General features: G+C 39.9%; 1 protein-coding gene and 1 pseudogene across 2 annotated transcripts; both read left to right on the top strand.

Annotated features, from left to right (window-relative positions):
* Positions 1–3830: 3830 nt before the first annotated feature.
* Positions 3831–41312, top strand: LOC121395110 (annotated as a pseudogene).
* On the top strand, positions 41247–92282 carry ctdp1.S (CTD phosphatase subunit 1 S homeolog). Of its 2 annotated transcripts, NM_001094383.1 has the most exon segments (13): positions 41247–41874; positions 54432–54515; positions 58540–58633; positions 60649–60777; positions 61580–61730; positions 63769–63859; positions 65671–65837; positions 66881–67948; positions 69786–69927; positions 71388–71618; positions 76942–77110; positions 86025–86194; positions 90850–92282. In NM_001094383.1, coding segments are annotated over 13 exon segments (2934 nt in total). In that variant the 5' UTR covers positions 41247–41587; the 3' UTR covers positions 91001–92282.
* Positions 92283–121896: the final 29614 nt, after the last annotated feature.

Raw genomic sequence — 121896 nt, 5'->3', positions numbered from 1 at the left:
AAAGGCAATCTCATAGATGTATCAGTGATAAAGAAATACTAAACCCCAAAATGAATACTTAAGCAGCAGATAAATTAAAGAATCTTAACAAACTGGAATATATATTTAAGTAAATATTGCCCTTTTACATCTTTTACCTTGACCCACCATTTTGTGATGGTCTCTGTGCTGCCTCAGAGATCACCTGACCAGAAATACTACAACTCTAAGGGACAGATTTATCAAGGGTCGAATTTCGAAGTGGAAAATACTTCGGAATTCGACCATCTAATAGAATCCTCCGACATTGCAATTCGAAGCCGGAGGATTTTATTCATCGTACGATCGTATTCCGATTGTAGTATGATCGTCGGATCGTACTCCAATCGTACTTTGAATCGTACGATTCAAACGATTTTATCGCACGATCGTACGATTTTCCTTCAAAACCCAAAAACTTAAAAATATGCTCTGGCAGGTCCCCATAGGCTAACATAGAACTTCGGCAGGTTTAAGTTGGCGAAGTATTGAAGTCGAAGTTTTTTTAAAGAGACAGTACTTCGATTATCGAATAGTCGAACGATTTTTACTTTAAATCGAAGTCGAAGTAAATTCGAAGTCGTAGTATCTTATTCGATGGTCATAGTATCCAAAAAATTACTTCAAATTTCGAATTTTTTTACTTCGAAAATTCCCTTGAATTCACTTCGACCCTTGATAAATCTGCCCCTAACTGTAACAGGAAGAAGTGTGGAAGCAAAAGACACAACTCTGTCTGTTAATTGGCTCATGTGACCTAACATGTATGGTTTATTTGTGTGCACTGTGAATGGTAGGATTTCAGGGGGCCGCCCTTAGTTCATAAAATGGATTTTTTTCTATTTAGGATTACTCTATGCCACATACTACTAAAATAAGTATATTATTATGAAAATAGTTTATTTACATGAAGCAGGGTTTTATGTATGAGCGGATTTATGCAGTATATTTTTAGAGACCTACATTGTTCAGGTTATTTCTTTTATAGAGACCTACAGGTAAACAGGCCTGGATTTGTGGCAAGGCCACAAAGACTAGGGCCTAGGGTGGCTCAGATAAAAGGGTGGAATGTCACCCATCCGCATGTGGGGAACTCTAGGGTCTAGGAGGCGCAAGTCTCTGCATTTCCTGACCCTTCTGCAATCCTGAAGGGTGCACAAAATCCTAGGGGGGCAGGGGCATGGGTGCAGGCAGGCACAGATGGGCGGCGGATGATGCCAGCCTGGGGGCTCTCACAGACAAAATTCATCCCTGGAGTATAGTTTTCCTTTAGTCAACTGCACAATAATTTACAAACTCATTTGCAACAAAAAGTTAGTGTTGCATTTTTGATTAATGTCTCTTAATTCATAGTTGGTTGCTATGAAGCAAGGCAATTTACCTGCCGATATAAATAACAGCAGGAGCACTTTTAAGCATAAGTGAAATTTTGGAAGAGCAGAGTCAACTCTGCCGGACGTAATTGTTAAAACCGCTGTCAGTAAAAGCATCTATTGTCTACTGGAATAAGGAGGGTGCAAATGGGTTATGCTCTTACATCATTTTGGGATATTGTTTTTTCCATTTATATGTAATGTGGACTAGAAGGGTTATTGTCCATCAATGTGCTGCATTATGTATCAAAGACAGAGCAGGGAAGTTGCATTGAAAATGACCCAAGAGTGTCTAGTCCATTTCAGACCACTCAGGCATGCCCCTTGACCTGCTATATTTTCCACTGAGTATAAAGCAACGTAGTAAGATGTAGCTTAACTTCTTAGTGCAAGAGAGTATCACTGTGCTGAGCCAAGGCTGGGAAATTCTAATGGTAATTGTAACAAAGAAGTCTTCTGAAATTATTTATACCAATTGTCTGCCACTGCTTCTGAGTAAAAATGTTAAATGATGAATTACACAGCACTATTGTAGGCTGGGTGTGCTAACAAATCATTTTATATTACTATACTAAAAAATATACATACTTTCATTAACAGGGATACCCTATGTAATGTACCTTGTAAGGATGAATGTATTACTAGCCAGACTAGCTTTTATACCCATATGCAGAGCTATCCAGTAACATTTATTCAGGGGCAATTCTTTTCCTCTTGCTCCCTGAGGCGGCTCCTGCAATGTTGCCCTACCCCCGCTTACTTTTCTTGTGCAGGAGCGGGTAGCATTGCTAGTGAAGGGAGCGCAATTGGACTCTCTGCACTAGAAGAGACGAATTTCCAGGTTAAATGACCAGACATTTGTCTCTTAATTTACCAGGAGTGTCTTTTTTGCCACTGCTGAAGACTATGGTTCAGCTGCCGAGTGAGGCGAGTTCTCAACTTTCCCTTATGGCAGAAGCACCCCTGCACCCCTGCTTGAAACCAGTAGACACTATTTACAAAGACCCAGGAAAGAAGTACAAGAGCATAAAGTAAAATAAGAGCATGCCCCTTAGTGCTTGTTCAGGCGCTTTTTCTTCTCTGGGTCCATATAAATGGCATTGGAGTTTGCTAGCCTTGCTTGATAGCCATCTCAAGTACTGCTTAATGACACATGCAGTATAAATGTGTTTACTACTTGTGCATATGCAGTTTAAAATATTCCCAAAAAAGTTTTACAATGCAAAAATGTGTGTATACATAGACAAAATCCTGGAGTTTGCACATTCATAGGACAACAAATTTATTTTGATGTTGCACAACACAGATGTCTCTATAAAGCGCAGCCAGGAGGGCAGAATATGTATTTTCAGTTCATTGGGAAAGGTGCAGGAACCAGTTACAAAGCCAGGTACCGTACTTCTGAAGCTAGACTGGATTTTATGTCAGTGATAAGAACATTGTATGATGTCCTGGAGGGGTGACTTCCAGTAGGGTGACAGCAAGGGTTGCATATCTGATAGGGCTATCAGCATGTGCTGCAGCCTAGAGATGCTGGTGTAGCTGTGGGTCTTGAGCTGAAGGTCCTGTCTGTGACAGTTTGGTAAAAACTGTGACAAAGGAAGGGGTTACTCCCCAGTGGATTCTCCACAAGAGCAGTTGGATGTCTAAGGCCAAGGGCAGACAGAGCATTGGCTCCGCTGCTCTCAGCCCAAGTAGTTTTTTCAGGCTGAGAAAAGTCTCCATTGACCACCCAACTTTTGATAAAAGCCCACATTTGTTCTCTGACGTATTCCATATATCTGTAACTATACATATTTAGTGCTTTTAATAATTATAAACCTACATAATGTAAGGTACCTTTGGTCGCAGCTCAGTCTTTTCGTGGACGCAGGCGCAGGGGTGTGCAGGGTTCTGCGCATCCTTGGCGTCTGTTTCCGGCGCCCGCGTCTTTGCGCGGGCGCGCGTCCGTTCATTCGGGCGCGCGTGCGTCGCGACGGTCGCGGGCGCGCTAAAGTTGACGCACGGCGTCCTGACGCTGCGTCCTTACGTTTGGCGCCAATCTGTCCCTATTTATCCTTGTCGAAAAAAGCAAACAGCGCTTGGTGATTATTTTCCTTGCTCCTGAACCTTTGCTGTTGTACCTCTCTTTGAACTTGATTCCTGGATTTTGACCTCGGCCCGTTTCTGACCACCGCTTGACTTCTGCCTGCCTATCGACCCTGCTTGTTTTGACTACCGCTTGTACTCCGCCTGCCTTCTGACCTCGGCCTGTTTCTGGTTTGCTTGAACTCCGCCTGCCCTTCGATCTCTGCCTGTCTACGGATTCTTCTCTACTCTAACACGGCCTGCTACCACCACCTGTGAGCTCCTGCTGTACACTAAAGCAGTTTTAACTGCTAAACTCTTCTCCAGTGGCTCCTACCCTCCTGGCACTCCTGACAGAATCACCAAGCCTGAATGGAGCCATCAGAAGAGTTGCCAACTCTAGTCGATCTGTCTCAACAGATTGCTGCTCTGACCCACGTTGTGAGGGATCTTCGGGGAGACTATCAGAATGTCCAAGAACAACTTCAAGACATTCGGATGTCCACTGCTGCCTCGCCTCCTTCCTCTTCAGGACAGTCGGATTCGGGAACTGCAGCTGCTAGTGCATCACATGGGGAACCCAAGGTAGCGATGCCCGACAAGTTTTCTGGCGATCCTAAGACTTTTAGAACTTTTATTAATGGTTGTCGCCTCCTCTTTACCCTCAAGCCCCACTCTCATGCCACAGATCAAATCCGAGTGGGGGTTATGATTTCCCTTTTGCAAGGACAACCACAAGCCTGGGCCCATCGTTTGTTGGAACAGAATAGCCCTCTTCTTGCCTCCACTGATTCCTTTATCCAGGCGTTATCCAAGATCTATGAGGATCCTCATAAAGTAGAGACTGCTGAAGCGGCTATCAGTAATTTACGTCAACTCCGTAGACCTGTGGAAGAATACGTGACGGACTTTCGTTGTTGGGCACCAGACACCTTGTGGAATGACAGGGCCCTCCGGCATCAGTTTCGCAAGGGTTTGTCCGATCAACTCAGGGATGAGTTGGCTAGAGTGGGTCTTCCTGGTTCTTTGGAAGAGTTGATTCTTCTTGCCATCCAGATTGACAGAAGATTAAGGGAGAGACGTCAGGAAAGAGGGTCCAGTATGCCAAGTCAGGCATGGGGCCATGAATGGGTGCTTCCTACAGCTCCTCCTCCAGTCCTTGTTTCTCCTTCTTCTGATGGCGAGCCCATGCAAATCGGGGTGGTACGCAAGACCCTGTCCACGGAGGAAAGACTGCGACGAAGACGGCTAAATTTATGTCTATACTGCGGTCTTTCTGGACATTTGTTAAGGAATTGCCCCACTCGACCCAATGGTAATTTCCTCTCACAGCAATCTTCTAATACTCCCTTGGTTCCCTCTCTCCAGTCTTATGTTCTTCTACGTCTCTCTTTGCAGTGGAACCAAAGAAAGATTGAGGTGGATGCCGTAATCGACTCCGGAGCTTGTGGGTGCTTCATAAACCAAGACTTCGCGAGTCAATACAAGATTCCTTTTATTTCCAAGGCCCAGCCAATACCTCTTAAAATGGCTGATGGTAATTTTGTTTCTTCTGGTTCTGTTTCGCAAGAAACCCCATATATTTTTGCTTCTTCTTTAAGAGGTCACTCTGAGTTAATAAAGTTTGATGTGATGGAAAACCTTCTTTTTCCCGTAATTCTTGGCATTCCCTGGTTGAGGGGTCATAATCCAACTATTGACTGGCAGGCTGGAACAGTTTTCTTCAACTCGGATTACTGTCGTTTGAATTGTTTTCCTCCAAAGATGCTGGGTGCAACCATTTCCGATGATGAACTTCTCCAATTTGTTCCACAAGTCTACCATGAATTCGCTGATGTTTTAACAAGAAAGCGGCTGACTCACTTCCTCCCCATAGGAGTTATGATTGCCCGATCGATCTTCTCCCTGGCGCATCCATCCCTTTTGGAAGAATATATCCTTTATCTGAGCCTGAGTTAGCTACTTTGAAGGACTATATTGATGAGAATCTGGCTAAAGGCTTCATACGTCATTCTTCCTCTCCTGCCGGTGCAGGTATTTTTTTTGTCGAGAAAAAAGACCACTCCCTAAGACCCTGCATTGACTTTCGTGAACTCAACAAGGTGACAATTAAGAATCGTTACCCGTTGCCGCTCATTTCTGATCTTTTTCAAAGACTTGGTCGTGCTACAGTTTTTTCTAAGTTAGACTTGAGGGGTGCTTACAATCTGATTCGAATACGTGAAGGGGACGAATGGAAGACTGCCTTTCGTTCCCGATATGGTCATTTTGAATACACCGTCATGCCCTTTGGCCTTTGTAACGCTCCTGCCACATTTCAATATTTTATCAACGATATTTTTCATGACTTACTGGATCAATTTGTCATCGTATACCTGGATGATATTCTTGTTTTTTCCAATTCTTTAGAAGATCATCGTTCTCATGTGAGGGAGGTTCTGCTTCGTCTTAGGAAACATCTTCTCTACGCCAAAGCTTCTAAGTGTGAGTTTGAGAGATCTCACATTGAATTTCTAGGATTCCGAGTTTCTAGTCAAGGTTTCAAGATGGACACTAAGAAAGTTGAGGCGATTATTAACTGGCCACCCCCGAATGACCGAAAAGGGGTTCAACGTTTTGTGGGATTCGCAAATTTTTATAGAAGGTTTATCAATAAATTCTCTTCCATCATCAAACCTCTCACAGATCTTACAAGTTGTAAAATTAAATTTTCCTGGTCCCCCAATTGCTCAACAAGCCTTTGAACTTCTTAAAAGACTTTTTATTTCTGCTCCCATTTTAGTCCATTCCGATGTTTCCAAACCTTTCGTTCTTGAAGTGGACGCCTCTGAGGTAGCTATTGGAGCAATTCTTTCACAGCGAGCTGGCCCCAAAGACAACTTACATCCGGTAGCGTTCTTCTCTAAGAAGTTAACTCCTACTGAAAGGAACTATGATGTTGGAGATCGTGAGTTGTTGGCGATTAAAGGTGCTTTGGTAGAGTGGCGTCATTTATTGGAAGGAGCTGTCCATCCTTTTATCATTTTCACTGACCATAAGAATCTGGAATACTTAAGATCTGCAAAGCGTTTAAATCCTCGTCAAGCTAGATGGGCACTCTTTTTCTCTCGTTTCCAATTTCATATAACTTACAAACCTGGGGCCAAAAATGCAAAGGCTGATGCCCTGTCCAGAGTTTTTCCGGTGGAGAAGGTGTCCATGGTTCCTGATACAATTCTTCAGTCTGGACATTTTTTACTTCTGCAGTCTTCTTTTATTGATCGTCTAAAGAAGGTTCCTCAAGCTCCAACAGATTATCCTGGTGTTGAAGATATTTTTGCTCAAGATGATTTACTTTTGAGGAACAATAAGTTGGTGGTTCCACCAAATCTTCGGGTGGAGGCCTTGAGAATAGTTCACGATCATCCTTTAGCTGGGCACACTGGTATTCGAAAGACCTTAGAATTGGCCAGACGTCTTTTTTGGTGGCCCTCGTTAATAAAAGAATGCACTGCTTATGTGCGATCGTGTGAGTCCTGTGCTAGATCCAAGTCTTCTTGCAACAAACCTGTGGGGTCTTCTCCGTCCCTTACCCCTTCCTGAGAGACCTTGGAGTTCTATTTCCATGGATTTTATCGTTGAACTGCCTCCATCCAATGGGTGTAATACTATTTTTGTGGTTGTCGATCGCCTTACCAAGATGGCACATTTTATCCCTCTTCCCGGCTCCCTCTGCTGCCATGACTGCGGATGTGTTCATTAAAGAAATAGTTAAATTACATGGTCTTCCTAAAGAAATTATTTCTGATCGCGGTACCCAATTCACATCTAGGTTTTGGACTGTGTTGTGTAAATCCCTTGGTATCTCTTTGTCTCGTTCTTCAGCCTATCACCCACAGACCAATGGGCAGACCGAGAGGACTAATCAGACGCTGGAGCAATACATTCGTACTTTTTCTTCCTATTTGCAGGACAATTGGGTGTCACTTCTTCCATGTGCTGAGTTCTGTTATAATAATTCTATGCACTCTTCTACTGGCCAGACTCCTTTCTTTTCTAATCTGGGTTTTCATCCTATCATGTTTCCAGATGTCCTTTCTGAGGTGACCCTTCCTGCATTACAAGATCGTTTGGAGTTTCTTAAACAAAATACGTCTTTTTTGAAGGAACAGATAAGTAAGGCTCAACAAAATTTCAAAACTTTCGCAGACAGAAAACGAGGGAAGGATCCTGAATTCAAGAGTGGTGACAAGGTTTGGCTCTCTTCTTTGAATCTTCGGCTCGCTACTCCTTCCAAGAAGTTGGCTCCAAAGTTTCTGGGTCCATTCGTTATCAAGAGGGTCATTAATCCTGTGTCCTTTGAATTAGAACTTCCTGACTCTCTTAAAGTATATCCTGTGTTTCATGCTGCTCTGCTTAAAAATTTGTGCCTAACATCTTTCCAGGTCGTGTGTCTCCACCTCCTCCAGTTATCTCTTGTCAAGGCGAGGCTGAGTTTGAAGTGGAAAAGATCTTGGACTCCAGAGTTCGTGGCAGAAGGTTGCAGTACCTCGTCAAGTGGAAAGGTTTTCCAAATGAAGAGAATTCCTGGGAACCAAAGAACAATGTTCATGCTCCGAGGTTAACCACAGCCTTTCATAGGAAATATCCTGACAAGCCTGCTTTTGACGTCCTGAGGCCGCCCCTCAGGGGGGGGCAATGTAAGGTACCTTTGGTCGCAGCTCAGTCTTTTCGTGGACGCAGGCGCAGGGGTGTGCAGGGTTCTGCGCATCCTTGGCGTCTGTTTCCGACGCCCGCGTCTTTGCGCGGGCGCGCGTCCGTTCATTCGGGCGCGCGCGCGTCGCGACGGTCGCGGGCGCGCTAAAGTTGACGCACGGCGTCCTGACGCTGCGTCCTTACGTTTGGCGCCAATCTGTCCCTATTTATCCTTGTCGAAAAAAGCAAACAGCGCTTGGTGATTATTTTCCTTGCTCCTGAACCTTTGCTGTTGTACCTCTCTTTGAACTTGATTCCTGGATTTTGACCTCGGCCCGTTTCTGACCACCGCTTGACTTCTGCCTGCCTATCGACCCTGCTTGTTTTGACTACCGCTTGTACTCCGCCTGCCTTCTGACCTCGGCCTGTTTCTGGTTTGCTTGAACTCCGCCTGCCCTTCGATCTCTGCCTGTCTACGGATTCTTCTCTACTCTAACACGGCCTGCTACCACCACCTGTGAGCTCCTGCTGTACACTAAAGCAGTTTTAACTGCTAAGCTCTTCTCCAGTGGCTCCTACCCTCCTGGCACTCCTGACACATAATGAGTTTACTGTATTGTTACTTGGATGAACTGAGTATTGTTCTATGGAAAAATGATTGGGGGGGGGGTTGTTGTGTTTGTCCTGTGGCACAGACTGGGAGTTACAGTCATTGTCTGAATGTGGTATTATGGAGGGTGCACCTGAACTTACATTGCTCCCTTGTGTCACCTTGTGTCATTTTTTCCATAGGTAATATTACGGAGCAATGCACAGACTGAGGTCGTTTCTGCACAACTACATGAAATTTCTTTGAACTGATTACGTTTCAACTCTGCAGCATGTGCATTTGACCATGCAGTATAAAGTTCAACTGGCTGCAAATCAGCCCTGCATCGTGCGTATGTGGTTACTTAAGGATCAGGAGTGTATCCATGCAGTATGATTCTTTTATATGTATAAAAAAGAGAAAATATATGTTCCATGGATTTCTTTAGCAAATAATCCAAAAGCTGGTTTGACACAATATATTTTTTTGTGTGGGGGTTTGACTTCTCTTAAATGTTAATCAAAGCTGCTGCTGCTTTGTCCAAGGATCAGTTTTGCAGTTATGCAATGAAAATGTGTAAGGAGAAATCTGAGTGGTCTTATATACTGTACATACTAAGAAACATATTTATCAAAACATAATATAGAGTTCACCACATGTCGCAAGAATGGCCGAGTAGAGTATTGTCATACAAATAATTAAAATACAATTAAAAGCTGTACTGCAGGGTTGGGCAATTATTCATATTCCCTGTCCAAGTCCAAGGGTTGCCAGCACTCTCAATAAAGTTACTTAAATTTGCCTGGGTGCAGTGCCAATAAATTATCCATAACTACTACAAGAAGTAGTAAAATAATATTTATTATAAATGGTTAACGTTTTGGCTAGGTCCCTAGCCAAAGGCAAATTTAAGTAACTTTATTGAGAGTGCTGGCAACCCTTGGACTTAGACAGAGAATATGAATAATTATACTTTGAAAAAGGCTATAGGATTAGCCGAAACGTCAGTTATTTATTTTCAATAAATTTCATCGATTATTCTTGCATCTTAAGACCTGTGAGTGCTCGCCTTTTTCCAGGATATCTTACTCACTTTGCTGATAGCACCCAGGCACCAAACACTTTTCTTACGAGAAGTGCCGGCCCAACATGGATGCAATAATTATATATATATATATATATATATATATATATATATATATATATATATATATATATATATATATATATATATTTATATATACAATATATATATCTGTTTCAAATATCTGTTTGAAATTGTAAAGAGTGGACAAAACTAATGGATTATTTTGGCAAAAGGAAAGATAATTGGGACCAAGGCTTTACCTATGACACACACACAACAGAAAATATGCATACTTCAAAACTCAAGATTTTTTTCTAATTGTTCCAAATTACATTGTAGCAAAAAATAACTTTGGGGTAGACAACTCTCACCCAACAGAACATGTTATCTTCTTCATCACAGAAGGTAATAATTCCCATATCTTTCCACTTAATGCCACATAATCCCAGTTGCGCTACCAGACAACAAATGTTATTCAAGTCTCATTTGTCACTTGTAGCAGTTGCTGAAAAGCAAAGAATATCTGAGACCTAAAGAGAAGAATCCGCCTGTAATATAATGAAACAACATTCTCAGACTCACTTGCAAACTATCTGCTGTGCCTTGCTCAATTCTCCCAGGGTCATATTTCAGTCATTATTATAGAGCATTGTCATTGTGCAGGTTCGGACATGCACCTTAGTTTTATTTTATTTTTGGAATGGATTGTTAATGTTGAACCGGTCCCATACATTTCCATGCCTGCTTTTTAAGGAATAGGCAAAGGTCGCTGTCATTTTTCTTCTTTTTTTTTGCTGGTCTACCCATCTACTCACTTGATGTGCTGGGCATTCTGACCACAGCAATAAGTATGGTCAAAAATCCCAAAATAACCTGTCACCTGTTGCTATAATAGAGCATAGCAAACTTCTGCTCATGGTCAGTGGCGTAACTAGAGTGCGCCAGCCCCCCTGCAAAAAAATCTTCAGAAATGCCCGGCACACTTCAATCCCCATTCTCCAGTCCACTTCCCATCTCCACCCCCAACCATCCCATCTCTGCCCCACCCACCCCATCTCTGCCCCACCCATCCCATCTCTGCCCCACCCATCCCATCTCTGCCACACCCATGTCCTGCCCTAACCCTGCCTACTCTTGCCTGACTTGCTTTCCTCGCCGGTAAGAGAGAGCAGCTGGGGAGGAGGGTTTTTTAATTAGCTATAAAGGAAGCAGACCCCACAGTTTAGCCCCCCCTGTTCCCCAGGCCCCCTGCAACTGCGAGGTCCAGGGCCGGATTTACATAGTGGGTGCCCCTAGGCCCACTTCCGTTCGTCACCCCTGTCACCTCCAGGGTGACAGGAGCAATGGGGATTGGCGCACGGGAAATTAAAAAAATTGTCTCTCCAGCGCATCCCCAGTGTTTTTGAACAAATGTGGGTGTGGTTGGGCAGCATGCCGCCCCCCTAAAATCCTGCTGCCCTAGGCCCGGGCCTAGGTGGCCTTTCCACAAATCCGGGCCTGGCGAGGTCTGCTTCCTCTATAGTTATGCCACTGTTCATTGTACATGCAAACAGTGGCATGCAGCCTTCAGTCAAACCATGCATGGATGTGTTTCTGAGCAGAGGGTGCATGTCACCGTCCATGTGTGCCATAAGCACAATACCAGTAACTACTGAAAGCCCAATGGCACAGCCTGAAGCCTCAGAATTATACAATTTGGGGCTGGGTTAGCAGGGGCCCCTCTAATACACAGTGTAAAAGCAAATCCATTTGCATTTACTCTGCTGTGATGGTTGTTACGTTTACCACAGTGTTAACCACACTCTTCTACAGCACAGGGAGACATGCAATTTCACTGCAATGTTTTCCCCTGAGCACAGAAGCGGTTAACACATCCCATTTACAATATTTATGGAATTTTTTTAAAAATAATATGAAACCCCTTGTGGTTAATCACTCAATCCATGGCTGAGGACCGCAGGAACAAATGCAACCCATGCCTCCTGATTGGGCTGTATTCATTAAAGAACAAACGCTTGTGTGTAAAAAGGCATAAAAGGCATATATCACATGACAAATATTTCCCCACCAGGTGATATGGCAAATAATTAGTCCTGATTACACACCAACCTTGCTATTTAGTCCAAATTAGCAATGTTTTGCCTAACTGGCAGTTTGAGTGCAGGTCAGGCACCTGCTACATAAAGTTGCTATAGTTCTAGATACCTTTAAAGAACCATTTACTGATCCCATTTTTCAAAGCAAGTATCTGATTAGTTGCTATAGGTCAAAGCCCCAGGGCAAACTTCAAATCTTTTACTACATATGGCGGTATGTGCCTATTGCAGATTGTGTGTATGGTACATATCTTTGCAAAAATTTCAGCTGCTGAATATTGTCAGGGATTCTGACAGTTATAATTCATCAACATATGGAGGGCTGCCAGTTGCCCATCACTGGTGTAGGAGACCACACTTCTTTGAGCCCCTCATAATTTGAGCATGTACATCAGCGGTATCACACTGGAAAATTAAGTTGGCTAATATATGCTATTAGCATACTTACAGGGCTTTTGGTCAATCCATGACCACAGTTTTGCATATATATATATATATATATATATATATATATATATATATATATATATATATATATATATATATATATATATATATATATATATATATATATATATATATATATATATTAAAAATATATAAAATATTTTAATTCCAGCATGGTTTAGCAGGAGTTACAGGATGGGATTTCCAGATATTACCAGCAGAACAAAAACAGTTTAGCACTGTTCATGAATTAATCATGAAAAAGGATCTATCATGTGGAAAGATCGGAACTTGTAGTTTTCCAGATAAGGTGTCTTTGGAAAAAGAAAAATCCAATAGGATTGTCTAGCTACCAATATGGATGAATGCTTATTAACAATTAAGTACAAGTTATTGTTTTAATACTAGAATACAAGAAAACAAGAACTATTTGCTTAAATATGACTCTATTGAGATGGAACTCTATGCAAAATTAATCTCATATCTGTACTAAGCAATATAGGATTTTTTTTTTTTAGGAAAATAAAAGGTTAAACGCTCCATTCATTAGATGTGTTCATACATTTGTGGCTGTTATTTCTAACAACAATCTACATCCTTCTCTGACTGAGAACTCCCTAACTGACTATATATCCCCCATTTACTTGTGATGGCATATTCTAATTTGTACCCTCCTTTTTTATTAGTTCTGTCCAGAGTTTACTGGGGAGACTCATGGGGTGAGCGTTAGGGAATAACTGAAAGGTAACTCTACACGTCCTGTTACCTGACAGCTGTGGCTTTTGAGGGTGGAGGTATAAACTGAATGCCTATCAAGGCAAAGGATAGAGAGAAGCATTTGACACTCGCACTATTACTGCATTTGTATTGTCTGCACAAGAGGGATTTAAAAATGATTATAACCAGCTGTAGGGTAGGATCCTTTCACTTGTAATGAGTGTTCTGTCTGGTAGAATTGACAGTCAAATAAATACTGAGGAACATGCCAGTGGCAAAACAACATTAAATCATGTTTTATTCCACTTACCATGAACTCTGCTCATTTTAAGATTATAAAAAATTGTCGCTTTACCTGCATGAATGCTTTTTTAAGCCTGTGTTTCTTTTAAACTCTTTTTCATTGCACACAAATGCATTTCAGCACATGAAGGTTCGCTATAAATAAATAATCATAGTAAAAGATACTCCTTGAACTTTAGCCAGTGGGAAGCTGAATACATTGGCTTGGTGTTTCAATTAAAGTTTAAAATGGCTTCTCAAAGGATGAATCAACATTGTTTATTATGTGTTACGGTTGTGTTTGAGATATAGGGGCATGCACATACACAGACATAAATTATGGGCTTTTTAATAAGTCATGAGAAGTAGAACAAGGTTTAATCAGTGTCTACAGGGATGGCCTGACTCTATCACCTCTTACCTTCCTCAGTGAAGGGCAGATGCTGACAAAGCAGCAAGTTACCTTGCCAAGATACTATACTTTACTTCAAAGCACGACTACCCCTGGATGCTTGAGGGGAGAGCGTGAGTCGCAAGCACCTCTGTTGGCAAAATATGAGAAAAGTATTAAGAAGTAAAAGTAGTAAGGAAGCTAAAAATATAAACAGTAAAAAAGTAAGAGGTAGAAGAGGAAGGGATAGAAGTCTGGTGACAGATGTTGGAGAGACACAGAGATCAACTATTAAAGAAAAAGTAGGTGGGTGCAATGTAATAAGTTAAATTAAGAGAAAAGAAGAAATAAATGGGTTGAAGTGAATGAGAAAATAAAGTGCTACGGTAAAAAATTGGCAGAACAAGGCTTGAAACATAGGAATGTAGCAGTGCAATGGAGGGAAAAGAAAAGGCTAATATGAAATAAGATTGAAGAAAGGTGCAAGTGGAGGGTCAATAACAGAATTACTGAAAGAAAGGAAACACAAGCAGCAGGATTTCACAGCCTCACCTCTGTTACTGAACACATAGCTCAACAGGTTGTTCTGGTTCTGATGCTTTATAAATGTCTGGCATTATAAGTACAATAGTTCTAACATTACTGTCACTAGTTGAGAGACATGTTTAACACTTACAAAACATAATTCATCTATGTAATGATTGCTTGGAGTTTTATGAGTTTTTTGACACTGAGGGGCCCATTTACTAAGGATCGAAGTGAATGCAAAGTAAATTTTTGAATTCAAAAACTTCAAATTTCAAAGTAATTTTTGGGTACTTCGACCATCGAACAGGCCAAAATTCGATTTGAATTGAAAAAACTTTGAATATTCGACCATTCGATAAATCAAAGTACTGTCTCTTTAAAAAACTTTGACTTCGACACTTCGCCACCTTACACCTGCCGAATTGCTATGTTAGTCTATGGGAACCTCCTAGAACCTATAGCCAATATTTGGTTATGTTTTTAAAAATTTTTTTTTTTTTTTCCTACAATTCGATGGTCGAATTTCGAAGTTTTACCACTTCGAAATTCGACCCTTAGTAAACGTGCCCCTGAGTATTCTTTAATAGGGGTTGTTGAAGTTTAACTTTTGCATGATGTAGAAAATGATATTCTGAGACAGTTTGCAGTTGGTTTTCATGTTTTATTATTTGTGTTTTTGCGTAATTTAACTATGTATTCAGGATCTCTTCAATTTGAAATCTCAGCAATCTGAATACATTGATTTGAATATGAGATTAGAATATGAATAAGTAAGGGCCCAAATAGAAAGATGAGTAGTAAAAAGTAGCAATAAAAATCGATTTGTAGCTGTTTAGAGCTACAAATCTAGAGAAATAGGTAAGTGGGAGGATTCTGCAGAATGCAGATGCAAAACCCTGATTTGACGCTCCAGAGCTGCCTTGAACTGTGCACTTGAATTTATAAATTTTGCATTTGTATTGTATTGAATTTTTATAGCACCGCAAACATATGTAGTGCCTTAGAAACACAAATGGGTATAGTTATTATAAATTAGACACTGATATTGAATACTTAAGTGCTAATGGTTTCAATTCATAGTTCAAAAGATGTCTCTGACCTGAAGAGACTGCATTCTGTTAAATTTTAAAATATAATCATGTATACAGAAGGAAGTTTTATATATATACACACACACACATATATATATATATATATATATATATATATATATATATATATATATATATATATATATATATATATATATACACATATGTATATATATTATCTGGGAAGGGACTGTGGCTGATAGCAGAATGACATTTTAATTCATTCTATGTATTATAATCTCACATAGATTGCTGTTTCATGTTCTTTTATTTTAATGAATTAGGGCTCTGGAAATTTGTGACTATGGTTTGACAGAATGGTTGCAACTTCTCAACAGCTCACATCTGTAATTCTGACAGTACATTTAGCCTTGCAAATTACGTAGCAGGTCTTTTGCACTTATGATATTGTCTTTACCCAATCCTGTTCCCCAGGGACCAAGGTCCTGAAATGTGGTCTGTCCAGTGTTAAATATCAACTTGTTAATCATAACTGATAAAGTATCATACAAACAATATTGTACTCACTGTGTATAGCATTAATAAAGCTGTTAGGGCACTATAATCCTCACGTTGCCATCACTTCCTGACTTTATATATATCTGCTGGAGACCAACAGGGAGGCTATAAAACAGGGCTGTTCAACTGGAAACCTATGAGTTACATGGTGGTTTTATCGCCACAGCCTGTCGTAATACTTATGGTTTCCAGACTGGTGAGTTTTTCATAATTATCTGATTGCCCTAGCATTATATTCTAGTATTATATTGGCAGACACATACTGTACAACATAGTTGTAAAGTCTATTTAAGGAAAAGTGGAACTACAATTCAAGGAAGGAAGACTGAGTGTTCTTTGCGATGTTCCGTATTTTTGCAAATATCTTCAAATTTTGCTAGAAAAAGTATGAAACTTAAATGTTTATTGAATACACAGTGTGTGGTAAATCACAGGGTATAATCAGGGATTACACCAGTGCATTGTGGCCCATTGATATAAAGAAGACTTTAGTTTCTAGATTATGATCGTATTAAATAGGGTCTAAAAACACTTCTGCAGTGGGTGCACTATATGTTATTGTTTTCCACCAATTTAATAAAATATGTATCTTTATTAGCCTCATAAAATATTAGCAATATTCCCATAATGTTAATAACACTCACATTTGGTGATATTGTTGAGGACATTTAAATGTAATTTACACCACATTGTGAGACTTTATTATAGGGTTGCCACCTCTCCCTGTCCCAGTTTCCGGACAGGGGGTGGGAGGTGATGTAATGGGGGGGAATGGTTGTGACATCGGGGGTCAGGGTAAGACTGGGGGCCAGGGCCCTTGGGGCTACTGCCTTAGGGCCCCCCACGCCTCCCGCCCCTGTTGAAAAAACCCCTACGACCCCCCCCGCCAATACCGCAACTCTCCTCCAGCCGACTTTACAGGGCAGGAGGTCGGGCAGTGGCAACAAGATTGCAGCAGGGACTTGGTCTGGGCCGGCGGGCCCACAAGAATCAGGGTTTGGATGCAACTCCTTTCCTGCATAATCCTCCATTAGGAGTGATCAGGATCAGTATGGCCTACCATTCATAAAGTCCTAACGGGACTTAGTCTGGGACAATACCCATCAACCATTTCTTATTTCAACCAAAGACCTATATAATCTCTATACCATTTGGTACTCTTTCAAGTCAAATTATTGGGGCCTGAATGTCAGATATCTCCTATGCCTAGGAGCAGGAGCACTCAGTGGACTGCTCTGGGCAGCCATCGGGGGGGACAGGGGGGAGAGTTGTAGGGGGCCCCGAGGGTAAGGGGGGCCCCGGCCACGCCGTACTTTCTTGATTAGCCAGGCCCCCCTGCTTTCTGAGAGCTGCCGACTTCGGGAAGGCAGGGCAGGAGCACAAGGGGAGGTATCTTCTGTCCATTACTTCCCCTTATTGGTCACTGAGTTTAAGTCCGGGTTGAGCTGCTCAGGGATTGGATAGTTGAGGTTTGAACTTCTCCTCCAGCTCATCCAATCACCATGCAGCTTTACCAGGACTTGAAATTCTCTGACCAATAAGGGGAAGAAAATGCTGTCACTGGAAGACGATGCAATCACCTGTGCTCCCCTCCTCCCTTCTGTAGTTGGCAGCTCACTGACAGCAGGTGGGCCACACTAATGAAGTAAGTGCAACATGGCAGGGCCCCCCTAAAGGTAACCCTTTGTGGTCCCTGTTGTGTGGTGGGGCTCTGGCCACCAAATTTTTTTTAAACTTCTGTGGGGGGGCAAGTTTTTTTACATGGACATTTAAGGGGGATCCTGGCCACCAATTTTCTTATAACGTGGGGTGGCCCTGGCCACCAATTTTTCCCCCCTGTGGGGTCCTAGCCACCAATATTTTTTAATGGGGGGCCCTGACCACAAATGTTTTTTTCAATGGGGGGCCCTGATCACCAATATTTTTTTATTAACATGTGGGAACCATAGCCACCAATATTTTTTTTAGTGTGTGGTGGAGGGTGGACCTGTGGGGTGGGGAGGGCGGACCTGTATGTGGGGCTTGTGGTGGGAGCAGCCCAGGGGGTCCAGGAAATTATTTTGTATGGGGCCCTGCGGTTTCTGATGGCCGCCCTGGGACTGCTGCCTCACAAGGACCAAACATGGAGTAGCTTTAATTTACTTGTTTGCTCTTCCTAACTCAAGAAATTACAAAAAACAGTTTTCATTATTTACACAACAGACAAAAAGTATGTTCTGCAGAAGCCCTATTCTTTGCTCTCATGTTGAACAAGGAAGTATACTGCCTCTTTAAAATTACTAGAGGCAACTTTTTACCACCCCTGTGAACTTGCAGCTCACTGCTACCTAGAATGGCAACAGCGGCCCTGCCTAGGAGGCCCTTTCTGAAAGTGGAAGTGGTTTCTGGCCAGTGTCAGACTGGGGGGCCCAGGACCCACCGGGTCTGCAGCCTCAGGGGCACTCCACACCATCCCCTGGGCCCCCCAGCCGCTAACTCCTCTGTGCCACTGCCACCTCCCCACCACACATTGGGTTTTTTCCAAGTCCGACCCTGTTTCTGACTGTATTGCTTCAGTTTCACCCTGGAGTTTGGACTAGAAATATTTTTACCATTAGTTCATGTCACATCAGATCAACTTAAGTTGGCATAAAAAGTGAGTAAATATAGCATAAAAATGAAGTACAAAGCTGTGATGGCAATGCTGTTTTTTAACAGCATTTTCAAGCAATTGAAATAAATAGGTTCAATAGCATTAGGTCGGAGGTATTGCTTTCTTTTTTTCTTCTGACCACTTTGGGTCTTTCTGGGGTGCACAATATGAGCTGCCGATACCACCATTTGCCACCATTTAGTTCAATGCGTACTACTATTATTTATGTTTTGTAAATGATTTATGTGGTTATATGTGTGTATATTTAAATGTAGCTTTGTGCCTTGCGCAAGTTATTCCCAAAAGTGTATATGTAGAATTACTGCCATTAAAACAAGTACAAAAAGCAATTAAAGTTAAGCAAATTATGTGTTCCAACATAACTTCACAATTTATTTTCTACTTGATACCTATGGCCTAAATAGACATAAAGAGACTTGTGGTTGTAGATGGGCACTGGAGAGAATACTAAGTATCAGCACATTTTAGCAGATGTGTTTTATCTGTTTTGGAAAAAATGAAATATTAGATGCACATCTATTAATATTTAATATACGTTCTTATTCATATATTGATTTATCTGCACTGTATAAGAGCACAGTTTCTTACTCTGGTCACCCTTGAACTTTTTGACTGGGTCAGAGGCTAAGGAAATCGGCCATTTACAGCAAAGAAATCTTCTGATCAATCCTTAATAAAGAAGCCAATACGTTTTGGAAAAACAAGGACCCATCAGTGAGCACTTCCATGCCTGGATCAAAGTCAGTCCAAAAGTTCTTTAATTGTATTCCTAATGAGCTGCTTGATGATTAATTTATTTTCTTTCTGATGCAAATGCTTCTTCTTCTGTTGACCTCAATATGCTTCTTTTTTTTTTTTTTAAATACTGAAAAGAAAATATATCACAATTGCTATACTAATTTCTTGGAACCGATCATGTTTCTTATATGGTTAAAGGTTAACACTGAGCTCCCTCTACTGGTACCAGTAATGAAGTATCATAGGTTTACAGAATGATGGGAAAGTCCAAACAATTGATGGGTCATTTACAAAATGCAGGGCAGGGTGCAACGTGCAAGAAACAAGTGCAAACTGACATTTTTGCATGTTTGCATTCTGCCCTGCACTTTGTACCAATGGCTTTTGCACTCCAGACACCTCTGCTTTCATGATAACTAAAGCACTTTAGGCATTTAGCATCACTGTATTCAAGAGGGGTAAGCTGGAGGAGATATGTGAGATATGTAGGTGTCCACCTTTCTACGTGTGTCATTCAAAGGCTGAATTTCGAATTCATGTGAATTTTTTTTTACTCTAATAAATTCGAATATACTCGAAATTCGATTGAGAGGTTATTTATGAAAAAAATATTACCAAAAAATTACAAATATTAACGACTTGAAAACTCAAATCGAATTCGACTAAACCCTAATCAAGTTTTTTTCTCCTATAAAAACTCAAATGTCAGGAAGGCTATTAAAATCTTCAAATGGGTCACTAGACCTCTCCCATAGGGGTATATATATCAAATATTGAATTTAGATCACCACAGTCCACTAGAGTAAAATTCTCTGCATTCATTTCTATAAGATTTTTAAAGGTGTATTTATCAAAGGGTGAAAGTGAACGTTCATCATTTGATAAATACGACTTTAAAAATCGTATGGAAATTAAAGGAGAGAGGCGGTATTTCACACTAGCGGACTGTGGCGATCTCTAACTTCAGTCTTTGATAAATACACCACATTGACTTCTGCATTAACTCGGCAGGTTTTAGGTGGCGAATAGTCGAATTTGAATTATTCCCAGAATAAAGGTTTAATAAATCTACAATTTCGAATTCAAATCGAGTTTGGATTATTCCCAAATTCAAATATGTGAGTTTTGACCAAAATTTACTATTCGACCCTTGATAAATCTGCCCCTGGGTGTTTAATCTCAAACAAGGTGCAGAATTCACCAGTGCCCAGAACAAAAATGTTTAGTTAATGAACATCAAGTGGTAGCGGACTGTGGCGATCTCTAACTTCACTCTTTGATCAATATACCCCATTGACGTCTACATTAACTCAGCAGGTTTTAGGTGGTGAATAGTCGAATTAGAATTATTCCCAGGGTAAAGGTTTGATAAAGCTCCAATTTCAAATTCAAATTGAGTTTGGATTATTCACAATTTCGAATTTGTGAGTTTTGACCAAAAAATTATTTGAAAATTCGAATTCAAATTTACTATTCAGCCCTTGATAAATCTGCCCCTGGTGTTTAATGTCAAACAAGGTGCAGAATGCACCAGTGCCCAGAACAAAAATGTTTAATTAATGAACATCAAGTGGTTTAATTTTTTGCCTGCTAGGCTGGTATTATTTGTTCTGATATACAAACTGGTGCTCCACAAATTCAGTCCTGCATAATGTTGGTACATTTGAGCTGCCAGTGCTATTTTCATGAATGAAAGACTAACTATTAAGAACAAAGGGTACCAAAGTTATCCATACATATTGTATAAACTACTTCCTTTAGTGGTTCACAATCGTTAGTTACAAATGTAATTTGTTACTAATGTTTTTGTCCTGCAGGCTGCAGCAACTTCTTACATGTAACACAATTGTCACATTTATAAGGCACTTAAAAAACTTCCATTACTTGAAATGGTCACCGTCTAACAGCAGCAGCACAAGCCAGGCTCTCATTTCAGCAATATGAAAAAAAGATTCACGTCATTTGTTTTCCACGCTCTATATAACCTGTGCACATCTGTGTGTGTTTCAGCCACGCCAGCAAGTGCAGGCAAATAACGCTGACCGTGCTCTGACCTGTAAAGTGAATACAGTGACAGCGTTAGATAAGTAAAGGTAAACCAGCACGTGTGGACCCACACGAATGACATGATTTGTTTTATATATGGGAAGGCCTGGATTTGTGGGAAGGCCACAAAGGCTCGGGCCTAGGGTGGCACAATTTTGGGGGCAGCAATCTGTTGGCTTGTCCTCAGTGCTGATGGAGTCAGGAAAGTAGATGCGCACTTGAGGGGAGCGGGGAGTAGACAGAAAAGGGAATAGGGGCACCAGTAGTTCAACTCCTTTATTGTAAATAGAGGCATCAAGTTTTATCTACTTTTCTACAGACTAGTCAGAAGCTGGTTATGGCATTGGCAATACCGTAGGTGACCTATAAATACTTTGTAGCAGTTTTCTGGATGCTTCCCCATTCAGGTCTCTTTCATACAGTAATATGGCAGGAGTCATAGGCCTGATCAAGAAAGCATCAGAAGATTCATTTAAAACTGTAATTAAACCCTAGCAACCAGCAATCTTAGCACGAGCCAGTGAACATTGTATTTACAGATGCCTGTCCAGCATCTACAAATAAAATTTTGCTTTATAGCAATTTCATATCAAAATAATTCTCCTCCTGCTGAAGATATGTCTTTATTTAAAACCACTCAGGTGTAGCTTTAGTTGTGTGTTAAAGTCATTGTCCTGCTGGAATAATGCTGTTCAACTAGTGGCCTGCGGCCTTGTGTGACCCCCACATTAAAATCTGGTTGCTGTAACTGCTTACCTTGTGTAAATTTAAAAAGTATCAGAACTGAGATTAACTGGCCCTTGCATTGTTCACATTTATATTACCCCTGTATTGTCCACACTTGTAATCCCCCGGCATTGTTCACACTTTAGACCTAGACTATAACTGCCCACAGCGTTCACTTGTTCACAGCTCATATAAATTGCAGAAGTGGCCTGGGCATTGTGTCACTGTACATAGGGCAATACTGTACATACTGTTCTTTCATTTGAAGCAGGAGGACAGTGAGGTTGTGGAATACACTGCCGGATGATGTTGTGAAGGCTGATAAAGCAATGGAGTTGCTTAATTATAAGGTTGGACACATGCAAATAATAATCATGTTTTCTTATGCCTCATATATTAATATCCTAAAGGGACCAGAAGAGAAATAAGAGTTTAGACTAGTTGGAAAAATTTAAGTTATTTGAAAATATAGTTTTGTAGAAGTTTTGGTATTCACAAACCGCCACTTGCAAGTGTCGACTTGCAACAACCTTAACGTACTGGGGGAGTGTTTTGCAGGCAGCCTTTAACTCAATTTAAAGAAAGGAATCTTATGCTGCCATCTTGTGGCAACAGTTAAAGAGGAACAGGTTGAAAAGCAGTTAATGTATTTTTTGCTTTCCAGGAAGCTCTACATGTGCCTGCAGTACAGTGAAAACTACATTAATAGAACAAATGCACTGCTTAAAATGCGACTTCAGTACAATCTATCATTGTGTGGATTGGTACCAAGGACAGTGTACCAGTGGGACTGTTTTTCTGGACACATCATTCCTTGACTATAGTGTATACCTTTATGTGAATGATTACATTAATAGAGCAAGCAGGGTCAATATAGCAAAATAAATAAATAAAAGATAAATATATAACATATAGTTAAACTCGAGTTTATGTATTATCAAGACAAGAGAAAGGACGATCCTGTCCTTTACAGTTTATCATCTAATGAATAGGCACATTGCACCTATAGCAGCTATAACATCCTTCCACCACCGTTCATTAAAAGATAATAATGTATCATGAGAGTGGGATAAAGACCTGCAGAAGGAATAAAATGCAAAATCTCATGAGCCATAAACCTTTCAATAAAGAGAGAGAAAAATCTATATTAAAACTTCCAAAGAACAAACAATATTTATATTTCTCTTTTTTTTTAATCCAAAAATATAAGATGTTGTGTAAGGGGAGGTACAGTTATTTTCTAATTCAAGCTATAGTGGAAGTGTAATGAGTAGGGATGTAGCGAACGTCGGAAAAAAAGTTCGCGAACATATTCGCGAACTTGCGCAAAAACGCGAGCGGTTCGCGAACGGTTCGCGAACCCCATAGACTTCAATGGGAAGGCGAACTTTAACATCTAGAAAAGACATTTCTGGCCAGAAAAATGATTTTAAAGTTGTTTAAAGGGTGCAACGACCTGGACAGTGGCATGCCAGAGGGGGATCAAGGGCAAAAATGTATCTGAAAAATCTGCCTGTGTGTGCTTGGAAGAGATAGTGTAGGGGGAGAGCTGTTAGTGATTTCAGGGACAGATGATAGTAAGTTTGCTGGCTAGTAATCTGCTTGATACTGCTCTGTATTGGAGGGACAGAAGTCTGCAGGGATTTGAGGGACATTTTAGCTTAGGTAGCTTTGCTGGCTAGTAATCTACTGTTCTCTTTAAACAACTGCCATACGTTGACCTTGTAGGCATTGTTTGCCCAGTTTTTTTGGACGCAGCCACTGAAGCACAGTTGCCATAAAAAATATGCCATATAAATGCTGAAAATAGTAATTTTTCGCCATACGTTGACCTTGTAGACATTGTTTGCCCAGTTTTTTTGGTTGCAGCCACTGAAGCACAGTTGCCAGAAAAAATATGCCATATAAATGCTGAAAATAGTCATTTTTTGCCATACGTTGACCTTGTAGGCATTGTTTGCCCAGTTTTTTTGGTCGCAGCCACTGAAGCACAGTTGCCAGAAAAAATATGCCATATAAATGCTGAAAATAGTCATTTTTTGCCATATACGTTGAGTCAACGTATGGCAAAAAATGACTATTTTCAGCATTTATATGGCATATTTTTTCTGGCCTCTGTGCTTCAGTGGCTGCGGCCAAAAAAACTGGGCAAACAATGCCTACAAGGTCAACGTCGTTGACCTTGTAGGCATTGTTTGCCCAGTTTTTTTGGCCGCAGCCACTGAAGCACAGAGGCCAGAAAAAATATGCCATATAAATGCTGAAAATAGTCATTTTTTTGGTCGCAGCCACTGAAGCACAGTTGCCAGAAAAATTATGCCATATAAATGCTGAAAATATGCATTTTTTTGGTTGCAGCCACTGAAGCACAGAGGCCAGAAAAATTATGCCATATAAATGCTGAAAATATAAATTTTTTTGGTTGCAGCCACTGAAGCACAGAGGCCAGAAAAATTATGCCATATAAATGCAGAAAATATGCATTTTTTTGGTCGCAGCCACTGAAGCACAGTTGCCAGAAAAATTATGCCATATAAATGCTGAAAATATAAATTTTTTTGGTTGCAGCCACTGAAGCACAGAGGCCAGAAAAATTATGCCATATAAATGCTGAAAATATGCATTTTTTTGGTCGCAGCCACTGAAGCACAGTTGCCAGAAAAATTATGCCATATAAATGCTGAAAATATAAATTTTTTTGGTTGCAGCCACTGAAGCACAGAGGCCAGAAAAATTATGCCATATAAATGCTGAAAATATGCATTATTTTGGTTGCAGCCACTGAAGCACAGAGGCCAGAAAAATTATGCCATATAAATGCAGAAAATATGCATTTTTTTGGACGCAGCCACTGAAGCACAGTTGCCAGAAAAAATATGCCATATAAATGCTGAAAATAGTCATTTTTTGCCATACGTTGACCTTGTAGACATTGTTTGCCCAGTTTTTTTGGTTGCAGCCACTGAAGCACAGAGGCCAGAAAAAATTAAACCAGTAGGGTTTGCACCCTAGTTTGTAACGGTGGCGGAGGGAGGAGGAGGACGCTAAAGGACAGCTGTGTGTGGAGTCATGAGGCTTGAAGAGAAGGACAGCTGCATAGAAGTCAGAACAAGTCTTCCGGCGTGCAGTAACCCTCCGAGATCCATCCCTCCTTCATTTTAATAAAGGTCAGGTAATCGACACTTTTGTGACCTAGGCAAGTTCTCTTCTCAGTTACAATCCCTCCTGCTGCACTGAAGGTCCTTTCTGAGAGCACACTTGAGGCTGGGCAAGACAAGAGGTTCATGGCAAATTGTGACAGCTCTGGCCACAGATCAAGCCTGCGCACCCAGTAGTCCAGGGGTTCATCGCTCCTCAGAGTGTCGATATCTGCAGTTAATGCCAGGTAGTCCGCTACCTGCCGGTCGAGGCGTTCTTTAAAGGGTGGATCCAGAAGGGTTGTGGCGCTGCCTTGGACAGAAAAACATTTGCATGTCTGACGTTACAGACTGGCCAAAGGGCTTTGTCCTTGCAGGTGTGCTCGTGGCAGGATTACTGGCACCTCTGCCCCTGGAATGTTGATGAGTTCCTGAAGTGACATCACCCTTAAAAGCATTGTACAACATGTTTTGCAGGCTGGTTTGTAAATGCCGCATCTTTTCGGACTTGTGGTATGTTGGTAACATTTCTGACACTTTATGCTTGTACCGAGGGTCTAGTAGCGTTGCGACCCAGTACAGGTCCTTCTCCTTAAGCCTCTTGATACGGGGGTCCTTCAACAGGCATGACAGCATGAAAGACCCCATTCTCACAAGGTTGGATGCAGAGCTATCCATCTCCGCTTCCTCATTATCAAGGACTGCATCATCCACGGTCTCCTCCCCCCAGCCACGTACAAGACCAGGGGTCCCCAAAAGGTCACCACTAGCCCCCTGGGAAGCCTGCTCCTGTTGGTCCTCCTCCTCCTCCTCCACAAAGCCACCTTCCTCCTCTGACTCCACTTCTGGCACCTCTCCCTGCGTTGCAGCAGGTGCCTGGGTTTGTTCTGGTGATTCCGACCAGAAATCGTGCGCTTCCAGCTCCTCGTCACGCTGGTCTACAGCCTCATCTGTCACTCGTCGCACGGCACGCTCCAGGAATAAAGCGAAGGGTATTAGGTCGCTGATGGTGCCTTCGGTGCGACTGACCATATTTGTCACCTCTTCAAAAGGTCGCATGAGCCTGCAGGCATCGCGCATAAGCACCCAGTAACGGGGGAAAAAAATCCCCAGCTGTGCAGATCCAGTCCTACCACCCAGTTCAAAAAGGTACTCGTTGACGGCCCTTTGTTGTTGCAGCAGACGTTCCAACATAAGGAGCGTTGAATTCCAGCGAGTCTGGCTGTCAGAAATCAAACGCCTGACTGGCATGTTGTAGCGCTGCTGAATGTCAGCAAGGCGTGCCATGGCTGTGTAGGAACGTCTGAAATGGGCCGACACCTTTCTGGACTGGGTGAGAACGTCCTGGAATCCTGGGTACTTGGAGACAAAACGTTGGACTATTAAATTTAACACATGTGCCATGCAGGGCACATGTGTTAAATTGCCTAGTCTCAACGCTGCCAACAGATTGCTTCCATTGTCACACACCACTTTTCCGATCTGCAGTTGGTGTGGGGTCAGCCACCGATCGGCCTGTGACTGCAGAGATGACAGGAGTACAGATCCGGTATGGTTTTTGCTTTCCAGGCACGTCATCCCCAAGACAGCGTGACAACGGCGTACCTGGCACGTCGAATAGCCTAGGGGGAGCTGGGGGTGCACAGGTGTGGAGGAGGAGAAGGAGGACCCAGCAGCAGAGTAAGAAGAAGAAGAAGACGAGGTAGAGAGCGATGGAGGAGTAGAGGTGGTGGCAGAACCGCGTGCAATCCGTGGCGGTGACACCAACTCCACTGTTGTTGTTGAGCTACCCATTCCCTGCTTCCCTGCTTCCCAGCCATTACCAAGTTCACCCAGTGGGCAGTGTAGGTGACATACCTGCCCTGACCATGCTTGGAGGACCATGCGTCAGTAGTCATATGGACCTTTGGCCCAACACTAAGTGACAGAGATGCGGTAACTTGGCTCTGCACATGTTGGTACAGGTGTGGTATTCCCTTTTTAGAAAAAAAATTGCGGCTGGGTACCTTCCACTGCGGTGTCCCAATTGCTACAAATTTGCGGAAGGCCTCAGAGTCCACCAGCTGGTATGGTAAAAGCTGGCGGGCTAAGAGTGCAGACAAGCCAGCTGTCAGACGCCGGGCAAGGGGGTGACAGACATTGGCTTCTTACGCTCAAACATGGCCTTCACAGAAACTTGGCTGGTGGCAGATGACTGGGAATGGGAACAGGTGGTCAAGGTGGAAGGCGGAGTGGAGGGTGGTTCAGACGGGTCAAGGAGAGCAGAGGTAGAGCAGTAAGATGCTGGACCAGAAGGAGTGTGGCTTTTAGTTTGCCTGTTGCCTTTGAGGTGTTGCTCCCAAAGTGCTTTGTGCTTGCCGCTCATGTGCCTTCGCATAGAAGTTGTACCTATGTGGCTGTTGGGCTTACCAAGGCTCAGTTTCTGACTGCACTCATTGCAAATTACAATGCTTTTGTCAGAGGCACACACATTAAAAAAATCCCACACTGCTGACTTTTTGGAAGTGTGCGATCTGGCGGTAACAGTAGAAGTTGGCGGCATTGGCGGCAATGGCGGGTGTGTTGGCCGGCTGAACACAGGTGCCGATACATGTTGTTGCCCTACTGATCCCTGCGGGCTGTCCTCCCTGCTTCTTCTAAGTCTTATTCTCCTACTGCCTCTCTGACTCTCCGTCTCTCCATCTGAACTACCCTCCTCTTGCTCTCTTCTACTAGGCACCCACAAAACATCAATCTCCTCATCATCATTCTCCTCAGATGCATCAATTTCTTCTGACACATCACAGAAGGAAGCAGCAGCGGGGACCTCCTCCTCATCACTCATTATGTCCATCTCTATCGTGTTCTCTGCCAGAATTAAATCTGGTGTAAGGTCCTCATCTCCTTCATCTTCTTCTGGCAATAATGGTTGCGCATTACTCAGTTCAAGAAACTCATGGGAAAATAACTCCTCTGACCCCAGTGAAGAAGGGGCACCGGTGGTGGAGGAAGTGTTACGTGGGGTGGCCATAGCAGTGGAGGATGAGGAGGATGTTGTGGTAAAGTTAGAAACGGTAGAGGATGGGGTGTGCTGTGTAAGCCAGTCAACTACCTCTTCAGCATTTTGGGAGTTCAGGGTCATTGGCTTTTTTAAAACTGGGCAATTTGCTAGGGCCACAGGATTGCATAGCAGCACGGCCCCTAGCACGGCCTCTGCGTGGCGGCCTGCCTTTGCCTGGCATTATTTTTAAAAAAACAACAACAACAACAAAAACTCAGTTGGTTTTTCTGGAAACGATAATACACACAGCTAGATGGCGGGTTGAAGAAAACAGTGTGCAAATAATGCCTACAAGGTCAACGTATACACTACTACAGCGGTGGATACGGATTACGTAAAATATATGAATGCTGCTTGAAAAAAAGTAACTCAAGTGGTTTTTCTAGAGACGATAATATTATCAATATTTAGACAAAATGTGAACAAGCTCACACAGCTAGATGGCGGGTTGAAGAAAACAGTGTGCAAATAATGCCTACAAGGTCAACGTATACACTACTACAGCGGTGGATACGGATTACGTAAAATATATGAATGCTGCTTGAAAAAAAGTAACTCAAGTGGTTTTTCTAGAGACGATAATATTATCAATATTTAGACAAAATGTGAACAAGCTCACACAGCTAGATGGCGGGTTGAAGAAAACACTGTGCAAATAATGCCTACAAGGTCAACGTATACACTACTACAGCGGTGGATACGGATTACGTAAAATATATGAATGCTGCTTGAAAAAAAGTAACTCAAGTGGTTTTTCTAGAGACGATAATATTATCAATATTTAGACAAAATGTGAACAAGCTCACACAGCTAGATGGCGGGTTGAAGAAAACAGTGTGCAAATAATGCCTACAAGGTCAACGTATACACTACTACAGCGGTGGATACGGATTACGTAAAATATATTATGGCTGCTTGAAAAAAGTCACTCCGGTGTTTTTTCTGGAGACGGTAATATTATGGATATTTAGACAGAATGTGAACAAGGTCACACAGCTAGATGGCGGGTTGAAGAAAACAGTGTGCAAATAATGCCTACAAGGTCAACGTATACACTACTACAGCGGTGGATACGGATTACGTAAAATATATTATGGCTGCTTGAAAAAAGTCACTCCGGTGTTTTTTCTGGAGACGGTAATATTATGGATATTTAGACAGAATGTGAACAAGGTCACACAGCTAGATGGCGGGTTGAAGAAAACAGTGTGCAAATAATGCCTACAAGGTCAACGTATACACTACTACAGCGGTGGATACGGATTACGTAAAATATATGAATGCTGCTTGAAAAAAAGTAACTCAAGTGGTTTTTCTAGAGACGATAATATTATCAATATTTAGACAAAATGTGAACAAGCTCACACAGCTAGATGGCAGGTTGAAGAAAACACTGTGCAAATAATGCCTACAAGGTCAACGTATACACTACTACAGCGCTGGATACGGATTACGTAAAATATATTATGGCTGCTTGAAAAAAGTCACTCCGGTGTTTTTTCTGGAGACGGTAATATTATGGATATTTAGACAGAATGTGAACAAGGTCACACAGCTAGATGGCGGGTTGAAGAAAACAGTGTGCAAATAATGCCTACAGGGCAAATAATGCCTAAAAGGTCAACTTATACACTACTACAGCGGTAGTAAAATAAAAAAAAGTAAAATAAAAAAATGAATATTAAAAAAAAAAATTAAAGTTGGTGCTGCTGAACTACTAGGAGCAGCAGATTAGCACACCAGTCCCACTCCCCAACACTGCTAGACTAATAGCACTGGGCTCTTATAGTAGTAGTAGTAGTAGTAGTAAAACAACAAAAAAATAAATAAAAGCAGTCCTTACAAGGACTACTGTTATTGCAGCAGTCAGCAGATGAGATCAGAAGCAGGACAGCTGCCCACTGCAGCTACATACAGAGCACTGCAGTAGAAGGTAGATTACTAGCCAGCAAAGCTACCTAAGCTTAAATGTCCCTCAAACCCCTGCAGACTTCTGTCCCTCCAATAACAGAGCAGTATCAAAACGATTACTAGCCAGCAAACTTTCAACTGTCCCTGAAATCACTAACAGGCAGCAGCTCTCTCCCTACACTATCTCTTCAGCACACACAGGCAGAGTGAAAAAACGCTGCAGGGCTTCGGTTTTTATAGGGAAGGGGAGTGGTCCAGGGGAGAGCTTCCTGATTGGCTGCCATGTACCTGCTGGTCTGGGGTGAGAGGGCAAAAAAAAGCGCCAACAATGGCGAACCCAAAATGGCGAACGTCGCGCGACGTTCGCGAACTTCCGGCGAGCGCGAACACCCGATGTTCGCGCGAACAAGTTCGCCGGCGAACAGTTCGCGACATCTCTAGTAATGAGGTTATAGAGCAAGGAAAATTGTGCCAACTGGGCTGCCACATAGTGAAACCATACATGACAGATTTACTATGCTGGGGAATTCCTCCCTTCCATACAAACTGTAGCACTTTTGCCCCAAAGTATTCTTGATGTCGAAGAGGGATAGGTAACACCTGAAAAGGTATGTGTCCTGGTAAAGCCTTTGCCAGGGTTGAACATACCAAATGAGTTCCCCAGGGCAGGGGTGATGTTATTATTATTATTACATTTTTCCTATCTTTGTTTCTATATGTTTGCTGCATATGTGTGGTTCATTTTTCCTAGTGGAATTTCCATGAGGTGTAACTTCTTGATTTCCACTAGGTGGAGGCACTGCATTAAAATTTCCAGTACATAGCAAAGAAAATTCAGTATACCGATAAAATAAAAAATTTTATATGAGAATTTACATCCCATTCTGCAAAGGCGTCACAATATGGTTACATGATATTTCCCCCAATAATCCAAAATATTTCTCTGTTATGTTAATCAATAATTGCTCATTTTAAGATCTGATTTAATTAATAGGTTGTCTCAGTCAATGGGGCATATTTATTTACGTGCAAAATCTTGCTTCCAAAGGCTTTGCCATACCTCACGCAACTACATTAGACGTTATTTCTTATCAAATACACGTATTTATCAAAATTTAAAACTTCGTCCCTCCAAAGAACACTGGCATGCTTTCACGGGCAAAAGTTTGTCAGTGCAAACATTTCCTAGCAAATTTTCTCTAGCGTTACTTTCTTCCTAGCGAAAGTTTGTTAAAGGGGAACTATCGGGAAAATGAACATTTAATATAAGCTTCACGTTCAGCATAAGTAGTTGTGGGAGCACTTACCGGTCTCAAAAACTGTCTCCCGTATGCATCACATCCACTGCGATCCCAGCAATTACACATAGCAGATACAATAATCAAAAGATGGAGCACCAGAGAGATTGACGTTTGTTTAAAAAGTGAAGTTTATTCCATCATTGTTAAAAATATTGCATGCCTCTATCGTCCCTTGGGCTGCACGCTGCATGCTTCACGCGTTTCGTGGCCACCTGCCACTTCCTCAGAAGCTTCAGCATACTAAAAAAAAGAAATATTTTAAATTGAATCAATTAAAAATTGTATACCATTTCTGAAATAATCAAGTTTATCTTCACTATTCCTCTCTCAGCATCTGTTTCTCTTCACTCTCTCTTCATTCAGGAGTTGGGTGTCAGATATTAATTGACAGTTAGATCCAATATATCTTATAGGGGGGCTCCTTTTGCCTATAAGATGTATTAGAGCTTACTCTATTAAAATGACCAGACATTATGGGGTATCCGCAGAGTGAAATACTGCCTCTCTCCATTCATTTCAATGGGATTTTTAAAGGCGTATTTATCAAATGGTGAACTTTCACTATCACCCTTTAATAAATACATCTATAATCCCATAGAAATGAATGGAGAGAGGCGGTATTTCACTCTGCAGACTGTGGAGATCTCTAAGTTCACTCTTTGATAAACACTGTACATCTTGAAGATCTAAAGGCCTTATTAGTATGCTTGAGATGTCAAAAAGTGGAGTGAAGCATTACAGGCGATGTTGTCCAGAGCAACCAATCCACAATTCAATTTCAACAGTTAGAAATTAAATGCAAAGATCTTATTAGCTGCTATGAGCAACATCACTGTTAATTTTTTACCCCACTTTACACAGCATGATAAATATACCTCATAGTGTAGTCCAATAAATAGACCAAGGTTGCCAGGACAGGTTAAAGGCAAAGCAAAGCCTGAGGCCAGAGGACAGAATCAGAAATCCACAAGAAAAAGGCACAGAGAAGGAAACAAAGCAGTGACTCTGGAACAAGGTAGGTACTAGGGGACAAAACATGGCTCATTGATAAGGAAGAGATCAGGAACAAGGCAGAGCTCAAATGAGCAATCAGCACCAAAGGCTTCTGGTTCTTAAATCTGCCATGGCAGTTATGGGGTTAATGAAGGGTGTCTGAGAACAAAGCATGTGGAGACTGGTCCCTGGGCTCTTTTTTTTTTCAACTGTGTTTTTATTGAAGTTCACAGAATCAGAAACAAATAAAGCGGTACATAACCAGTTTCAGAAAGGTACAATGTAGACATACATCATGTATATGGTCATGTATTGACAATATCCACAGTAAACAAAAATTAAACAGAAAAGAACAACTCAAAAAAGAAAAGGTAAATTACGTGGTACTAAGCAGTGCACCTCATCTGAGGGTAAGAGGCTAACGTCACCTCATAGCATTATAAACGTAAGGAGATCCGTAATGCACTTTCAATAGGAGAGAGGAGAGCACTCTGACGCAGATTAACTGCTTGTGATTAATATTTATTTAAGCTGCTATACACAACATGTTTCGGGCTGTAATTGCCCTTTCTCAAGTGTAACAAACACAGAATCACAGTGAACTTTTAAAACACACCCATTCATCATTCATCAGGTGCTAATTGGCAGAGCGCGGATTCCCTACTTCCACCAACAGAGATCCGTAATGCGTTCCAATGTTAAGAGTCTATCCAGTCCCTCCTCCTCATGAGAAGGAGAGGCACCCACCAGCCCCAACTCCCAAGGGGGGGGGATGGATTATGGAAAGATAATAGTGTCTGAACACCCAATGTCCTTCTTGGTTTCTATACCTCCTTTTGGAGTTCAGAGCAATAAGAGTTCCACATAAACCAGTCTTCCTCTGTAGCTAATGAAGTGTTATGTAGTATAGCAGTTAGATATTCCATACGTCTCACCTGTTCTATTCTATTAATCAGGTCCCATAACGATGGGGGTGTAGGATCTTTCCACCGAGCTGCAATTAAACACCTCGTTGCCGTAAATATACAGTTTAGTACCTTCTGCAGTCTTTTCCCTACACCCAATACCGAATGACCCAGTAGGTAAGTCAGAGGGTCTCTTTTTTATACTTAGGACCTAATTTACAGAAGTGATGGTAGAGTGCAATTTTGTGCCCCTTTGCGCTTGCACGTGGGGCATTGGTTAAGGACCAGTATGTCAAAAAAGCAATAAACAAATAAATATTTTTTGCTTTTTGTGATGATGTACCGTATATACTCGAGTATAAGCCGACCCGAGTATAAGCCGACCCGAATATAAGCCAAGGTACCTAATTTTACCTACGAAAACTGGGAAAATTTATTGACTCTAGTATAAGCCTAGACACAACTACAGCCCTGTCTCCCAGCAGCCCCATTCCACCAATTGCAGTACAATTAGAACCGCTGGTAACGAAAACAAAAGTGATAAAACAATTTCCACCGTGGCTCAACATTTTAAAAAACTACATAACAAGGATCCCTCTACTATGAAGTTCTGGGCATTGGAGAAAGTCGAATTGGGAATACGTAAAGGAAACCTGGAACAAGCTCTGTTAAAAAGGGAGAGCTTTTGGATCTTCAGAATGAATACAGTATCCCCTACAGGAATAAATGAAAATAATTTATTCACATCATTTATTTAATCAATTTTATAATCCATTTAATTATTAGAAACCAAGAAACATGTTTATTTTTAACTAATGCTCTGATGATATATAAATATATTTTATAAAATATGCAGTTTTAATTGATACTTAATAAATATGATATTTTAAATAATCACAGTTTATATATATGTACATTAATTGATTTAATTCATCGGAAGCCAATAGGTTAATAATAATAGGTTCATATAATAAGAACAGTCCTCCTGAGTCATTAAGAATGCTGGCAGTGATATCTGTGATTCGCGTTATATAAGTTAAATAGTTGCAATAAGTTTATGATTCTGTGCATTAAACGTTACATATACGCTACATGGTATCCATGACAATACATTGTAGCTAATCCTCGCGATAGATACACTGGCCTTTGCGAATAGGGTTTAAGTCTCGCGATATTTCCTATAGTGACGCATCGTAAGGAAGTGATTTAAACCCGACGCTGGAGGTACGCTCTCATTACGCCTTGATAAAGCTATCACTGCGAAACGCGCGTCGGCGTTTGGAATCCTTTTAACTTATAACTTTTAGAATAATTTCAGTCTTTGGGAAACGGAATAGAAGGGGTGGGAAAAGAAATCTATTTCTAATTAGTGCTCGGGTATCTCCTTTCTCTGTTGCTAAAGCTCACAAGAGCCCGTGGATTCGTGGTTTTTTTAGGCTTATTTAGCTCTCTTACAGAACAGGTTTTAGTTAATAACACAAGACCACAAGTCCCGGGTATTCTGCCTCCTTATCTTTGTGGTGTCCCAGGGATAGAAAACAATTTAGGTAGCAGCTTTTGGGACAGCTCCACCCTCTCCAATTTTCTATTTCCTACTTGAAACCTTTTAACCTGAGCAATTTGTGTGTTTTTAAATTATTTATCCCATTAACTGCGGTCCTCTTTATATCAACTACACTATTTATTATTGATCATTAATTACTTGGCACTTTTTAGCACTTTACAACTAATTAATTTGTAAGCAATTATGAAATTTTAGTAATTGCGACCTTACAATAAACTTATTAGCACTTAAAGCACTTTAGTATTTTTATTCTCATTAATTCCTGGTTGGATTGATTGTGGGTGAAAATATAAGGTATTGGATAATAGAGATGTCGCGAACTGTTCGCCGGCGAACTTGTTCGCGCGAACATCGGGTGTTCGCGCTCGCCGGAAGTTCGCGAACGTCGCGCGACGTTCGCCATTTTGGGTTCGCCATTGTTGGCGCTTTTTTTGCCCTCTCACCCCAGACCAGCAGGTACATGGCAGCCAATCAGGAAGCTCTCCCCTGGACCACTCCCCTTCCCTATAAAAACCGAAGCCCTGCAGCGTTTTTTCACTCTGCCTGTGTGTGCTGAAGAGATAGTGTAGGGAGAGAGCTGCTGCCTGTTAGTGATTTCAGGGACAGTTGAAAGTTTGCTGGCTAGTAATCGTTTTGATACTGCTCTGTTATTGGAGGGACAGAAGTCTGCAGGGGTTTGAGGGACATTTTAGCTTAGGTAGCTTTGCTGGCTAGTAATCTACCTTCTACTGCAGTGCTCTGTATGTAGCTGCAGTGGGCAGCTGTCCTGCTTCTGATCTCATCTGCTGACTGCTGCAATAACAGTAGTCCTTGTAAGGACTGCTTTTATTTATTTTTTTGTTGTTTTACTACTACTACTACTACTACTATAAGAGCCCAGTGCTATTAGTCTAGCAGTGTTGGGGAGTGGGACTTGTGTGCTAATCTGCTGCTCCTAGTAGTTCAGCAGCACCAACTTTAATTTTTTTTTTTTAATATTCATTTTTTTTTATTTTACTTTTTTTTATTTTACTACCGCTGTAGTAGTGTATAAGTTGACCTTTTAGGCATTATTTGCCCTGTAGGCATTATTTGCACAGTGTTTTCTTCAACCCGCCATCTAGCTGTGTGACCTTGTTCACATTCTGTCTAAATATCCATAATATTACCGTCTCCAGAAAAAACACCGGAGTGACTTTTTTCAAGCAGCCATAATATATTTTACGTAATCCGTATCCACCGCTGTAGTAGTGTATACGTTGACCTTGTAGGCATTATTTGCACACTGTTTTCTTCAACCCGCCATCTAGCTGTGTGACCTTGTTCACATTCTGTCTAAATATCCATAATATTACCGTCTCCAGAAAAAACACCGGAGTGACTTTTTTCAAGCAGCCATAATATATTTTACGTAATCCGTATCCACCGCTGTAGTAGTGTATACGTTGACCTTGTAGGCATTATTTGCACACTGTTTTCTTCAACCCGCCATCTAGCTGTGTGACCTTGTTCACATTCTGTCTAAATATCCATAATATTACCGTCTCCAGAAAAAACACCGGAGTGACTTTTTTCAAGCAGCCATAATATATTTTACGTAATCCGTATCCACCGCTGTAGTAGTGTATACGTTGACCTTGTAGGCATTGTTTGCCCAGTTTTTTTGGCCGCAGCCACTGAAGCACAGAGGCCAGAAAAAATATGCCATATAAATGCTGAAAATAGTCATTTTTTGCCATACGTTGACTCAACGTATATGGCAAAAAATGACTATTTTCAGCATTTATATGGCATATTTTTTCTGGCAACTGTGCTTCAGTGGCTGCGACCAAAAAAACTGGGCAAACAATGCCTACAAGGTCAACGTATGGCAAAAAATGACTATTTTCAGCATTTATATGGCATATTTTTTCTGGCAACTGTGCTTCAGTGGCTGCAACCAAAAAAACTGGGCAAACAATGTCTACAAGGTCAACGTATGGCGAAAAATGACTATTTTCAGCATTTATATGGCATATTTTTTCTGGCAACTGTGCTTCAGTGGCTGCAACCAAAAAAACTGGGCAAACAATGTCTACAAGGTCAACGTATGGCGAAAAATGACTATTTTCAGCATTTATATGGCATATTTTTTCTGGCAACTGTGCTTCAGTGGCTGCGTCCAAAAAAACTGGGCAAACAATGCCTACAAGGTCAACGTATGGCAGTTGTTTAAAGAGAACAGTAGATTACTAGCCAGCAAAGCTACCTAAGCTAAAATGTCCCTCAAATCCCTGCAGACTTCTGTCCCTCCAATACAGAGCAGTATCAAGCAGATTACTAGCCAGCAAACTTACTATCATCTGTCCCTGAAATCACTAACAGCTCTCCCCCTACACTATCTCTTCCAAGCACACACAGGCAGATTTTTCAGATACATTTTTGCCCTTGATCCCCCTCTGGCATGCCACTGTCCAGGTCGTTGCACCCTTTAAACAACTTTAAAATCATTTTTCTGGCCAGAAATTTTTTTTTTAGATGTTAAAGTTCGCCTTCCCATTGAAGTCTATGGGGTTCGCGAACCGTTCGCGAACCGCTCGCGTTTTTGCGCAAGTTCGCGAATATGTTCGCGAACTTTTTTTCCGACGTTCGCTACATCCCTATTAGATAATACACTGGATTAAAAGGTTAATTATTTATTTGTGTAAAGTATTAATAGTATTGAGTATCTATCAACCTTTAAGTCTAAGTACATTTAACTGAATTAATTCTTATAGCACTGGCACTTTAATATAATTGTAATTTGTGCAAACCAAGCACATTAGTATTTTTTAACGTTTAGTGATTGCCCTCACGCAATCACAAAATACTTTATAAGTAGTGTAATATCTGAGGAACTGCGGTACGAGTGGGAGGCAATTGGGGTTCTTTTTTTCTTTCGCTTATAGAATATTGCAGTCACTGTTATTCTTTCATATAACCAACAGAGGGTGCACTGTTATTCTTTCATATAACCAACAGAGGGTGCTGTGTGATATTGCAGTCACTGTTATTCTTTCATACAACCAACAGATGGCACTGTGTGATATTGCAGTCACTGTTATTCTTTCATATAACCAACAGAGGGCGCTGTGTGATATTGCAGTCTCTCCCCAAGCGAACTGTTGGTATAGGAATGATTAAAAGTGACTGCAATCTCAGCTACTGCCAGCAGACCCGAGTATAAGCTGAGGTAGACTTTTTCAGCAAATTTTGGATGCTGAAAAACTCGGCTTATACTTAAGTATTTACAGTAAGTAAGATGCTGGACTGCAGGAGAGCAGTAGATGTGATCTATTTGGATTTTGCCAAAATTCCGTGCCCCGCAAACGACTGCTTTCTAAACTAAGGTCTATTGGGCTTAATGAAGTTGTTTGCACATGGATAGGAAACTGGCTACAGGATCATGTACAGAGGGTGGTTGTTAATGGTACATTCTCTACTTGAAGTAAGGTTCTTAGTGGGGTTCCTCAGGGCTCGGTATTGAGTCCACTATTATTTAACTTGTTCATTAATGACTTAGGGGACGGTATTGTAAGTAATGTATCAGTGTTTGCAGATGACACAAATCTATGCAGCCTAATTAATTACATTCAGGATGTGGCATCAATGCAACAGGATCTTGACAAACTGGCAATTTTAGAGTTTTGTGAAATTTTTTTTAACTCTAATAAATTTGAATGTACTCACAACTCGAATGGGAGGCTATTTATGAAAAAACGTCTATCATTCAATCCAATACGAACTATCTGAAAAATTCTAATCTAATCAAGTTTTCCTCCAAAAAAAAATCAAATGTCAGGAAGGCTATTAACATCTCCAAATGGTTCATGAACCTCTGCCATTGACTTGTACATGAACCTGGCAGGTTTTAGGTGGCAAAGTATCGGATTAGAGCGTTTTCCATGGTTGAGTTGTGATAAATCTCACATTCGATTTAGAATTTGAGTAGGTGGTTTTAAACTCGAGAGTTTTGACGAAAAGAACTTGAAAATTCAAATTTGATTTTACCATTCGAACCTGAGTAAATCTACCCCTTAGTTTATGAATATCCAAATAACCCCCAGGTCCTGAGTATTCTGGATAACAGGTCTCATACCTGTAGTAATTTTAGGAAAACTGCCCTTTTTTTACTGTTTGGAGCCTGCCTCTGAATTTACTAAAAAAAGTTTATATAAGAAGGGTCCTTCTATAAGAAATTGGGCTGATTTACTATAGTCAGACATGAGCATAATTTAAAGTGCGCATGACAGCAACTTGTTTTAGAAGAGTCAAGTTCTTAATAACTGCTGATCATAATATTGTTATTAAGCTTTATTTGCTATTATATAAAAATGGGCCCTGGGGAAACTGGGAAAAGTTCTAAGCATGTTTCGTGCTGAAAATAGAACTGTTTTGTCCTGTAAAGTCAATTATTTGCTAATAACTTAAAAAACTTTGCATGAGGTATAGATTTTACCCATTTTAATTTGTAAACCCCATTGGAAAATTGTAATAGATATTGGAATTTGTGGATTTTTAAATGGGTGTGATTTTTTTGTGCAGAAGCACCAACCTAATTTACAAATCTAAGAAATCGCTGGAATACTGCTCATTCAGCTCACTTTCCAAGAATATATAGAACAGTATTTATAGGTTTCATCCAAAATATCACCGTATATGACCATCAACTATGGTTCCCACCTCTCTTCTGAAGAATTTCTGTCCACTTCGGTTAGAGAGGGGACGAGTCTGTGAGGGTTGGGTGATGATGCATAAGAGGTAGGGGAAGGATGCTACAGGGACAGGTTAGAATAGATTGGGCCCAATCAAGAGGCAATGTAATGTGTTTGGCGGGGAAGGAACAGAAGAGGAGATGGCTGGGGCAGAGAAACTTTCACTGGCTGTACTAGGGACTAGGGGTAGATGACCAAGGAGGTACGTGCTCCACCATTGCACCCTAGACACATACCTCTTCTGCCTACCCCTATCTCCAGCCCTATACCTATGCTTTAAAGGAGAAACAAAGCCATGCTACTAAAGTCCCCTACCCCCTATCCTACATAGACCCCCTCCCTGTCCCTAACTCTTTATTTTACCCTTTGGTGTAGATTCTGTCCAGCGGAGTTCACGGGCACCATTTTCAGCCGCTTCGGTAATCTTTGGATCTTCTTCCAGAGCTTCAGGAATTTCTGTGACTTTCAGCGCATGCACAGTTGTCGCAAAACAGAAAATTGTTCCAACTGCGTATGCACCGATACGGCACTTACTTCCGGTAGATTACCGAAGAGAAGATGATGTCTGCCATGAACTCCGCTGGACAGAATCTGCACCGAGGGGTAATTAAACAGTTAGGGGCATTTAGCAAAGGTACCACCTAGGCTGGGTGGGAAGTATGGGATTTTGTAGCAAGGGTTTACTTCTTCTTTAATGTGAATCTAAAAGAGCAAATCCAATAAATGTTTATTGTTTAAAGGGTGGTTCACATTTATGTTAACTTTAATATGCTATAAAATGAAAAATTCTGGCAACTTTCCAACTGGACTTCATTTTTTCTTTATATAGTTGCCTTCTCCAGATTTTAAATAGAGGTCACTGATCCCATCTCAAAACAAATGCTCTGTAAGGCTACAAATATATAGTTATTACTACTTTCTGGTCATTAAACCAGAAATTCGGCTCTTCTAGTGCAAAAAGTGCAATTGCACTCTCTGCACTAACCATGCGCCCCTTCCAATGACGTAAAGGTAAGTGAGGGGGGCAGTATGGCTAAAGCCACCTCAGATAGCATTGCCGCTAGAATAGTCTCTGCTTACTCATATCAATATATGGTTTCCAAGGTAATTTGGACCCTAGCAACCAGATTGCTGAAACTGCAAATCTGCTGAATAAAATGCTAAATAACTCAAAAACCACAAATAATACAAAATGAAAACCAACTTCAAATGATCTTAGATTATAATTATCTTAATCAAAATAAAAGCTAATTTAAAGGTGAAAAACACCTTTAAATTCCAGGTGTGCCTGAGCATTGTTTCAATTTCTGCATTTTTACATAATCTCATAAATATGATCAAATACTTGGGCAGTAGACTGGTGAAAAGACGCGCAATAATATTATACAAGACGACGCATCAGTAAAGTACGCTATTTTTATATGGGGCTGTTCAAGTGATTGCCTTCAAGAGGGACATTCCATTGCAGCTTCCATTTCGGGAACTTTATAAGAAAAGCGAACTTTGCTGTTATAACCTAAAACTTTCGTAATTTATCATTTCAGACCTGTTCCGCCTCTACTAACATGGCGACGGATAACCCCACCCCCGTTCGAACTTTACGTTCTACGTTTTTCTTTACGTCACGGCACCGCCTCCGCCCGAAAGCGAGGCGATTCACTAAAGCGGGAAGACGGTGCTGCCTTTTCTCCTCCGATGGCAAAGTGAAGGCGGGGCTCACAAGCGTGTTACGGCTCCTCCCACCATAGCGGGGACGATACTGTTTACATGGCGTGTGATCCGCCTCCCGCGGATTTTTAATCCCCTTCATCTTTTAGCTGTCACATTGTACGCTTCACCAGGCGTGCTTGCGCGGAGTGTATCAGAACGGCTCCTCCTCCGAGAAGCGTCATCGTCGCTCCGCGCTGGGCCAGCCTGGTAACCATAGAGACCGCAGTGGGCCGTGATTCTGCGGCCCTATTGGGCTGTGCGTTGGCTCAGGCATGCAAAATCGAGCGCAGGAAGAGCTTTCCCAGTCCAGCCAGTACTGCGAGGTGCGCCTCTCGGGCCCCCGACCTTTGCGTCTGGTAGAATGGAAGGTGTACGCAGGGGCCTCGGTACAGATCGGCTCGGTATTGGCCCTCGCGGTGCCCGTACTGGGGGCTGAAGTGGTCCGCAGTCATGAGGAGACGGGGAGGCCGCACAGAGCGCCTGAGAGGAAAATCAAGTCGGACCGCGCAGGGGTGGTGCAGGAGCTGTGCCTAAAGCCGGGAGAAGTCGTCCCTGCCGGGTAAGTGGGAGCGTGAGCGACACGGGGAGGGGTGTGACTGCCATGTGAGAGCAATAACATCAAGCAGCTTGTTTCCCTCACTACACACACTAGGGGGGCTCCTGCAGCTCCACTGCACAACCTCAGCCTCTGCTGACTTCCGGGGGTGCTGGGATATTAGTTCAGGGACACATGGACATCCCAAGCTGTAATGTATTGTGACTGCCGAATGTTTGTTATGGGAACTGATTTCCCTCCAAACGCTGTGGCTCAGAATGACTGTGTGAGAGAAGAGCGGATTCCCAGCAGTGCGCTTGTTTACTGCTCTGTCCCTGCATCACAAACACGTGCTCTGGCAGCAGCCTCAACTCCCATGCTACAGTAGTGCTTCTTCTGTTTCTCACTAGCTTCTATTATCCCCAATATAATATTATTGCCCCTTCGGACCTTTGCATTCATGATGCCACACTTCATATTTCCTTTCAGTTTTTGGATAATTGACATTTCTGTTGTTACATAGTTACATTGTCCCTCTAAGTCACAATGCTGCCTTGTTGCTAGAGTTAGATGCCCCCAGCAACGGCTCATCAGGTTAACCCCCAAGTCTTATTCCTACCAGTTTTCCCAGGATTCTTAAAGGAGACCTATAGGATAAATGAAAAAAACCCTAGTTTTGTAGGCAAATAAAAGTAATATATGGTGTTGCTTTTACATGGTGCTAAAAATTAATAGTATCTTTAAAAAATAGCCCCTTTATTGGAGCTCTCTATAGATGTTCTCTGGTCCCTGTCTGTTTCAGATTAGGGCGGGGTGTCCTAATGGTCCCTGCCAGAAGCACAGTAGGAGGGGGAAAGCCAATAACAGCCCTAAAGTCAGACAAGCTTCAGTTCCCTATCAGGTCTCTATAGATCAGTGATCACCAACCAGTAGCTCGCGAGCAACAACCCCTTGGATTTTGCTCCCAGTGGCCTCAAAGAAAGTGCTTATTTTTGAATTCCAGGCTTGGAGGCAAGTTTTGATTGTATAAAAACCAGGTGTACTGCCAAACAGCCTCAATGCAGGTTGTCAATCCACATAGGGGCTACCAAATGGCCAATGACAACACTTATTTGGCACCCAAGAACATTTTTCATGCTATTGTTGCTCCCCAACTCCTTTTTACTTCTGAATGTTGCTCACGGCTTCAAAAGGTTAGGGATCCCTGCTATAGACGTTCTCTGGTCCTTGTGTTTCAAATGAGGAGTGGGCGTGTCCTAACGGTCCCTGCCAGAAGCACAGTAGGAGGGTGATAGCCAAAGACAGCCCTCCAGTCAAACAAGCACAGACAGGCTTCAGTTCCCTATCAGGTCCTGCTAGCTGATTATTGGTTCCTGTCCTACAGTGCAGTGAGAAGAGAGTCGCCGGCTCCCTTGCACAGCCTGGGCATTCAAGGTGCAGGAAGGGACGGGATGGATTATTAGGGTTTTCGCAGAAATATTCTATAAATCAGCCTGAAACACTACTTTTTAAAGCTCAATTCTTCTATATCTAAATGAGTATAACGCATTGGTACGTTCTTATTTTATACCCAAATTGTCTCCTTTAAGGTGACAACCAGATTCGGCTACTTTATTTCTGCTCCCTGATACCAATTCCAACCAGAAGCATGCACACTAGAAACCTGGACCAAACTTGCTTCTATACCAGGCAGAAAGACTATGGAAATTAAAGGGGTGGCTCATGTTTAAGTTAACTTTTAGTATGTTCTAAAATGGCTAATTATAAGCAACTTTTCAATTTACCTTTTTTGTAATTTGTGAATTATTTCCCTTTATTCTTTTTCTTTCCAACTTTCAAATGGAAGTCACTGACCCCATCTAAAAACAAATGTTCTGTAAGGCTATATACATTTATTATATATTACTACAATTTATTACTCATCTTGCTATGCAGACCTTCTCCTATTCATATTCCAGTTTCTTATTCAAATCAGCATGGTTGTTAGGATAATTTAGACCCTAACAACCAGATTGCTGAGATTGAGAACGTGAATGCTGCTGAATAGAAAACTGTAACTCAAAAACCACAAAAATGCTGCAAATTATCTTTCTCTCTGCTTCATACTATAATTAAATTTGAAGGTAAACAACCCCATAGAGTCATCCCCAATACACAACTGCCTTAGGAAGACAGGGGCAGACTATTTTTGGGGAGCAAAGTTGTGAGGTTGAGCTCTATGTTGGCTGATTTACAAACAATGGGTTTGTTTCATCCCTATACTAAATTAGTTTGTTCTTTATATTCAGTCCCTCTTCTATTGAAACCGATGTCTGGTTGCTCAAACTTTAGCTCTAAATGACACAGACATTTTTGGTCAGATTTTGTTGGGAAGATTTTATTTGTCATGCAGCAACATGGCATTTTGTAGGTTCCTACAACATCTGATCCCCACAGCCGTAGTGCAAGTCGCATCAGATAAAGTCAGATGGTGGGTTTTGTTCATTCAACACAGTAAGTGGCAGATTTATTACAATGTGAGAATAGAACTCGCCACAAAATTCACTCACTTTCTATTCATTCCTATGGGGTTTTTGAAAGCATATTTATCAAATAGTGAATTCCATTGATAAATCCAATTCTAAAAATCCCGTAGGAATTGAATATAATAATTGAATAGAAAGTGAGTGAATTTTGTGGTGAGTTCTATTCTTACATTTTGATAAATCTGCCCCTAAATGTATTTCAGTGAGAAGAAAACATATGACATTTATGCTGCATTCTTTCCTGCAAATCCATGTAGTTTACACATTAGATTTTTCCATGAATGACATAATATTTTGACACATGCCACTACTTCCAACTTTTAGGATGCCTTCTTTCAATCCAACACCATCTTATCCTGTTTAGTTTAGCCCTTAGAAAAATATGAAATTTTAATTTACTCAACGAAGAACTACAGAACAAGAGACAGCGTAAACCTATATACACGTGAAAGACAAGCATATTAAATAGGACTTGTGTTGAAAATGTATTCTGCCTGCCCTTTAAAAAAATATGTTGTTTTCTTATTTTTGCTATTTGAAGCACTAATAGAAAAAACTGTGCATAAGCCCACTGCCTATACAGAGGGCTTAAATGAGAACTAAAGGGAGGGGGGCTATGGAGGGTAGGGGGTTTTTATAAGCAAGAGGGTTTAGTTCTCCTTTATGTATGGAATGGTAATTGGTTTCTGCAAATCTAGAAGATGCTAAGTAGTTTCATTTTTTTGTTATTACAAAAACTAACATATTTCTTGATTAAAACAATAGTCAAAAGGCATGTTTAGCACAAGCTCTGTTAATTGTACTCATGTTGAAAATTAATGGACACTGCCATTTATTTCTTTGTTTTTTTGTTTCAGAATTAAATAACTGACACTGACTACATCTTTGACATTAAATAAAATGTTAAAGGCTTTCTGTAATCACATGTTTGCCCAACAATGTTTTAGTACTTTTTAAAGGGGTTGCTCACCTTTAAACTAACTTTTAGTATAAGGTAGATCGTGATATTTTGATATAGTGGTATCTGGTTGTTAGGGCTCAAATTATCCTAGCAACCATGCATTGATTTGAATGAGAGACTGGAATATTTATTGGAAAGGGCCTGAATGGAAAGATCAGCAATAAAAAGTGGCTATAACAATACATTTGTAGGCTTAAAAAGCATTTGTTTTTAGATGGGGTCAATGACCCTCATTTGAAAGCTGGAAAGAGTCAGAAGAAAAAGTAATTAATTAGAAAATTATAAAAATTAAGCATTTGTAAGGGGCTGTCCACCTTACACTTTGTTAAATGTTGTTTTCAGATAATTCACTAGGAATGTACTTTTTTTTTAGTTGGCTTTAGTTGTTTTTTCCTAACATTGAAGTTTAAAGTTTCATTTTCACCTTATGTCTTTCTAAAGCAGTTCTACAAGCAGGGTCACCAACTCTGTAAACTATTCTAAATTGATACATTTGTTATCTTTGTCCCAGCTGAGCAGAATCCCTGAGTTTCTTTAAAAGCAGCTGTTAGAATTGATACAATAGTTGCTAATACTGCTGAGAAAATGTATCAACTAAATGTAGTTAATTGTAATCGTTCAGATGCTCATGGATCACAGAGCTGCCAGACTGAAACACCATTAAACTTCAACTTCAAAAATAATAAATTAAAGAAATTGAAAAAAGTATTTATTTCTGGTCAACAATGTGAACACAACTGAACTGAAAAAGTGTTTGGAAGGTGAACAAACCCTTTTACTGTAATGCATAATACGTTTCTCTGATTTTCCATGAAAAAAACACAACAGGGCTTCTACTGTATGTATATCATGTGTATATCTCCGTGTATGTATAACTGTGTAACCATTTATCAAATTCTTATGAAAAATTATCCCTTGGCAGCATTAGGCGACCTTGTCTGTTTTATTCTCTACATAACTTTATTTTTTCTCAGGAAGGTAAAACATGGTAGAGATGCAGCACAATTGTATGCACCTATCTTTAAGAATATTTGTTAAACTGGAAAAATGCAGATCTGACAAAAAGTTCAATATGCAACTGTAACGGGCCCGAAGGCGCAGTAATAGTGTAGACCAAAGAGGAGACCAAACCAAGTTCGAGGTACAAGAGGGTTTATCAAAAGAATCGTCAAGGTACAGGCAAATAGATCAGACCAGGCAGCAGACAACAGGAATCGTAATAACAGGCAAGAGTCGGTACACAAGAATCAAAAGCAGTATATCACACCCAGGAACAGACGAACAGGAACCTATAGTTGGGCAAGGACTGGAAGGGGAGAGAGGTTTAAGTAGTCTCTGAGTTTGGCGCCAAAGTTGACGCACTGGCGTCAGACGCTGACGCGCTTGCGTCAGACGCAGACGCCAGCGTCCCCACGCTGACGTCCTGACGCCGGCGCCCATTCTGACGCCGGCGTCCATTCCGTCGCCGGCGGCCAATCCGGGAGCAGGAAGACGATGACACCATGGAGCTGCGCCCATCAGGAACCATGCGGTGAGGCAGGGGGTCGCCATCTTGGACGCCATCTTTGGAAGGTGAGTTAGAATCCATTACAGTACCCCCCTCCTTAGGGGGGGCCTCAGGACCACCGAGACTAGGAGAAGAAGGGAAAAGTCTATGGAACTTACGGACCAAGGCAGGCGCATGGACGTCCGAGTTCCTCACCCAGGAGCACTCCTCCGGACCGAACCCTTTCCACTCAATGAGATACTGAAGAGTACCCCTGGAAAAACGGGAGTCCAAAATCCTCTTGACTTCGAATTCCTGGTGACCATCAACCAGGACAGGAGCTGGGGAAGAAGAAGAAGGACAAGACACAGCAGGCTTAAGTAACGAGACATGAAAGACATTTGGAATCCGCATCTCCGGAGGAAGTTGAAGGCGGACCGCCACAGGGTTGATGACTTCGACGACAGGATAAGGGCCGATGAACTTAGGACCAAGTTTGGGAGTGGGAATTTTCAGACGAATATTACGAGTAGAAAGAAAAACTTTGTCACCAGGAGAATATGGAGGGGCAGGAACTCTTCTCTTATCGGCAAACCTCTTCTGAGCCAGGGAACTCTTCTCCAAATTAGTGGCAGTGGCCTCCCAGATAGCCAACATGTGAGCAGCTTGGTCGTTGGCCGCAGGAACGTTGGTAAGAAGAAGATCTTGAGGAAAGGCCAACGGATTCCGACCATAAACACAGAAGAAGGGAGACTTTAGGGAAGAGGAATGCAGCGCATTATTGTGAGCGAACTCAGCCCAAGGAAGAAGATCCGACCAATCGTCCTGGCACAGAGACACATGACAGCGCAGAAACTGCTCCAAAGCCTGGTTGACCCGTTCAGCAGCACCATTGGATTGTGGGTGGTAAGCAGAGGAAAATTGGAGAGAAATATTAAGGGCCTTGCATAGCGACCTCCAGAACTTGGATATAAATTGAGAACCCCGATCAGAAACAATCTCAGCAGGAAAACCATGGAGGCGAAAAATATGTTTAATAAAAAGTTCAGAAAGTTCAGAGGCAGAAGGCAATTTCCGAAGTGGAGTAAAATGGGCCATCTTACTAAATCTGTCGATCACCACCCAGATCACAGTGTGGCCGGAGGATAAGGGCAGATCGACAATGAAATCCATTGCCACATGAGTCCAAGGGCGAGAAGGGATGGGCAACGGCAGGAGAAGACCCTTGGGAGAAGAATGACTAGCTTTAGAGACAGCACAGGTAGCACAGGAAGAAATAAAATCTTTCACGTCCTTTCTCATCGATGGCCACCACACCAAGCGTGACAGGAGTTCAGTGGTCTTCTCAATCCCCGGGTGACCAGCTTGTTTGGAATTGTGAGTTTGAGATAGGATGGCCTGGCGACACTCAGGTGGAACAAAAGCAACCCCCAAGGGAATGTTATCAGGAGCAGAGGCCTGGGCAGAAAGAAGTTCAGAAGCCAAGGAGGGAAACAAGGCAGCAACAATCTTGGAAGGAGGCACTATAGGTTCGGGATCTTCAGAATAAGAAATCTCGGGAACAAAACTCCTGGACAGCGCATCAGCCTTTCTATTTCTTGAGCCAGGACGAAAGGTGATGATAAAATTAAAACGGGAGAAAAATAAAGACCATCTGGCTTGACGAGGATTTAAACGTTTCAGGGACTGGATAAATTCAAGGTTCTTGTGGTCTGTAAAGATGGTCACAGGAATAGAAGATCCCTCAAGTAGATGCCTCCACTCCTCCAGGGCCAATTTGACCGCGAGCAGTTCACGATTCCCAACGTCATAATTCTGCTCGGGAGAAGAGAATTTTTTGGAGAAGAATGCACAAGGATGTAACTTCCCATCCGAAGAAGACCTTTGAGATAAAACGGCTCCAGCTCCCACATCAGAGGCGTCCACTTCAAGGAAAAAGGGCAGAAGAGGTTCGGGGTGTCTCAGAATTGGTGCAGAAGAAAAGGCCTCTTTCAATGTTTCAAAGGCTTCCACGGCTAGAGGGGGCCAGTGCTGAGGTTTGCCCCCTTTGCGGATAAGAGCAAGAATAGGAGAAATCTTGGAGGAAAAGCCTTTAATGAACTGCCTATAATAATTGGCAAAGCCAATAAACCTTTGAATAGCCTTGACGCTGGTGGGTAGAGGCCAATCAAGAATTGCAGTAACCTTGGCTGGATCCATCTTGAACCCCTGTTGTGAGATTATATACCCAAGGAAAGGGATGGAAGGCACCTCGAAAGAACACTTCTCCAACTTGGCGAAGAGATTATTCTTTCTAAGACGAAGAAGAACTTCCTTCACCTGACAACGGTGTTCCTGAAGATCTTTGGAGAAAATGAGGATATCATCCAGGTAAACGACTACACATTGCCCCAACAAATCTCTGAAAACGTCATTTACAAACTCCTGGAAGACCGCAGGGGCATTACATAGACCAAATGGCATTACAAGGTACTCATAATGCCCGTCACGAGTATTGAAAGCGGTCTTCCATTCATCGCCCTCTCGGATCCGAATGAGGTTGTAGGCGCCCCGAAGATCAAGTTTGGTGAAGAGATTAGCGCCTCTCAACTGATCGAAAAGTTCAGAGATTAAGGGGAGAGGGTAACGGTTTTTGATAGTGATTTTATTCAGCCCTCTATAGTCGATGCAGGGCCGCAGACTGCCATCCTTTTTTTCGACAAAGAAAAAACCTGCTCCAGCAGGAGACGAAGAGGGACGAATGAACCCTCTCTGAAGATTCTCCTGAATGTAGGTTTTCATGGCTGCTGTTTCGGAAGGAGACAGAGGATAGGTGCGGGCCACGAGGAGGCATGGATCCAGGCAGGAGTTCAACTGGGCAGTCGTAGGGTCGATGGGGAGGAAGAGTCTCAGCGGAGCCCTTATTGAAGACATCCAAAAAGGATTGATAAACAACTGGAAGAGAGGGCTTAGAAGACACAGAGGAAACTTTGACAATGGGCACAGCAGGTAAACAGTTCTGTTGGCAATGTGGACTCCAACGGGCAACTTGTGAAGAAGACCAATCAATGACTGGGTTATGGGTGCATAACCATGGAAGACCCAGAACAATAGGAGTAGAAGGGCAATCAATAAGAAGAAAGGACAGTCTCTCCAAATGTAGGGTGCCCACTTTGAGTGAAAGTTCCGAGGTGGTCTGTGAAATGATGGCAGAAGACAGAGGACGATCATCAATTGCCAGAGCTCGCAGAGGAATAGCCAGAGGAAGAAGAGGAACAGCATGTCGGCTGGCAAAAGTCTTGTCCATGAAATTCCCGGCAGCACCAGAATCTACGAAGGCTTGAACCGGGATCCTCCGGGAGCCAAACTGGATCTGTGCCGGAAGTAGGAAACGATGACCAGACGGTCGGGGAGAAGGACAAACTCCACCCAGGTAAGTCTCCCCAAACTTACCGAGGTATTGGCGTTTTCCAGGCTTTACAGGACACTCGAGGATGGAGTGAGCTTTGCCCCCGCAGTAGAGACATAATCCCGCCGCCTTTCTCCGGTACTTCTCCTGTTCGGAAAGACGGGCCCGTCCAATCTGCATCGATTCCTCAGCAGATGTAGGAGAGGAAGAAGCAGAAGCCGCAGGAGGTGGAGAGGGCGAGAAGTAAGCAGGATTGTTGAGCAGGGGTCTCTGGAAGCGGGGGGCCAGGATAGGCTGGAAACGAGGGTTCCTCTTAGAATGCTCACGATCTAGCTCGACCTGGAACTCCCTCTGGCGAGTATCGACCTTCACGGCCAAGGCGACCAACTCTTCCCAACGGGGAGGAATTTCCCGGGATACGAGGTCGTTCTTTATTCTTATAGCCAGGCCGTTGTAGAAGGCAGCATGATAACCATCATTGTTCCACGACGTCTCCGCTACCAGGGTGCGAAACTCAATGGCATACTCCGGAACCGAGCGGGAGCCTTGCTGGAGCTGGAACAACCGAGCCGAAGAAGCTATGGCTCGTCCAGGAGCATCAAACACTGTCCGGAACTCATGGAGAAAGGTACAGGCATTATCGATCAGAGGATCCTTCTTTTCCCAAAAGGGTGATGCCCATTCTAGGGCCTTTCCCTGCAGACGACAGATAACATAACCCACTTTGGCTCGCTCCGAGACAAACTGACCTGGCAGCAGGGCAAACTGGATCTCACATTGGATAATGAACCCTCTGCAAGCGTCAGGATCACCACTGTAGAGAGGAGGTGCGGGGATGCGAGGCTCGGAGACTTGGAGCGGGGTTGCAGGTACAGCGACTGGTGCCACGGGAGTCAAGGTAGACACTTTCTCCAGGACTGCGCCAATGGCCTGACCAAAGTGAGACTGGAGTACTTCATAAGAGTCAATTCGGGAGGCCAAAGCTCGAATGGTTTCACCAACATCAGGCGAAGCATGAGTCTCCTCCAAAGGGTCCATGGCCCAACTATACTGTAACGGGCCCGAAGGCGCAGTAATAGTGTAGACCAAAGAGGAGACCAAACCAAGTTCGAGGTACAAGAGGGTTTATCAAAAGAATCGTCAAGGTACAGGCAAATAGATCAGACCAGGCAGCAGACAACAGGAATCGTAATAACAGGCAAGAGTCGGTACACAAGAATCAAAAGCAGTATATCACACCCAGGAACAGACGAACAGGAACCTATAGTTGGGCAAGGACTGGAAGGGGAGAGAGGTTTAAGTAGTCTCTGAGTTTGGCGCCAAAGTTGACGCACTGGCGTCAGACGCTGACGCGCTTGCGTCAGACGCAGACGCCAGCGTCCCCACGCTGACGTCCTGACGCCGGCGCCCATTCTGACGCCGGCGTCCATTCCGTCGCCGGCGGCCAATCCGGGAGCAGGAAGACGATGACACCATGGAGCTGCGCCCATCAGGAACCATGCGGTGAGGCAGGGGGTCGCCATCTTGGACGCCATCTTTGGAAGGTGAGTTAGAATCCATTACAGCAACATGGGAAACTAGTATATTAGAAACACTTATATTAGACATCGGTACAAACAATTCACTGACTCGGTTACATGTGATAACCTCACATCCATCATTCTAATCAGTGAATCTTTACAAAAGAATAAAGCACAAGCATTACACGTTTTTACAAAGTGAAAAAAGTCAGGCATTTTATGGTCTCTGGAGTTATGGAATAGTGTAGGAACCTTGGTTTCTGAAATAAGAATCTGTGCCACTGTTCATCACTTGTTTTCTCTATAGAAATGTATAGAAGCTTAAAAGAAATACGCAAAATAGTAGATCAGCATATTTAAGATAATAGCACACTTGAGCAGCTATGACTTTTTTTGTTGTGATCATTTGCATAACACAAACTTTACTTTGTTTACACTCATTTTTCTTACCAGATTGTGCCTTAAAAGCTGAATCTCCTCATTTCAGTGCAGAAAGCCATGACTTATAGCAACCAGTGGAAAGATTTTTTGGTGTCTCCTAGAATTGAGCTAGTGTCCTAGGCTCAGGGACTCTCATTCAATCTATGCATGCATGTGGCCCAGCTTAGCCACATTTATTGGATGGGAGGGGGGTGGCATGTATCTGATGTTACTATTATTTTCCCATCTTTGAATGAGAATCTTAGCATTTTTTGTGCCTGCACATTGCTACTGTGCTGACAAATGACCTAAACGATTAGTCCACTGTAAAAGTAACTTTTAGTATGTTGTAGATAGTGGTATTTTATGACGGACATATTCTTAGAAAAATCATAAAAAGTATCCTTCCATAGACCTATGACAAATAAAACACTAATAGAGCCTATGGATTGCACTGCCTCCAGCCTTACATGACTGACAGAATCGAACATGCCCCTAAGCTATGTTGGCGCTTTAGGATTTTTTATTTTGTTTTCAGCGATGTCCATAACCTAGATACACTACCACTAGTTACTATATCACAAGCCACTCTGAGTAAATAGTTAAAGTGGACCCGTCACCCAGACATAAAAATCTGTATAATAAAAGTCCTTTTCAAATTAAATATGAAATCCAATTTCTTTTTTTTTAATTAAAGCGTTCATAGCTGTTGTAAACTCATTTAAAAATATCAGCTGTCAATCAAATATTGTCTGCCCCTCCTCTCTGCCTAGGCATAGAGGCGGGGCAAGCAATTACTTTCACTTTCCATTAGGCACTTCCTAGGTGTCACTGCTCTCCCTATATTCCCCCAGTTCTCTTAACCATTTAATTGTGTAGCCAGTGCATGGGGATGGACGTCAGGTCCCCCATTCTGGTGCACAAACAAGATTCTGAGATGATACAAGGCTTGTCTTAATAACAGTGTCCACAAAATGGCTCCTGTCCCAGACTGATGGAAACAAGATTCACATAATTTATACAGTGTAATTAAAGTTCATTTTGCTTGACTAACATGATAAAATAGGATTTGAAATATTTTTTTTGGGTGACGGGTCCCCTGAAACTGGTATTTGGAGATGGAGGCATCCACAGGATTCAGCATTCTCATGTCACTCCACCTTTTCACACCCTGTCCTGGATAGATCTAGCATTGGGAGCAGACAATTTTCTCCAGCATTTGGGAATATAGACTTCCTTGCCTGAGGTTGCTGTTGCTGTTGTTTGTATTGCTACTGAAAAGACGAGTTCGTCTGTACCTTTCTATCCTCTGCCTTAGACTGTTGAAACAATGTAATACAAGCCAGTGATTAACATCTGTCTTTGCTGGGGAACTCAGACTTTTGCAATATTGTTTAAAAGGTAATAATCTGGAGTTAAAGGGCACCTGTTGGCGGGGGGCAATTAAAAAAAAAAATAAACCACTACTGCTACCCCCAACCAGAGTGAAGGCTCTATTAGCCCTCACCTTTGGTTGGGGATAATATATTTAGCCAACAGGTGCACTTCAAGCAAAGGCTGCTTTCAATGGCAATTGTTTTTTTCAAATAACTTTAAAAGCATTGACAATTTTTTTTTTAAAGTATATTGTAACTGTTTTCTTTTATTAGGCAAAATTATTTTTGGGGTTAACTTGACCTTTAAAGGAACACTAACACCAAAAAATGTGTTGTAAAAGGATGGCAATATAATGTTCTGTTGGCCTGCACTGGTGTGCTTGCGATACAATACTATAGTTTATATAAACAAGCTGCTATGTAACCATGGGGGCAGGAGACGCAGTAGATAACCAATACATTCTGAAGAATCCCATTGTATACTACTGTTTATCTGTTATCTGCTGTGTATCCCGTGCCTTTTCTCCCTTTTCCAGCTTGAATGGCTGTCCCCATGGCTACACAGCAGCTTGTTTATATACTATATAGTTGTCTTTCTGAAGCAAAAACACCCAACTGTACAAGTGCAGAGCAACACTACATTATATTTTCATTACTTTAAAATTCTTAATTTTTTGGTGTTACTGTTCCTTTAAGAATACTGTGTATGTGCTATTTTCTGTATAATTAGCCACCTTGAAGTTCTTCAGTAAAGATGCTGTCATGAAGAGTTAATGAGTGGGTAGTACTACTGTTGTTTATTAGTGTGATTCCTCAACCAAACATGTTATTTGTCAGCGGTGCATTAATTATTAAGTAGAATATAATCTGAAATAAAAATTGTTCTGTATGGTTTGATATTCCAGGGGTGTTCTGGTGAGGTTATCCAGCTGTAACCATCCTGTTGTAATGAAGGGCCTTTGTGCAGAATGTGGCCAAGACTTAACACAGTAAGATTTCCATTATTTTTTAATTTATTCTTTTTATATCATTATTTTTAAACAAGCAAATCAATAATGCTATACTGTTTAATTTTTTTAATCATTGGGAAAAAAAATATTGACTGTACAAACAAACAGTCCAATATGCTATGACATGTTTTATATTTTGTTTGCATTACTGTTTCATTTTGTGTATAACTTGTATTTAATAAGCTAATTTTAAATTATAGATACAGAATACATAATTTATTTCCTTCCAGCCCTCGAGTTTTCCATAGAAATAACACTGTTATAGGTCATACCACCCTAATATTTATGAAGAATACAAGGTTTGTATAAATAATGCAATGTTTGGGGACCTTTTGGTATTGCCTGGATTTCTGCAATGTTTGCTTATACAAATGTGGGATGATCTTGAGCTGTCACAGTGATCGACAAACACAACCTGCTTAAATTCAAGCAAATCATTCACTGTCCAGATTGGAAAATGATGTAAACCTTTAGATTTAGGAGCAATAACCTCTACCATTTTCTCTCACTGCTGAACACGCGTGCATAATGGTTAGAATGAATTTTATAATTTCTCCTTGGAAAACTGTTATTCATTGGTATGTGTTTTGTGACCGTATCTCATTTGTGTTGAAGTTTGGACTTTCGAGTTGGTCAGTCCAGCAGAATATTTGTTTGAGCTGTTTTATTGCTTATCTATTATAGGTATGGGATAAGGATATTTCTGTAATTTGGATCCTTATGCCTTAAGTGTACTAGAAAATCATTCAAGCATTAAAGGACCAGTAACATCAAATTTTTTTTAAAAAAAATTCGTTAGTAAACATCAAAAAATAAACACCAAGACAAATAAAATTTTAAAATTGCAAAGCCTTTATTAAGAAATAACTTACCGAAACTCCACTTCCTGTCCTCTACAGAAAAGCCGACACGGCGACCATCCATGGTGCGGCGCTGGATTTCTCCTCCTTGGCTCTGTCTCATGCTGTATTGACAGCATGTGAAGCAGCTGCTGCATCAGGGAGCGTGGTTTCCATAACCGAGGATTGCTGGCTCATCGGCGCATCTGTAGAGTGGGAAGCTGTAAAGAGAGGAGCTGGGCCACATCGTGGATGTTTGTAGTTCCAGGCTGATCGGAGTTCCCAGTCACTGTCACGTAGCTACTCTCAACATGCGCTGCTTTCCGTATCGAGCGCTTCTTACCGACCCGAATTCAATGCGCTGCTTTCTGTGCTATCTTAAACCCGCACTGTGTGTCCGCTTGCAGTTTAGCGCTCGATAGCACGCAGCCACGCTCAGATGCGCTGCTTTCCGTGCACACGTGTTTAAGAAAGCAGCGCATTGAATTCGGGTCGGTAAGAAGCGCTCGATACGGAAAGCAGCACATGTTGAGAGTGGCTACGTGACTGGGAACTCCGATCAGCCTGGAATTACAAACATCCACGATGTGGCCCAGCTCCTCTCTTAGCAGCTTCCCCACTCTACAGATGCGCCGATGAGCCACGCTCCCTGATGCAGCAGCCGCTTCGCATTCTGTCAATACAGCATGAGACAGAGCCAAGGAGGAGAAATCCAGCGCCGCATTTTTATTTTTTGATGTTTACTAACGAATTTTTTTTTAAAAAAATTTGATGTTACTGGTCCTTTAAAGGGGAACTCCACAAAAACATAACTTAAGCTTTTTGAAAGGTAAACGTAATTTCAAGCAACTTTGCGATATACATCAATTAAAAAATATGCAGACTTTTCATGATTTTTAATGGTTTCTGACAGTTCCCTAAGCCTAGCCCCCTGCTCTCCTGCTGATCTTTCTGATTACTTTGCTGAGCTGGCTGACTACTGTTACTTTGTATCAACAGCCAGCTGTCCTCAGCCTGCATCCTCCAAACCCCACAATTCCCTGCACTCGTGATTTCAATAAGGAACAGAACATCACAGTGCATTGTGGGTTTGTATCAACAGCCAGCTGTCCTCAGCCTGCATCCTCCAAACCCCACAATTCCCTGCAGTCGTGATTTCAATAAGGAACAGAACATCACAGTGCAATGCATTGTGGGTTGTGTAGTTCCTGCATGCTGTCTGTAAGAACTGTTAACCAGCTGGATTGCAGCATAGAAAATGCCATTTATTCATACTTTTTGAAGAAACAGGTATCTATGATGGGTATATTAGGGGTTTTTGTTTTTTGTGGGCTTCTTTATCAGATTTTGGTCTGAAAGCCGGAGTTCCCCTTTAATTAAACCAAATAGGCTTGTTTTGCCAAAAAATATTAATTACATATTAGTTTGGATCAAGTGCAAGGTACTGTTTTATTATTACACAGAAAAAGAAAATAATTTTTTAAAATTTCGGTTATTTGGATTAAATGGAGTCTATGGGAGACAACCTTTTCCATAATTCGTATCTTTCTGGATAACGGGTCCCATATCTGTACTTTGTTTTTGGTGATTGTCGCCAGTCTTATACTAGGCTTCATTTGATAATCTACATCCCTAAGATTCTCCTGTAAAATGTCAGTGTGCGGTCTTTCATAGCAGCCCCAAATATTTTTTTTTTCTTTTCTGGTATGCTATGCATTTTTGATTACTCCAAGCATAGTGCATTTTAACCATAGAGTTCACCTTTTTAGCCTTTTGTCTAAGAAGTGTTTAGGGGTCTAAATAGAAAAGTGCAAAAGGAAATTTACCCCTGAAAAAGTCATTAGGACAAACCGCAAGAAGACCATTAAATTCTGAGCCTACAGTGAGTGCCATTTTCCTGTTATGCTAAAAGCAATTCATTTTTTTTTTTTGATTATATGGTTTTATGGTAGTCATATAAGCAAAAAAATTTATTGATATGAACAAGTGGGCTGTTCAGATGTGATAAAAGTCTGTCTGATGACAGATATTTTCAACGCAAGTGAAAAGTCCTTAATTTGACAGTAAAGAATCTATAAAAGCCTTTCTTCTTAACTCAGATTATTAAAAAAGATGAAAGCTGAGCTAAAAGACAAATTTTCCACATATTCCGAATCTGCATATTGGAATTTCAGCAACATATGCACAGTTGAATAATTTGCAGACATTTCTTTTGCATATGGCATTATGGGTTCACATTAGGTACAATCTGAACCAAATATTTAGGCCAGTTCCAGTTTTGAGACCTTCTTGACTTGTTCATTGAAGTTGCAGATTAGCCTACAATGGTGTGAGGCTTACTAGCATCAAAATTAAAAGCATTTAAAAAAATAAAACACATTCAGGGCTTATGCTGTCATTTATATCGGTACACTTATCATTCTTATGTATTTATGTTTTGTAGTATGGACTGTATGTTTACAAGCAAGCAGACCTCATAATATAGCAGAACTCAAGCACATAATTTAGGATGAATTATATTGGTCGTGCATCCAGATGGTTCCATTTTATTTTTCTATTTTAGCATTTTTTAAATTGGTGATTTTTTTTCCCCAGTAAAATTAGTCCCAATTTTAGATATTTGATGTTTTTATTAAATAGCCCCCCAATCAAATTTCAAGTATATTCGATTTTAAAGGAGTTTAAAAAAACTCACATGAATTTTAAAATTTGACCATTGATAAATGTGCCTCTTAATGTACAATTATTTATGTCAGACTGAGTCGGCAGCTTATTGGCCATGTGTGGAGCCCTTCCGACAGGCTTCCCCAATTGATATCTGCCCGATTGTCTGCCAGATGGCGATCAGGCAGTGTTAAAAATCCCATCGGATCGCTGCCGCATCGGTTCATTGATGCAGTCCCACGATCCGACTGCCTGTATTGCCTTGCCTTGGGGGCTACACAGCAGTTTGCTTATATAAGATATAGTAGTCTTTCTGAAGCAAACACACCAGTTTTACCTGTGCATGGGCAACACTGCATTATTTATTCATTACTTAAAAACATTTTCATTTTTGATCTTACTGGTCCTAAAGTGTGAATGTACGTGATTTGTTTCATTACTATACTTAAAAAAAAATATGTATGATTTGTCCCTTACTGTGTAACTCTTAATTTATTTAGGTTACAAAGTAAAAATGGAAAGCAGCAGGTGCCTTATTCAACAGCCACAGTTTCTATGGTTCATAGTGTCCCAGAACTCATGGTTAGCTCAGAGGTATGTATATGGTATTATACGTTTGGACAGACATTCTTGTGTTAAATTAAAATTGTGGGTTTTTTTGCATCACAAACTATTTGAAAAAGCATAAGAAAAGAAGTTATGAATGAATTGCCTTAATCTATTGTCTTTTACTGAAACACATTATCACACCATGAATGTTGTCTTGGGTATGCCTTTGTGTATGGCACATGGATTATTTTAATTAGCTTGAATCTGTAAACAAAACACTAAAGCAGGGGTGTCCAACCTGCGGCTGATGGCCGCATGTGGCCCAGGATGGATATGAATGCGGAATTCAGACGGGCAGCACTCCGATTAAAATAAAAGCCTTTATTTCTCACATGCAGGGCAACAGCGGAGCAACGTTTCGAGCCACCTGGCTCTTTATCAAGCTTGATAAAGAGCCAGGTGGCTCGAAACGTTGCTCCGCTGTTGCCCTGCATGTGAGAAATAAAGGATTTTATTTTAATCGGAGTGCTGCCCGTCTGAATTCCTAACAAGAGTTATATTCGTGTGGAAGGACACGTGGGAAAAGTGCACCCGGGAACAAAATTGCAGACAAGTGAGTGCGACCTAAATTGAATGGATATGAATGCGGCCCAGCTTGAACTTCCACCAATCCAGGAAACGTCATGTTTCAATGTCATGCATAGAAAGCGTATGTATGCGGTCGTTAATTGTGTGCATGTGTGCTTTAAATTTTACATGGGGTGTGCGGTGCGTGGCTTCCTAGAGCAGAAAAAGCAGTTAACAAGTGAGCGTTCGGTTACTTACAAAGGCAGGTAAACATTCTTCAGAGGTATTGCCCTCTATGCTAGAGATATATGCAGTGCCTACATTTGTGAGCAACTTTTTTCAAGAATGAACAAACTAAGAGTAAAATTAGAACCAAATTATCTGATGAGCACCTTGAGAATTGCAACTACTTCCATTCAACCAGATATTGATACATTAATTTCTCAAACACAATGTCAAAAATCCCACTAGATTTCTGATACCCTCTTTTCTTTTCTTTTACTTTTACAATAAAATAAATCAAAAGTTAGCGTTAGTGTTTGTGTGTATTTTGAGTGTGGCCCCAGAACATTTTTCTTCTTCCAATGTGGCCCAGGGAAGCCATAAAGTTAAAGGTGGACACCCCTGCACTAAAGCCATGATTTGGAAACATATTCATGAAGCCCCTGACCTATAACTTCTGTTCTTATTTTGGGGAGACGCCAGTTTTCTTAGGCTAATCTTAGATGCAACATCCACCCCACAGATGGCTTACATTCTGAATCCACTCAATTCTCACCTTTGAAATAGAAATTAGGTTTGATCCCTATTTTTGTGCTGTCCTTGTAGTGAAGGTAACCTTTGTATGTTGATTTAATTATAAGCATATGTAAAAAAAATATGCTTAATTCTTAATAGAAAAATACCATCCTACTGTAACAATAGTTGAAACCACGATGAAACAACTGTTAAAAATGTAGTAAAACACATCTTAAAATGTTTTCTAAATCATTGCTGCTATGAGTCTCTACTGTTGTTTGTTCTTTCTCTGTGTTAAACGGCAAAATCAATCTCCTGTAAGAAATGTTGCTTTAATATATATTGTTAAAACATAGTGGCAATTGAAAGTATGTCTATTGTTATTAGCCTTTCTTTGCTGCAGACTATAAAAAAATCCCTTATGATTAGTCACCTTTTTTGAAAGAAAATGGCATTACCAAAATTGTCTAAATTTCAGTAAAACCCTGTATATTAAAAAAAATACCATTAATCAATAACATATGCGGACTTTTTCCAAGCTTAAGTTCTTGATAACCTTCTAATGCTGTGTTGAACCATGCATGCATGCATACATACATACATACATACATACATAAGGTCGTAATATATGTTCAAAATGCATTTGATAACATCTGAGTTGTTAAAACCCCAATGTACTGTACATGTATAAATCTAGCAAAGCTAAAAGAACAAGAAAAATGGTTTGCCTTTTATCCTTTTTTTTTTTTTTGCAGAAAGCAGAGCAACTGGGACGTGAAGACCAACTTAGATTACATCGAAATAAAAAAGTTGTCCTTATGGTTGATTTAGATCAGACTTTAATCCACACCACAGAACAACATTGCCAACATATGTCTAGAAAGGTATTCTCATCCGTACTTATTTGGATTTCAGTGATTAAACATTCTTCTTGACTGGAGTTTTCATTTTCAGGAATATATTATATTCTGTGATAAATGCAATTCTATGTGAATCAGTTGAATTACATTTTGTATTCTTTGTCATATGAGATACAATGCATGTTTATTTTAACTATCCTACAATTTTTGTGCAGGCATAGTAAGGAATTAGATCCTATTTCCATCACTTCCTTGTTTTACTGTTTTCATTTCTGTCCTAATTTTATTATTCATATCCTCCCCTCGTATATGCTTTCTCTTTTTTTTACACCCTTTTTTACAATCTTTCTTCTACCCTTTTTACATCTTTGTTCTTTTCCTTTTTTCTTTATATTCTTCATGTGGTTCCTCGTCTTCCCTTTTACTATTTATATCCCCATTTTCTCTCAATTATTTTTTGTTCCAGCCACTTTCCATTTATACTTTTCACCTTCTGCTAAACTTTTACAGTGCAGTTCTGTAGGCTATAGACTAACAGTTTGCTCAATGTAGGGATAAATATATCCATTGCACTGGCTTCATATATGCTGCTCAAAAAAGGTGAAACTGGTCTGTAAATTGGGATCACATCCAATATATACTGTATATAAAATATGCATGTTTTTTTTTTGCCATAAGCACAGACCTAGCTGCTTTTCTGTTTTTACAGAATCTGTAAATCAAAAGCATGCTCCGTTTTTGTGTTACGTTAAAGTAAATCTGTGTACACTAAGACAAATAATAGCAGCGTGGGTTGAAGTATTTGCTTGTTGTTTTTCCCTTACAGGGGATATTTCACTTCCAGCTAGGAAGGGGAGAACCAATGCTGCATACTAGGCTACGTCCTCACTGCAAAGAATTCTTAGAGAAGATTGCAAAGCTGTATGAACTGCATGTCTTCACTTTTGGTAGCAGGCTGTATGCCCATACTATAGCAGGTATGAAGTTCTATGAACTTGGGGCAATTTATTATAGAGACTATTACACTAGCTCTTTCATTTGGGTCAGCTACTCATGAGCCTTTAAGGGGTTGTTCACCTTTGAGTCAACTTTTAGTATGGTGTAGAGAGGAATAGCATTATTTGTGGTTATTTAGATTTTTATTCCGCAGCTCTCCATTTTTTAATTTCAGTAATCTGGTTGCTAGGGTCCAGATTGCCATAGCATCCATGCATTGATTTGAATTAGACACTGCAATATTAGTATGAGAGGGCCTGAACAGAAAGACGAGCAATAAAAAATAGCAGTGATAATAAACGTGCAGCCTTACAGAGCATTTGTTTTTAGATGGGGTCAGTGACCCCCATTTGACAGCTAGAAAGAATCAGAAGAAAAAGACAAATAATTCAAAAATTATAAAGAATGAAGACCAATTGAAAAGTTGCTTAGAATAACAGACTCTGCATTAGCATTCTGTATAACAGATACTCTTAGGATTCTATAACATACTAAAAGTTAACTTGAAGGTGAACCACTCCTTTAATAAGACATAAACATTATTTCATTGTGTATGTAGATGACAGTCTCGCCATGCAGGGTGTTTTAGATAGTCTTAATTTAGGTTTTTAACTTAAAGTGTAGGGGGTTATGGTTGGGGCAGCACCATTTCATCTGTATACACTTTTGAAAGTGATATTTTTGTATGAATGCAATCAAACCCTCCGTTCTTAAAGGGGATGTATTGTGAAAATTAAAATATTATATAAGCTTCATCTTGCTGAAATAGGCTTTCTAAATATAATCAATTAAAGATTCTGTATCTTTACTCTCCCCTCTGAGAAAGCTGTCTTTCTTCAATCTGTTTTAATGCAGTAGGTGGAGTCGGTTTTTGATTGACAGGTCTAATACATCTTTGGGGGTTTGCACCCTTAAATTAGGTGCTCACAACCAGCTCTGATGGAAATCCTGTTCCTCTGTGTGCAGGGTGTTTGCCAGAGTCTATTATTTTGTTACCTTTTGTATGTGCTGGAGTTCATGTTTGAGTTATTCTGCTAAGAAAGGGAACACCCCTTAAAGATGTATTAGACCTACCTGTCAATCAAAATCTGACACTGACCTCCGCATGAGGAGAGCACAGAAAATGAGATACTGAGGAGTAACTTAATTATTTCTTTAACAGTATACAATTTTTAATTGATTGTATTTAGAAAGTGTCTTATTTCAGTGAGATGAAGCTTATGTTAAATTTTAATTTTTGCGATAGATCCCTTTTAACTTTATTTATTTATCTTGCCACCATTTAACTATGCTTTATGTTTCCTGTTTGCTTTAAGAAAAACAAATGCCTTTCAGCCTCTGTTATTTACCATGACTGAAAGTAACTTCATTGTGGTCAAAGTTAGTTAATAAAGTAGTAAAATATAGTGTAATGACATTTCATACTAACAAATGTTGGGGTGGGTCATCTTTCTTCACTTTATTAAAATGTTATGGGTTGGTTTTTTAAAATTTCTTCTCCCAGAATTTGAAAAAGTGTGGTTGTTTGTTATTTTTCTCTTCCTGGGTTACAACTCCACTTAATTATTTAGGTGCATTATAAAAGCTGCAAAGACAGAATTGTTTTTCAGTTTTATGTCATTGAGACAATAAAGGCAAGTAAAGATAGTTGTTATTAAAGGTACATCTCATGCAAAAATTGATTCCCCCCACAAGAGGTGCGGGTTAGGGCAAACAATAGTATTTTGTGAAGCATAATCTGAGCACACACATGCATAATGGGCAATCTGCTAATGTGCACGCACTCATTCATTATGTTCTGCTCCAGCATGGACACCTGCACCAGGACCTCCCGCCTGTGTAGACTGTGTATGGCTCCCAAAGAGGGTTTTCACAAAATCTTAGCTCTTTTAGCTTGCAACTCTAGTAGGGGGTTTGTATGACATGGTGCCCTCTAAACAGTGTTTAGTTTTAATAGTTGGTGTTTGTTGACATTTTAACACGGTTAAATTCTTTTATTTTACCTCCTCCACTAATTAGGTTTTTTAGATCCTGAAAAGAAGCTTTTCTCTCACAGAATATTGTCTCGAGATGAATGTATTGATCCTTATTCCAAAACAGGAAATCTTAGGTACGTATGATTCTCACTGCTTCTTTATATATTACTTTAACATTGTGTGCTTGATGCTTTTTGCCACATTGCCTTTAACTCATGACCAGTTTATAGGGCTCAATATATTGCAATATTCTAGGCTGACTTAGGGTTGGCAAGAAGCCATAATCATTATACCACTGTAAAATGGTGGTTTAATGTTTTGGTATTACTGCAGACTGGACTTTAAGGAACAGTAACATCAAAAAATGAAAGTTTTTTAAAGTAATAGAAATATAAAGCAGTGTTGCCCTGCACTGGTAAAACTGCTTTGTTTGCTTCAGAAACACTACTATTGCTTATATAAATAAGCTGCTGTGTAGCAATGGGAGCAGCCATTCAAAGGAGAAAAGGCTCGGGTTACACAGCAGATAAGCTCGGTAGAACATAATGGTGTTATCTGTTATCCACTATTGAACCTGTGCCATATAGCCTTTTTTCAATTTCCCCCATTGCTACACAGCAGCTTGTTTATATAAACTATAGTTGTGTTTCTAAAGCAAACAGATCAGTTTTAATAGTGCAGGGCAACATTATACGATATTTTCATTACTTTAAAACACATTCATTTTTTGGTGTTGCTGTTCCTATCGACATGCAAATTCCATTTAGATTGAATTTAAGAAAGTGGTAATACAAAATGCAAGGTTTTATTATTTCCTTTCTTAGTGTTCTACTGTTGCACATAACATGACATGCCTCTAAACAATTTAATATTAACTATGGGGCACCAGCATTCAGTGTAAACACAAAATTACGCTGCGGAATTAAGCTGGCCATAGATGTAAAGATTTTTAAAAGATCCAATCATCATCATGAGACCACGATTACCTCGAAACGATCGTATGAATTGTCCATCAACTAAAAAGACCAATTTGCCAGGAAAACAAATGGAACTGCCTGCTTGGCCCTGCAAACATAGATAGATTGCACTGGGGCCGATAAATATTTTTTAACCTGGCCGATCAATTTCCTGACAGATGTCAGCCGAAAAATCATAAAATGTACAATCGTTCCAATCCCACTAACCACACGATTATTTCGAAGGATTAGTCGGACTTCGGTCGTTTGGCAAGAAAAATCTTTGCATCTATGGGGAGCTTTACAGTGGGTATTTATTAGAAATGCAGCAACTATTCTATCACAAAGTGCTTTTCTAAATGATTAGTCCACTGGGCCACTTATAGTCTGTTTGGTGAGTAACCAGTGAATATATTTCCCACTTAGTGAAAGCTAATATGATTCGCAGAGGGGATCAATAAAGTCAGCTATGGAGCCTGTGTCTAATAAATGTGATGATCTGTATTCACCACCAACCTGTCTCTTAGATTCAATAGTTGGGAGACTGTAAGTGTACCTTGCTTGTGTTTGTAAGCATTCAACATTTAGAGTTGGCTGAAAGACTGAAGAGCTCTTTGTGCTTTGAGATTGCTGCTTAATATTTTGGTGACCCTGGGATGTTATCTTGTTGATAGCTTGTGTGACTTTATTCATATTGCTTTAACTTCATTTTTAAAAATGATAAAATCACATTTCTGAAGTTACATTTCCATTTGTGTACATTTTGTATGAATAAGTTCTTGTGTACAACGGTGCTTAGTAGCTTGACTTTTTTTTTCTCCTTTTTCCTGTGGTGTGGTGATCCAAATTACCCTTATCTTGAAAATCCATGGTCACAAGCAAAACATTCCATACTTGTACTATTAGTCTCTATATAGGTTGCTAATCAATGTTTTAACTGTAGAGTATTAATAAATTCACTTGTGCTTGTTCTCTGTCATTGTTTCTAGGAACCTTTTCCCTTGTGGGGACTCAATGGTATGCATTATTGATGATCGAGAAGATGTTTGGAAGTTTGCACCTAATTTGATCACCGTTAAAAAGTATGTGTACTTTCAAGGCACAGGTGATATTAACGCACCTCCTGGTTCAAGGGAAGCACAGATGAAGAGCAAAGGTTATTGATCACATGATTATCTATAATAAGGTTACATTTTTGTATCGCATGTTTAATATACAGTTTTTGGATATTTTCATTTAAATACATTTGAGATTGCTCTTCATCAGTATTTCACACAATCTTCAATGTTTGATGAGTCTTACATTATTATACTAAAGCGGAAACCTCTGAAATGAAAGTTGCACAGGCATCCTTTAAGCATTTCTCTGGCTTCCTTTTGTAATGTTATTTTTAAGTGCTTTTATTTAGTGTAAAGCTGGCTATATTCCACAGATAAAATAGCATGAGACAAAGTTCCATATTATCTCTGTACAAATATGACTTTTTATTGTTTCTAGCCGCTGGTCAACTCCAGAATGTGGGTTAGACAGAGTGCCTGCACTAGGGTGTTTCTAGCATAGTTGCACAGTTAAGTTGGGTTGAAAAAACACAAAGTCCATCATGTTCAACCCCTCGAAATGAAACCCAGCATGCATACACACACCCCTCCATACCCCCACATAAATTATACATGGCAGCTGGTCAGTGCCACAGTGTGGGTTAGACCCACACTGTGGCACTGAGCGGTGGCAATTTCTTTTTGGGTTTCATGATTATCTGTGCATATATTCTGGCTCACCAATGCTGACAGATATTGATGTACAATGGATATCTGTTGTTTGGCAGATCAGGCAAGTATTATCTACCCATTCATTATGTTGAGCATTGCATCAGCTGTGGAGGTAAAGGGCAGCAGCTTGTCTTCACTTCATATATGTGTGGTCATTTATGCACTCTGCAAAAAACAAGGGAAAATTGGCCATATTGTTTACAGCCCCTGGTAGGTCCTTGATCCATTCATCACACGAGCCAGTTGGTTGGAGAGTGTGTGTTTATTATTGTAAGGAGATGCATGTTAAAAGGCATATATTAACTTTCAAAATGAATTAGTTTTTAATTCATTTAGCTCTGTGGTGTGTTTGCTTGGCATTGAAAGTATAGACTTTTGAAGTAGGTTTGTCTGATAGATAACATTTATAATTTATTTATTTTTTTCACAGTAAGCTGTTCAAAAGCTTCAGAAGTAACAGAGCGGTCTGAAGCTTCTGTACAAGATTCTGAACATTCAAAAAACATTCTTGTGGAGCAGCACAGCAATGGTCACGGAAAAGCTATGAAGGAACTGAATGGGGGGTGCACTGCCAACCGTGAGCTTTCCAAAAACAATACAGAATGCAGTGATGGACTACATGAACATGATTCTTCTAGTAGTGCTCCTACAGATGCATTAAATAGTAACAATGGAAAGCCATTGGCAGATGCACCACCTTCTTTAGAGCAAGATGAAAGGACAAATGTTTCCATTTCCCAACCAAAAACTGGGGCAGCAAAAGACTTAGATTTTGACTTGTCTAGTGACAGTGACAGTGAAGGAGAAACTAGGAAAATATCATCCCCATCTTCTGCTTCAGGTAGTGAAAATGAATGTAAAAGAAGTTGGAGGAAATCAAATAAAAAGGATGAGGAGTGTATTGCAACACAAGAATCGTGTACAGATGATGACTCCAAGAAAGCAAAGCCAGAGAATCACTTTGAAAGGCCTGTATATGAGTCAAAAAATACATTGCCAGTAGAAGAAGATGAGATGGAAGTGCAGTCTGCTGAGCAGGATAGCCTTTGTGATTTAGGGAACGGCTGTACAGATAAAAAGGAGGTTGAAACAGAATCCCAGAATAGTGAGCAATCTGGTATCACTGTAGGAGAGTCACTTGATCAGAGTATGGAGGAAGAAGATGAGGATAGTGAAGACACAGATGAAGACGACCACTTAATATACCTTGAGGAAATCCTTGTCAGAGTTCATACAGATTACTATGCAAAGTATGATCGGTACTTGAAAAAAGAGGTGGATAGTGTTCCAGATATTCGTAAAATAGTGCCTGAGCTGAAGAGTAAAGTATTGGAAAATGTCATAATTTCATTCAGTGGCCTTCACCCAACAAATTTCCCCATAGAGAGGACACGAGAATTTTATCATGCAAGAGCTTTAGGAGCAAGTATCCATAAGAACCTAATTTTAAAACCAGATGATCCTGATAGGACGACTCACCTCATTGCCGCAAGGGCTGGTAAGTGTGTGTATATTAAAAAAAAAAAAAAAAGTCTTTCATATTTTGCAAAAAGCCGTGATAATGCTATAAATTATATCGTTAAACTGTGATTAGTAATGTGATATGACTCACTGAAACTGGTGAATAATGTACCTACTGTTAAATATGAGGATATTAGAAATTGCATCAGATATTCCCAACCTGTATAAAAGCACTCGGCCTTCAGCCTCATACTTCTAATATCTTTTAATTTTACAGTAGGGGATGAAAAACGATTCCCTTTATAAAGATATACATATATCATTAATACCTGTATAAAGAAAATAAATTGCATGCATAATAAGTAGGGATGGGTGAATTTGACCCGCTTTGTTTCGCCAAAAATTTGCTGCCGGCGAAATGTCGCCGACGCCCATTAGTCTATGAGCGACAAAAATGTTTTTACGGCGGCAAACTTCTTTCTTTTTTTTTTTTAACACACGACGCAACACAATAGTCTATGGGCGTCATTTCCGCGGCGATACAAGGTGAAAAAATTCGCCCATCCCTAATAATAAGAGTATTAGATTGATCATGCATTTCAGTTTGCTAATGATTATTGGGAAACGAGGAAATTGTTTACATATCTATATAGACTTTGTTCTTTAGTGCTAACATTTTAAAATACTATATATTTTATTTTTTCCATTAGTTTGACTTTTTAATTAATTAATTAGGGAGAATCCTTCCATGAAGGGATGCAGTGAATACACTGTTTGATTTGGCCAAATATGCATAGCAAGGAAGGGTTAAAAAGAACCCATGCTCTGCGTGTGGAAATAATATCATAGTTTTGGCCAAGTACGGGACCTGTTATCCAGAATGCTCGGGACCTGGAGTATTCCAGATAACTGATCTTTCCATAATTTGGATCTTCATACCGTAAGTCTACTAGAAAATCATGAAAAAATTAAATAAACCCATTAGGCTGGTGTTGCCTCCAATAAGGATTAATTATATCTTAGTTTTGATCAAGTACAAGATACAGTTTTATTTTTACTGAGAAACGGGAATCCTTTTTTAAAAATTGTATTATTTGATTATAATGGAGTCTATGGGAGACAGCCTTTCCGTAGTTGGGAGCTTTCTGGATAATGGGTTTCCGGATAATGGATCCCATTCCCGTACTTGGATTTTGCTGAAGTCTGCTGAAAAGGCGTATCCTGTAGTCAGTGAATTCCTATTTCCAAGTACTTCCTTTCTGTAAATGTACTTTAATCATTACATGAGTTTTCATTATTTACATTGGACCCTGATAAAGCACTGGGTGCGTCCCAAAACATTGGTTCTATTACAAGTATAAAGGTTTGCAATTGATCAGTTTTAATACCACACAGTTTATGCAATTTGATATAACTGCGTAGATGGTGGGGCAGACCCGATAGACAGAATTTCATAGAAATGCCTAGAATAGCTGAAAAATGTTGGTTTAAGATTAAACATTACATGTCTGTTTCATAAAAGGCTTTCTCAACCTGTTTCACATCCAACACTGATTGTAATCATTGTTTATAAACAAATGTTTATGTAATGTGCTTTTTCTTAAAGAGGCTGTTTTTTGTCACCTGAGTTTTATCTTACAATCTCCTTGTGTGAACGCGTTAAAAATCACTTAATTCACTTATAGGACAGTTTCTCGTAAGCAATATTAGTAGTAATGGGTAAACTTCAGCACTCTGCATGCTGTGGCACTTTATTGATGCTTTCTGATCCACATTTCTCCGAGTGCAGATGTGGAGTGCTTTGCATGTTATATTGACAGGTTTATAAGGGTTTGGTATAATATTTATTTTGATAGACAAATTTCTTTATTTAGGCACAGAAAAGGTTCGAAAAGCTCAGAACTGTAAACACCTACATGTTGTAAATCCAGAATGGCTTTGGAGCTGTTTGGAGCGATGGGAAAAAGTTGAAGAACAGCTTTTTCCATTAAAGGATGATTACATGAAGTCTCAAAGGTAATCTACTAATTCAGTAAATTAATTTGATCTAATATGAAAAAGATTCAATATTTAATAACCTTCATAAAAGTGTTACATTTGTTTTTTTAGAAGGGGGTCATTGACCTCCATTTGAAAAATGGAAAGAACCAAAATACAAAGGGAAATCATTCAAAACCTATAAATAATGAAGACCAATTGAAAAGTTGCTTAGCCATTCTATAACATATTAGAAGTTAACTTAAAGGTGAACCATCCCTTTAAAGTGATACTGACACTAAAAAACTACTTTTTTAAAATATGAAAGTATATTAAAAGTTACCTTTAGGTCATGTTTTTTTTAAGTAATTAGTTAAAGTTCCTAAACATGACTGCGCCACCTCAGTTAAAGTTTCTAATGCTAACAGACTCCTGCTGCACAAATGCAGGAGCATGGGGCATCAGACAGGTAATGTAAAATCATTGTGCAAATACTTTATGGCAAAGTTATAAGTAGCTTTCAAAGGCAATATTATGATAGATGTAAAAAAAAAGAGTTTAATTTCTGGTGTCAGTATCACTTTAAAGCAGCTGTGCAGTCTTTAGCATTAACCCATCTTTTACTTTTGTTTGCTACAGTGTCCATTAATAAGCAAAACCAGTAAATGGCAAAATGAACGTATAAAAGCCTGATCCCAGATATGTAACTCTGATCACTTTCCAAAAAAAGGGGCAACGGGGTAGAAGTTTTTACTTCACTCAAGCTAATCTACTGTATATTCTGGGCACATGTAACAGCCCCATGATTTAGAGACAATCTGGGTTTTGTATGCATTTTTTTACAGTTGAACTATCGCTAGGTACTATTGTTGCTTATACGATGTTTCAATCCCACTTGGGGACCTTTTCAAGTAAATGTAGATGAAGGATCAGTACACTCTCTTTAAATTGTGAATGTATGCTCTTTTACTGCTTATCTACGTTTCGATCCCACTTGGGGACCTTTTTCTGGGATCAAAACGTCTTATAAGATGTATCAAGGGTCGAATTTCAAATTCATGTGAGTTTTTTTTCGACTGATCGAAATTTATTATTAAAATCGAGTTTTTAAAACTCGAACTAGTTTAAACGACCTGAAAACACAAATCAAATTTGATTCAAATTCGATCAAACTATTTGAGTTTTTTACCCAACAAAAACTCAGGAGGGCTGCAAACATCTCCAAATTAGTCCCTGGACCTCTCCCATTGACTTAAACAGTAATTCGGCAAGTTTTAGGTGGCGAATAGTCGAATTTGAATTCTTAAAGGGCCAGAGTATGATAAATTTTGAAAATCAAATTCACATTTTTTTCTAAAAAAACTCGAATCGAGTTTGGATAACTCCCTAGTCGAATTTCACACTTTTGACTATAAAAAAGTCGAAAATTCAAATTTTAAATTTGACCCTTAATAAATCTGCCCCATAATTTTGCTCATCATTACATTTTATCTCAACAGAACAATAAGTCCCACCACATTTCCTGATGTTCATAGTGCTTTTCAGACTCCACTTTTTCACCCTACTCCTATCAATCCAAACACACAACCTGGTCCTGAAGTCCATCTGTACGATCCAGTAACTGGAAAACTTATCCGGAAAGGGTCGCAAGCTTCCAGGGAGTCCCCATATATTCAAGCACCTAGTCCTTCTGTGACACTACCTGTCCATGGAGAGCATTCATCTTTCAGGTACATGCCATAGAATGGGGATTAACGTGACTACCCACCAAGCTTAGTGAAATGTAACCGATACTGTCAGCTGTATTTATTATGGAATCATAGATGAAATGCTGTTAATTGTTATTTATACAGCAAAACTTCCTCATTCTTTCTTCAGTTATGTAATTAAGAATGACAAAATAAAATGAGCTAAGTTTCTTTTCAGTCTCCACAGTGTTTTTTTGTGTAAGCACAGAAGCTACAAGTAATCGGTCATCTGTGTTGTTGTATTTTATCAGGGTTGTTTGATTCACTTTTTGCTCTGCTCCCGACAGAGACACTCGAGAGCTGCCTCCCTAAAGCTACTGCCAAAACCACAGTGTCAGACTGGGGCACCAGGGGCCCACTCAAAAACCTTAGACCAGGGGCCCACCAAAGAACCATAGACCAGGGACCCACTCTCAGTACTACTATTATTCTTCTCCTCACTCAACCTCTATTCTCCTAGTCTCTATTCTTTACATACTATAATCTATTATTCCATCTATTTAGACTCTTTGTTCTCAATGAAATGGGGAATGGCCATGAAATAGGCCAAATGTTTAGTAGCAAGGGCCCACTGACACCTGGGCCCACTGGGGCTTTTCCTGGTGGCCCAGTCCGACAATGCAAAGGCACATACCCTCAAGTGCCTATTTACAAATAAGGCCCCTGGTCACATGATTCATTAAAATGTTTGTGTATTGTTTTAAAATAATGTAGCCCCTGTTCTAAAATATATTAGAAGTCACCTAAGAGTATGTTGCCCTATACATTTTTTTTCCTCTTGATTCTTGCAATCGTCTTTCTAATAGTAAACTCGAGAGAGAGAGAGAGAGAGAGAGAGGGGATAATGGATAATGTACGCCTCGTGCTTTTATATGGTCACATAACTCCGAGGTGACTATTAATATCTTTATAAATTTTAAGTAGGGGGTACATTATCCATTATAATCTAAAGTTTTCTGAGTTCAGCTTTTACTTCCTGAAGATTTCTGTGTTTGCTTTTTACATAATGCCATAATGCCAACTAGTCTATTTTGCTGGTGTCTCTCTTTGTTTATTTTTATCTTTCCCTGCAGCGCTTTTAAGAGTCTAGGTACCTGTATTTATTCTTGCTTTCTTCAGGTTCTTTTAAAGTAGCCCGCTCTGTGTGACGTCTTCCACTGCATCAGAGATGGCTGAATGCAAGGGAAGGAGGGGGAAGTTTGATAGTGGGAGGGGGTGGGAGCGGCAGAACTAACAAGAGCGAATAGTGTCAGGATGTGAGAGAGGCAGAAGGACTGTGACTGGAGAAGGAGCAGAAGAGGGAGATAGACGTAGACGAGCAAGTCTGAAGTTTGTTAGCTGGAGGGTGGTATACGCAGAAGTAACGATCGACTAAAGAGTGACAGGGTGTGGGAGGGGCTTGGAGGGGGGGCGGTAGAGGGAGAGAGACGCAGACTGAGCGAGATTAGAGGTGGACGGGGGAAGAGAACAGGGAGAGAAATGCGGAGGGAGGAAATGGCAGAGGGTGGGAGAGTGGGAAAAAAGTCAGCAAGACTGTAACAGAAGGCACGAGCGAGCACACCACGTGATGGAGGAAGTGATAAGTGAGGCGGACAGACAGGAAGAAAAGCTGCATAATTGAGTTATAAACGGCGCGTTCTGACGCCAGAACGCGCTGTTTATAAAGATATAATTTACAGTCTGGTCCCATAGGGAAATGACCAGACTGTAGATTATATATATATATATATATATATATATATATATATATATATATATATATATATATATATATACATACATACATACATACATACATACATACATACATACATACATACATACATACATAATCTAGCAAGTGTATTTTTTTAAATTGTAATATTGGTGTGTAGGCAGCCATGTCAGGTCATTTTGCCTGGTCATGTGCTTTCAGAAAGAGCCAGTGCTGCACTATGGAACTGCTCTCTGGCAGGCTGTTGTTTCTCCTACTCAATGTAACTGAATGTGTCACAGTGGGACCTGGATTTTACTATTGAGTGCTGTTCTTAGATCTATCAGGGAGCGGTTATCTTGTGTTAGGGAGCTGTTATCTGGTTACCTTTCCATTGTTCTTTTGTAAGGCTGCTGGGGGGGCACTCCAACTTGCAGTAAAGAGTGACTGAAGTTTATCATTTCACAAGTCACATGACTGGGGGCAGCTGGGAAACTGACAATATGTCTAGCCCCATGTCAGATTTCAAAATTAAATATCAAATCTGTTTGCTAGTTTTAGAAACTGATTTCAGTGCTGAATTCTGCTGGAGCAGCGCTATTAACTGATGTGTTTTGAAGAGAAAAAAAACATTTTTCCCATGACAGTATCCCTTTAACTCATTTAAAAAGTTACTACTCTAACATGTCAGTCACTAAACTTCTTATACACTGACACAGCACATTAACGCCATAGTCACGTTGCATAGTAACAGCCCAATAAAGCATTTTCTTGTGCTACACAGTTAAATGTCTGTACTACCAGGTTCAGTCAGCAGGTGTTGCATGTGGACTTTTGAACACAGTTTCAAACCTTTACCTCATTGCTTCTCATCTGCCCAGAATGTGTCTTCTTTTTGTACAAGTTCAGTACATGATTTGCATGATAAGTTCAGAACTATTTATAAACTAGTTTTGTTTTATAAATATTTCTAATGCAATGGATTTCTACATATTTCTAGCTCTTATCAGGCAAAGTAGTTCCACTTGCAATTATCACTGTATCTAGCAACAGAAAATCATTTGTACTACTATATATGTGTACACATCCTTCTTAGCAGTTTTACCAATAGTCCTAGCAAATAAACCTCACAGCAAGCCACAAATGTTAATACAAGAAATGCACTTATCTTCAGTTTATATAGTTTTGTTTGCTTGGTGCTTTACAGAGACTGTATGTCATTCACATGAGCGGGATGAAACTTTGGGAAACCCTGTGCCTGGGTTAAAATCAAAAACAGGACCCCAGCATTGTAATCAGCAGCACTAACCACAGAGCGACAATGCTGCAGAAACTAAGAAGCAGTTTATTCTAAAGCAAAAATAAGCTAGAAATCCATGTTTTACAAATTGCAATTTTTAAGATATTTTTTTTTTTTGTTTTTTTTTTTTTTTGCTTTAAATAAAGGGTTTTGCAAATGATACTGTATATTTTCCGGCTTGAGGAGATATGGGTAAGCTATGTCGTAGAATGTGGAATTTAAAATTTTGAGGAAGTCTAAAATAATAAACTAGATATTTATTTATTTTTAAAGGGGACTCAAGTTTAAAATAGAATAATGCTAGAAATGTTGTATTTTGGATACTAAACATAAACATGAACTTTCTGCACCAGAAGCCTGATAAAACAAATCATTTATGCTGTCAAAGTTGGCCACAGGGGTCATCATCTTGTAACATTTCTATACATCTCTCCAAGCCCAAGTATTGAGCACATATTGATGTGAGTGTTGGGAAGCATTTTACACTGCCAGTGGTAACATGCTACTTGCTGATTTGTAATGTAAATGAAAGACCAGTCATAGGGAGAACAGCTACAAAATTGACACATTTGTTTAATTGCTACAGTTCTTTTTATCCTTTTTTCAGTGTTGCTATTTTCATAGCAAGATATCATTCCCTACCTGTTTCTCAGCACAGAACCAGCGTATTTATTGTCTGCAAATAGAATTGTTGCAAATGGTATACATGGGTAGTTCACTTAAGGGGAAGGCAGTGTGACAAGTGCATAAATAAGTCCAAAATTTTGCATTTTGCACATTGTTATACATCTCTGCAAGACCAAGACCAAGACCATACACATGCTCAGTGTGGTCTGGGAGTTTAGGGATCGTCTTAAATTATCAAAACCACACAAATCAAATAATATCTGCAATAGAAGCTGATTAATAATCAGAATATGCAGACTGCACTGGGTCCTATGGATACGAATCAGTTGCCGGCTGCTCTATAGGAAAACAAACAAAGCTGCTTGAGTTCTGGGAAGTAAGGTGGGGGGGCTCCCCCCTGACGTTGAAAGTATGATCGTTTCCATGCAGAGCAGTTAGGGACTGTATGAAGTTTCCTATCTGCAGCTGTCAGAGCAAGTGAAACGAAGGGGAAATTTCACTGCATACAGTCAGTTTCCTTATAAGAACAATACACATTTTTTAATTAAAGTATATCGGAGATGGGTTTCATTTTCATTAAAGAAAGTAAACATGAGATTTTATTTTTTTTGCCTTTACATCCCTTTTAAATAGGTATACACTAAATATGGGATTATTTTTGGTCATTTGACTCAATCCCAGCACCTTTTTCAGGATTTGGAATCCAATTCATCACAAGTTTTCAGTTAAATCAAAACCAAACCCTTATTCAGGTGGCTTTAAAGCTCTGTGCAACAGAATGTGGCAATTGTCTTAATTTTAATCTATAGAATAGTGTTTTAATTCAGTACTGGAGCATATTGTGTTCAGCTCCTTTCCACTGATGGGGGTAGTATTGTACTGCAAGGAAACTTGTTTCAGTCCTCTAAAAAACTTTAAGCATTTGTAAAAGCTATTTCTCTGGGGGCCAAAATGTTAGGCACCCCAGTGAAATAAAATCGTTTTTTTCTCGGCTGCAGCTCCATTTAGGAGACCGGTGTCCTAGACATCCTATGTGCAATTCCTGTTGCTTCTACTCTACTATGTAGGCACAATCGCCAAAAGAATGAAGATCTACAGGTAAGCGGATGCTGGCACAGCACTGAGAATTTTTGCATGGAGCAGTGCAGTTTTCTCTTAACCGGGACACAGGCCAGAAGACAATTTTAGTGATCGGGAGAGGTAAAACTTTTGGCACCACCCAGTGAAATACTCTTTACATATCTTTTAGTTTTGGGCATTCAACTTCAGCAGGATAGTTATCCCAAACACGGTGCCAAATTTATATTCGACTGGCTTAATAACACAAAAAAGCAATGTCCTGTAACATCCCAGCCAATGACTTGAGCTAAATTCAATTGAGAAACTGTGGCACTATTTAAAGGTGTGCAACAGTATTTGAGATGTGCGACCGTATTATAAAAAACTGAGTGAAACTGATACATAATTAACCCCAAAACACTTACTACTGCAGAATTAAGGATAACAATTTATCAAGTGTGGGGATATTTTTAGTTGTTATGAACATACAACAATGTCACATTAAAATTTACAAACTTCACTGTTTTTAATCTTTTAACTAATATATATTCTTTCTACAGACCTATGAAAAGCGTTTCGCTTCCTAATGCCTCTTTATAGACTTGTTGAAAATTTGTATTTGATAGAGTTGTTCAGCTTCATCAGGAGCAACTGTTTGATGATGAAGAACTTGCTACAGCCAATCCAGATGAAGAGCAATCCGGGCCTTCGAGAAGAAAGCGTCAGCCAAGCATGTCTGAGACTATGCCTTTGTACACACTTTGTAAAGAGGATCTGGAGAGCATGGACAAAGAGGTAAGCACCCTTATATCTATTCAAAACATAATTACATATCCAATAACAAAGCTGTATAATAAATGTTCTTTTCAAATTAATCATGAAACCCACATTTTTTCTATTTAAGCTGTTTCTATAGCTGTTGCAATCTTATTTAAAAATCTTACTGTCAATCAAATATGCCTTAGGCATAGAGCCGGGCAGACAATTACTTTCACTTTCCATTCAGCACTTCCTAGATGTCGCTGCTCTCCCCACACATTCCCCCAGTTCTCTTTACCATATAACTGTGTAACCAGGGCATGGGGATGGACATCGGGTCCCCCATTCTGGTGCACAACAAGATTCTGAGATGATACAAGGCTTGTCTTAATAACAGTGTCCACAAAATGGCTCCTGCCTGCTTGCTATAATTATGAATCCCAGACGGAAGGAAACAAAATTGATTATACTGTAACAATTATTTTAAAGTTCATTTTGCTTGACTAACATGATAAAATAGGATTTGGAATGTTTTGGGGTTTTTTTGGGTGACGGGTCCCTTTTAAGCTATTTGAGTTTTCCTTGCCTTTATTTATTATTATTTTAGTTTCCATTTTTGTTTATTTTTCTTAATGCCATCATGACTTGTACAAAATACAAATGTGCAAGAATGTTCAGGTATGCATTTTTACCACCAAAACAACGATTTTATTCTCTAATCCTTTACATGCCAGCTCTGTTTAATTGATCAGCACCAGATATTGCATAGTTTTTTCAGTGTTGCTATTTTCACAGCAAAATATCATTCCCTACCTGTTTCTCAGCACAGAACCAGTGGATTTGTCTGCAAATAGAATTGCAGCAAATGATATACAGTGGGGGCGTTCACGTAATGGGGAGGCAGTGTGCGAAGAGAGACTTGCAGCTAGCCCCATGAACACTGTCCCATAACTTGCAGGTCAATCAGAAGCCAGAGGATGCAGGTCACAACAAGACTAGCCTGTGTTTCTCAGACATGCTCTTTATTTCACAAGTAGGTTGTGACTGAGTTTTGTCCCTTCACTTGCAGCAGGGGAAGACCTTTTTAATATGTGCTTGCTTCTCCCCACTTTTTCTTTATGTCTATACTTTTATGTCATTTGAAGATCAATTATTTGAGTACCGTATATTTAACAAAGAAGTGTATTAAATTTCTTCCAATAGGGAAAACCTTTAATATCCTTTAAGAATCAGATGGAATTCTTATCAATGTTTGGTACTGGTGTAGTACCCTTGACCTCCCGAAGAAGTGCTATGGAGTGTGAAAAATGTTGAGGCTGAAAACAATATTGAGATTTTGAGAGTCTTTTATTAGTTGGCTTTGGGAGTGCAACTTTCAAACACATTTATATATGATCACACTTGAAACGCTCCTCTTTTGCTGTTTTCATAAGATGTGGGGGAAATTTACCATTGGTTTGGCTTGTGGTTAATTTTGGGGATTGCTCAATAGTGCTGTTTTCCTTTGTAGTGTTGTGAGGTTGATAATGTACAGTTTTGTTTTAAATTGATCTGGGTGTGGAGATGTGGTCAGGATGCTCTCTGCCAGTACAGGGGCAAATATTGACTGCCCGCTTATCTGCACTTGCAATTGTTTCAACAAGTCACCAAACACATTGTTGTTTTTGTAGCTCAACACCAAATGAAATAATCCTCTAGAGCCTTAAGGACTGTGCTCAGGCCTCACAAACCATACATTCCTTATATATATTTATATAGTGGCAAGTAGCACAAGTGCAAAATTCAAGAATGCAGTTTTCCCTTATTCACGGAAAGTCATGTGATTTTAAAGGACAAGGAAAGGCAAAAAGATAAAATCCCATTTTTACTTTCTTTAATGAAAAAAGAAACCTATCTCCAATATACTTAAATAATGTGTACCGTTTTTATAAGAAACCTGACTGTATGCAGTGAAATTCTCCCTTCATTTACTGCTGTGGATAGGAATTGTCAGACGGTCCCTAACTGCTGAGCAGGGAAACAATCATACCTAACAGCAGGGGGAGCCCCCGCCTTACTTACCAGCCATGCAGAATTCAAGCAGCTTTGTTTAGGACAATGCCTAAACAGCCCAGACCACACTGAGCATGTGCAAGGTCAGGGACAGGTAAAAATGTTTAACAATGTTACAAGATGACAGCCCCCTGTGGCCAACTTTGAAAGCATAAATCATTTGTTTGATTAGGCTTTGTGGTGCAGTAAGTTCATGCTTATGTTTAGTATACAAAATACAGCATTTCTAGCCTTATTCTATTTTAGACTTTCCTTGTCCTTTAAAGGAATTGTTCAGTGTGAAAATAAAAACTGGGTAAATAGGCTGTGCAAAATAAAAAATGTTTCTAATATAGTTAGTTAGCCAAATATGTAATGTATAAAGGCTGGAGTGATTTGATGTATAACATGTCAGTCAGAACACTACTTCCTGCTTTTCAGCTCTCTTGGTTTACAATGACAGGTTACCCTGGCTACCAGGCAGTAACCAATCAGAGACTTGAGGGGGGGCCACATGGGTCATATCTGTTGCTTTTGAATCTGAGCTGAATGCTGAGGATCAATTACAAACTCACTGAACAGAAATGTACCATGTGGCCCCCCTTCAAGTCGCTGACTAGCTCAGAGTAAGAGAGCTGAAAACCAGGAAGTTGGATTCTGGCTGTTTTATTAGACATCTGTTCACTCCAGCCTTTATATATTACATTTTTGGCTAACTAACTATATTAGAAACATATTTTTTTTGTGCACAGCCTATCCATTTACCCAGTTTTTTCACACAACTATTCCTTTAAGGATTCGGTTCGGCCAGTCACGAGTATTCGTCCGAACCCAAATCCTGCTGAAAAAGGCAGAATCCTGGATTCAGTGCATCCCTAGAATAAACTCTGCCACCTAAAACCTGTCAAGATTCTAAAGAATTTAATGGGGATTTATATGAAGCATTCATGCAAGTCTGTGTTTGAATTTTTAACAGCAATTTACACTAACCAGATTGCCTATTTAAATGGGGAATTGTACAAAGTAAAGGCATATAGACAAATACAAGAGGTCCTCTGCACTCAGCCCATTAACAATATATTAAGGACATTCAACCATTTTGTGCCTAAAGCTATTAAAATGCCTTAGTCTTTAGGGTCAGGGCGCACGCTCAGGTTCGGGGAGATTAGTCGCCTGGCGTCAAATCTCCTCTTCTTCGGGCCGAGTAATCTCCCTGAACTGGCTAGAATGTGAATCGTTGACGGGATGGCACTCAGGTGACTTCGGAAAACGAAGCGCTCCTAGTGCCATCCCACTCTAGCCGGCGGCAGGCCTTTACTTCTCCTTTAATCCTAAAGTTATTTCTCACCACTGAGGTATATAATAGACAAATGCCACAATATTTAATACATAATTCTCTGTAATTATTTGTATTTTTTTTAACTTCTTAACTGCTTTGTATTCGTTAACATCTTTTCATTGTGTGTGTGTGTGTGTGTCTTTAAAGCAGACCTGTAACCTACATATAAAAAGCTGTAAAATGAAAGGCCTTTGCAAATTAAACATGGAACCCAAATTCTTTTTTTTTTTTTATTAAAACATCCATACCTGGTATAAAGGTGTTTAAATATCTGAGCTGTCAATCAAATATTACTTGCCCGCCTCTATGCCTGAGGCATAGAAGTAGTACAGCCAATTACTTCCACTTTCCATTCAGCACTTCTCTCCTCACATCCCCCCTTCCCTCCTCAGTCTCTATAATTATATAGGGCAGTGTGTATGGGCATTAGGCCCCCTATTGTGGTGCATAAACATTTTGGGGTGATACACAATTTGTCTTAATAACAAATTGCCACAAAATGGCTCCTGCTTGCTGTAATTGTGTAATTCCAAAACTGACAAAAACACATTTTACAGAGTGTAAAATAATTATAGTGTAAGTAAAGTTTATTCTGCTCAGCTATCATGATAGAAAAGAATTTAGAATTATTTATTAAAGGAGCAGTAACCAAAAAATTAAAGTGTTTTAAACTAATGAAAATATCATGTAGTGTTGCCCTGCACTGGTAAAACGGATCTGTTTGCTTCAGAAACATTACTATAGTTCATATAAATAAGCTGCTGTGTAGCAATGGCGGAAATTGAAAAAAGGCCATATGGCACAGGTTAACATTGTGTTTTACAAAGCTTAACTGCTATCTGCTGTGTAACTTGAGCCTTTTCTCCTTTGAATGGCTGCCCCATGGCTACATAGCAGCTTATTTATATAAACAATAGTAGTGTTTCTGAAGCAAACACAGCAGTTTTACTAGTGCAGGGCAACACTGCATTATATTTTTATTACTTTAAAACAATTTCATTTTTTTGATGTTACTGGTCCTTTAAAGTGACATATCTATGACCAATGATCCAAATAATACATAGGCTCCTGAGCACACTTTTTATTAGGTTTCTAGTCTGTAACCAGAAGAATTAACTGTAAATGTTGAGAGCAGTTGCTGCTAATTGCATTCAGAAATGCAGAAAAGTTGCCTACGGAGCTATAGAAAAGACATGGTTTCATTAAACGAGAGACCTGTAATGTAAAAACTTTTGAAACATGCTGGGTACATTTCTGATGAAAGGAAAATAGATTTGTATATATTAAACTGTGATTTTGTGCAATTAGCCTTCTGGATCTTAATGCTCCCTTTTCACATATAATTTAAAATAACACCAGCCCTTTGGCTATATTAATGTCATTTCTTATTATGGTTTCCAGGTACATTTGTCAGGCTTTCTTGAAGGTTCATGTCTGTGGTTCCTACACAAAAAGAAAACAGCAGGTGAAGTTGTGCACTAGCAGTATAGTTTAGAACCTTTGACCACGCATAGAGTAGCTAATAATGAGGTGTGCTTTATGTACCCTGTGGGGGTGCTTCTGAGTGCCTACATTTGTGCGAAGTCTAAAAATAGCATAATAACGGAGAAACAGCATGTTTCATTTTAAAACATAACCTTGTTATTCAACATTTCTTTTTTTTCCGCTGCATTGAAAGAAAAAGGAATAATCATCTGTGCTGCTAGAAGCTTACCTAAGTTCACTGCCTATACAGCCCAAATAAACTGCAAATAACTTTTAAAAAGTTAGTTTTTCTTTTTTTTTTACATGAGGTAAACTGGTTACTTCGTTCCTAGGACTTTGTGACAAGGAAATATCTGATGAAGTGCAGCCTGTTGTAAAAGGCAGACTATCATGGTTTCCTCTCAGTCTGAGGATTCCTATATGTCTGCGTAAAAAATAAACTTATATATATTTTTAATATAGCAACCAGGAGGCAAACTCTGAATATAAATACAAAATACAAGAGCACTGCACTCAATACGAACTATCAAAGTTAATTGTTTCAAGCAAACATTTCTATGTATTTGTAAGGGATCCCTTGTGAATTTCAGAAAGGCCATTTCCCAAAGAGTCCGATTCTAAATATTATTTCCTGTCATTGAAAACGTTTTTTTGGTTTTTTTTTCGAAATGCATCAGTTAATAGTGCAGACTTCTGCACTGAATTCCATTTTTCAAAAGCACAAACAGATTTTTTTCCCTTTGATTATGAAATCTGACATGGGGCTAGATATATTGTCAGTTTCCCATTTGCTCCCAGTCATGTGACTTGTGCTCTGATAAACTTCAGTCACTCTTTGCTGCTGCACTGCAATTGATATCACCCCTCCCTTCTCCCCCCCCCCCAGCAGAACAATGGAAAGGTAACCAGCTAACCGCTCCCTAGTAGATAAAACAAAACTCAAAGGTAAAAAATCATGTCCCACTGCGACTCCTTCAGTTAAATAGAGTAGGCGACACTGCCTGTCAGAAAGCAGTTTCATAGTTCAGCACTGGCTATTTCTGAAAGCACATGACTAGACAAAATTACATGAGATGGCTGCCTACACACCAATATTACAACTAAAAAAATACACTTGTTGGGTTAGGAATGAAATATTACATGGTAGAGTGAATTATTTGCTGTGTAAATAGTGTAATTTAGAAACTACACAATAAAAATCATGAATCCCTTTTTCTTGAATATGATGGTTACTAAGCTGCATGAATCCATATTGGTAAGATATGAAGATCCACATGATGGAAAGATCAATTACAGTTTTGCCAGCCTATATATTTATAAAAAAAAAGATGAATTGTTCCCTTTTTAAAAAATGATACGGATTGCAAGCAGTTTTATTTATATATACACACACACACACGTACGTAGCAATTAAGATTTTATGCATAAGGCCAACTGATCAAGTTTATACAAAAAAAGTGTAGTATTGTTTCCCTTTCAAATTGCTTGAAATTGTATTTTTTAGGATACTGCCACAATATCCATATCATTTTTAAAAAAGGAACAATTCATCCTTTTTATAAATATATAGGCTGTAATTGTATACATTTCAGAAGAGATTCTGGTGGGGCTAATTTCTCCTATAAATATATATAGTTGAGAGGCTTCAATGTAAATAACAAGGTGGTAGATTTTTCACCCTGTTCAAAGTATAGTAAACAGGTGATTCTAGCCTGTGTTTTTTGCTTTTTTCCACTCCCTTCCCCAGCTCCGTTGATCTACACTAAAAAGTACAGCTTCTGCTTGTTTGCAGGCAAGGAGAGGATCTGCTTGTCTTATGCTTCAAAATAATCACAGGATGAGAGCAGAGGAGCCAATGATTGTCAGGGTCACTAACTCAAGTATCCATTTTAGGAACAGAAAAATTAGTAAAATAATGTCATTTGTACAGATTAGTCATTCACTTCTGTGTGCAACATAATGACATTTTGTCTGCCAAAATTCACCTTTTATGTTTATATTGACTTTGGCTGTTACCTGAAAGACATGTAAAGCCAATTTCGCTGGGGCTGCTAAAATGGCACTCACCAGTGCAATAGATTGCTACGTTTTTCCTTAGACCAGTGCTTTGTAGAGAAAACTGCAGCAGCCTATGTAGAAACTCACTGTGCCGGCATTTCTTACCTTTATGTATTCAGCACTTTGGCTTTTGGGGAAAAAAGGTAAGTAGAATGCAGTTTTCTTTAAAGGAGAACTAAACCCTAATAATGAATATTGCTAAAAATAGCATATTTTATATAATGAACAAGCCTAAACTTTCAGCTTTTTGATAGCAGCAATCATCCAGGATTTCAAACTTGTCACAGGGGGTCGCCATCTTGGAAAGTGTCTGCGACACTCACATGCTCAGTGGGCTCTGAGCAACTGTTGAGAAGCTAAGCTTAGGGGTCGTCTCAAATTATCAAGCAGAAAATGAGGTTGGTCTGTAATATAAACTGATGCTACAGGGCTGATTAATAAATTCTGATGCACTGGTTTTTGTGCTGCCATGTAGTAATTATCTGTATTTATTACTAATCAGCCTTATATTGTGACATTTCTATGTGTACTGTATATTGTGAGTGGATCCCTAAGCACAGTAAGTGACAGCAGCACAGAGTATGTGCAGTGAATCAGCAGAAAAGAAGATGGGGAGCTACTGGGGCATCTTTGGAGACACAGATCTTTACTGCTAAAGGGCTGTGGTTGCCTTGGGCTGGTACAGAAGCACAAAACATAATGTACAACATTTCTAGCCTACTGCAATAGTTCTCCTTAAACAGGAGCTTCAGCACTGGCACCTAATCTTTTGGCAACCCCCACATGAATATATACTTTTGTAATAACCCTGTATGGGAAAAATGCCATGTTTATGGCAGATAATAATGTGTTAAAGCAATCTTTTCCCAAAAACCTGCATGAATTTACATGAAAATGGCATGCTTATTCTTTTCCATCTGTGCATCTGTTTTGGGACAAAATTCATATATTGCTTTCCTGTTCATAGTAAAATAGAAAGCTTTCATTGTAGTGTTAATGAACCCATTATTTCTAAAGAAATATAGTTCACAGGGGGGGAAAAATGAAAATGTAAATGTTAAGATTCTCTAATCCACAGGTAACATTGGCAGTTAAAAAATGTGGATAGTGTTGCTATTTTAAACATATTTTAATGCCTCCTAATAATTTATAACCCCCTGACTCATGCTGACCTCTGTTGTATGGCCCCCTGTTCATTTTTGGTCATGTCTGCATTAGGACTGGACTTCTGAACACTTATGTATTTGTTACTTATGTATAATGAATGAAGCCTAGCAACAAAACTAAGTCAGAACCCCTTACTAAAGTGAAAATTTATTTGCTGTGTGACAGTATTATTTATTCATAATAAAACAGTTTTAAACATTGCAGCCTTGGCGTTTTTTAAACTCCCATAAACTTGAAATTCGACCAATCATAATTTATTTAAAAAATCTGATTTTTAAAACTCTGATAAATAGAATTGACCTGAAACTTGTATTTAAAAAAACTTGATTCAAGTTTTTTCGGAGAGTCAGGAAGGATGCAAACATCTCCAAATTGATCCCTGGACCCTCTCCCATTGGCGTAAACAGCAATTCGGCTGGTTTTAGGTGGCAAAAAGTCGTATGGGCCAGAGTATGATAAATCTCGAAAATCTAATACATAAGTGACACACCACCTCAAATGCAGAATCATAAGCTGAAAGTCACTGGTCTATGTTTAAAATGTAATATGTATACCCTGTTTAATCTTGTAATACAGCTATTTTAAACTGTCACTATACCTTTAATTTTACTTGCAGAATAGTGCTTAGTACAGGAAAATATCTATAAATGTGGCTTTGTTTATAGGACCAGAAACTGCAAAATGTGTTTTATGCAATTAATCTTTTGTACCCTGTTTCATGTAACAGGGAGTATATTTTACTTAACTTTGTTTGATACCAAATCTCTTATTAAAACCTACATCCATAAAGTCATTTTGCAGTAAGTAAAAAAAAAAAAAAAAATATGTAAAAAAAACAAAACATACCTTTATTGCCTTTGTACTTGGCAGGTTGATGACATATTAGGAGAAGGTAGCGATGACAGTGACAGTGAAAAAAAGAAGACCATTAAGATAAAGAAATCACAGAATGCAGCACAAGGGAACAAATTAAAAAACCCAGAAGAAAGGAATGAATCCTCTTCTTCAAGTGAAAGAAGTCTGTCCGGTAGCAGGCCTCGGTAAGTTACCAGGTTGTGTAATATATATGTTCACACACAGATAGATAGATAGGTAGGTAGATAGATAGATGATTAAAAAGTTATATATTATATTGCTTGGAGACATTGCTTCGATAGTAGCCTGCGTGCAGATAAAACAACTAGGTCTGTTATGCATTCTCCTGCCATAGAGTCCATAAGAACAGGACAGAGAAAATCACTGGGGTGGTAGTGAAGTGTCTTACATGAGACACTAGGATAGTAGTTTAGTGAGTGCCAAGCTGATATATTCTTTCTGGGTATCTGTGCTGCTGCCCAGGGCTTGTGCACGTGTTTGTTAAATAATTCTCTACGTCCGTTGGAGTAAATAAATCATAATAAACATCTTCCTTTGTATCATCAATTTCAGCTCTATAGTGTATACTGTCTGTTGATTCAGAAATAGAGATGTTAAATCTCAACTAATAGATATATAGATATAGATATATATATATATATATATACTTAAAAAGACAACCGCACTCGCAGGACTTAAATTGTGGTAAAAAGAAAATTTATTGCTCCACGTTTCAGCCCATCACTCGGGCTGTTTTCACGAGTTACCACAATTCAAGTCCTGCATGTGTGGTGAGAGACAAGGCAACCGATATTGTTAAAAAGCCTTGGATATCGGTCGCCTCATCGATCAGGCAGGACTGATCCAATTGGAACTTTGAAGTTTCCTGAACATTCTTTTTGTTTTTACCTGCATATCTGACAATTCAGCTCTTAATATGGAAGAAAGATCTTTCGTTCTTTCGTACGACCAATGGTCATGGGAAAGATCTAAATTGTAGCATGTATGGCCATCTGTAGTCGGGGGAAAGGAACATTTTTTTATCAAGCTGATGACATGTATTCCAGTGATAAACATGCCTTGGGTACTTGTAGTGAGAAAGCAAATAAAACGTGCTCTGTGTACAATCTGATATGGGAACAATGATTTTGTGATGTAGCTCTGTATAAATGCACACACGCTCTTGGCATTTGCTACTTTTCTCAGTCTGTAAAACCTACAACCACAGCACATATTGCTTTGGGTCTGGTTAGATTCCATTCCTGTGGATAACCATTAACAGTGGTGAATATTTCTGCACACTGCAGGTTATGTCATGGTTATGGAGCTGATTGTTATCTAGTAAAGACTGCATTTCATGTGCATTGCCAGGAACCTTACTGAAATGAATTTGCAAGACATATTACACTTGTTTCTATTGATTTAAAATGCCTTCTCAGCCCCACCTACCCCCTAATAATGCTTGGTTTTATGGTAGACTCATAAGCGTAGGAACATTTTTTTATGTGTACTTACATATACTGTATATTCAGAAGGCATGCCCGTGAGGCTTTGGGTCTGGGCATATCTTTATTAGAAGTAAATTGGCAAAATGGAAGTACAGCTATGGGATCCAGAAACCTGTTTTCCAGAAAGCTTTAAATTATGGAAAGGCCATCTGCCATACACTCCATTTTAATCAAATAATTTACATTTATAAAAATGATTTCAGTATTCTCTGTATTAATTAAACCTGGTACTTGGTCACTAAGATACATTAATCCATATTGTCAGCAAAACAATCCAATCTAATGTTTAAATGATTTTAAGACATGGTGATCCAAATTACAGAAATACCCTTTATCCACAAAACCCCAGGTCCTGAGCATTATGTATACCAGGTTCCATACCTGTACTAAGTTTTTCAACTTTAAGTTGCTGTCGGGCAATGGATTCTATAGACGTTTGCCAGATCTGTCGGATAATGGCAGTTTTATTGTATGAATGCCCCTGGTATCTGTTTAGCATGTATTAGTTATACAGCATGAGTGTCATTTTGGATGATGATGCATGCCTAAAGGCAGCAAAAAGCATATGTTACACTAATACTAAATCTTCCATGATTTCATTTCCGTCTGATCATGTACATTTTGTTTTGTGTGCTTCACCTTTAAACAGTAAATAATATCTTCCAACGTCCATGATGGAGCCCCTCTGCAGGGTTTTATCCAATATAAATCAGGTAGTGAGTGTGTGAGTACAGATCTGATTTCTATCTTACAATCCAGCTCTATCTCAGATTTATTGCACTGAAACCGTTTCTGTGCTGAAATATAAAATCAGTAGGGTACATAAGTGTACTTTTTAGCCCATATGTGCTTGTTTTCTTGCTTCTTGCCACTTTCATAAGGCAGAGCAAAGTAAACAGTGTAAAACATGCAACACTACAGTATTTGTTTTAGCAGCTGGTCACATTCACTGTTCCTGGGTTTGGAAGAACTACATACCCAAGCCAAGGCTGCTTCAGAACTGTAGGGTGATGCTATGGAGCACAGTTAAAATGGGGCAAGTGGTGGTGGTACCATACCATCTGCTGATTCTGGCCATCTTTAACTTTCTGAGAATGCACCAGGAATGAAAATTGCCCAAACATCTGTTGGCTTGTACCTGAAGCCCACCACAGAACTTGGCCCAGCACACTGACCAGGAATCACTTGCCACAAATACCTGGCCTACACCAGCTAGTGCCTGAACTAGGTCATCTTGCTCTCTAGGCAAATCTGCAACTGATGCCGCCCCCATTCCTGAGATTTTTATTATGATTCAAATAATTTTTCTCTCTGTCTCAAGTCTTCCCTTTCTTCCTTATTTTCCCCCTTTTTTCCATCTGTCAGTTTCTTCTCTTTATGTGTTTCCCCCAGGCACGTGCTATTCATTTGTTTTTTCCCTATGTGCCATTTATTCCAGCTTTCCCCTTCTCTTTTTATCTCACTGTATTTCAACCCACAGCAACAGCTTGCTTGAACTTTAATTTAGCCCCCCCCCTTAGTCTACTTTCCCACATTTGCCCCTTTCTCTGGTTTATTTTTTAAAAGCAGCAATCTCCATCCCTGCCAGAGTGCAATGCTCTTTAGAATTACTCACCCTTAACTGCCATGCCACTACTTTACTTGGGAGTTCAGTCTGATTCTGATTTCTACAGTAATACTTGAAGGACCAGTAACATCAAATTGGTTTTTTTAAAAAAATCGTTAGTATAGAATGAAAAAAAAAAACACAAAGACAAATTAAACTTTTAAATTGCTAAGTCCTTATTAAGAAATAACTTACCGAAACTCCACTTGCGCTCCTCTTCTGAAAAGGCGAAACGGCAACGATCCATCATGCGGCGCTCCATTTCTCATCCCTGGTTATCTCCTATAATGGATCGCCAGATCACCTTTTCTGAAGAGGAGCACAAGTGAAGATTCTGTTGTTAGATATTATGATCTAATGTACCAGCACTGTGTGCACCGTTTCAGGTTTGTGTATGTATATATATATATATATATATATATATATATATATTTATTATTTCCTCAGTCAGGTATTTGATAAAGTGCATTTAATTTATATACGATTATGTTTTTACACACACACACCCCCCCCCCACCTTGGGTGGGCCATTTATACACATACCTTTAGGCTGTGTGTGGGTTGTGGAGAGTGGTACTTAAGTAAAAAGCATGTTAATTAATTATGTGATTTGAAGGACCTTTATAAGTGACACCACCTCTTACTAATAATTATAAATGAGTACTAAATATTTTGGCAATAAGCAAGTGTTTGCTGGATTAGCTTGTAAGAAGATTCTATTAATTTAAAAAGAGAAAAGAAAAGTAAAACCCCATATGTCTTTATATTCTAGAATCACTTAAAAGAGTTTACACTGCTGCCAATAATTAACTAAAAACCTCTAAAGTGCCTGTGCTTATCTATATGAAGATCACCAAAGTGCTATGTGCTAAATTATATTATTGTAAGAAGATTCATAAATAAGACAGCTGTAGAATGTTACAGAAGCTCTGGTTTAATTGACGTCTGCCTCTGTTTATTAACAAACCTGACTCTTTAATTGGAAATGTTATTGTTGGTGTTGAACCTCAAAGCATTTCTCAGACTAACGACTGCTTTATACTGTGCTGGGTGACCAATTAAAGGAACAGTTCAGTGGGTAAATAAGCTGTGCAAAATAAAAAAAATTCTAGTATAGTTAGTTAGCCAAAAATGTAATGTATAAAGGCTGGAGTGACTGGATATGTAACATAATAGCCAGAACACTACTTCCTGCTTTTCAGCTCTCTTTGTTTTCACTGACTGGTTACCAGGCAGTAACCAATCAGAGACTTGAGGGGGGCCACATGGGTCATAATTGTTGCTTTTGAATCTGAGCTGAATGCTGAGGAGCAATTATAAACTCAATGAACGGTTATGTCCCATGTGGTCCCCCTTCAAGTCACTGACTAACTCAGAGTTATAGAGCTGAAAAGAAAAAGTTACAGGCCCCCTCCGTACGCCCGGATCTCCTTCGAAGTCTGTGTCGTGCGAGCTGCCTGGGGGGGCCCTGAGGGGGTGCGGGCCCTGAGGGGGTGCGGGCCCTGGCCCAATCGCACCCCCTGCTCCCCCCCGTAGTTACGCCACTTCTGCTTCCTTTATAGTTATACCACTGGTTGGAGTGTTCCGAAGCTTAGCGGGACAGATGTCTGCCTATATTTCATAGTACTGTATCTGTAAAGTCTTCCTATTTTAATTTAGTTATCTTAAAAGAATTTGTTCATGCACTTTCCCATGATGTGCTCATGCAACGCCTTGTATTTCATAGAGGTCACAAAAGAAAGCTGGAAGAAGAGGAGGAGGAGGATGCTGAAAGTGAAATCGGTAAAGAGTCCAGCAATGAAGATGAGGAGGGAAGCAGCTCTGAGGCTGACGAGATGGCAGCAGCCATTGAAGCAGAACTGAATGATTTCATATGACAGCCATTTACTATTAGGGTAAATTGAAGATTAGCAAGCAACTTTTAGGGGGTTATTTATCAAAATCTGAATTTTTCAGATTTTTTAAATAAAAAAAATGTCTGAACAAAAAATCCACGATTTTGACCTTATTTATTATTAAAAAAGCTTGATTTAATCAGTTCGGGTAAAAACTCCGGAAAAATCTAACAATCCAGGTTTTCGCTCGATTTTATTGTTTTTTTTCCTCGAATCTCCGATTTTTGGCCAAAAAGGTCAGATTTTTGGGCTAATTCCAGCACAGACCACAGAAACTTCAAATTAGGGTAGGGACATCTGCCATAAACTCATCCACAACCTCGGCAGGTCTGGGATGGCAGATTTTCGGATTCTAGTTTTTTGTTTCATCGGGCTTTAATAAATTGGGGGGGAAATCGTAAAAACCCCTAAATAATAGATTTTTGGCCCAAAAAGCCTGACCGGAGTTTAGTAAATAACCCCCTTATGTCAGACATAAATTAAGTGTTAGTGTGTATGGCCTTCCTCTTTTTTGTTTTTTTTTGTTTTTTTGCTGAAACGTATGTATATTTTGATGAAAAGCAGCTATCTTGTCCATTTTACAAATATTAATGTAGTTTTAAATGTTTTATCAAACAAAGATGTACCTGCCTTTTTTTTTGTTTTTGTTTCTTTTTTTGTTTTTAGAAAAGGAAAAGAAAGTGTAAAGATGAAAGTGAGCTATGCCAAAGACCTAGAATGCTCTTTAGTGGACAAGATATTTTGTTTTGTTTTTTCATTCATGTTTTTCCTTCCCCTCCCCCCCCCCTCTTTTTGACTGAACGTTTCATCAAACCAAGTGAGGAACTCGAGGATCTTTCGTGTGCTTTCCACAACTCTCACATAAATGAAATTGTTAATGGAAGACAATTTATATTTGTACAGACAATGAGAATGTGATCTGTAATGTTGTAAACTTCATTGCAGTCACTTGCCTCTTACAAACTACAATGTTTCAATTTCATGTTTTTATAAGTTCCTCAGTGCGCTAGTTTGGGTTTGCTAGAAGACCTGTGTTTTGAATTTTAACCTGGCCCCTGTCTGCTGTTTATTGTAGCTCAGTGCTCTGTACTGCCATGGAGATCCTATTCTTCTTCTAGATGGAGGAAAGAGAGCGCTAGCTTCACCTGCATAGGCTTTTATTCAATTGAGAGGACTAATGTAAAGTTTTTGTATATTCTATTTCATATTTGAACTGCAAAACAGAATTTCTTTTGTTTAATAAAAAAACCATCCATTTTCTAGATTTTGTTTGTGTGCTGTGTTTTTTTTTGTAATTTTAGGTTTTACTTTAAAGGGGTTGTTCACCTTCCAAACACTTTTTTTCTATTCCGTAGTTTTTAGATTGTTCCCCAGAAATAAAGGAGCAAATTCACTAAAGCGCGAAGCGGCTAATGCAAACGCAAATTCGCCAGCAAATTCGAAGTCAAAGGTTTTTTTGGCCAAATAGGTCCTTTTTTGATCAAATAGGTCTGTATTCGGCCGAATTCGAATAGTAGTAATAGCGCACTCAATCGAATTCAAATCAAAGTTTTTCCCAAAAAATTTTTCAAAGTCCACTAATTGACTCCAAATGGGTTCTAGGAGGTCCCCCATAGGCTAAAACAGCAATTCGATAGTGAATGGTCCACGTCAAATTTTTAAAATTTCGATATTCGAGTTTTTGAATTTTTTCTCAAATTCTAATTGAATTTGGACTATTCTGTAGTCGAAGTACACAAAAAATAGCTCGGAATTCGAATTTTTTTTATTTGAAGACTCACCTCGACCTTTGATAAATCTGCCCCTTAGTTGTTACATTTCTCATCAGAATCTCTGGAGTATTAGCAACTATTGTATCAATTCTAGCAGCTGCCTGTAATGAAACCCAGAGATTCTGCTCAGCAGGGACAAAGATAAAAAATGTATCCATTTAGAACAGTTTAAAGGGTCAACGACCTCCCCTCCCAGAGCTGCTTCAGAAGGTGAAAAATGCCACTTAACACTTCAATATTAGAAAAACCATTACACATACAAAATAGAAAGTCATTGGAAAAAGTCGTTATTTCTGGTGATCTATCTGAAAACAACTAGTTCTTTAACGGTGACCCACCCCTTTAACAGCAGTCCTGCTACTTTGACAATTTGTAATGGTGACAAATTATAAAGAGAAAAAAAGCTTTTAGGGGCCCAAATGTTAAAACACTCGCCCAGTAAAAGATGAGGTCCGGATGCACCTGCCCTGAACCCTCGGCATAGGGAGCGGTAAACTGTAACCAATGGCAGAATAGGTAGCTGGGCACTCCAAAGGATTTGACAAGAGGTCACTGAAAGTAAAATGTTTATTCAAAGTTGCATTAAAAACTATCATCTCCGTCCTCTCTACGTGCCTCGTGTCCAAGGGACACACATTCATTGGCTAACGCTATACAATAGGAGGAGGGTATTTAAAGATCTCACAGCCAATCAAAAAACACTTGAGTATATTCATTCAATAGAAACAAAAAAAAAAAAACAAGATTTTTACTTTAAATACAAGAATAGGCATGAGCTCAGACTTTTACATTTCTTGTTTCTATTGAATGAATTTACTGGTAGGTCTACTGTATCATAGACACACTCACTATCTTTGAACTGTTGAAATTAGGTTAGTCATTTGTGACATTTACGAATGATACTGTCTCTTTAACACAAGATTGGCAGTAAGATCTTTAAATAATCTCCCCCTTTTGCAAAGTGTTAGCCCATGATAAAGTGTCCCAAAACATGTAGGGCGGATGGAGATACTTTTTTTTTTTTTTTAATGCAACTCATCTCGAATACAATTCATATCAGTTGCAAAACAAATCCAGTCTTAAATATCAGTTTTTAGTTGGTGATTCAAACTATCAAAAGATCCCTTATCTGGAAAACCCTAAGGGCAGAGATACACACTCTGATTCTGGGAGATTAGTCGCCCAGCGACTGGAGATTAGGCACCCCAAAGAAGAGATTTATCGCCAGGCAACTAAATCTCCCCGAATCTGAGGGTGTGTCTCTGCCCTTAGGGTTTTCCAGATAAGGGATCTTTCCATAGTTTGAATCACCAACTAAAAACTGATATTTAAAAGACTGCCTTTGTTTTGCAACTGATATGAATTGTATTCTAGATGAATTACCATCACAGATAAGGTAGACAAAAAATATTTATTTGCAATTGAATGGAAGACGGCCTTCTCCCTTTTTGGAGGTGATGAACAATGGGTTTTCAAGTGAAGTATCCCATACCTGTTTGGTTAAAGGGGAACTAAACCATAAAAATTAAAATGGCTAAAAATGCCATGTTTTATATACTGAACTTTTTGCACCAGCCTAAAGTTTCAGCTTGTCAATAGTAGCAATGATCCAGGACTTCAAACTTGTCACAGGGGTCACCATATTAGAAAGTGTCTGTGACACTCACATGCTCAGTGGGCTCTGAACAGCTGTTGAGAAGCTAAGCTTAGGGGTCGTCACAAATTATCAAGCAGAAAATGAGGTTGGTCTGTAATGGTCTGTCCATTTACTTTTTCTTCAACACAAAACACTGACAATGCTACAGAAGTGTAGTTTCATTAAACAACCATATTCTTCAGATTTCTCATAGGCATGTTGCAAAGTACTGAGTATCATTAAACACAGGTGATCAGCTATGCTATATACATGAACAAATAAGAATTTAGAATGACGTTTTTACTGGACTACTTCTAGCAAGACTCAGTGCTGTTGTATGAGACCCTGTGCATATCAGTCATGTGAGCACTCGCTCATTTCCACCTTATGTACAGACAACCCCATTCATAGCTTCCCCCACCCGAATTCTGAAATCTAACAATACAGTGGTGTTATGCAAAATTTCTGCCAGGTTCCACTGTGCAGGTGCTATTTGGATTTTTATTTGGTGACACTTTGAAGCTCTGTTTTACTTCACAGCCAGTGTGCTTAGGGTTCACTTTGGTCTGTGCTGTAAAGGGATACTGTCAGAAATTACATTGTTTATACTGCAAATACTTCACTTGTAATTACTTCTAATTGGTGTGTAGGCAGCCATCTCAGGTCATTTTGCCTGGTCATGTTCTTTCTAGGGATGCAACTCCACTATTTTGGATTCGGCCGAACCCCCGAATCCTTCACGAGAGATTCGGCCGAATACCGAACCGAATCACAATCCTAATTTGCATGTGCAAATTAGGGATGGGAAGGTAAAAACATTTCTTACTTCCTTGTTTTTTTTGACATAATGTCATGCGATTTCCCTCCTTGCCCCTAATTTGCATATGCAAATTCAGATTCGGTTCGGCTGGGTAGAAGGATCCGGCCGAATCCAAATCCTGCTGAAAAAGGCAGAATCCCAAACCGAATCGTGGATTCGGTGCATCCCTAGTTCTTTCAGAAAAAGCCAGTGCTGCACTATGGAACTGCTTTCTGGCAGGCTATTGTTTCTCCTACTCAATGTAACTAAATGTGTAGCAGTGGGACCTGGGGGGGAAGGGAGGGGGTGATATCACTCCAACTCGCAGTGCAGCAGGAAAGAGTGACTGAAGTTTATCAGACCACAAGTCACATGACTGGAGGCACCTGGGAAATTGACAGTATGTCTAGCCCAGTGTTAGATTTTAAAAAATCTGTTTGCTCTTTTGAGAAACAGAGTTCAGTGCAGAAGTCTGCTGGAGCAGCACTATTAACTGATGCGTTTTGAATTCCTGTTCCATGTTGACTTTCATCCTTACGGCAGGGGTCCCAAACCATTTTTACTCATGAGTTACAATCAAATGTAAAAAGAGTTGGGAAGCAACACAAGCAGGAAAAAAGTTCCTGGGGTGCCAAATCCTTCCTCGAGTGGGTGTTACTCCCAAGGTTTTTGCTATTTTGTTGTTTCCCCACTCACAATTGACTTACACCTAAATGCCATTCTACCTGTTGCAGTTGCTATGGACAACTGGACTTGTTTGCGCCTCTAATTACATTAACCCATAATTAGGGTCTGCCTCCAACATTGTCTTGCTTAAATGTTTCTCATTAAGGTCCCCATAGACGCGACGATTCTTCTTGCCGAACGACCGATTTTAGGGAAGCCCGACCAATCCTTCGAAATTATTGTGCGGTTAGTGGTATTCGAACGATCGTACATCTTACGATTTTTCGGCCGACATCTGTCGGGAAATTGATCGGCCAGGTCAAAAAATCTTTGTCGGTCCCAGTGCAATCTCTCTATGTTTGCAGGGCCAAGCAGGCAGCTCCCCTTTGTTTTCCTGGTAAATTGGTCTTTTTAGTTGATGGTAGATTCGTACGATCGTACGATCGTTCTGAGAAGATCGTGGTCTCACGATCAGGATCTGATCTTTTAAAAATCTCAACATCTATGGCCAGCTTTAGAGTCAGGACAAAGCTGCAGCTGCAGCAAATAGACTGTGTTTGATCCCCACACCCTCACCTAATCTGGGCTATACCCATAAAGGCGAGGGGATTGTTTGTCCCAATTTTTCCACTTATCTGCTGGGACTTATTTTGCTGAACATGCAATTCAGTACATGGGCCAAAGAGCTGATCATCTACTGTATGTGATGATGTGGTTCAGATATCTGTGTGACCATGTATAGCCCCCTTAATAGGCAATGGGCCATATATTCTCAGGCATACAACATGTGCCATCTGTTACCATCCCTCCCCTTTAAACACAAAAAAACATAATTTATTGTTGCACAAAGGCCACTGTACCCTGCACCCTGTAGGTTTCATAACTGTTTTTCCTCTAAATTGTGTTTTTCCTGGGAAAGTTTGTATATGCCAACCAGAGAAGAATGTAAGCTGATGTGTTGCCAAGTATCAAATTGGATTCTATTTTATCTTTTTGTTATTGTCGCTCACTGTAATGTGACACACCACTGAGCAGACCTTAGCAGCCACATTTGGAATTCATACTTAATTACACCTAATTTGTAAAACTAACATTTATTTGATTGTTCATCTCATAGCTGTAAGGCAGCTGATTCATACTGCAATGTATAATTTATTTCCCACTTACGTGCATATTGTCCTCTCAGTTTGCCACACATCTGTACAGTATGTTTTACTTCTTTTAAAAATGCATAAGCTGACTACTCATGCCAAACACACTCCTTTGTGTAGATGTCTTGTTGTGTAGTTGCCTTGTTGTGTAGATGTCTTGTTGTGTAGATGCCTTGTTGTGTAGTTGCCTTGTTGTGTAGTTGCCTTGTTGTGTAGATGCCTTGTGTAGTTGCCTTGTTGTGTAGATGCCTTGTTGTGTAGATGTCTTGTTGTGTAGATGCCTTGTTGTGTAGTTGCCTTGTTGTGTAGTTGCCTTGTTGTGTAGTTGCCTTGTTGTGTAGTTGCCTTGTTGTGTAGATGCCTTGTTGTGTAGTTGCCTTGTTGTGTAGTTGCCTTGTTGTGTAGATGTCTTGTTGTGTAGATGCCTTGTTGTGTAATTGCCTTGTTGTGTAGTTGCCTTGTTGTGTAGTTGCCTTGTTGTGTAGATGCCTTGTGTAGTTGCCTTGTTGTGTAGATGCCTTGTTGTGTAGATGTCTTGTGTAGATGCCTTGTTGTGTAGTTGCCTTGTTGTGTAGATGTCTTGTTGTGTAGATGCCTTGTTGTGTAGTTGCCTTGTTGTGTAGTTGCCTTGTTGTGTAGTTGCCTTGTTGTGTAGTTGCCTTGTTGTGTAGATGTCTTGTTGTGTAGATGCCTTGTTGTGTAGTTGCCTTGTTGTGTAGTTGCCTTGTTGTGTAGATGTCTTGTTGTGTAGATGCCTTGTTGTGTAATTGCCTTGTTGTGTAGTTGCCTTGTTGTGTAGTTGCCTTGTTGTGTAGATGCCTTGTGTAGTTGCCTTGTTGTGTAGATGCCTTGTTGTGTAGATGTCTTGTGTAGATGCCTTGTTGTGTAGTTGCCTTGTTGTGTAGATGTCTTGTTGTGTAGATGCCTTGTTGTGTAATTGCCTTGTTGTGTAGTTGCCTTGTTGTGTAGATTCCTTGTTGTGTAGATGCCTTGTTGTGTAGTTGCCTTGTTGTGTAGTTGCCTTGTTGTGTAGATGGAAACAGAGAGCCCCTCCCACGGAGAGAATTGACACACAAACATATGTGATGTGAAGCACATGGAATATGTCTGAGTCCTCAATCAGAATACCAGAGGTGGATTAATCTAATAATTAATCTAGAAATTGTGACACCTTGTAAGCAGTGGCACAAACATAGAGGTAAAAGACCTTTTATACTATGATTAGAGGTAAAGAAGTTAGCGGCCACCGGTTTACCTTGACGTGGTATGGTGGCTTATGATCATAACTTTGTAACAAAATACTAGCTCAAAACAAAGTATATCAGGAAACATTTGCAAAAATCCATGGAAAAAAATCAGCTTTGGACTGGGGGTCTTGGGCCCACCGGGTTGCCACGCAGGGGCCGCCACACCCCCTGCCCCCACTGCTACCCACCCCAGCTGAAACCTATCTCCACCAGCCACCAACCGCCAAGCTTACCTTGTTAATCCTTCTTTGGCGCCACAATGTAATCGGGCAGTGGGAGCCAGTGAGGTCAGGGAGCAGCATAGGGAGCAGGTCTGGGCCCATCTGATTTTTTCCCAGTGTCCCGTGGCATATTGTGCTCTATTTATCAAGCAGACATACAGTGCTGTGTGAATTTTTTTTGTGCATGAAAGTTTCCTATTAGGATACATCAAAATATTCCTTACACTTGAGTTTCACCACTTCATAGCAATTATAATAAGAACGTGGCATTTGGGGAGGCTTTATATTTAAATGTCAAAGATGAAAAAAGACTTCGTTTTCTTAATATAATTTGATGATACTTAATCTTGAGACTGTAAAATACTGAAATACTTAGCGCTTTTTGTTCTGCAGATTGTATAGAAACCAAAGCACAAAAGCATCTTCCTCTTCAACAAACTTGTACAAAACAACCAATGAGAAAAAAAGACAATACTGTACATTAACCCTAGAAGTAAGACCCATTTCCTAAAGCTAAATTGTGTTATATATCATTTTAATGCTATAATGAAATCACTGCTTAAAATAAGTAAGCTGATCTATAAGTAGATGCAGAACATGCTGATGCTTTGCCTGGAAAAAGTTTACTTAGGTTAGTCAGAGTATAGTAGAATCTTGAAATTGATCAATTTATCCCTTTTAAAGATTAAAAAGTTATATAAAGAATCCTTAGTTTCTTCCCATTGTAATAGATGGAAGTATCTGACACAGTTTATCAAAAGCTTTACCAAAAAGTGATGGAAACATATTCTGTAGCACTTTATATATAAATAAGATACCAGTTTTTTAAGATCAGATTTTCTCAATATTATGACAATGGGGTACAGTTGGTATATATTCTGATATGAGCCAAATTGGGCTCTAAACACACAACAACTGTAAATATCAAAATTGATTAATACTTTGTCCCTGTGTATGTTTCAAAAGTTCTGCTAAAGATTTAAATTTCACATTCTCCTAAATCTGTCTAAATGCTTTAATTCCCAATTTAGGTTAATATATAAAATCCAATAAAGACCGAAATGGGGAAAATAAGAGTTACTACTTGTATACGGAGTCAACAAATACGGAGTTAATTTCTCCAATTTCCTAACCTCCATCCAAGAGCAAAGAGGAGTTTGTAACACTGGCTGGAGTGGATTTGAATCTTTCAATAAACGTAAGGGACTATAAGACAGGGGTTCAAAGGATCACATAATTGAAGCCTGTAAAGGTAAATTTGGACCAGCACCATCTGAAACAACACATATATGTAGATGTGACAGCTAAGCTGCTAGATAATAAAGATACAGATCCGGTAGTTGGAGACTTCCTCTATAGAAGTATAACATCTATAGGCATTATATGAGAATCCCAAGTGTCATGTAGACCAATTCTAAAGCTTTTTGTAAAGAATCACTAGGATCTGCCAAAAATAGCAATATCTCATCTGCATAGAGAGCTATTCATTCTTCTATAGCTTTAAATTAGTCTTTTAAGGCCTACATTCGGGTGGATCACTATTGCCAATGGCTCTATCGCCATAGCAAATAATAAAGGGGAAAGAGGGCATCCCTGTCTTTTTCCGTGGTGTAGCTAAAAAAAATTACAAAAGCAGATTATTTACTCTTTTATTGCACCTTAGGGGCTTTAAACAGCAGTTGTATCCATGACAAAAATTTAGGACCGCAGATGAACGCCTTTCAAGTTTCCCAAAGGCCACTCAATTGTATGAAAAGACTATTATTATAGGCCCTGAGTTATTGTGGCTTATTTGTAATTAGTATATAAATGCCTCAGATTAGTTGTAGTAGATTAAGGTGGCCATAGATGTTAAGATTTTTTAAATATTTTTTTATTATCGTAAGACCAAGCTTATCCTGAAACGATTGTTTAAATGTACAAATCAACTAAAAACACCAAGTGATATCTGAATGTATGACTGGTGTAATAACTTTCTCTAGTCGATTCACCAGTATTTTAGACAAAATTTTACAATCAGTATTTATCAGGGAAATAGGTTGATAGGAACTACATAGTTCTGGATCTTTCCCTGTTTTATATATCAATACAATGAGGGCAGAATACAATGATGAAAAGAACCCCTGCACTTTAAAAGCATCCTCATACATTTGCAAAAGATGAGGAATCAAATAATCAGCATTTGGCCTATACCATTCACGGCGAGTCTTATTACTTATTACAATTTTTTTTTACTTGCAGGGGGTCCCCTGATCACCAATGGCTTTTTATAACTTGTGGGGGGGGGGCAGGCCATCAATTTATTTTTTACTTGCAGGGGGGCTCCTGAACACCAATGTTTTTAAAAAAAAAAACCTTTTATGGGGGGCCCTCGTCGCAAATGTTTTTTTTTTAACTTATAGGGGGCCCTAATCACCAATTATTTTTTTTAAGTTGTAGGGGGGCCCTGATCACCAATTATTTTTTTAACTTGTAGGGGGGCCCTGATCACCAATTTTTTTTTAACTTGTAGGGGGGCCCTGATCACCAATTTAGTTTTTTTAACTTGTAGGGGGACCTGATCACCATTTTTTTTAACTTATAGAGGGGCCCTGATCACCAATTATTTTTTTTAACTTGTAGGGGGGCTCTGAACACCATTTTTTTAACTTGTAGGGGGGTCCTGACCACAATTTTTTTTAAAAAAAATATATGGGGGGCCCTGGCACCACAGTTTTTTTTAACTTATAAGGGGGCCTGACCATCAATAGCTTTTTATAACGTGTGTGTGTGGGGGGGTTACCTTTTTTAGCACTAACGTCTATGTGATCTTTTAACTGTAGTGTGGAGTGGCTGGGATCTGGGGTGGGGCATGGGTCCAGGGTGGGCGGGGCCCTGAACATTTTGTTGTACAGGGCCCCTGTGATTTCTAATGGCGGCCCTGTACATCAGACAAACTGGTATATTATGCACAACAGTCTTAACACAGATATATACATACCACCAAGTTACAAGGTCAAGGCAAAAAGGGACAAACCACAGGGAGCAGATACACTTGCCAATAATGAGAAAACCCCTGGGGTGTTTACAGGACCGCCATCAGAAATCGCAGGGCCCCATACGACAAAATTTCCTGGGCCCCCTGGGCTGTGCCCACCGCAAGCCCCACCTACAGGTCCGCCCTCCCCACCACACAGTAAAAAAAAAAATATATATTGCTGGCTCGGGTTCCCATATGTTAATAAAAAGATATTGATGGTCAGGGCCCCCCATAAAAAAACATTTGTGGCCAGGGCCCCCCATTAAAAAATATTGGTGGCTAGGACCTCACATGAGAAAAAAAATTGGTGGCCAAAATTGGTGGCCAGGGTCTCCCCCCCCCCCCCCACATTATAAGAAAATTGGTGGCCAGGGCCCCTTAAATGTCCATGCCTTCCCGAAGTCAGCAGCTCTCAGAAAGTTGGGGGGCCCGGCTAATCAAGTAATAGTGTGGCGTGGCCGAGGCCCCCCTTACCCTCGGGGCCCCCTACAATTCTCCCCCCTGTCCCCCCCTGATGGCTGCCCTGGGTGTTTACCTGCAACTTATTTGCTGCTTTCAAGGTTAAAACTCTCAAACTTGGTTGCAATTTTATTGACCACCACTGGGATCACCTGACTATAGCTGGAAAGGGTGGGAGCTACAACATGGAGCTGGCCACTGCTTCTGTATAAATTATAACAAACATGGGATAGTTGTGCTCACCACTTATTTTTAAAAACATTACATTTTATAAAATGTATAATGAAGCAAGAGATTTCTTAATGAATCAGATGAAAGTTGAGTGTAGTAACTGGCCACACTGGGTATGACTTTGACGTAGTTGGCCATCTTAAATATATTACTATATGTGGACAAACAATCCCTGTTTTGTTTGAAGGGGAAGGTATTTTTTAGTAGCTTAAGGCACAAAATGTTTCAATGTCCTTAATATATTGAAAATGGGTTGAGTGCAGAGGACTCTTGTATTTGTCTATGCGAATTTTGTGGTCACAACCTCATTGCACCCCTGCTTAATGTTTTTAAATGTTTTTTAAAAATAAGTGGTGAGCACAACTTTCCCTTGTTTGTTATAATTTATACAGGAGCAGTGACCAGCTCCATGTTGTAGCTCCCACCCTTCCCAGCTATAGTCAGGTGATCTTGCTGGTGGCCAATAAAAGGGCAACCAAGTTTGGAAGTTTTACTTTGAAAGCAGCAGGTAAAACTTAGTCCCTTTATAAAATGTATAATGAAGCAATAGAATTCTTAATGAATCAGATGAAAATTAAGCATAGAACTGGCCAGATATGGGATGACTTTGACGTAGTTGGCCAGCTTAAATATATTGCAATATATGGACAAACAATCCCTGTTTTGTTTAAAGGGTAAGGCATTTTTAGTAGCTCAAAATGTTTCAATGTCCTTAATATATTGAGAATGGGTTGAGTGCAGAGGACCTCTTGCATTTATTATATATACAGTGACGTAACTAGAGGGGGGGAGGGCCCTGGCGCGGGACGCGCTGCCGGGCCCCCGCCCCCCTCCGTACACCCGGAACCGCCCTGGAATCGTGGCACGTGAGCTGCCGGGGGGGCCCTGAGGGGGTACGGGCCCTGGCCCAATCGCACCCCCTGCTCCCCCGGTAGTTACGCCACTGTATATATATCTATCGCATTGCTTAGCCACTGCTTTGCAAGCCCCTCTTCTTACACTTGGTCAGAGCCCCCTCTTGTTGCAACAGGGTTGCAATGCTCCACAGATTCAAGACTATTTAGAACAGCAAATAGGTATTCACTCCAGATCTCACTGATCAAGTTGTGGTTTCAGGTGGAAGGAGGTCTAGGAGTGAAATAGGCATTGTTCCCAAATCTCTTTTAAATAGTCCCTCTATTGGGGAGAGTCCCATAGTTGGAAACCACTGCTCTAAAATGCTGTAGATTTTTCTTTGACCTGAGATTAGATTATACCATTGTGAATTTCTTATATTGGTGCAGCCCCTAGTGGAGACCCAGAAATTGCTACAAGGTTTAGGGTGGTGGTAACTCCAGGGTTCCCCTTCGTCATTAGGACTGACTTAGCGAGTGTAGTTGTGCTTGATGCAGATATGCAAAGCTCTTACTTGCATTAGGAAACCAAGAATGAAGATATACATGCCCACAGGACTGTACTAGAAGATTTTATTGCCTTTTGTATAAGTAAAATAATGTAAGGTTCAATAAACAATGGTAACTTTGATAGCCCCTAGCAATGAATCAGACACGTGGTTTCAAATAAATGCTACTTGCTGATTGGTTGCTTTGGTCTACCTGCTCAGTTGCTACCTTACACTAGCAATGAATCAGACACGTGGTTTCAAATAAATGCTACTTGCTGATTGGTTGCTTTGGTCTACCTGCTCAGTTGCTACCTTACACTACTTAATAAAAAAGTGCAACCAAAATGCCTTATTAAATGTGGATCAAACATCACTGATTACAAAGTATTTTCCTTGCTTTGATTTGTGTTCCCACCTTGAACATAATATATGTAATACAGGAAATGGGACTGCAAATCTATTGACGTATACATGGGTAGGGAGTATGCAATGGTAGCTAATGATCCAAATATGTTCTGCATTCACTTCAGTACATGATCTTGCCCCCGAGCATTTATCAGACAGGATTCTGCACTGACATTTTGCACTATCCAATTTATCATGCTGTTATCATTATTTATCATGCTTGAGATTTGCCAATTAAGTTACATCAAAAAATCTTTGGGACCAAATTCTCACTGGTTCATGACAATTAAAATAGGATGCATCATAATGTCGACTATGAATAAATACATTGCTTTGCTATGTAAATTGGTGCCTTACGCTGAGCTAAGAAACATCTTAACAGCTTTGATTAATGGAAAATGCTACTGTAGCAATTACTTTACGTACAGGAAGGTGCAGAACATGAACATTCATAAATGTTCTATATCATGTAAAACAGATGTAATGCTGGTGCAGCATGTTTGGGTGCAGAGCAGTTCATGAATAAATGTAGACATTGCAGGGCACACAGTGTAAATGCAATAGGTGAATTCTATAAGCTACATACAGTAACTATAGAGAAAGCAGGGGGGCCCCGACCATAGAGACTGCTTCCTCTGTACCCCACCTCTGCCATTTCTTATCTGAGAGTGAGTGGCAGGGAGCGCAGACTTGAGTGGGCAAGCAGGGGAGTGGCTAGATAGGGGTTGCAGTGCGCACTGGGCCCCTCCAAAAATTTGTTTGTGGGGGGACCTGGCACCGGGTATTGACTTCCTTGGCTACAAGAGCATTGAAGTTTTCCCATAAATGTATGAACCCAAGTGTAAAGTGCTATACCACACACTATCACTATCCACAATGCAGCAGAATCCTTGTAATACATCTGCCAAATAGCATAGACTGCAACTACCCTGCAATTATGACAATTTGGATATAAACTACAGTCCGCATTGGTAAATCATGAGCAAGCGGCCAAGGCCAGGGACTCCCAAACCATCATTTCTTGAATTAGAAATGGAGATGGTCAACTTGAAATCTATTCCTCAGGGCATACAAGATACATTTGTTACCTTTTATAATACTTTGTATAACTCCTGAATCACTTACAACCACTCTCCGCTCGAGAACTTCCTGGTCCACATTGACTTTCCATGCCTCACACAGGAAGAAGCCCCTTCCCTTGACACCCCAATCACTCTACAGGAAGTGGGAGATGTGATTTCCTCCCTTCCACAAGGCAAAACTTCAGGCCCAGACGGCTTCCCAGCTGCATGGTATAACTGCAATGTGATCAAATGCCCCTCCATAAAACCATATTAGACTCCATAGAAAAAGGCACTCTCTCCCCTTCCTTCTATGAAGCTGTAGTTGTCCTTATATCAAGGAAGGAAAGGACCCGGAGCTCTGCAACTCCTTTTGCCCAATTTCTTTAATAAACACCAATGTGAAGGCTGCACTGCAAGTTTGAGCGATATCACCACTCTCCCTTATCACCCCCGGTACATATGAGAATATCACTCAATAATCTTAGTCCCATTGCAACTCCTCCACAAAAACAATAGCTTATCTGAAAGAAGTTACATCATGAAGTTCAGAATCAGGAACAACGCACTGAAATGGTTGCCTACACACCAATATTACAACTAAAAAAATACACTTGTTGGTTCAGGAATAACATTTTATATGGTAGTAATCCCCATTTGCAGTGGGCTATCCTTGCTCAGCATGAGTCCCCCCCCCCCATTGTTAATTGCATTTGAATTAAATGGTGGTAGTGGCATGTAGCAAAAGGCAACAAGTCCAAACAAGAGATTTACACTTACGGCTGCAATCGGTACAGACAGCATTAATAAGAAGTACTACAGGTTAATCCCATCATGAGTCCACTGACATTAAAATTGGGAGAAATTTGAACACCTCTACTAGTATGGGTAGTCAAAACACATAACTAAATTACTAAATTCAAAGGAAAATGTATTGCACTTACAGCCAAAGTGAATGTCTATATACAGTATATTAGACCTCTTCCAAATCATTCTATGTATTAATTAATCTGTGTTTTATTTAAATGAAATTCAGGTTTTAGCAATAATGTATGCCCAAAATCAGCCTTTACACTTCAACAGCAATAGGTAATCATAAATCACAAAATGTAGCAAACATAACAGAATCTGTCCTGCCATAAGGCAAGTTGATTACATCACCGCAGGAAGCAAATTCCAGCAGAAAAAGGCAAATATCACAAAGTTCTGGTGCTGAACATCTGGTATGTGAAAGAGTGATTCAGGTCCTACTAGGAAGCACTCATGCCTGCTGGAAAAGGGTGGGGGCAGCTCAATTTTACCTTGTCCAGCAAATTTGCTGCAACCATCCCTGAAAGACATCAAAGGACAATATGAAAGTTTGACATCATTTGCATTTTCAGTAGGCTCATAGTGTGTTAAATGTGTTTTCTTCTGGCTAGCTGATAAACTGCTGAAATAATTCATCATAGCTGGATGTCTAGATACAGCGCAAAAGCCAATTATCCCCTAAAGGAAAGCATCTGACATATTAATAACTATGCAAGGATCCTCACTTATCTAGAGCCTTGAATAAATAAACTCATGAGACTCTTTTAATGACTGTATACACTTCCTACTTATTATTTTTTTTGAGTAGATTTCTCCTTCTTTGCTTTAGATGATGTCACGATTGCCAGGGTTTTTCTTTTATCACTGGAAGAATGATGTTCCCTGACAGAGCCCATTTATCACTTAAGGGAAAGATAGTATGTTATCGTTGTCTGTGAGCTATTCATTTTGCCCAGAATATCAGATGGATTGCTTCAAACGTTCTGTAACTATGTAATTAAAAATGCCCAAAAGAAAGGACTTTCTGTAATAATTGATTTTCTATTCAGGGAGCCATGTTTTGTCTTCAGCTCAATCCATGGAACTCTTTGGGTGAATTAAATACCCCCTATTGGGGAGGCATTCCATGACCAAATAAAAGAACAAGGTTGAAGGTTGAGTGCTTAAATACAGCTCATGGAACTCCAGGGGGTACATTATTTATTATAATGTACAAGTTTCATGTGAAAGTTCAATGAAATGACATCACTAAGCACCAATTATAACTGATGACATCACTAAACACCATTTTCAAGGATATAATTTACAGGATATTCATGGCTCACAACCAGTTTCGTAACTATACAGGAAGCAGGCTCAGCTTTTGGGTAGAACAGTGGGGGCCTGGACCATAAGGTCTGCTTCCTCTATAGCTGAAAACTATTCTTCCCTCCCCAGCCACTTTTCTATCTGCAAACTGGAGGACGTAGGCAGCCTGGCGGGGAAGGAGGTGGGAAACAGGTGGGAGGCAGGAACGAGCAGCCAGGAGGTGGAAAGAGGGTGAGCAGGGGGTCGGGTAGGTATTGCTACGAACTGGTCCTTTTTGAAGAATTTTCTGCAGGTGGGCCTGGCCCCCACTAGTTACTCCACTGGTAGGCATGTATTTATAATGGCACGTGGAAAAATTGTTTTTTTATGTCAAATGTTGTCTTATTATGATATAAGTATGGAAGAAAGTATAGATGAGGACTATTTAATATACTGTATGATTGCTGATTACCTGTTGTAAGTAGATTTTGTCATTTCTCTAAGAAAGATGTGATCACCTAAGAGGAACTTGGAGTAGACATGCAGACTGTAATGTTCTGCACTCCTCTGGCACACAAGGCATAACAGACCAATTACTTTTAATCATAGAGGGAAACGTCTGCCTATAGTGATGTGTTATAAGTGCATATTGTATATGAGCTTTACATATACTATAGGATTGGGTTCCAATGCATTTAGTCATTTGATGTCATTGTTTGCCTTATTTTGCTAGTTATTTCTAAATCTATAATTTTTGAAGGAGACTATTGCCCCTTGCACAATGGAGAAGTCTGCAATCTAATAAAATCCTGTAAATTATAACTAATGTCCCCCTTCCAACTGATTCAGTTAGTTGTTTTGATGGGCAGCTACTTGTTGTGGTTGACTTAGGTTTCAAGTAAACACTTTTATTTGTATCTATGCATCTGTGTGACATAGACATCTACATCAGATGACTCCAACAGTCTTACACAAAGGGGCAAATCCACTAAAGGGCGCAGTGACTAACGTTATCGAAAATTCGCCAGCATGATGTCATTTCAGCGATGTACTAACGGGTACAGGCGTATCTTCCCTAGCGAAGGAGATAGACTCTAGCGCTACTTCACACTCACACTTCACGCCAGGTGAAGTTTCACCTTTTACTGAACGTTACCTGTTCCGCCAGACTTGCCTTCACCAGCTCAGACCAGGCGAACTGCAATGGAATGTATAGGGCTTCTTCAATTTTTCGTTGAAAAATTTTGTAAGTCCCAAAAAAAGTTGGCGTCTTTTACTTTTTCAGAGTGATAGGCAGCAAAAGTCCATAATTTTTTTTTCTTTTGGATACCTGGGCCAAATACATTTCCAAACATCTGGAACATAAACTATACACTGGGCTCATGTGTAGGGCAATATAACAACTCTATTTTATTTCATTATGGTTTCCTGGGCTTGTGTAGTATAATGTATTTGCTGAAACATATACGTCCATTCAACTTTAACTTCCTGCCATATGCAAATTAGCCAACGTTAGTGCAACTTTGCTTTGTTTGGCGCAGTAACGCTAGTGCAACTTTGCCGGACTTCGGCGTACTGGATGCAACTTTGGATTGTAGTGAATTAGCGTTGTCCTGGCGAATCTAGGCCCCAAGGACTCAACTTTGCATTTTAGTGAATTAGTGTAGTGGTAAAGAATTTTCCTCTGGCAAAGTGGATCGAAGTGTGGCAAAGCTTCCTTTATTGAATTTGCCCCTATGTGCTGGCCGATGTTGTGGCTCTAGGTGTTTGTTAGACAAAACTGATTTCCAAAGCAACTTTTAAATTCATTCTTATTTAGCCCTCTGAACAGAAATCCCCCCACTGTATAGCCCATGACAGGCCTTTGTAAACAGAGTTATGTTTCCATTCCTCCAGTACCTTCACTGCAATGCCAGAGCAGCTCTGCACAATTTGTCTTATTATGTACTGTACTTTCATGTCTTACATTGTTTGTGTACATCTCTTCTATGTAATTAGCAGCCCTTTGCAAATGCCTTTTGCAGATGCCTTTGCTGTAGTTTTGCTCTTGTTTACACCATGGAGCTTGATTTTATTCACTATCTTCTGTGCTCATTAAGAATTCTTTTTCATTTCATTCACACTGTAACAGTTTTGTTGTCTGATTTGCTTTTTCTGTTTATGCCATTGTGTACTGTAATCTTTGATACTTCTTTATTGCCTTTCCTTCAGCAGAAAAGCTTCCTGTGGAGAAGACCGCAAATACATAATTAATGATAGTTACATAGTAGCTGAGTATGGAAAAACTGGCCATCAAGTTCAAACTTTTACCCGAATAAATCCTACATGCTGTACATCCTAGTTTATCCATACAAAGAGGAAAAATTAAATTAAGCTGTCTCCAAATGTCCCATTCCCAGGATCAACAAGATTCAATGCCCTGATTTGTGGGCAGGCCACAAAGTCCTGGACCTCGGGCAGCAAAAATTGGGGGGGGGGGGCATCATAAAACCCACTGGACACACCAAGAGCCCATAAAGCCCTGCAACAAGAGTCCATTTCAGTCCCCCAGACCCTATTACATTCACGCACATTACTGTCAATCTTACCAGGTAATTAACCTTAAATCGTGTTATTTAAAGTGTGGGAGGAAACATGAGTACTCCTTGCACATAGTTTCAGGGCCGGGCCGACAGTGCGCCCTAGGCACTCTGTCAGCTACCAGGCCCCCCATGCTCAGGAGTGTGCGCAAGTGCGCCCGCGCAATAAGAAGATAAGGCAGGGTAATGAATGGTGACGGAGGAAAGTAGGGGGAGTGATGGAGGGAAGTGTGCTAGATGAGAGGAGAAGGGAGCAGCAAGGGAGCGAGTGACATGGACTAGGGGTAAGCAGTAAATCTTTGAATCGTTACCTGCCCAGCGCCCCCAAATCTTTGCGCCCTAGGCAGGTGCCTCTTCTGCCTACCCCTAGTTCTGGCCCTGCATAGTTCCCTGGCTGGGATTGAATTTAGGAACCAAGTACTATAAGACAGCAATATGTCATCATTATACAATGGGGTCATTCTGAAATATATTAAAGAGGAGTGAGGCACTTTTAAAAATAATCAAGACATTGACCACATCCATAGGTAGTTTTCATCAAGTACATAAATTAGGAACAGAACATGTACACGCATGACATCAAGGTTTACCGATATACCAGCAAATACTCTTATGTATCTTATCCCGTGACAAGCAAACTTTATCAAAGACTGACAATCTGCCTCATGCCCATTTCCCTCCTATATGTTATATGTACTAAAATATTTAGTCTTCCCCTTACTCCATTACATTTCTAGCATCCTACGTACGTATCTTATACTCTCCAGTAATTCGTTTTTTTAAGGGGGTAACAATGATTTCCAATTCTTTGCTATCAGCCCTCTCACAGCTATGAGAATGCAGTTAACCATTTTTTGTGCAGGATTTCTCAATTTGGGAATGTTATTACCTAACACAAACACAGATGGATCCAATTTTATCATGATAACAGATACTCTCTCTATCCATCCCTTTACCAATTCCCAAAACCTTTTTAATTAGTGGCAACTCCAGAACATGTGTAAGAGTGAACCCTCCTGTTCTTCACTCCTCCAGCACAAAGAGGCCGATGTACCTGGAAATAATTTATGTAAAAGTTGAGGTTTGTGATACCATTCCATTATGACATTATATATATTCTCTTTATGGGTGACACATATAGATGTTTTCCTAGCATTCTCCCAAATCCTCTCTAATGCGGATATTGAAATATTTTTACCTAGCATCTCATCCTAGTAAACCATATTTTAATGGGGGTGTTGTATAACATCTATCTCATTAATAGTTTTGTACCACCAGGCTTTTAAACCCCACTGTATGATTGACTGTTTGCACAGTTTGTATCAGAGGATGATTCAGGGGAGACATGCTTCTGAGTATATAGATAAAGCATAGTTTATAAGTTGTATGTAAAGGTACATTTTCTCTGTAGGAGCTTAAGGTCTCATCCATTATCTTGGCAACAGTTAGTATTTCCATAGTGATATACCTGGGGAAGTCAGAGTTTGAGTTGCAGCAATTGAATCAGGGGGGACTTGCTAGGATTGAATCCCAAATGCAAAGTCACCTTGTTCCAGCATGTAGCTGTTTGTTTCAGGTGGATGGCCTGTTTGGATCTTGTCCACAAGGTGTCTGCTGGAGTGCCCTTTTGAGTATAATTCCTTTCGATTTCTGCCAATTTTGTTATTAGATTGTCTAAAAACCATCTCAGCACCTGTTCTGCATGGGTAGCTAAATAAGTCAGGTATAGAAAGACCACCAGAGGATCTAGGGGCTTTCAACACTTTGTGTTCAATTCTGTGTTTCTTATGGCTCCATAAAAATTGTATAATTGATTTTTGGAGATCCTCTATAGTCCACCTGGGTATTGCTATTGGAAGGCTGTTATAAAGATGCAGTATAATAGGTTAATTTTTACTGACATGATGCGCCCAAACCATGATACGTATCGGTTCCATTCGAATAAATCTTTCTTTAGAGAAACTATCAATCAGTGCTTCGAATTATGTTGGCAGTATACAAATACTTGTTAATAATAATAATATAGGATAATTGGTTGCATACAGGGTACTGTATTGTGGAGCTAGTTTTATTCCTAAATGCATGATAGATTTGTGCTACCGATTGTAAGGGAAATTTAGTTTTAGAAGTTTAATCTGGAGGTCAGGGATATTAATTGGCATAGCTTCCTATTTTGATTTCTTTATTTTATAACTATTTAGATTTGTTTATTTTATAATAGGGTCCCTTATCTTGTTAATTCAGCATGTATGTTGTGGAAAGATGTCTGGGGATGAGAGATAGAGAGGATAACATAATCTGTGTACATGGCAATCTTATATTGCATTTTTTGCACTGATAGACCATGTATATCTGGGTGCTCCCTAATTTATTAAACCATGGGTTCTATACTAAGAGTGAACAATAAAGAAGAAAGAGGACACCCCTGCCTTGTTCCATTATTTAATGATATTGGTCGAGACATGTTCACCATTTTTGAATTTTGTTCATAGGTCACTATAAAGAGAATGCAGGACTGGCACAAATTCACCAGGGAAGCCCGTTTACTATAAAGTGGCAAACATAAAATCCAAATCAAGGCGATTGAATGCCTTCTCGGCATTGAGGTTCAACAGCAACATGGGGTTCTTTATTTTGTTTGCTATGTCCACTAAATTTATAATCCTCCTTGTATTGTCTCTTGCTTTTCTTCCCAATATAAACTCTACTTGATCTAGCTTGATTAGCTTAGGAAGTAATCGATTTCATCTCACTAAGTTCATTAGGATTTTATAGTCTGAGTTAAGTAAGGAGTATGGAGTACCTGAGGTGAATTAATTGTCTTTCGTAATAATTTTCTTTCCAGCAGTGTATGAGGACAATTTGCCCTTTCATAGTAAATTTGCTTCAAGGCATTTAAACTTTTCTCTGCCTGGTGTATCTTTAAATCTTTAATCTGATTCCTTAGTTGTATCCAATTATTAATTGGAGGCTGGTTTGTGATGATTTCCTAAGTGCCGATCCTTTCAGCATACAGTGACCCCTTACTACTGGTATGTGTGCTTCCCAGAGAACTCCATGTGAGGCTATTGAACCTTCGCTGAGTGTAAAATATTCTGTTAGTACATCCCTTAGCTTTTTCTCTTAGGCCTGGGATTTTAAGTGAAAATTCATTCAGTCGCCAAGTGTTTCTAGACCTTGGGGTGCTTAATAGCCCAATTGTAAGCTCTACTGGTGCCTGGTCTGACCACGTGATGGAATTAATTCTGGAGGAATGTTTCCTTGCACATTACTGTGACTACAATAAGATATAGTACATACCTTATGTGAATGAGAATAATGAGTAAATTATCTCGCTGTATAGTATGCTACCCTCCAGATATCTATGAGAGCATGAGCCCTTAACAAATCCCTAAATTTTTTGGATACCTGGCCACTGGCTGTAGTCGCCATGAAGTGTCCCATTTGTAACTTATCTTAAGACAGCACCACATTAAAGTTGCCCAAGTGCAACATTTGGGCATCCTAAAGAGTCTATCTTATTTAGGTATTTGGATAAGAAACATAATAGGCTAAAACATAATGGGGCTCATTTACAAACAGTAGGTAAATTGCACCTGGGCAGTAACCCATAGCAACCAATCAGTGATTAGCTTTTTTCAGAATGCTGCAGGTTGAGCACCGAAAGCATCATCTGATTGGTTGCCATGGGTTACTGCCCAGGTCCAATTTTGCCCACTGTTTATAAATGAGACCCACTGACCACTTGGGTCTTTTATGATTTTCTCTGGTTGGGTCTTTATATCGGTATAGCTACTCCAGCCTTCTTCTTAGGATCAGATGCGATAATAAAGTTGGGATACAATTTGTTGTAAGTGCAAGGGGTCCCCTTTCTTATGGTGTGTCTCCTGCAAAAAAAATCAGACTTAAGAGCTTAACCTCTTTCATTATAAAATGTCACTTGATAGTGAAGTTCACAGGAAATAGAAGATGTTTTTAGCTGGGGGGGGCTTGAATACGACCAAAAATAAATGTGGAAACTTTTATCTCATGTACACATTAACCAGGACCCATCCTTTAATACTTGCTCAGTTTAAAGTGTGCCCTTATTCAATAAATTTACAGTAAAACCCCCATTTTTTGTTTTTCAGGGGACCAGGAAAAAATCTGGGAAAATGTATAATCAGAGAAATTTGTTAAAGCAACTTACTTTTAAAGAATATAAGCACAGGAGTCAGTTTTATTTTGAAATACCACATTTACTGTGTTGATGATAAGGGTTAATCAGTGCAGCTTTAACGTTACACTATGGGGGGCATGTGCACGAGCTCTCTGCCAGTCACATACACAACCTAAAGCAATAAATAATTGTGTGGAACTGTATGAGGTGCAGATTAATTAGAATTGACTATTTACTGGCAAAAACATGGCAAAGTATTTATCTGGTTAGTATTTTAAAACTCTTTACTTCACTAATAATAACATTCATATTCATTTTTGGGAACATCAGGACAAAATCTTTATGTTAAATAGGGGAAATGCATTATAAATTGGAAGGACCACAAAAAAAATGTGGGGAAAATTGAGGTTTTGCTGTATATACAGTAAAAGACTGTAAGGCAGGGGTGTCCAACCTGTTGGCTTCCCTGGGCCACATTGGAAAAAGAAAAATTGTGTTGGGCCACCCATGAAATACACAAACTTTTGATTTGTAAAAGTAAAGAAAATACACAGAAAAGAACCACAATACCAGCAGTATAACCAGATGGAGCTATACACTGGAATATGAGACACCTAGATATTAAATAAACTTATTATATTTACTAACTGGGCAATGGGCAGAGTCCCCCCCTTCACCCTACTCCATAGGTCACCACATTGTTACAACCTGGCATAGTAAGCCTGTTCCTAACAAAATGACAGACTGGTTAATGTGTCTGGACTTAGAGAGCATTTGCACTCTATTGTTTTCTCCTATTTCCATAGATTTATTTCTTCTGAGCGCGTGCAGCAGCTTAAGGGGAATACAGTGCCCCAACTGAGTAAAGCACTTAGCACAAGTAGCCAGAAATCACGCTGATTTTGCTCCACAGCCGCTCCCTCCACCAACATGCCTCTCTCTGATTCTTCCGCACGTGAAGAGCACAAGTCAGACATGCACACAACAGGAGTACAGCAGGAACAACAAGCTAAATTGCCAATGCCAGGTACCAAGTAGTGGCAGCAGACGGGCCCATTAGGTCTGGGGGGGCCATATTCTTTGCGACATTACTTTTTTTGGGAATCAAGTGTTTCCAGCTGGGCCACATTCATATCCATCCTGGGCCGCAAGAACATTATATCCTGTGGGAAGCTGCACCAAAGCACATTGTATACAGAGAAATGCAGTGGGCGCTGCTTAATTTAAACTCCCCCCCCCTTTTTTTCCTTCCTTTCCCCATACTGCCTCCCTAAATTCCTCTCCTTCAAGTTTTTTCCCCTACATTTACCATAGTACTTAATTTTTAGCCTTTTCCTTTCTCACTTGTCTACCCTTTTGTTTCTCTGGTACCTCATTATCTTCCCTATCAGGCAGTATTATATTCTTTAATTTTTTTACGCTTTCTTTTTATCCCGTTCTTGTTGCACCCTGAATGCTTTACTCCTTTACATTTTTTTCTGTGCTGCCCTTACCCAGTTAATAAACATACACAGCTATGGAGAGAAAGTCCATTAAATAAGGTTCACATCCCACCAGTGTTTAACCACAGGGCACATAACTAAAATTTGAATTAACACATTTTGTCTTTGCACATTGTGTTTAATGACTGGTGGGTTCATGGTGCTGCATATATCCTTCTTTAATAAGCTCCCCAGGCCTAGGCCAAACCAGAAACAGTGCACAACCCCCTCCAGCACATACCCATGTATAAAAAATTTAAGCATCATTCACCCATGTGTCATTTCCTCACTTTACCTCTTTTCTGATTTTCCTCAGTCTTATCCTATTCCCTGCTTCCTATATGCCAATATTTCAGTCTCTGCTGGAAACTCTGTCCAGAGACTGCTATTTACATTGAAAATGGGTTAAATATACCTTATCTTATCTATTAGAACAATGCAGTGCATGCAGCGTGGCAGTCCAGGTGCGCACAGCACTTGAAAGTGAACCACCCCTTTAAAGGGAGATTTTATAAAATATCCAATTTAAGTTGCTCTTCTGCACCTCACACATTATTTCATAAAAGTGTTCAGTCTTCTGCAAATACCACTGCTATACACATGGAATGGAAGTCCAATGTAGCAGGTGTACTGTTGCCGCTACTACTAGGGAAAAAACACAGCTTTTTCGGATTGTCGCGCGAAAACCACAACTTTTTCTGATTGTCATGCCTAAAATCAGAATTTTTCTGATTTGACGCATGAAAAGTCAGAATTTTTCGTGGAATCAACAAAGACGTTTGGATTATCGTACAAAATGCAGCGCAGACCATAATATCTTTGAATTGCAAATTAGACCTCTGCCATCGACTTCTACAGGACCTCGACAGGTTGAATATGGAGTATTTTCAGATTCAAACTTTTTGCATCCTATATAATAAATCTCGAATCTTGAAAAATTTAAGTTTTTTATTTTGCACTACAAATTCGCATCTCCTTTCACATTCAGAAAAGGCTTAGTATATGCTGAAAAACTGTCAGGGCTAGAGTGCAATGATGGGATGCTTTCAGGGTTATTTATCTATATATATTATCAGTGTTATGCCTAGTGATCCTAACTGCAGGGGTGACTTCCATCTTCCCACATATAGACTAATCGATTTACACACCAGGATCTGAACATGCCGTGCCCGTGGGACTTGTTTTACTTAAATTAAACACATCTAATAAAATGATTTAAAATTCATTTAAATGAGTCACCCACTTAATTAAAAGCATAATGTGCATTTAATTAGAGAATGGATTCTGTTGAAAGCACAGCATGAATTTAAAAGTGACATTTGAAATAGTTCTGCTGGGTGCCTCGTAGCCTTGGATGCGCTGACTCCTTTGTCATCTTTATTATCAGCCTGTAAGGATGGATTGGGAGGCCAAAGTCCTTGAGATGTCCTGTAAGAAACTTTTGAATGACCTTGGTCACAGTCAGATAATGACATTTCTTCAGACACTGATCTTAACCACATAGCATGCAGTGTACAGTTCTACTTACTGCTGCAGATAGGAAAACGGCCCGAGAGCATATATTACAGAGCATAGATTACTGTGCAATCAAATCTTATGATCAACACTATATTTAATAAAACCATATCAAAATTCTATGAAACACTTACCAGCTTACAATAAAATGATACAGATCATAATCTCAGAGGAGTTACCTAGATGATATTTTGTCATATTGGGGTACATATAAGTGGTTTTCGGCTTCATAAAGCCCTGCAAATTTTTTCCTATTACAATATGATACAGTCTTATGATTATTTGGACATTTAAGTCTCATTCAGTATGGGAACAGTTTATGTAAAATCTACCATTTTTTTCTGTTCTGTAGGAAGCCAGTGTAATATTATTCATTTGATTACATACACTTTAATTTATGTTATTTGTGTCACTATAGAGAAAGAGACTGACCTTTAGATTGCTTAGTAGTTAGAGGAGTCTTCAGTGTTGCAGTGCTTATACAAATATGGGATCCCTTATCTGGAAACCTGTTATCCAGAAATTTCCAAATTATGGGAAGGCAATCTGCCATAGACTCGATTTCAATCAAATAATTCACACTTTTAAAAATGTCCTTGTTCTCTGTATTAATAAAACAGTACCTTGTGCTTTATCCCAACTAAGATATAATTAATAATTAATCCTTATTGGAAGCAATACAATCCTATTGTCGATCCAAATTTTGGAAAGACCCCTTATTCAGAAAACCCCAAGTCCCAAGCATTCTGAATAATAAATCCCATACATGTAGTTGCCTAAGACAGAAGAGAAGATACAGATGGTGTTTATTATGTTGGAGCATCTCTTATGACAGCGTTACTAGATCATTAGTTACTGACCTTGACTCCAGCTTTTTTGTGAAAAGTATGAAGATCCAAATTACATAAAGATCCCTTATCTAGAAACCCCCAGGTCCTGAGAATTCTGGATAACAGGTCCCATACCTGTACTCAGGGGGGAACAGGGGGTACCAGGTCAGGGCTGATGCCACAAACAGACTCCACGAAAAGACTTGAAGCGCAGAAAATCCAAAACGTGAACGGACCCGAAGCTGCAAAAAGCCAAGAAAGGAGCCTGCGGTAAGTTCCACTGAACACCAATGTGTTTTTTTTATTCAATGAAACTCCTGGCTACCGATGTATTATTTTAATACTATATAGGCCCCTGGCCACCAATGTTTTTAAAAAATATTCTATGTGGTTCCTGGCCACCAATGTTTCTTTTTAACTTGTAAGGGGGACCATGGCCACCAATGTTTTTTTTTTTTTTAATTTATAGGGCCCTGCCCACCAATTCTTTTTTTTATCTTGTAGGGTGGCGATAAATGTTTTTAAAAAACTTTTATGATAGACACTGATGGACCCAAAGTTTTTTCTTTTAAACATATAACGTGGCCCTATCAATGGCTTTTTATAACTTGTATGGTGGAGTTTAATGTTTTTAGCACTGTCTGTGTGGTCTTTTTGCTGTGGGGTGGGTGGGATCTGGGGTGGGGCTTGTAGGCTGGGGTGGGCAGGGCTTGTTATGTCTGCATCATTTAGTGTGTGCTTAATGCATAGATTATACATCCAGCCTGCAGTGGAGATACAATTTTATTAATTGTACATTTCTCATTCTTTCCTCTGCTTTCTCCCTCATGCCATTCCTCTTATGTCCTGTTTCTGCCTGCTACCCAGTTAGGGTTGCCACCTTTTGGAGAAAAATTTACCGGCCAGGGTAGGAGGCGGGTCCATGAGGTGGAGAATTGTGATTTCACAGGGGTGGGGTCATGATGTCACATGGCCAGGGTCACGATGATGACGAGGGGGCGGACCTGAGTCGTGTAGCCTCTAAAGGGAATAAAGGGGCAGGTTGGGAGCAATTTGAATGGTGATCACAAATTTAGCGGCAGCTACATTGTTGGTAAATTTGTAATACCGGCCCCAGCCTTGGCTGGGATTTAACCAGCTAGGCCGGTGAAATACCAGCCAGGTGGCAACCCTATACCCAGTCTGCCTCTGTGCCTTAAAGGTACACTGTATCTTAAACATGCAGACATTACAGGGCCCAGAAAATTTTTTTGTTGTAGGGGGCCCCATGATTTCTGATGGCGGCCCTGACTGTACTGCAGTACATTACTACTGATGTATCAAGAGCTACACAGGCATCATGATAATTGGGAGTACTGGTGTTTGTAGATTGTACAATTACCTTTGCATTCACCCATTGAAGCAGCCGTGTGAAAGTGAATTGGATTTTATATTTTTAGATTGCATTCAAAATGAACACGCCTTAATATGTGAAGTACAATAAATAGAGGGGATTGTTTATTTTAATTTGTATACTATGGTAAGTCTATGTGTAAATAGCAAAGAACAGGAAAACGAAATGCTTTGTTTAGGTTCCATATGCTGACCAGTGTCATGAAGGATTTGTTACCTGGGGAGACACAGATAATAAATAGGATCCGTTTGTTTAAGAGCAACATTAGCAAAACCTCTTTCTGTACCGTGCTCCTTCTTGCAAGACAGTTTTATTGCCCCTCTCAGATGGAGTGTTTGTTTTATTTGATGGCATGAACGAATATAGTATGTTCAATGATTCTTATTATATCAGTATATGTTCTCTTGTTCTTCCACAGCAGGAGATGAAAATGTCTTTCCATGCTCCCATAAACACTTTCTGGCTGCCATGCCTGATTTTCCTCTACTGTATCTTCTGAAGGATTTAAAAGCACATCCAAGCAAACACACAGCACTGGCCAAGCCATTATAATATTAGTATTAAATTTTATTTAATGAAAATTGTCCATGTGGTTTTATCTCTCACTCAACATACATAGGCACCCCTTTTTCTGAATTATTTATGGACCAGTAATGTCAATATTTAAAGTTTGTGTCTGTTGATCCAGATTGTACAATTAAATATTTCTCAGCAAGACACTATATATTCATGTATATAATCTGTAGAGAGCGAAAAACTGCACTTGACCCCTGCTTATCTTCCTGTAGAAGAGCTAAACCCATTGTATTCCACTGAGCTTAATTGCTATCTCCTATGTAAACCTGTGCCATTATTTCAAGCTTCAACACTGACTATACCCTTGCGTTCTGGTTAATGCTTCTCTCTACACATCAAAAAATCTGAAGCATGGAGCTGTGCAAAGCAAGCTTTAAAGGAACACTAACACCATAAAATTAAAGTGTATCAAAGTAATTAAAATATAATGTACTGCTGCTTTGTACTTTTAAAAAATCTGGGCTTGCTTCAGAAAGACTACTATAGTTTATACTATTAAATTTCTGTATGGGGGCTGCCATTTAAACAAAAAAGGAGAAAAGGCACAGGTTACAGAGTAGATAGATAAGCTCAGTAGAATAGAATGGATCTGGTGTCAAACCTGTGCCTTTTCTGCTCTTTTCCAGCTTCAATGGCTGCCCCATCGCCATCTGCATCAAACACAGAACTTTTAAAAGTACAAGGCAGCAGTGCATTATATTCTAATTACTTTGATACACTTTCATTTTTTTTTTGTTGTTACTGTTCTTTTAATAACAAGGGAAGACTATATAATAAGATATTTAAATTCCTGCAAGGATGGCCATTCCGAATCAAACTTGTTTCCTTGACATGTTGTTCACTTTTTAGTCATGAAAGAATAAAGACTTGTTTGATTGTGGGACCTCTAGGTTACTGGCTGTTCACCCTAACCACCGGGCCAGGTAGAGCAGCCCGCATGTTCACGTTCTATTTATACTTCTGCTGGGTCTCAGGGTTAGCCATCTTACCCAGCATCCTTATTGGTGGGTTGGGGTCAGCCAATCAGGGCTCACCCTGCCCTATATAATGCCAGCCCTCCTCACAACCAAGCATTGCCCTTTCTGAGCACTGTGGCTTGCCCCTAGCTCTGGTTTTTACTTGGACCCTGAACCTTGCCTTACCTTGACTGAACCTTGTACCCTGTCTGCCTTGCTATTCTGTCCTGTCTGGCCTGCCTTCCCTACCTTGCCTTGTCCTGGTCTTGCTTTACCTTGTCTTGATCCAGTCCTGTTCCTGCTCCAGTCCTGTTCCTGTATCTTTGCCCACACCGTCCTGTCCTGTTATGTTCCTGTCTGACTTTTCACCCTCATCTTCCTGTTCCTGTCGGCACAGCATCAGTCATGCCTTAAAGACTTCCCTTTCCCACCTGTCTCCTCAGCGCCCCCTACCAATCCATTACACAATTGAAGAATTCAGCTGAAGCAGAGGTCTGTAGCACATGAGGCAGAAGTCAGGTCTTTTGACCATTGTATTCTTCAGCACACAGAAAAACTCCCCAAAATTGATCCCTACCACACTATAGTGTAAATCATCTGGAAGTTTACACACTTGCAATCTGAAAAATTGCCCTGTATTAACCAAAATAAAAGTGTTACAACCAGCTTTACTTCAGTAAGACGTAAATCAAGCTGATCAATATGAATCATTTAGATAATGCAATCTGACAACATAATATGGATTCTAGGAAGTCTCCTGCAATGTTTGTTCTAAGCAGTTACAGCCTTCAGTTAGTGCTGCTGCTAAAAAGTTAATTGTGCCATGAAGTCGAATGAAAGGTGAAAGAATACAGTAGTTACAAAGGCATTTGCATCTACTACAGGAACCATACAGGTCACCAAATGAGCAGAGCTGGGCCCGATTTGGCTGCCCATTATTGGGCTGGGCCATATTGGGCTCATCGTTGGACTTAGGGCAAATGATAGGATCATTCATTAGGACCTACAGAGAACCGATGGATGAGGATCACATCAACGAGCCAAAGATGGGATTTTTAAACCTGCCCCATTGTTATCTGATTGGTCAGTGGCCCTCATACACAGGTATGTTCTAGGTCTGAAGGGGCCAAATTGGCTGTAAGCTACAAACAGATTGTTGCAAGAGTGAAGTTACAGACTTTGCTAAAGCTTAAACACATGAGTACACTTAATGGCAGTTACAAAGAAGCCAGATAAGGGAA

This window comes from Xenopus laevis, chromosome 6S, assembly GCF_017654675.1.
Source record: "Xenopus laevis strain J_2021 chromosome 6S, Xenopus_laevis_v10.1, whole genome shotgun sequence".
In the NCBI taxonomy this organism is placed as follows: Eukaryota; Metazoa; Chordata; class Amphibia; order Anura; family Pipidae; genus Xenopus; species Xenopus laevis.
This window is presented reverse-complemented; position numbering and strand designations above follow the sequence as displayed.

Bases quoted from the DNA above. Each gene is read 5' to 3' on its own strand.
- ctdp1.S (XM_041567209.1), top strand. From the start codon at position 60,712: ATGGTTGATTTAGATCAGACTTTAATCCACACCACAGAACAACATTGC. The intron at 61,731-63,768 runs GTATGAAGTTCT...TCCACTAATTAG, and splicing joins GTATGCCCATACTATAGCAG to GTTTTTTAGATCCTGAAAAG. The intron at 63,860-65,670 runs GTACGTATGATT...CATTGTTTCTAG, and splicing joins TCCAAAACAGGAAATCTTAG to GAACCTTTTCCCTTGTGGGG.